We start from the raw sequence: 121,896 nt of genomic DNA, 5'->3' as shown, positions 1-121,896 counted from the left end.
TTTTTTTTTTTTTAATGTAAGCATGTTCCTTTGTGTCCCTTCAAGTACTTTTTTGAGTTGCCCCCAACTGTGCCCAGATTTCTTCAGGTAATCTGATAGGGAGGGACTGGAATGTATGACACCATCTATTTTAAAAGTGTGAAACTAAGCCTCCTGGTCAGAAAGGGATTTGATTCAGTGCTTTGGGAAGAGTGGCTGTGAAACTTCCACAGGAACCAGAAGGCAGGCTCCCCGGGGGTCAAAGCAGAGCTGTTGCCTGCCAACATGCCCCCCCCCCACCCCACCCCCAGAGCACTCATTATGTCCAAGACATGATTTTATTCTGCCGTCTCCAGAGGGGAAGGTGTTTACACACTGCAGGGATGTTGGCAGTGAATACACAGGCAGCGGGGGAGACTCCAGAAGCAAGTCAGTGTTCAGCCCAAAGGCTGCATCCGCTCCCTTTGGCTCACCTGTGCCCCCTTGTGGGCAGTCCTGGCAGTCTGTCCAGAAGGTGCTGCGGCGGAAAGGGCACCAACCTGAACTGCTTGTCTCAGGCTGACAGCCCACCGGGCACCTGAGGTCATGTGTGGCTTCATTTGGGTTTCCCAGGTGGCACTAGAGGTAAAGCATCTGCCTGCCAATGCAGGAGTCCCAGGTTCGATCCCTGGATAGGGAAGATTCCCTGGAGGAGGAGCTGAAAACCCACTCCGGTATTCTTGCCTGGAGAATTCCTATGGACAGAGAAGCCTGGCAAGCTACAGTCCATAGGGTTACAAAGAGTCGGATACGACTGAAGTGACTTAGCACTCATGACCTCATGACCTCATTTAACATGTCCATGAGGTAGCTTTAAATAGATGGAGATTGAGTTATAGAAAAGGAATACAAAGAAAGAAAAATGAACCTTGCCCAAAGACACATCACTAGTAAACATCAGAGCCAGTGTTCAAGTCCAGGCTTGTCTTGACCTTGGAACTTGCAGATTTTCCCCAATATCATATTGATGCCTTGAAATGGAGTCAAGCCAAGTGATCTGTTTGGGCATCAAACTTTGTCACAATTCAATTATTCCATCCCACACGGAATCACAAATTATGAAAACATCCCTCTAACCTCTAGAAAAAAATTCCCCTAGTGCTCAGACACTGGGGGATAGGATGAGACAGAAGGCTGACGGATATCTAATGCAGTGACATAACACGCATGATTTCTAAGATAAACTGCTCCACCAATTTCTAAACCACTGACTTATATACACTAGAATCCCATCTATTCAAAACCAGCATGGTGGCTGGGTGGTAAAGAATCTGCCTGCCAAGCAGGAGATGTGAATTCAATCCCTGGGTCTGGGAGATCCCCTGGAGAAGGAAATGGCAACTCACTCCAGTATTCTTGCCTGGGAAAGCTCATGGACAGAGAAGCCTGACAGGCTACAGCCCATGGGGCTGCAAAAGAGTTGGACAGGACTTAGCAACTAAATAACAACAACAATAACATGTCTGTAAGTTAAGATACAGTGGTCAGAACATAAGCTTAAAAGTGGTTACTTCTGGAGAGGAAAACAGGATAGGGTATGAAGAGGGATGTTAGTTTTTATTCTTGTTTCTGTGTCATTGGAAACAAGTATGTTTAAACGTATTTCTGGACAGTTGAACAAACATTATTTTCTTTCTTTTTTTTTGGCTGCTCCACACTGCGTGTGGGATCTTAGTTCCCCAACCAGAGATTGAACCCATGTCCTCTGCATTGAAAGTACAGAGTCTTAACCACTGGACCACCAGGGAAGTCCATGAACAAGCATTATTATTTTTATAAATTCAAAAGACAGTTTTATTTTAAAGGGCAGTATTAAGCTGAAAATCCAGATGATTCTGAGGGGCATCCTAGGTTAAAGACTGGAAGATTATTATCTTACAAATGGCAATGAAAAGAAACAGGACCTTATGGTTCTTGCCCCTATGTTCTCAGCCCACATTTTATCTGTGGAAAAACTTTAGCCAAAGAATAAGTTTAATCAGAGAAGTAAGAAATGCAGAAACAAAGAAAAGCAGGACAAAACAGGACAAAACAGGACAAAACAATAATAATTTAGTCAGTATGGGGCTTCCCTGGTAGCTCAGCTGGCAAAGAATCTGCCCGCAATGTGGGAGACCTAGGTTCTATCCCTTGGTTGGGAAGATCCCCTGGAGAAGGGAGAGGCTACTCACTCCAGTATTCTTGCCTGGAGAATCCCATGGACAGAGGAACCTAGCTGGCTAACGTCCATAGAGTCACAGAGTCTGACACGACTGAAGTGACTTAGCAAGCACACAATTACATACCGTAAATGCAAGCTGTTAAGAGAGTAAGTTCTAAGTGTACTCATCAGAAGGAAAATTTTTTGTCCTATTTTAAAAATTTTGTGTCTATGTGAGATGATGGATGTGCCCTAAACCTATTGTACTCATTTTATGACGTATATAAGTCAAACCCTTATGTTGTACACTTTAAACTTATACAGTGCTGTATGTCAATTTATCTCAATAAAACTGGGAGGAAAAAAAATGATATGTTCAGTATTTTCATGTTTTTCTATTATGAGTTTGACACAGATGAAACATCGGGCTAAAGCACAGGTGTCCAATAATATGTTTCAAAATAACTTTCATTTCTTGACTATGAATGCAATTTTGCAGGAAAGTTAGAAAATATAGAAAAACAATAAGAAAAAAATGACTTCTACTAAAAACAACTGTTAATGCATTGGTGTGGTTGTTCTAATTTATATACAAACATGTGCACACACATTTTTACTAAAATAGGATTATATCTTTTATATTCTTTATTTCTTTTTATATTTGTTTTCCCTTTTTTTCACTTAAACACTGTGAAAATTTTTTCACCTCATTATGTGAATTCTTTTAAAATATCATTGTTAAGGATTGGTTAGTATCCCTTTCAAAGGATAATTGATCCAACTGATTTCTTACTGTTGGACATTCTTTTTTGTCATACATGTATGTATGTCCGTGTGCATATAGTTGCTTCAGTCCTGAATCTTTGCGACCCTATGTACAGTAACCTGCCATGCTCCTCTGTCCATGGGATTCTCCAGGCATAAATTTGGAGTGGGTTGCCATGCCCTCCTCCAGGGGATCTTCCAAACCCAGGGGCTGAACCCGTGTCTCTTATGTCTCTTGCATTGGCAGACAGGTTCTAATGCCACCTGGGAAGCCTTAGATGGGGAAACAATGGAAACCATGACAAACTTTATTTTCTTGGGCTCCAAAATCACTGCAGATGGTGACTGCAGCCATGAAATCAAAAGAAGCTTGCTCCTTGGAAGAAAAGCCATGATAAACCTAGACAGCATAATAAAAAGCAGAGATGTTACTTTGCTGACAAAGGTCTGTCTAGTCAAAGCTATCGTTTTTCCAGTAGTCATGTATGGACGTGAGAGTTGGACCATAAAGAAAGCTGAGCACCAAAGAATTGATGCTTTTGAACTGTGGTGTTGGAGATGACTCTTGAGAGTCCCTTGGACTGCAAGGAGATCCAACCAGTCCATCCTAAAGGAAATCAGTACTGAATATTCATTGGAAGGATTGATGTTGAAGCTCCAGGACTTTGGCCACCTGAGGCAAAGAACTGACTCACTGGAAAAGACCCTGATGCTGGGAAAGACTGAAGGCAGGAGGAGAAGGGGACGACAGAGGATGAGATGGTTGGATAGCATCACTGACTCAATGGACATGAGTTTGAGCAGGCTCTGGGAGCTGGTGATGGACAGGGAAGCCTGGTGTGCTGCAGTCCATGGGGTTGCAAAAAGCTGGACACGACTGAGTGACAGAACTGAACTGACATTGGCTGAATCTTGTGGCTTTGGGATCTTAGTTCTCCAACAAAGGATTGAACCTGGACCCTCAGCAGTGAAAGCACAGAGTCCTAGCCGCTGGACTTCCAGAGGATTATTTGTTTTAAATGGGATCATCATAAAAACACAGTGGTTGACTATGTGAACTCTGGGTTCAGACTTCCTGTGAGCCAAGCTCAATTCTATCACTTCCTTACAGAAATTTGGAGAGGATATTTAACTCCCGGGAGCTCCTTTTTCTCATCTGGAAATGACATTATGGAAGTCCCTACCTCACTGGACTATTGTAAGGATTAAATGGATTAGTCACAAAAAGTACATACAATGATGTCTGGCCTTCAGAACGGAGTCCTCAATGTGGCTTCATTGCTGTCATTGCTGCTATCATCCTCCTCCTTGTAACTCTTTGTGAACATGCAGTATGTTTTCCTAAGGTAAATTTCTAAAAACAAAGTGAACAGGCCAACAGGACTTTTTAGATTCTCTGGTAATATGATCAGCAATTGAGATTTACTGTAATTATTACAAGTTGGAGAGTTGATTTTTCCTGCCAGGACCCCTGTGAGTGATCTGTGTGTTCTGGAGATGTATTTTTGAGCTCACGTTCTTCCACATTAGCTTGGCTTCTGTTCTACTAGACATGGTAGTTCATGAATGGTACCAAGGTTGTTTCACTCTGAAATTCTACATTCACCACCCTAGAACGTCTTCAAGATCCCACAGGAGGGAAAAGAAGGAGCAATGCAAGCGGCAGTGGGATTGTGGAAGCGCTGTTCCTAGCACATCCCAGAAAGAGTGACCTCAGAGAAAACACAGTCAGTGTGAGAGGGCCTGCAGCCCAGGAAACCTTTTAAACTGCTTCCTGCCAAGATTTCCCATCTCCTCTAGGAGCAGGAAGTGAGGGGATTGAAAAGAGGAGTCAGGGTGGAGCTGGTTTAATGCAATCACCCCCTCTTATGAACATTTGTAGTATTTGTTATTAAAGAAGAGCTAGAGAAGACAATGCTGGCTGCACCACCCAATAGTCATTCCTAACCCCATTCTAGAAGCTAAAAAACCAGGTCCTCACTTCCCCAATCCTCCTAGCAACTAACGGTGGTCATCATGCCAAACTATGCTGACTTTGTCTTTTATCCCTCTTTACCACCTTCAGCATTGATGTGATGTTCGGAGTTGTGGCAGACATCTTGCAACCATGAAGACAAAAAGCAAACATGCTACGGATGGCAAAGCAGAAAAATGGAAGCTAAGTTCTGATGGCATTGATGATCTACCAAACTCATCTTGAGATATCTTATTAAATAAGTAAAAATGCCCTTAAAGGTTAAGATGGGCATTCTGTTACTTGCAAATGAAAGCATTCTTAATACAGGCTCCTTAGAATAATTTATACCTATTTCTGTTATTTTTATTTTTATATGTTTTGCAATCACTGAACACTCTACTTACAAAGAAGAAAAAACAAATCCTGGACTCAAATCTATGCCACAACACTTCAGTACCTACTGCTCTGTTCCAGCCTCTCTCAGGGGAAGATCCCTGGTAGAAGCAAGGCTTAGCAACAACAAGCTTGTAGGCTTAGCAAGCTCTACAAGCTTACAACAAATGCTTCCCTCTTCTGTTCACAGTAATGGGCTCCTGCACCCACAGCTGTCTTCTCCTCATGCGGTGATACATGTGGGAAAATTCTACCGTCCTCCATGAAACTATCTTCCAAACTAGATTTAAAACGAGGCTGGTGTCACATTTAATTCCTGATTTGGAAATTAATCAGAAAAGTAGACAGAGACAGAGCAACAATGAAGATCTGCTGGCTCCAACAACTACTGCTAGTCATCTTCTGCCACCTCTGCTGGTGGAAAGCTGGGACATAGTGTGAGAAGAAATGAGCAGCCTCAGAGAGGAGCTAAAATGAGAAAAGAGGAGAGAGAATTGTCCTCTGGGTTCCCTTCAGTCCTTGGTTCCTATCCTCTTCTGAGGTTCAATCACATCCTGCTCAGCATTCTTCTAGTAAATTCTCATTATCCCTTAACAGAACAGACTGGGTTATCATCACTGGCAAATAAATACAGGAGCTGTGATCCTTACAATAACCTTTCATTAATCAGCATGGGCCAGAACTTCGGTGCAAGACACAGAACATATTAGAAGATGAGGAAAATATTTTGCTAAAGGCTTTGTTTAGACAAATCATCCAAATGAGTTAAAAAAAAATAGCACACAAACCAACAGCAAACTCAAATTCTCCATGAAAACTCAGAGTAGCAAAGGTATCGGCTGATTTTTTTGCTATCAATGAACTAAAAACATTATTTGCATGCATCTCAGGTCAGTTCAGTTCAGTCGCTCAGTCGTGTCCGACTCTTTGTGACCCCATGAACCGCAGCACGCCAGGCCTCCCTGTCCATTACCAACTCCTGGAGTCCACCCAAACCCATGTCCATTACATCTATGATATACAAAATGCCCTCCTTTCCGTCCCATTTTTGCTACTCCACAGTTAGGTCTTACACAGCCACAGTTACCATATTAACATTTATTTAGAGATTTGCAGTTTACAAAGCATTTTTGTTGTATTAATAGATCATTTGTGGAAAGACAGTCATTGGGGATGGAAAGAAAGGGAAAGGCAATAGGATGCACTAAGACAGCCTACACGAAGAACATGGTCAACGAGGCCAGGAATTTACTCTTTATTTAAGTCAAATACATCAGACTGTCCTTGCCAGAATTTGGGGACTTAGAGTCCTCTAACCAATCTTTTCAGAGTTTATGTCAACCTGGGGCTGCAATGTGGCCATCTTTTGCCATGTGAAGGCAGAATCAGACAAAATCAGGGGCAAGTGTGAGGTGCAGGCTCCTGGAAGAGGGGAACAGCAAATAAACTTGGAGGCAGGAACAGACAGGAGTAGAATAGAAGTCAGCCACAGCGATGATGGTAGGAGGTGGGGCTGGACAGGTCCTGCAAAGCCTGCTCCACACATGATAAGCAGAGTGAGGGTTCTAAGAGGCAAGAGGAAACTGAAGGAGGAGGAGGGGATGTTTAAGCAGGAAAATTACAAGATCAATTTCCTTTCTGAGAAGTTGGCTCTGACCGCGGGGTGGCCAAGTCTTGGACAAGACAGCAAGACATTCGGGAGGAGGTCCTTGACTTGGTGGAGGTGGTGGTACTTTGGGTTAGGTGATCACTGCGGGGGAAGGAGGGCAGGGGGCCAATTCCACGCTGCCTCTCTACACCATGGTTCTTTTTTCTAAAAAGGGAGACTGAAGGTTCCTCCCATCTTCTTAGGAAAGATGAAAGTCACATGACTGAGTGACTGAACTGAACTGAAAGGGAATCAAGAATTCCATGTTTGATTCTCCTTTCTGTCCTACTTGGCATCCTTCCGTCTGCATTTCTATTTTTCCAGCTACCAGCCTTTCTCCCCCTTCTACTTCATTCCAACAGGAGATTTCTGTGACCTTTTCCCAATTAACTACCCTATTTCGGTTCCTGTAAAATCAGTGATCGCCTGGAAGGAATGAGTCTCCTTCAGGATTTTTGTTGTTGTTGGTCAATTGCTCAGTCGTGTCCGACTCTTTGCGACCCCATGGACTGCAGCACACCAGATTTCCCTGTCCTTTACCATCTCCCCGAGATTGCTCAAACTCATGTCCATTGAGTTGGTGATGCCATCCAACCAGCTCATCCGCTGCCATCCTCTTCTCTGCCTGCCTTCAATCTTTCCCAGCATCAGGGTCTTTTCTAATAAGTCAGACACTAATCAACTGCACACTCCTTCAGGATATGGGGCTCACTGCCTGCCCCAGAGAGAACCCAGGGCCTCTCATGGCTGAGGATGCAGACCAAACCAGGACCATGTGCCAGGTGAGACATAGGAGGAAGACAGTGCCTGGAGTTGGGAGCCTCCATCCATCTACTTCTAAATCTGTGGGCTGGGATCAGGGGCTGAGAAGTGGACTCTGGGGAGGAAGGGAAGATGTCAACTGTTGATGTTGACCTTGATCATCTCTCTGAGGAAGTGTTTATCAGGTATTACGCAGGTAGTTATTTGCTGTAACCCGCCCTTCCTTTCCATAATCCTCCTTGGAAGGGAGCCCCCGTGTGTAGCCCACACTTAAAGACTGGGTAGTCACAATCCACCTCCTTGACATATCTGCATAATTTATTAGAATTCTTCTGCATAGGCAGTTTACCTACACTTTCCATTTAGGCTTCCCTCATAGCTCAGTTGATAAAGAATCCGCCTGCAATGCAGGAGACCCTGGTTTGATTCCTGGGTCGGGAAGACCCGCTGGAGAAGGGATAGGCTACCCACTCCAGTATTCTTGGGCTTCCCTTGTGGCTCAGCTGGTAAAGAATACACCCACAATGCAGAAGGCCAGGGTTTGATCTCTTGGTCGGGAAGATTCCCCTGGAGAAGAGAAAGGCTACCCACTCCAGTATTCTGGCCTAGAGAAGTCCATGGACTGTACAGTCCAAGGAGTCGCAAAGAGTCGGACACGACTAAGAGATCTTCACTTTCACTTTTCCATTTATTTAATTTGGCAGTTACCTGTATTACACAGAAACGTATGTGCTATGTGCTAAGCGGATCGAACTCGAGTCTCATGTCTTCTGCATTGGCAGGTAGGTTATTTACCACTAGTGCCACCTGGGAAGCCCCATACAAACGTATATACGATTCAGTTCAGTTCAGTCACTCAGTCGTGTGTGACTCTGCGACCCCATGGACTGCCGCACACCAGGCTTCCCTGTCCATCACCAATTCCTAGAGCTTGCTCAAACTCGTGTCCGTCGAGTCGGTGATGCTATCCAACCATCTCATCCTCTGTCATCCCCTTCTCCTTCCGCCCTCAATCTTTCCCAGCATCAGGGTCTTTTCCAAGGAGTCAGTTCTTCACATCAGGTGGCCAAAGTATTGGAGTTTCAGCTTCAGCATCAGTCTTTCCAAAGAATATTCACGACTGATTTCCTTTGGGATGGACTGGTTGGATCTCCTTGCAGTCCAAGGGACTCTCAAGAGTCTTCTCCAACACCACAGTTCAAAAGCATCAATTCTTCCGTACTCAGCTTTCTTTATGGTCCAACTCTCATATCCATACATGACTACTGGAAAACCCACAGCTTTGACTAGATGGACCTTTGTTGGCAAGGTAATGTGTCTGCTTTTTAATATGCTGTCTAGGTTAGTCATAGCTTTTCTTTCAAGGAGCAAGTGTCTTTTAATTTCATGGCTGCACTCACCACTTGCAGTGATTTTGGAGCCCAAGAAAATAAACTCTGTCACTGTTTCCATTGTTTCCCCATCTATTTGCCATGAAGTGATGGGACCAGATGCCATGATCTTAGTTTTCTGAATGTTGAGTTTTAAGCCAACTTTTTCACTCTCCTCTTTCACTTTCATCAAGAGGCTCTTTAGTTCTTCTTCACTTTCTGCCATAAGGGTGGTGTCATCTGCCTATTTGAAGTTATTGATATTTCTCCTGGCAATCTTGATTCCAGCTTGTGCTACATCCATCCTGGCATTTCACATGATGTACTCTGCATACAAGTTAAAGAAGCAGAGTGACAATATATAGCCTTGATGTACTCCTTTCCCAATATGGAACCAGTCTGTTATTCCATGTCCAGTTCTAATTGTTGCTACTTGACCTGCATACAGATTTCTCAGGAGGCAGGTCAGGTGGTCTGGTATTCCCATCTCTTTCAGAATTTTCCACAGTTTGTTGTGATCCACAGTCAAAGGCTTTGGCGTAGTCAATAAAGCAGTAGCAGATGTTTTTCTGCAACTCTCTTGCTTTATCTATGATCCAACAGAAGTTTGCAATTTGATCTCTGGTTCCTCTGCCTTTTCTAAATCCATCTTGAACATCTGGAAGTTTTCAGTTCACATGCTGTTGAAGCCTGGCTTGGAGAATTTTGAGCATTACTTTGCTAGCATGTGAGATGACTGCAATTGTGCGGTAGTCTGAATATTCTTTGGCATTGCCTTTCTCTGAATTGGAATGAAAACTGACCTTTTCCAGTCCTGTGGCCACCCCTGAGTGTTCCAAATTTGCTGGCATATTGAGTGCAGCACTTTCACAGCATCATCTTTTAGGATTTGAACTAGCTCAACTGGTAGTCCATCACCTCCACTAGCTTTGTTCGTAATGATGCTGCCTAAGGCCCACTTGACTTCACATTCCAGAATGTCTGGCTCTAGGTGAGTGATCACACCATCGTGGTTATCTGGGTCATGAAGATCTTTTTTGTATAGTTCTTCTGTATATTCTTGCCACCTCTTCTTAATATCTTCTGCTTCTGTTAGGTCCATACCACTTCTGTCCTTTATTTTGCGCATCTTTGCATGAAATATTCTTTTGGTATCTCTAATTTTCTTGAAGAGATCTTTAGTCTTTCCCATTCTATTGTTTTCCTCTATTTCTTTGCATTGATCACTGAGGAAGCCTTTCTTATCTCTCTTTGCTATTCTTTGGAACTCTGCATATACGATTACATTTCTTTATTTGGCATTTACATTTGGTAATTTGTTTTCATTCTTTTAAACTGTACACGGATAGAGGCAGAGAGGAAACGTGGATAAGGTTCAAAGATAAACGAGAAAAACTGAAAAATCCTTCCTTGAACCTTTCTCAACCAGCCTCCCAGCTCCCCACTCGAGAGTCATCTTAATGTGTTTATAAATATGTACAAAGATATTCCTTCTTCTTCTTCTTCTTTTTTTTTTTTTTTTTTTGTACCCAAACAGTAACTTACTAGATACACTTGTTCTGCGTCCTGGTTATTTTTATTACACTTTTTAAAATCCGGGAGGTGGCCCCTTATCGCGGCCGCTGGATGGAGCCCGTTCCCGGTCCCTTTGGCTCTCCACTCGCGTCTCCCATCCCAGGTCCCGGACGCCGCGGAGCTGCACCCTCCGTCGGATTCCGGCCGGTACCTCGCGTCCCAGCTCGCCGCTGCTCTGGGGGTCCCGCGCGGCGGGCGTGGGAAGGGCGCCGGCGCCCCGCCCCCGCCTCTGTGACGTCGGCGCCGGAACCTGGAATCTCGGCTCCTGGAGGAAAGGACGGGAGGCGGCGGCGGCGGCGGCCGGAGCGGGTCGGCGGCGGCCGGAGCGGGTCTCCGGCGGCCTCTCGGGGGCGCGGGGCGCAGTCATGAGCGAGTCCAGTATCAGTACGCTTCCGCCCGGCAGGCCCAGCAGGCAGCCCTTCATCCACCAAGGTAGGGCGGCGGCGACCCGGCTCCAGGCGGCCGGCGGGCACGCGGGCACCCGGGCGCGCGGTGCTGGGAGCTCCGCGCGGGCCGGGCCCCCTCCTCACCTCCCGGCTTGGGGGAAAGCGGATCGTTCTTATTCCTGCTCTCGCTCCTCCAACCCATCCTCACCCCATTTAGAGACCTCGTTACCAAAAGGAGCACTGGAGTGGGAGTCCCGATCGCGGTGAGTTTGTCTTCCCAGAGCTGGTCGAGGAGTCCCCGGCTAGCCTCAAAATCATCCTATAAGTTAAATGAAAAGATTATGACAGCCCAGCTAGTCCTCACATTGTAAACACATGAGGCTTTACCATTAGATGGACTCAGAACTGAATTCTGCCTGGGCTGTTGATCGCTGTGTGATCTTTGGTAAGTGACTTACCCTCTCTGAACCTCAGCTTCTTCAGTAAAATGGGAATAAGCTGTTGGTAGGATTAGTTGAGAGAAAAATGTGTGAAGTGCTTTGCGCTGTGCTTGATACAAGAAAGACACTATCAGTGGTAGTCAGCCAAGTATTATACGCTCCCCCCCCCCACCTTTATTTTGAGTAAAAGTTAAGAAAGATGTGTATAGCTCTGTGAATTTTTACATAAATGTGTAGAACTGCTACTCAGTCAAGATAGTGAAGTTTTCAGCACCCAGCAGGCTTCCTTCCAGCATTTGTACTTTATATTGGCCCTTAACAAAATGCAAGACCCCACTGCGAAGCTTTATCTGCAGCGTTTTTTCTCTCTTAGTTTGAGAATAGAGATTCTGTTACAAGGATTTACAGTAAAATATACTTGTATATTTGGGTATTGGACCCTTCTAATTGGGTTGATCTCAACATTTAGAAGAAAAAAAAGAGAAAAACACCCGGAGAGACCCAAACTCTGGGAACTTGCTCAGGAATCAGAATAAAGAAGTCAGCCTGGGTTTGATGTTAATAATTTTCTAATGCATTATAAGGACCTCGCTGTAGCTCAGAAGGTTAAGAATCTGCCTGAAATGAAGGAGATCAGGGCTCGATCCCTGCGTCAGGAAGATCCTCTAAAGAAGAGAACGGCAGTCCACTCCAGCATTCTTGCCTGGAGAATATCATGGACAGAGAAGTCTGGTGGGCTGCAGTCCATGGGGTCGCAAAGAGTCCGACATGACTGAGGCATATATATATAACGTAATGCATTATTAATAGTGTTGCCATCAGCTCAATTTCAGCCTTTCAGTAATAGCTACTCAAGTAGTTTCCAATTGATTTTTTATTTCTCTTATTTTGTCACAATTCATCACATTTAAGATGCCAACACTGGTTTCGCATACAGAAGGCGTGAGATTCATCTTTTTTAGATGTTTGCTGGGTGTTCACGGGGATCTCTAAGCATCTTTTCATGAGTATTATAACTAGCACCTTAAATTAAAAGGTTCCTCCCTCCGCCTGCGATGCGGGAGACCTGGGTTCAATTCCTGGGTTGGGAAGATCCCCTGGAGAAGGGAACACCTAACCACTCCAGTATTCTGGCCTGGAGAATTCCACTGACTGTATAGTCCATGGGGTCGCAAAGAGTCAGACACAACTGAGCCACTTTCACTTTCCCTTTGCTTGGACAGATGATATTTTATGACCTTGTACCCACCAGCATGAGTGGGGGACTCAGAGGGACTGTGTTTATAACTTTGTTGCACTTTGTAAACCTGACGCACTTATGAGCACCATGGGAGGACAGCTGGAGGGAGGCGGGAGACAAAGGGGCATCTGGTTTATAGAAATGGGAAATGTGTATCCTTCTTAATGATAAAACAGATCACAATGCTTGCCTTATTTCTTTCCTCATGATGGTTTATTACACTGAATATAGTTTCCTGCACTATACAGCAGGATCCTGTTGTTTATCTTTTCTATATATAATAGTTTGCATCTGCTAATACCAAACTCCCAATCCTTCCCCCAATCTCTTTCCCTTTGGCAGCCCCAAGTCTTTTCTCAATGTCCATGAATCTATTTCTGTTGCGTAGATAAGTTCATTTGTGTCATATTTTAGATTCTACATATAATTTATATCGTATGGTATTTGTCTGTCTTTTTCTGACTTACCTCACTTAGTATGATAATCTCTAGATCCGTATGTGTTGCTGCAAGTGGCATTATTTCTTTCTTTCTTATAGTTGAATAAACAATATACTTGGTCGCCCCAGTGGTAAAGAATTCGCCTGCCAATGCACGAGACCAGGGTTTGATCCCTGGGTCTCGAAGATCCCCTGGAGAAGGGAATGGCAACTCACTCCAGTATTCCTGCCCGGGAAACCCAATGGACGGAGGAGCCTGTTGGGCCACAGTCCATGGGGTCGCAAAAGAGGTGGACATGACTTGGGGGCTAAACAGGGTTTCCCTAGTGGTTCGGACAGTAAAGAATCTGCCTGCAGTGCTGGAGACCCAGTTTTGATCCCTGGGTCCGGAAGATCCCCTGGAGAAGGGAATGGCAACCCACTCCAGTGTTCTTGTCTGGAGAATCCCATGGACAGAGGAGCCTGATGGGCTCCTGTCCATGGGCCCGCAGAATCAGACATGACTGAGCAACTAGCACTTTGACTTAGTGACTAAACAGCAATACTTCCTTTCTTAATTAAACCTTTACAGAGGCTTCCCACTGCTCTGAGAATAAACTTATGGCCTCCGGCATCTTCATATGGCACCTCTTTCTGCTCCTGTTGGGTCTCTGCTCACTTGTCACATCAGAGAGACAGACCTCTGGAGTCTTGTCTGCAGAAGTGGCCCCATCTCTCTTACGCAGACCAGTTACTTATTCCTTATTCCTTTAAAAGCACTTGGCACCATCTGAAGTCATCTGGTTTGAACATTTCCTCATTATTTAGCTCTTTTCCCTTCTAGACTGTGGGTGCCATGAAAAGCAGAGGCTTTTTCTTGTTCCTCTGGGATGTAGAATAGTGTCCGGCACATCATGCCTGCTAAACATTCATTGACTAAATGAATGATGGACTGTACCTGATTTCTCTGAGGCAGCTGTGAGTGGTAGCATGAAGCGAGATCTTAATTTTCTGCCCAGGAATTGAGCCTGGGTAGCCTAGATGAACACCAGGAATCCTAGCCGCCACCAGACCTGCAAGGGCTGGAGGCTAAAAGTTGTTTTTCCCTGGATCTTTGCCCCCAGGGGAAATTCTTTTCTCACAGAAGCAAAAACTGTAAATGCAGGTACAATGTTTAATATTAGAGATATAGCATAACCACAAGAGGGAGAGAACAGAGAGAAATGGTTTAGTTAAGATGGAAGAAAAGTGGAGATGCACACCCATAGAGAAAGGGTTTGGACACCCCCCCTAGTGAGGAGGAAGGCAGAAAAGAGGTGGTTAATCATTTATATAGATCTCCCCTACAGAGGTGTGCAACTTTTTTCCAAGATGGATTTCAGCCCAGAGGCTATGTAACACCCTTAGCATCACATATTATGGGGTGATGCCTGCTCCTTTTTCACTCCCAATGTCTCCCTTGCCCCAGGGATGGGAAATATATGACCCTTTAAAGGGGTTAGTCCCACTCTGTCCCTGCCATAAAAATGACTAATGTCCGTTTATTAACCCTATTCCAGTTGCTGCTTTCTATATCAAGGTGTAGATCTCAAAATATAGACAGGAGTCTGGTCATAAATAGGTAGTCCTGGAGCCTGACTGTCTCTTGCTTCAGGAGATATAAACTGAGGGCTGGAGCTCGCCTTCTCACGCCAGGAGGTTGAACAGGAGGCCAGTTGTAAATGCCTAGCCTCGGGCCCATCTCCTGCCTCATACCTGCAGCCACAATGGGAGCTGTAGTGTAGTTGGTTTCGAGTCTAGACTCTGGACTGCCAGATGCCCATCCTCTTTTTCCCATTTTCTGGTTTTGTCCTTGAGAAAGTCACCTAAGTGTTTGGTGCCTCAGTTTCCTTATGGATTAAATAATGATAAAACCTACTTTGGGGTGATTGCAAGGATTCAGATAATTTACATTAACAAGTGCTTATATCAGTTATCTATGCTGTATAACAAATTATCTCCACGTTTAGAAGCTTAGAACAATAATAATCATGTATCTCCCAATTTCTGTGGGTCAGGAATTGGGAAATGACCTGTCTCAGCTATCCTGGCCCAGAGTCTCTTGTGAAGTTGCAGTCGTGGGGTCAGCCAGCGTTGCCATGCAGTCATCCGAGTGCTTGCCTGGGGCTGGCGGATCCCTTCCAAGATGACTTGTTCACATGGATGGGCTGACGCTGCCTGTTGACAGCAGGCCTCAGTTCCTCTCCCTGTGGACATCACAGAGGGCTGTCTTAAGTGTCCTTGAGACACAGTGGCCAGCTTCTTCCAGGGCAGATGGTCCAAGAGAGAGCAAGGTGGAAGCTGTGGTGTCTTACATGAACTGGTCTTAGAAATCACTCTGTTACTTGTTTTGTTCCCATGGGTCAGCCCTGTTCAGTATGAGTGGGGCCTGTTTAAAGGCATGAATATTGGGAGGAGAATATTGCACTCCTCCTGGGGGGAGGGAGTGCATCTTGAGGACTGACTGCTGTGGACCATGTAAGCATTAACTGTTGTTATGATGTCTCTGTTCCCCAGTGTTCAGTCTCAGTTGTGTCTGACTCTTTGCAACCCCATGGACTGTAGCCCGCCAGGCTTCTCTGTCCATGGGATTTCCCAGGCAAGAATACTGGAGTGGGTTGCCATTTCCTCCTCCAGGGGATCTTCCCGACCCAGGGATCAAACCCCCATCTCCTGCATTGCAGGTGGATTCTTTACCGCTAGGGTCACCTGGGAACCTTTGTGTTCCTACAAGATGACAAACATCCACAGATCTTCACACTTTTCATCCTTGTTGGTAGTCAGTTTTATGTATAGTGGTTTTTTGGGTGTCCCTTATTTTAGTGGACACTGTGATTCTGGGATAATCAAAACGAAAAAGGATGGTTGGCCTGGAGAGTCTTAGGCAATGTTATGAAATTCCCTCTGTTCCATGAAGTTTAGACAGTGTCTCATAAAGTCTATCTCAAAAGCTTTCCCCAAATATTTTAGACCCTCTCAAATTACAATAACCCATAAAGGCTTTCCCTCTCATGACTCAGAATTACTCTAACTACATGTGCCCAGAGAGACTGTTCCAGTCCATCAGGACTTCATACCAGTCAGTAAATGATGTGTGCAGTATGTGTAGTATAATGACGTGCTTGTTCCAGTCAGGAGTCCTTTAGCTAGCATGCTTGCAGTGCCTTTTTAGGGGAGGATCAAGGTATAATTCTGGAGAAGGGAATGGCAACCCACTCTTGCCTGGAAAATCCCATGGACAGAGGAGCCTGGCAGGCTGCAGTCCATGGGGTCGGGAAGAGGCGGACACAACTGAGCGAATGCACTTTCACTTTTCACTTTCATGCATTGGAGAAGGACATGGCAACCCACTCCAGTGTTCTTGCCTGGAGAATCCCAGGGACGGGGGAGCCTGGTGGGCTGCCGTCTATGGCGTTGCACAGAGTCGGACACGACTGAAGTGACTTAGCAGCAGCAGCAGCAGCAGCAAGAGATAATTCACATAACAAAATCACCCATTTTGAAGTGTGCAGTTTAGCCCCTTGTAGTCCATTTAAAATATGAAACAACCATCACCTCTAATTCCAAAATATCTTCATACCCTGGTCTGCTAGTGTCACTAAAAGGATTTAATGAGATAAGCATGTCAAATGGGGTTGAATGGTAGCTCTTGGTTTGATTATTAGCATATTATCATTATGCTTATTAGGGCCTTTTCCAGCCTAGTATTATAAGGTTTGATGACTACATGTGTTCTGGTTACCTGATAGACACTTATGTAGTTAAACAGCTATTTTGTGGGCTATTTTAGTCTGACAGACTGTATGAAATTTGAAGACAAGTAACCATTTGACCTGTAGTCGTTTTTCTGGTTTTATGTTTTTACTTTATCTGCTAGGTCGGTTCATCCAGGTTACTCCTCAAAGGTGTCCTGGGTGGGAGGACTCTTGATCAGGTCTGGCACAGACTGCAGTGGTTCTCTGGTGAGCCAGCCATCTGACCTGAGTGATTTTTTCCCCCCTTTGTCTAGAAGAGGCGGAGCTCCATCTGCCTAGCAGCTCAAGCCCAGATTAGGCCCAAAGGCCCTCAGTGGCTTTTTTTTGGTTTGTTTTTTTCAGGAAGTAAAGAATTTAAGGGATAAAAGGGGGAAATGACTTTTCAGTGCTGTAAACTTCGTTGCAGTCTGGCTGCTTTTAAAAGGAGCATTGTTTGGCGGTGGGACCACCCAGTCCTTCTGTGGGGCTGCCCCCACCCTCCTCCCAGGAGGAGGCCAGAAATTGACTCTGAGCCAAAAGCGTGTCCCAGGTGTGGGCCCAGTGATGAAAGAGGCGGGTGAGGGACGTGCTTTCCTGAAGCTTCTAATCTAAGAGAGGAGACCCTAAACAGAGGGAAATAGGGTCAGGGAAAGCTAAGCGTGGCTGCTGAGAAGGAGGTAAGCAGGTGATGGTATAGAAAGGAGAGCGGCTGCCTGCTGGCTCTCCAGGAGGGACCGCTGAGCTGAGGCCCAGGATGCGGAGGAGCCAGTGCAGGTGAGTGGGAGGAACAGATGGGAAGAGCGTTCAGAGGGGCGGCGAGGAGCACAGAGGGCAGAGGTGGGGAGCACCTGCGTGCATCCGAGAAGGCTCGGGCTGGAGCTTGGAGAGGGGACGGGATGAAGGCAGCAAGCCGGAGCCGGTTCCTGAAGGTCTGGCAGACTCCCTTAGCAGTTGGATTTGGGACTCGCATGTGTAACTTTCTGGAATTCCTTACAGCTGCTCAATGTAGGTGGTATTCAGTTTCAGTTGACTCGCTCAGTCGTATCTGACTCTTGGCAACCCCATGGACTGCAGCACGCCAGGCTTCCCTGTCCATCACCAACTCCCAGAGCTTGCTCAAACTCATGATACCATCAAGCTGGTGATGCCATCGAGTAGTTGCTATTACTTGCCCATTTTACCTCCCTGGAAGCTGAGACCCTGAGAAGTTACTTAGCAAGCTACTGAAGCAGAAGGATGTTACTGTTGTGAATCGAGAGCTACTGTATCTGTGTATGTGTATCTGTGACATGTTTTCTGAGCAACTGTTATGTGCCAACCCCATGCTAGTCGCCAAGAGTATAAGGGTGAGTAAGACATACTGAGGTCTTTGCTCTCATGGTTCAGACCTTAAGTCGGCCTTGGACAAAGCTCCTGTCTTCTCTGAACTTTCTGTATTGCAAAATGAGAGTGAAATGTAAGAAAAGCCCATCCCGAGGGTCACAGGAGATAACTATGTAAAGGGTTTGACATAATCATGGCACATGGTAAATGCTCAGTAAAGGCGAATGTGGTTATTGTCACTTCCAGGAATGTTGGAAATCATTTTTGGAGAGGTCCTAGCCAAGGAAGATAAATTCCACATAGGGAATCCTCAGCAAGAAGACCTCCTCCCCCGACTGCAGATTACATTAAATTCATCAGTAAATAGCCAGAGTTCTGGCTTCTAGTACATAGCACAGTGTGCTGGGCACTGCTTTTAGCTCATTGTCTGCAAACTACCACTGTTGTGTTGTTTAGTAGCTAAGTCCTTTCTGACTCTTTGCGACCCCATGGACTATAGCCCGTTGACGTCCTCTGCCCATGGGATTTCCCAGGCAAGAACACTGGAGTGGGTTGCCATTTCCATCTCCAGAGGATCTTCCCGACCCAGGAATTGAACCTGAGTCTCCTACAACCCATGGGCCTAGTCTGAACCACCACCTGTTTTTGTGAAGTTTCATTAGAAAACAGCCATGCGCATTCATTTATGGATTGTGGCTGGTTTGCTCCTGCAGTGGCAGGTAGAATAGTTGCGACAGGGACTGTGTAATAAATAGTATTTACTATCTGGTTCTTTACAGAAAAGGTTTGCTGTCCTCTTTGCTAAGCACTTGACATACAATAGCATCTAATCCTTAAGATGGCTATGTGAGGTGGGAACTGCTGCCCCTGTTTTACAGGTGGGGAAACTGAGGCACGAATGGTCAAGAAACTTGCGAGGTCACACAGGTGGCAGGCGGAGCTGGGGTTAGAATCCAGGCAGCAGGCTGTAGAGCCAGTGCTCTTAGCCACCAAGTGGTCTCGTCACCTCCTTAGACAGACAGGATCACAGTAACTGCTCCGTGGACAGCCCACTGGAGCGCTACCGGTTTGGAAACCAGGAGACCTGGGTTCTGGGGCCTGTGTGACTCTGACTGCCCTGAGCACTTAGTCACTGCTTCTGAAGGCTGTTTGCTTGTCTGGTCATAAAGCCTTGGACCCAGTGATTGCCCAGGTACCCCACCCAGGTGCCCAGTGGTGTGACTCATGCAGGTCCTCCCTGCCCTGCGGTTCTCAAGTCTGGCAGACGGAGGAAGCTCTCAAGGCCCTGGCTCCTCCCCTCTCAGGCTAAACTCTGGGCTCCTATGAACGAGGCTCCTCTGTGCTGTCCAATAGAGTAGCTGCTAGCTGTGAAGTGAAGTGTTGTGAAAGTTGCTGAGTCGTGTCTGACTCTTTGCAACCCCATGGACTATACAGTTCATGAAATTCTCCAGGCCAGAATACTGGAGTGGGTAGCTGTTCCCTTCTCCAGGGGATCTTCCCAACCCAGGGATCGAACACAGGTCTCCCACATTGTGGGCGGATTCTTTACCAGCTGAGCCACAAGGGAAGCCCAGATACTAGCTATATGTGGCTATAAAGTGTAAGTTGAATAAGGTCTGATAAAATTAAAAATTCATTTCTTTAGTCTCTCCAGCCACATTTCGGTTACGCAGTGGTCACTCGTAGTTACCATATCAAACAGTACAATTATAGAACATTTCCATCACTGCAGGACAATGTGACCTGATACGTGATGTTCTGCCATGGGATACAGCCAGACTGACCTGTGTAGCTCAAGGACAAAAATAGCCACAGGGCTGCCCAGAGAGATCCTGTTAAATCTGAGTCAGATGATGTCATTCTTCTGCTCAGAATCCCCCTCAGTTCCCACCTTAACCCAAGTATGGTAACACCATTCCCCACAGGCCCCATGTGGCCAAGCTTGTTTTTCCCCAACCTCCTACCCCGTTCCTCTCTTCCTTGCTGACTCCCCTTTAGCTGCCCTGGCCTCCTTTCTTGTTCCTTGAAATTACTAGCCACAGTCCTACCCCAGGGCGTTTGTAAACTTTTTTTAAAAAACATTTATATATTTATTTGGCTGTGCTGGGTCTTAGTTGCAGCGTGCGGGATCTTCATTGCATCATGCAAGATCTTTCATTGCAGCATGCAGACTTGGTTGCCCGATGGCATGTGAGATCTTAGTTCCCCGACCAGGATCGAACCTGTGTCCACTTGCATTGAAAGGCAGAGTCTTAACCACTGGACCTCCAGGGGAGTCCCAGGGCCTTTGTACTTGCTCTTCTCTGTCTGTCTCTACCTTGCTCATCTTTATTTTCCTCCTTGCATCTATCACCATTTGAAGTGTATTTAATAAATTGTATTGTCTGTTTCCTCCAGAGGCAGGGAGAGTTTTTAAAGTCATCTTCAAGGCTGCATCCTAGTCCTCGAACAGTGCATGGCACAAAGCAATTGCTCAGTAAAACTTTTTGAGTGAGTGAGTGAATGGATGGATGGATGGGTGGGTGGGTGGCCTTGCCAGAAGTAGGGCCATGATGAGTCCCTAGCCTCGGAGGATTCTGAGCACTTGGTGAAGATGTCATAGCAGCTTCGACCAGACCCCCTGGACTGTGAGCCCCTGTGTTAAGAACCTTTGGCAGCTGGCTAGTTATTGGGCAGATTACCCAGATACCTAGCTCCAGTTAGCATCCAAAATAAAAACAATATCACACACATAGACATGAGTGGAAATAAGTCTAAGAAACCCTGAAATTGTTGTCTGCATTGTCTTATTGGTAACATCAAACTGAGTGTATATGCACGTGTCTAATAGGGCTGGCTTATGTAAAGTACCTGAAACAGAAAAGGATGTAACATATGGTCAGGGGCTCCCCAGGAGGCTCAGTGGTAAAGAATCTGCCTGCCAATACAGGAGACACAGTTTCAATCACTGGGTAACCCACTCCAGTATTCTTGCCTGGGAAATCTCATGGACAGAGGAGCCGGGCGGGTTACAGTCCACGGCGTTGCAGAGTCAGACATGACTTAGTGACTAAACAGCAGCAGCCGGTGGTGTGTGGTCAACATCTCAATACTTTTTGCTAGCTTTTTCAGTTGTGAAAAAAAAATCATCTCTAAAGAAAATAATATTAAATGCTTAAATTCCTGAGATCTTTTTCTCAATTTTGGTGCCCCTGTGTTGGTGGTGTGCTAAATATTTACTTTGACCTGCCTGTGGGTCAGCCAGTGTTGTGTGTACCCTCAGCACCAAATTCATTTATTCACAATTGATGCTTGCATGCTTGCATTCATTAATTTAACAGATTTTTATTAAGCATCTGCTATGAGTCAGGCTTTGTGCTAGAACCTGTGGACTCAGTGGTGAAGGAGAGAGATGAGGTCCCCTTCCTCGTGGAGGTCACAGTCTAATGGTGGAGGGAAAGGGTCAGAGACTATGCAGGGAGGATGGGATAATGATAGGGATGTAGTAGGCTGGGCACTTAGGAGACGCGTGCTGGTTGGAGGAGGGAGGGAAAGCTCTTTGAGGCAGGAAGCAAGTCTGCAAACCTTCATCATCTCCAGAGCCCCAGGCCCCAGCCCAGGGTCCCACCCAGAGAGGGACCCCATACAAGGTATCAAACAGAACTGATCCCCATGGCAACTGGCGGGTTGCCTGGACCAGAAGGTCACTTCTCCCCCAGAGTTCCCATGATTCTGTGGGAGGGGAGAAAAACCCTGAAGGGGAGTTGGCACCCATCCAGTTGGGCTAGGTTTTTGGCAAGCTCGTGAGGGAGGTGGTGGTGGACTAGTGCCATTTGGCCTGTGCCCACGTTCTGGGAAGGTTGGTGCCCTTTGGTAGGAGTTGGTGTCCTGTGGAAAGAGCTGGCAGGGAAGTTGGGACCTTAAGATGCTCTCTAGATGTGCCTGCCTCTGCCCATTCATTCATTCTTCAGATGCAGGGCTTTCTGTGAGCACAACACTGCTCTCAGCTTCAGAGAGACTAACTTTGTTCTTAACCTGGAAGGACAGCATTGTTATACCTGCCCCTGCCTCCGTATCTCCTGTAATTATCTGTCCGTCCTCCCACCTGAGTAACCACCTACATGCTGAAATCTGGCTCCAGTGGCCAACAGATTCTAGACCTTCCTAGATGGGAGCACCCCAGTATCTGAGACATGCCCCCGCCTCCCAGGCAAATGATCATCAAGGAGCCCACACACCACAGGCTTAAACAATCAACTCAAGAGAACATCTGACATTAGTGAGACATTCTTGTCCTCCCAGGATGAGAAAACCAAGGCTCAGAGAGGTGATACCACATGCCTTTCTAAGAAGCGGTAGGACCAGGAGTCTGTCTTGGCATCAGAGCTTTGGGCAAGCTGCCATCTCTCTGGGCCTCAGGTTCCCTGTTGAAAGCCAGGGCACCTCCCCCAGGTTGGCATGAGAAATTCAGTGACATCATGCTGTAGAAAGTGTGTGGTCCTAGATACACAGGATTGGGGGTAGATCAGCTATAAAAATGATGCCTGTGTCCAAAGATTGTTAAATTTTTTTTTTTTACTTGAAGATGGAGAACTTCCAGGGATGTCTGAAAAGAAAAAAGCATTCCTCTTCAATGATGGCCATTTTGGATTTTTTTGAAGGGGAGGGTCACATTGTGGCATGTGGGATCTTAGTTCCCTATCCAGGGATCAAACCTGTACCCCCTGCAGTAGAAGCTTGGAGTCCTACTCTGAGGACCACCAGGGAACCACTGGCTGTTTTGAAAATAGAATTTTCCACAAGAGACTGTTGTTGGGAAATGTGGACAGGATGCATCCTTCCTGCAGTGTGGATGCAAATTAACAATAGTTAATTTGTATGGCATTGTAGTGTCTATGAAGTATTTTCAAATTGTAGTAAAGCCTATAGCTTTGCCACATGATAGGTTCCTAGTTTCAGCACTTCTAGCTGTGTAAGTGGCAAAACACCTAGCCTTCTGAACCTCAGTTTCTTCATCTGTAAAATGGGACAGTTCTGTTCAAAGAGTAGCTCAGAGAATTGAGTGTGGTGATGCATATATATTCAAATAGTTCAAATATTCCAAGCCAGTATTATTTATACTGTTGGCCAATTTGTCCTCATGATCACGCTGATGAGATCATGGTATTATATCCCCCGTTCCTGAGTGGAGAAACAAGTGACCTAGAGATGGTCTTTGTCTCCACTGGGGTGCCAGCTTCCAGCTCCAGCGCTGGGTCCCTGACCTCGTGGTCACTGAATATTCAGTGACTATGCCCCTCCAGATGCAAAGGCCTTTGTTCTGGTTAATAACAGCCCTTTGTTGCTGGCCAGAGGGAGAGGCAGCCTCCAGCTGGGCTTGGACTCCATAGCCTTCAGCCCACTCCCACCCCGCCCCTCAGGTTTGCTTAGGGACCCCATTACCAAGGGAAGTTTATGGAAGTCTGTCATGCCCTCAGGGAGTGCGGGGGCCTGGGAGTGGAAGGTTGAGTGGGACGCGCAGGCTTATCCTTGGCGGCTGGCAGGGCTCCAGACCCGTGTCTGTGTGTCATCATCAGTGGGTCAGCGGCTCTACCGTGTGAACATGCCCATTAGAGAGGTGACGATTACAGCTCTGCCCCATCAGACTCCAGCTTGGATCAAGGCCTTGGCCAGTACCCCACTCCCGGTGCTCTGTTATCTATAAGTACATTTACGGAGCCTGCTGCGTGCTGGACTGCGCTCAGTGATTCTATCTGTGTGATCGCCTTTGATTCTTGTAAGCTGGCGCTGCTGTGATGGGTAAGCTGCTGTGATGGGTCTCGTCCTTAGCCCCAAAGCCTACAGAGTGCCCCTTTGAAATGTGGTTAGATCACAACATGCTTTGGCCCAGAACCCTGGGTGACTGCCCATCTGCCACATCGAAAGGTCATAGCTCAGCCCACGGAGTCTGACCTAGTCTGGCCTGGCCACCTCTGACCCCTGCTTTCTACTCTTTCTGTCCCAGCCTCTGTATTATTGCTTAATAGATTGCTCCACACGTGATAGCTTAAGCCATTGTAATGTTTCTGCTGATCCTGTGCATCCGGAACTGAACAGGCTACAGAGGAGACAGTTTGCTCAGCTGTGTGTCATGTCTGCTGGGTCTGAGCATCCAGTGGCCTTTTCATGCCCATGGCGGGGATGACCCGGAGGGGTGACCCCGGCTCACGGGGTTCATAAGCCAGGACCTTGGTTCTCGCTGTCGCCCAGTTCCTTGGTCGTCCTCCTTGGAGGCTTGCGGCTTCTTTCTCTCCACATGGTTGTGCCCGCAGCACAGGTGAGCTTCTTACTCAGCAGCCCCAGGCTCCCAACAGCACACGTGAAAATGTTAGCCGCTCAGTCATGGCCAACTCTTCGTGACCCCATGGTCTATAGCCCACCAGGCTCCTCTGTCCTTGGGATTCTCCAGGCAAGAACACTGGAGTGGGGAGCCATTCCCTTCTCCAGAGGATCTTCCTGCAGAGGAGACTGCAGAGTCTCCTGCATTGCAGGCAGATTCTTTACCATCTGAGCCAGCAGGGAAAGGTAGAAGCTTCCAGGCCTCTTAAGGCTTGAGTCTGGAACTGACAGAGTGTCATCTCTGTTGCAACTTTTGGTGAAAGCAAGTCACAGATCCAGCCCAGATTCAAGGGGAGGGGACCCCAGAGGGCTGGTGTGGCTCTTTGGGGGCCACCAACAAAAGACCCTATGAGGCTCCCATTCATTCACTCTTCCCTAGCCACCCAGACCTCTGTCCTCTTCTTCAAACACACTGTGCACACCCCTGCCGCAGGGCCTTTGCACTTGTTTCCCTCTCTCAGAACTCCCTTCACCCAATATCCACAGGGTACACATACCACCCCTCCATTTAGCCTCAGCTTAAATGCTACCTTAGTAGAGAAGCCGTACCTGACTCCATCTTATCAGAAACAATGTACCCTGCCTGTTACCTCTGTGCCCTTACCTGCCTCTTTTTTTTTTTTTTATACTCATTACTTCCTGGCATGGGCTTCCCAGCTGGCACTAGTGGTAAAGAACCCGCCTGCCAATGTAGGAAGCACAAGAGATGCAGGTTCCATCCCTGAGTCAGGAAGATCTCCTGGAGGAGGAAATGACTACCCACCCCAATATTGTTGCCTGGGAAATCCCATGGACAGAGGAGCCTGGCGGCCTACAGTCCACGGGGTTGCAAAGAATCAGACGTGACTGAGTGAGTGAGCGCGCACACACTTCCTGGCACATTTATTGCACGTGTGTTGCCTGATCTTGCTCTGCCCCCCTCCTTAGGATATAAGTGCTGTGTGAGTCAGATGTTTACCGTGTTCACTTCAGTATCCCTGGCTCCACATCTGACACACGATAGGTATACTTGGTGAATGAGTTCATTTTTGAGGTGAGGCAACTGAAGCTCAGAGAGTTTTAAGTAACTTTCCCAGAGACGCAGCTGGTAATTGACAGAGTCTGGATTCAAATCCACGACCTGTCGGGGGAATTGCCTGTTCTTACAGCATCCTCCTACCTCCTCCTTCCATGTCCTGTCTCCATGCAGGATGGTCTTCCCCAGTTAGGATCAGATCAGGCGTGAAATCCAGCCTGATGGTGGCGTTCCTTCCTCACCTCCAAAAGGAAAGCTCTCCCTCCGTGGACTGCTATACAGGGCACAGCGAATCTTGGCCTCCAGCCGTGGCCTGATGGAGCAGTGTGAATCGAGAGTCTTGAGTAGGCGAACCTACCTCTGTTTGCAGCCCCCCTCCCCACCAACACGCTTTCTAAGCACAGGCAAAGCACAGATGTCATCCTCTCATCCATCCATCAGTGAGTGTTTGTGAAACTACTCTGAGCCAAGTATTTTATTGAACTACTACGCTGGGTCCTGGGTTGCAATGGTGAGGAAATCCTCACAGGCCCTGCCCTCCAAGAACTTAAGAGTCCACAGGGCAAGATGGACGTGCTCACATAGCCATAAAATATAAGGTTATAGATTGTGGTAAGTGCTGTCAAGGGCTTACTGTGTATGGGAAAATATGTAACAGTAGTATTACAGTGAGGCAGGAGTGGTTTCCTCGAGGAAGAGACTTTCAAGTAGGAGCTAAGAGGTGGAGCAGATTCCATCCAGGCAGAGGGAACAGCATTGTGCAAAGGGCCTGAGGAGGAGGGATCAGACCCATTTTAGTGTATGAAGGATCCTAAGAAATGTAGTTTGGAGGGCAGAGGGCCTGAGGAGCTGGACAGGCAGGCAGGAGTCAGATCGTGCGGGCTTTGAGGGCTTAAGCAAGGGGTTGGGGGAAGCATGAGTGACTTTTATTTTCTCATCTGTAAAATGGGGATGATAATAGTACCTGCCTCCCTACGTGTGAGGGATCGGTGGTCAGTTGAGCAACTGTAGGCTGTAGGCTGGCCTGGGGCAATCATCCCCTCTCTGCCTGGTCTCCTCCTCCAGCAGGTTAGCTCCGGCTTGTTCACAAAGCAGTAGCTGGTCCAGAGAGCAGCCTCCTGAGGCTGGACTTGGAACTGGCACAGCATCACTTCTGTTGCGTTCTGTTGGTCCAGGCAGATCATAAGGCTAGCTCACATCCCCTGAGTGCGCGTGAATCCCTTTAACACAGTGCCTGGTGCATAGGAAATGCTCCATACACCCTATTATTATTGTTGTTGCTGTTGACGATGATGTTGTTATCACTATGCATCCCATTTAACAAATGAAAAGCAGGTTGGATTACTCCAAACCTCACACTTAGCAAGTGGCTGCAACCAAACACTAGAACGCAAATATCATGTAACGTAAAGCGTGTTTGCAAACACGTTTGCTTAAAGTGAACCCTTTTGCAGATGATATTATTGTCCTGAGCTTGAGTACCATCCTGGTAAATAAAATAATTAAGAAGTCCTTTGGTCAGTGCCCTAGGCTCCTGACTGTCTGTGAGGTTTAGTTAGGGTCTCTGAGATCCGAGTGTCCTATGTAAGTTTTGGTTTTTGGCTCCCAGGTTCACTGGGGTGAATGATGGTTTTCTTCTTTCTTACCCAGAGAGCCTCTCTTTGGACTCCAGTTGCTTTTCTTCTCCACCTGTGAATTTCCTTCAAGAATTGCCAAGTTACCGGTCCATTGCTCGTAAGAGGACAACCATCCTTTCCCGGGACAAGCAAAATGGCACTTTGCTGAAGCCAACAGACTCTTACAATTTCCAACTGGAGGGAGAAATCACTGAAGACCTTGATAACCAATCCATTCGAAAATATGCACTGAACATTTCTGAGAAGCGGAGACTAAGGTTTGTCCAGTAGCCATCTGGAGGACATATGATGTATGTTTTGGGAAAAAGGGGCTTTTTAGGCTTAGAATGCATTTCCTGATGAGTTCACATAATTTTGTTACTTGGGATAAGCTAAGCTGCCATGACAAAGATACCCACACACATAAAATCTCAGTGTATTAGAAATGTATTTCTTGCTCACATGAAAGTCCTGGACTGAGGTCAAGGGGGGACTTTGCAGTCACCCAGAGACCCAGACCTTTTCTGTCTTATGGCTCTACAACCTCCAAAGCCGCATTGCTTTCTGCAGTCACTCTGTTCCCCCTAACCCCCGGCCCCTGCCAACCATTATTCTACTCTCTATCTCTGTAGATTTGCCATTCTGGATACTTCGTGTAAATGGAATCATATAATACATGACCTTCTGTGTCTGACTTCTTTCACTTAGCTGCATGTTTTTAAGGTTCATCGAAGTTGTAGCGTGTATAGGTACTTCCTTTTTATGGCTGAATAATATTCTATTGTGTGGCTATATCAGTTTGTTCATTTATCCTTTGATAGAGATGTGGGTTGTTAGCATCTTTGGCTACTGTGATTCGTGCTGCACTGAGCATTTATGTACAAGCTTTTGTTTGAGACCTGTTTTCAGTTCTTCTGGGGTGTCTACCTGGAAGTGGAATTGCTGGGTCATATGGCACTTCTTTGTTTAACTTTTTGAGGAACTGCCAAACTTTTGCCTTCTGGTCGCACTGTTTTGCATTCCCACCAGCAGTGTATGAGGGCTCCAGGCTTTCCACATCCTCTCGGTTGGGGCTCTGGTGGTGAGGTTGGGGACCCTACCATTGTCATGCTTGTTTATTAATGCAGGGACATTCAGGAGACCCAAATGAAGTACCTATCTGAGTGGGACCAGTGGAAACGGTATAGCAGCAAGTCTTGGAAGAGGTTCATAGAGAAGGCTCGCGAGATGACGACCCACTTGGAGCTGTGGCGGGAGGACATCCGCAGCATAGAAGGTACCGCACCCCACGTGCCCACGTGGTCCTCTGCAGAAGCCTCCTGCCCTGGGAGAAAGTGCAGCTTTGTTCTCACCCACCTCCAGCTGAAACGTCGTCTGTCCTTCCATGGTGTATGCGAGCAGCGCACCACAGTTAGGGTTAATAGAGCCTGTGTCTTCATCACCAGGAAAATCACAAGTTGTCTTCTCGTCCCTTCCACGTGTTGTAGTTGTCCAGGAATAGCACGTGTGCTCGTCATGACTTTGAAATTACAGCAGTGATCGCATCTGCTGCTAGGTCTCGTTTTTGAATACTAATGAAGATATTCATGTATTAATCTGTCGCCAATTTAGTTTGTAATATTGTGATATCATATGGACAAATAACCGTTTGTATTTTGTGCATTTAAGAGTATTATTGCAAGTGGGGTTCAATAGGACTTATTCGATTGCAGAGGCAGCCATGGCCCTGAACACCCTTACTTCCCCATAATGGTGAGAATTGGGATGAGGTGCAGACAGACCAGGCTTTGCCAGTAGCTCATTTGGTGAAGAATCTGCCTGCAGTGCTGGAGACCCAGGTTTGATCCCTGGGTCAGGAAGATCCCTGGAGAAGGAAATGGCAACACACTCCAGCATTCTTACCTGGAGAATCCTATGGACAGAGAAACCTGGTGGGCTACAGTCCATGGGGTCACAAAGAATCAGACATGACTGAGCGACTAAGCACAGCACAGCAGAGGCAGACCTAGGAGATACTGTGGGTTTGGTTCCAGACGACCTCAATAAAGTGAATGTCACAATAAAGTGAGTCACACGATTTGTCGGTTTCCCAGTGCATATAAAAGTTGTGATTACACTATACTGTAGTCTGTTATGGTACAATAGCACTGTATCTAAAAAATAATGTATATACCTTAATTAAAAAGTACTGTCGGCATTTATCATTTGTATGTCTCAGGTTAAAATACTTGCCCTAGTTCATTATCTAAGATAAGGCAAACCCAGAATTTGAGCCCAGGCAATGAAGCTTCAGAGCCCAAGATTTTAGCCACCATGCCCAGCTTGCTCTCCTGTTAAGAGGCCACCTTTCTGGAGATTTTCATCATATATAATGGTGAAATGAAGTGAACGTGAAAGTTGCTCAGTCGTGTCCAACTCTTTGCAATTCTATACAGTCCATAGAATTCTCCAGGCCAAAATACTGGAGTGGGTAGCCTTTCCCTTCTCCAGGGGATCTTCCCAATCCAGGGATCGAACCCAGGTCTCCCGCATTGCAGGTGGATTCTTTACCAGCTGACCACAAGGAAAGCCCAAGAATACTGCAATGGGTAGCCTATCCCTTCGCCAGTGGATCTTCCTGAGTCAGGAATTGAACCAGGGTCTCCTGCATTGCGGGTGGATTCTTTACCAGCTGAGCTATGAATGGTGAAATATTGAAAGCTTTTCTCTTAAGATTGAGAATGAGGAACAGGCTGCTAATTATCACAGATTCTATTCATCATCATTTCGGAAGTCCTAGCCAGTGTACAATGATTGGGGAAAAAAGAAAAAAGGCACAGTGACCAGAAAGGGAGAAATAAGTTGATTTTTTTTTCCAGATGACACGATTTATTTGTAGAAAACAAAAGACAAATTATTAGCACTGATGTGAATTTAGCAATGTTGCTAGTTGTAACAGCTGTATATAAAACTAATTGTATTTCTATATACGAGCATGTGTGCTTGGTCACTAAGTCATGTCCCAGTCTTCGTGACCCCATGGACTGTAGCCCACCAGGCTCTTCTGTCCCTGGGATTCTCCAAGCAAGAATACTGGAGTGGGTTGCCATTTCCTCCTCCAGAGGATCTTCCCAACCCAGGGATAGAACGTGCATCTCCTGCATTGGCAGGTGGATTCTTTACCACTGGGCCACCAGGGCTTCCCTATATACCAGCAACAAACATTTAAAAAATAAGTTACACAATAGGATCATTATACCTAGGAATATATCTAAAGAACTGTGTGAAATAATTGTGCACAGAAAACTATAAAATGTTGTTGAGAGAATTAAACCTATATATATATATACAGGTTCATGACTCAAAGGCTCAATATTATAAAGATGTCACTTGTTCTCAAACTGACCTATATATTCCATATAATCTCAGTCAGAATTTTAACACATTTTGTACACATATGTATGTGTGTATGTGTGAAAACAAATATGCTGATTTTAATATTTATGTAGAAATGCAGAGAAGCAAGGGTGCCTGAGGAAGAAGAGAGCTTTAAGACTTAGAGCACCATATATCAAATATTATTTTAAGTCTGCAGTGATGAGACAGTCTGGTGTTGGTCCTAGGATAGACAAACAGACCAACTGAACAGAAGAGAGAATTTAGAAATAGTTCCATGAATATATTTGTTGTTGTTTAGTCACTAATTTGTGTCTGACTCTTTTGCAACCCCATCACTGTAGCCCACCAGGCTCCTCTGTCCATGGATTTCCCAGGCAGGAATACTGGAGTGGGTTGCTATTTCCTTCTCCAGGGGATCTTCCTGACCCAGGGATCGAACCCATGTCATCTGCTTGACAGGTGGATTCTTTATCACTGAGACACTTGGGAAGCCTTCATAAGTATATAGTCAATTACATAAGTACTGTTGCAGTTCACTAAGGAAAAGATCACCTTTTCAATAAATGGTGCTGAGTTAATTAGATATTCCTATGAGAAAATGTAAATATTGACCCCTCCCTCACGCCATTTCAAATTATTAATTTATAATTAATTGCAGATTTACATGTGAAAGTTTAAATCACTAGAAAATAGAGCTTTGAAGCCAACATTGGAGAATATAAAATGATTCTTCCTTCCCCTACCAAGATCCTCCACTCTCAGTTCAGTCCTCTGTGGCTGACTGAACCTGCAGTGGGTACTGGGTCAATACTCCTGGTCAGTGATTTCTGAATTTCTTTTTTCCAGGGAAATTTGGCACTGGGATTCAGTCCTACTTCTCCTTCTTACGATTTCTGGTGTTGCTGAATTTGGTGATATTTCTGATCATCTTTATGGTGGTTTTGCTCCCAGTCTTGCTCACCAGATACAAGATCACCAACAGCAGCTTTATTCTCATTCCATCTAAAGACGTGGGTGAGTGGAAGAGGCCTGGCTTGCCATGGCGAGTGTTCTTTTCATTGTGTACCTAATTACAGTGCTTCTTGCTCTAGCGGTCTTTATAATCTAAGTCTTGGGTGACTGTATTAGGATAGGCTAGGCTGTTTGTGGAAACAGATGACCCCATGGCACAGTGTCTAATAACCACAAGTTTCTTTCTTATTCACACTATGTGTCCACCATTGTTTGGTGGTGCCTTTGTTCCACGCCTTCTCTCTGGAGCCCAAGCTGATGGAGCAGCCTCCCTTCAGACCACTGACAGTCACGACGTCTAGAGAAAAAAGAGCTGCGGCAATCATGTGCTGGCTCCTAATGCTTCTGCTGGAGATGACACACATCCTTTTTACTGCATCTTATTAGCCAGTGCCAGTCACTCGCCACTCCTGAATCCAGCAGGGCGTTTGGGAGAAGCAGTGAAGGGTAGAAAGTGGAATATTTAGTAAACAGAATACAGTCTACTCCAGTGACTTTATTTCAGGCTTTTATTTCAAGGCTTTTCTCTCCCATAATGGTGATGCTCAGGCTGGCATTCATTAAACACTAGTGATTTGCCAGACTCTTTGGCAGTGATGGGCCTGTGTTTTCTTACTGAATGCTCAACATTTTTTGCTTCTATCACATGACTCCTTCCCCAGATCTCCCTCTATAGTCACTTCTGTGGCCCTCAGCATTCCTCTTCATCACATTTATTTTTGTTTTAATTCTATTACACTTAAAAATCAAATGAGAATAATGTGGAAATCCTGACTCTTTGAGTGCCTACTGTATACCTGATGCTGAATTCTCATTTCCTAATATGTCCATTTCACAGATAAATATCACCTGCTGCTGTGGGAAGACCCTGGGTTCAGTTTCAAGGCCCAGCTCCGCTAGTCGGTTAGACTGTCTGAGCCTCATTTTCCTTATTTGTAGAAAGTGATGATATAAATAGTGAGACAGTTGTTTCATTATTCAGATAATACTACACTATTTAATACTTGGTTCACTAAAAAATGTTTACTATTTAGATTGTAAATAATTAAAAACAATAATATAAAGTATATTATTTAATATGGAATAATTTTAAAGTATAAGTAATTATTTAAGTAATACTCATAATTTTTAAATGAGTATTAAGTAAGATAATACAGAGCTTTGTCCATGGAAAGTGCTCAATAAATGACAGCCTTTTTTTTTTTTTTTAAGTATTATTTCTTTCTAGAAGAACTGAAGACCATTCTGTCTCATTGGGCACCACTGCCTGTTCAGTGGTCCCTTTATCTGTGAGCAGAGCCTTGGGCAGAGGGAGGCCACCCTCTTGGAGGAAATGGAGCTGGATTCTGAGCGTGGACGCCATGAGTCTCTGCTTTCTCATTATTTCCTTTGACTACACCCTCCTTCCATGCATGCTTTTTTTTTTTAAACTTACCTACTAGACTTTGTCCCTTCAGGGGGAAGCCCCTCTCTTCCTTTCCTTACCTTCCTTCCCTTTTTCATGCTTTCAGTGAGTATTTATTGAGTACCTGTTGTGTGCCAGTCCCTGAGTCAGGTCCTGGCAGGAGCTGCCACACCTGAGTCCATGGTAGTGCCCTCTAGCAAAGGATGGGGGTTAGGAAGGGATCGCATGAAGAGGTGTATGAAGAACGAATTTGCCTGTGGGGAGGGGACGGGATAAGGTGCTGAGAGGTCGGACACCAGGACACTGGTGCTCAGGGGTCCCCTGAGCCCTCTGTGAAGACAGATGAGCCTAGCAGGACAAGGAGAACGCTGCCATTGGCGAACTTGGGGAAGCATCTTCATGCAGATGAACGGCATCTGCAAAGGTTCAGAGATGAGGATAACTCAGCATATTGGAGACATGAGAAGCCTGGCATGACTGGTGGGCACACTTACTGGAAGGGCCAGATAGTCAGGATTTTAGGCTTGGTAAGCCATACGGTCTCTGTTGACTATTCAGTGCTGCCGTGATGGCACAAAATTGACCATGGATGCATGTCCTGAATGAGCTTGGCTGTGTTCTGGTAACACGCTACTGACAAAAAGAGGCAGCTGGCCAAATTTGACCCTAGGGCCATAGTTTGCTGATGTCTAGGCTTCAGGACAGGGTGAAGAGCAGAGAAGCAGCCATCTCATTCCATCTTCCTGACTCTGCTCCCAAACAGAGTGACTATCTCCCTCCTCTTTACCTCTAATGCTGTGTTCATAAACCATTTGAGCACCTTACATATACCTGACTCCTACTTGTCTTTTCTACCACTAGATGGTAAGCTTTTCAAAGGCAGTAACTACTACTTACTTATCAGTTTATCTCCAACATCTACCTGATGCCTACTAACTAAGAAATGTTTGTTGAATGAATAAGTAAGCATTCACGTTAGAATTATAAAATAGAAAAGCTGGAACTGGCCTTGGAGAAACTGGTTCAGTTCTCTTATTTTAACAAAGGGGAAACTAAGGCCCAGAGAAGGGGTAGTAGATTGGATTATTTCCCCCAGTTTGTTATTTCCCTGTAATTGTGACTTGCAGAGCCTCCCAGTGTGGGCCAAGAATACTTCCTGACCCTGTTGGTATTGCACTTGGCTATGTGACTTGTTTTGTCCAGTGGAATTTTAGCTTGAAATGGCTTTATGTGGTTGGCCTGCCTTATAAGAAGGGTCGTAAGGAGAGCATCCCCCAGATAGCCTTTGCATCTCCAGTCTGTCCCCTGAGTGGAGTCATACAGAGAAGACCTCCATGTAACTGGGAGCCTGGTATCCATCCTGGCTTATCCTGAATGAGCTTCATGTTCTCAAACTGCAGACCATGAAGGAGAAAATAAATGTTTGGAGGTTAAGTCATTGAGACTTGAGGCTACTTATTACACACCAATAGCTGACTGAGAAAAAGCAAGTGAATTAGTTGATCAAGCACAACATAGTGTCACTAAAATTGGTGTTCAAAAAATTTCTTGATCAGTTTTACATAGGTAAATATGTGTTTTTTAAGAGTGAAACTGCTTGCTAATTTGCACAAATGTAGAGATCTTTTAAAATTGGATGTGCTTAAAATACAATAATAATTATATCAGCCACATCTTCTAAAACATGTGCAAACATGAACTCCAAAATGTAAAATACCAATATAGTCGGAAAACTTGTACTGTAGTAGACCCTTATACAAAATGTATAGAAAAATGTATATCCCTAGATAACTTAGAATAGTGAAAGGGGAAAATGGTACTGTACTTGGTGCACTTGGGTTTGAGTTGCAAATAGATTCATAAACACAGCCATACATAACTGTATATGACTACATATACATGCATATATACACAAATTACAGTAAGGTTCTACAGACTGAAGCTGTCTCCACTGATGTTCTTGTTTTTGTTTTTTACAGATATTCAATGCACAGTGTATCCAATAAGTAGCTCTGGACTCATTTACTTTTACAGTTATGTCATAGACTTACTTTCTGGCACTGTAAGTATTTAACATAATTCTGGATTTGGATCCTCAGTACTGAAATAGGTTTCTGAATGTCTGCAGTTGAGAGTCAAACATGAGTGTTGACACAAGTACTGGTTATAAAAACAGTATTTGTGGTGACCTTATTGGCAAGGATGATGTTCATCCACCCCTGCTTAGATATACAGGAAAAGTGCTTTGTCACTTTCAGCCCTTGTTTTTTGCCTAGTGCCTGCCACCTTCTTATTGACCTGTGACAAAATCTGAGATCCCCCATAGACAGAAGCTTCAGTGAATATAAACCCAGATAGAATGTATTTAACTTCTCTGACATTGAAAAACCTTAACATTTTGTTGTCCTAGATGACCTGGATGAAAGCTATGACTTCTCCCCAGAAATTAGACACACAAGCATGTGTGGTGCACCATGCACAACACCCATACATGCACACACACACACACAACTGTGCACACACACGTTCCATGAAATCTCTTAAAAGACTATTGTGATGTGTGCTTAATCACTCAGTCGTGTCCGACTCTTTGTGACCCCATGCACTGTAGCCCACCAGGCTCCTCTGTCCATGGGATTCTCCAGGCAAGAATACTGGAGTGGGTTGCCATGCCCTCCTCCAGGGAATCGTCCCAATCTGGGGATCAAACCCAGGTCTCCTGCATTGCAGGCAGATTCTTTACCATCTGAACTACTCAGGAAGCCCTGAAAGACTATTAATCCCATGTTAACTCTGATGCTCTGAAGTGGAATTAATGCCATCCTTCCTATGATAGTTCCAAAGGTTTTCTTTTTTTTTTATTCTTTATTCCAAAAAATGATTTTGTGTGTGTGCTTTCATTTTTTTAATCCCACTTTTTTTCAGCAGGTAAGAGTGCCCATGAAAAGTGGCTGTCTCTGCCTTCTATATTAGGGTTTCTCCACCTTGGACCTGATACTCCTGTATCACAGGCCTGTCCTATGCCCTGTGGGGCATTTATAGCATCCTGCCTTCCCTCCACTCATGCCAGTAGCAGCCCCACAACTGTGACAACCAAGCATGTCTCCAGACGTTGCCAGATATTTCCTGGGGGACAGAATTGCCCCAGGTTGAGAACCACTCCTTTACCTGTTTTTAAAAATTGTTGTTTAGTCACTAAGTCGTGTCTGACTCTTTTGTGACCCCATGGAAAACACAACTATATTAAAATATCTTTAGGAAAGTTACTGAGATTAAAATGCCATGTCATCAGACATTTCCAAATTGACAAATAGAAAGCTTTGAATTTGCTCACTGCGTTCTATTTTGAAAAAGTGGTTCTTACATCTCTGCTTTCATGTTCTCCTTAAAACAACTGAGAGGAATTGTCAGGTGGGTGTTAAAATGTCCACTATGCAAATTGGAAAACTGAAGCTCACAAACTCTACAAAGAGAGAGGCAAGTCAGTGACTCACCTGAGGTAAATGCTGGTGAGGTCACATCCCAGAACTGCCGTTAGCCCCATTTCATTTGGTCATATCCCACAAGACGTTTCTCCTTGTGAAGCTCCATGCACCATGATCATCTTCATTACAGAAAAGATTTTATAGGAGACTTAGATGCACTTGACCATAAATGTTCAGTAAATTACACATGATAAAAAATAGCCCTGCCCCAAAGAATGAGGTTTCTGTAGTGTTCTGAATGTTCTGAATCTATGCTGTGAAATTCGACAGCCTCTAACTGTTAAGTACTTGAGTTACGTGGCTACTGTGACCAAGAAATTGAATTTTAATTTAATTTTATTGTTCATTTCAATTTCAATTTATTTGTTTTCAATAGGTGCTTTAAAAACCATTCTGCACACATTACAGAATGGCCATCATGTACATTCCCTGTAATGTCACTGTTCTTATCTATGCAAGCAAGTAGAAGACTTACACATAGTTTTCCTGTGTTTTTAAACACTTCTGTTCATGTTTATGGAATGAGCAGACCATGCACTCACGCTACAGGATTTTCTATGTAGTAAGCAAATGCTACTTTAACATATTTCTTACATGTGTTTTTGAACATTTCTATATGTATTACAAAATGACTGGCACGTCCACTCATAGAAATACCAGGATCCATTTCTTCATGTGTGTTGCAAGGCTGTAGCAGTCTTACAAACTTCTCTCACACTGACTTTTAAAAACTTTTCTACACACATTACAGAATGGACCTTCCATGCATTGACTAAACTAAAAGTATTCTGAGCATATTGAGCATGTAGCACTTTGACAACCATCTTTTGTCCTGTGTTTTTAAAATCTTCACTAATGTAGTTGAGTATGCATGTCACATTTAGTCACTAAAAAAACACAGTTTTCAACATAGCTAGTAAGTAGCATTCTTATATCTTTTGCATGTGTTTTTTTTAAATTGAGATCTGATTGACATATAGTGTATACATTTGAGGATGTACAACCTCATGATACAGTTATATATTATAATATGACTACAGTAGTTTTACCTTATAACATTTATCATGTCACATTTAGTCACTAAAAAAACACAGTTTTCAACATAGCTAGTAACTAGCATTCTTATACCTTTTGCATGTGTTTTTTTAAAAATTGAGATCTGATTGACATATAGTGTATACATTTGAGGATGTACAACCTCATGATACAGTTATATATTATAATATGACTACAGTAGTTTTACCTTATAACATTTATCATGTCACATTTAGTCACTAAAAAAACACAGTTTTCAACATAGCTAGTAACTAGCATTCTTATACCTTTTGCATGTGTTTTTTTAAAAATTGAGATCTGATTGACATATAGTGTATACATTTGAGGATGTACAACCTCATGATACACTTATATATTATAATATGATGACTACAGTAGTTGTAGCTAATAACCTTTATCATGTCACATGTAAATTTAAATTTAAATAGGCCCAGGAGGGAGCTGGCCACAGAGATTAAGAAGTGGCTTGTCTTTGCTGAAAACAATTGAGCCAAGCTCGTGATCACACCAGAGAAGTTATTTTCCGGGCCCAGTGGACCTTTGTCCTGTTATGCCACTTGATTGATGACAGCCCTGATAATGACCCAGGGCAATAAAGACAGGGTTTGTGTAGTTGGGCAAGTTTTTATGGCCTTTGTGCCCCAGAGTTAAAAGATGGAGTCTTGTGTTTCTACATCTTTTATTTTCCTATTAAAAATTTACTTAACTATTCAATATAAAAATGGCATGGTTTTCATAAGAAATATAAGACTTAATGAGTGAAAAATAAAATTACTTCTTCCCAGAGACTACCAATCCCTTCACACCATGGTTTATCGCTTTCTCGACCTTTCTTAGGCACTTGTTTGGGCTTCTTAATATTCTACAACATGGATTTTTCATGATCTAGCCAGTTCCTGATTGATGAACATTCAGATTATTTCCATTGTCCCCTTTCTAAACAATACTGTAGCGAACATCTAGTTGCTATGTATACTATTTCTGTTCTCTGTATATTTCCTTCTTCACTCTCCTAGAATGTTCTATCCTTGCTATTCAAGGAGGAGTCTGACGTGAGCTCATTTATTCCCACCGCAAGAGTCATGGACTTTTCTCTGCTGTATTTTCACATAGGTTTCCTTTGGGCTTGGAGGGGGGCGTTGTTTTGTTTTATTTTTCTCTTATAATAGCTTTATTGAGTTACAAGTCACATATCGTACAATTCATCCATTTAAAGTGTACAGTTCAGTGGTTTTAGTATATTCATAGAGTTATGCAGCTATTACCACAATCAATTTTAGAATATTTTTATCACCTCAGAAAGAAACCTGTACCCATTATCACCTACCGATTCCGCTAATCAATGCTAAGCAACCAGTAATCTACTTTCTGTCTCTATGAAATGCTTAATCATGACATTTCCTATAAGTGGAATCATATAACACAAGATCTTTTGTCTCTAGCTTCTTAGCATATTTTTAAGGTTCATGCATGTTGGAGCATCTGTCAGTCTGTGATTCCTTGCTGTGGACAAGTAAGATTACATTGTGTGGAAATACTACATTTTGTTTATACAGGCATGATGGACATTTGGGTGGTTTTCACCTTTTGTCTATTATGAATAATGATGCTAAAAATATTCATGTGTGAGATTTTGTGTGGACATATCTTTTCACTTCTTTGAGGAGTGGAAATCACCAGCTCAGATGTTTAACTTTTTGAGGGACTGCCAAACTTTTCCACAGTGGCTATATGCTTTACATCCTCACTAGCACTGAATAAGTCTTCTGATGTGTCTACGACATCCTTGCCAGCACTTGCTGTTACCTGGCCTTTTGATTATAGTCACCCTAGTTTGTGTGCGGTGGAATTTCTTTGTGGTTTGATTTGCATTTCTCTAATGAATAATGTTGATCATCTTTTCATGTGCTGATTGGTCTTCTGTGTATCTTCTTAGAATAAATGTCTGTTTGGATTCTCTTTTTAGTTTTAATTGGATTATCTCTGTTTTTATTGTTGAGTTATAAGAGGTTTTTTTCAGTATTTTAGATGTGCCGTGCTCCCTCAGTCATAGCTGACTCTGTGACCCCATGGACTGTAGCCCGCCAGGCTCCTCTGTCCATAGAATTTTCCAGGCAAGAATACTGGAGTGGGTTGCCATTTCCTTCTCCAAATATTATAGATGCAAATTCTTTATCATGTATATAATTTATATTTTCTCCCCTTCTCTGGATTGTCTTCTCACTTTCTTGATAGTGTCCTTAGAAGCACAAAAGTTTTTATTTATTTATTTTTTAAGTTTTTATTTTTTATGAAGTCCAATTTCTTTTTTCTGTCATTGCTAGTGCTTTTGGTGTCAAATCTAATAATCCATCGCCAGATTCAAAATCATGCGGATTTAACTCTCTATCCTCTTCTAAGAGTTTTATAGCTTTAGTTTTTACATTTCAGCCTTTGGTCTATTTCAGGTTAAAATTTATATATATGTAGCGTAAGGTAGGGGCTCAGCTTTATTTTAATTTTTGCCTGTGGCTCTCCAGAGAGGGAACCTGGCAGATCGCAAAGAGTGGGACATGACTGAGCAACCGAGCATGCGTGCACATCCGGTTGTCTCAGCACTGTTTCTTTTTTCCCCTTTTCAAAAATCAGTTGACCATGGGTGTATGAGTTTCATTTTTGGATTCAATTCTATTCCATTTACCTATACATCTATTCTTACCCTAGTATCACATTGTTTTGGTTAGTGTTGTTTTCTTGTAAGTTTTTAAATTGGGATATGTTAGTCTTAAAACTTTATTTTTCTTATTCAAGATTATTTTGGCTATTCTGAGACCCTTGCAATTCTTTATGAATTTTAGGATTATTTTAGCAGTTTCTCATAGAAGCCAGCTGGGATTCTGATAGTGATGTGTTGATTCTGTAGACCAGTTTGGGGAGTGTTGCCATGGATCTCATGATTCATGAACAAGGGATGTTTTCCCATTTACTTAGTTCTTGTTTAATTTTTAAAAACAATATTTTATGGTTTTAAGAATATAAGATTTAAAAAACAGAATATAAGATTTATACTTGATTTGTTAAATCTGTTCCTAAGTATGTTATTATTTTTGCTGTTATTGCACATGGGATTGTTTCCTTAATGTCATTTTTAGATTGTACCCTTATGTATTTTTAAAGCTCAGACTTTATCTGTGCTTTATTTCCCAAACCCTAATTGAGCATCTATATACCTCTGGAATTTTTTTTAATTGGTCTAAATTTTTTAATTAACTTTTAAAAATTGAAGTATTAGTTGATTTACAATGTTGTTAATTACTGCTGTGCAGCAAAGTGATTCAGTTATATGTATATTTGTTTGTATGTGTGTATATATCTTTTTTATCGCATTGTATGGCATGTGAGATCTTAGTTCCCTGACCAGGGATTGAACCCACGCCTCCTGTGTTGAAAGTGCGGAGTCTGAAGAATTGGACCACCAGGGAAGTCCAGTACATTATTTTTTTTTTACAATATACTCCTACTGTACAGCACAGAGCTTGTTTATCCATTATTTATATAAAAGCTTACATATGCTGACTCCCAATATCCTCATCTTTGACTACCAGTTTGTTCTCTGTATTCATGATTCTGTTTCTATTTGTGTCATATTTTAGACTCCCACATATAAGTGATATCATATGTTATTTGACTTTCTGACTTCACTTAGTTTGATAGTCTCTAGTTGTATCCATGTTGCTGCAGATCTGGGATTTTTCCAGTCTCTGGGAATTCAGGGATGAACAATGACACTGGAATGTGAATTCCTTGAGGTGGAGACTGGTTTCCTGGTTTCCTGCAGTCGGTTTGCCAATCTGACCTCATGCCCTTGGCTTTATTTCAGGGTTTCCTGGAGGATACCTACCTCTTTTATGGACATTACACCATTGATGGGGTGAAATTCCAGAATTTCATCTATGATCTGCCTCTGGCTTATCTGTTAAGCACAATTGCCTACCTGGCTCTGAGCCTTGTTTGGATAGTGAAAAGGTACAGTTTATCTTGTCATTGTGTTCTCTTTGAATTACTCTTGATGGTTGGAGTCTCTTGGGGGTCTGTGGACTCTGGAAGCCATTGCTCAAAGGATGAGAAGAATCCAAGGGTGGGCTTTATGGAAAAAAGATTTGTGAATGTGCTGGAGGCTGTGGAGACCTGGAGGAAATGGAGGCAGCATTTGGGACCTGGAGTAGCAGCCTGGAGTTTTCAGTCAGTCATTATTGAACACATTCCCCCAGCATTATCTTTGATCTGGTGTGTATGCTAACAGGTCTCTATTGGGTTGCAAGTGGCAGAATCCCAACTCTGACTAACTGGGATAAAGGGAAACTGAGTGGCTGAGAGACCCAAGGAAGAGAGGAAACTCCAGATTACAGGAAGGACAGGATGTAAGAATGGATTCAAAACAACCCAAAGCATGGGCTCCTGCATCTCTGATTCTGCTGGTGGCAGCTTCCTTGTATGGAGTCCCAGGATCATAAGCTCAGAAATCCTTTGAAGGAACTCATTGGCTCTGCTTCATTCAGGCACCCAATCCTGACCCTTCAGTTGTGGCCAGTGGGTTAGGGTCATATGAGAATGTGGCATTTCCCATGGTGGACAGATATTTTAGTGGGAGATGTCAATTCCAAGAAAAATGAGGAATATTAATTACTTGAAGTTACTTTAACAAACAACTGTCCCCGAAAGTACAGTGGCCCAACACGGTGAAAGTTATACGTGAACTTCCTCACATGAAGTTCTTAGTGGGTACAGGTTAGTGTAGAAGACTCCTTCTCAGTCCTGCCAGAGCTCAGGCTGACTGAAGCTTAGCCATCATCTGCATGTGTGGCTTTGCTGTTCCTCTTGAGGGCTGGAAGGGAAAACGACCTTGGAGGAGAATTACATGGAAGGTGTTTCTGGGCTCAGCCTGAGAGTGATGGACTTCACTCACATTCCATCAGTATAGCTTAGTCACATGACCACAGCCCACTGCAGGGGAGGCCGAGAAATGTTGTTCTTGGCTGGCAGCCACTTCCCAGCACTTGTGCTATGCTATGGAAGGAGAACCACACCTTCCTGATGGGACTGCTTACTGTCTCCAACCCAAGTGGGAAGCTTGGACGAACACCTTTCTTACCCACTTCATTGTCTCTATAAGAGTCAGGCAGTGCTATAAGCTATGGGGCTGTGAAGCTCCTTATTATAGATGTAAAAGAGACCAGGGTGATAGAGTCTGAGTTTGTCCTCCATGGAGACCAGGGTTCACCCACAGGGAGAACCCCAGAGCCCAGCTAGGCACTTGTGTCCTAAGTCAGAATCTATGAGATGAAAGTGAACTGATGTGTGTCTATTCCCCACCAGACAGATAGCATATTGACGAGAAGGAGCGGTCATTCTGCTCATCTTGAAGGCAGAAAGATGCTTAGTAAAGAAATGGTTGACTGGGGCTCTGGCCTTGCTGTTCGTGCCCGTGGTAGGGGCAGATCCTAGTTTTATGGACCTTCTGTGTAGACAGTATGGAGGGGACCTCTGTAAGACAAAGGGCATGGAAATATCTTTTGCATATTATAAAAAATAAAACCAAGGCCTCATGAACACGTTGCTTGAGGCGCTTCCAGGGACTTGGAAGGGGCCCTGAAGAAGAAGCTTTATTAGCTGAACAGTGAATCCACCTGCGTGGATTTTGATTGAGCTCTTTCACCTAACGGCCTTGATTGTTTCATGGTAAAGCCTGCAGAGAGGGTGCCTGTGATGTAATGGCGAGCAGCCTCCCCAGGGAGGAGGAAGTGCTATAGGGTAGCAAAGAGGGTGGATTTTGGGGTCCAGAGACCAAGGTTCAAATGTCATTCCACCTCTTTGGACCTCATTTTCTTCGTCTGTGAAATGTACACAGCTAGAAGGGTTGTTGGGAGGATTAACTGAAATGGGGCAGGTGAAGGACTTAGCACTGGGCCTGGCACCTTGTAGACATTTATTAAATTAAAATCATTATCACCATCATCATTACCACTGAACTAGCCCCAGTTCTGCCTCTAGCCCTCTGGACCTAGGAAATAATTTTTCCCTTCCCTAGATCTTAGTTTTCACATCTGTAAAATGTAGGTTTGGTCTAAATCAGACCATTCAGTTGGAGTGGGACCTCAGAATCACCATGGAGCTTTATAAATAGCATATTTCTGGATGCATCCCCCTCCCCCATGAGACATACTAAATTAAAAACCTCAGGATATGGAATCACCTGGGAATCTACATTTTGGAAAAGCAGCCCAGCTGGTTCTGACATAAATGCCTTGCTATGAACCTTTGGCAGAATGACTGATTGCTATAATTCCTTCCACTTCTATTTATGTTCACAGTTCGGTAGCAAATCCTAAAAATACCCTGGTTTGTCTACAGAGTGTGTGTCTACAGAGTGTGTGGCCTTTGATGGTCTTATTGCTATGTCAAGTGCCAGAGTATGTTTTCCAGAAAAGCATTTGAATGAGTATTGATTATGAACTTGTGCAACAAAGTTGTGTCTGACTTAAACAGGTGCTCACTAAATATTTGGTTATTTTACTGTTTAAGTCATTTACTCATGCATTTATTCATCAGATGGATAGTGGCTATATTTATATCCAGGTCCTCTGGATATAGAGGTAGCAAGACAGCCAGGATACTTGTCATCAAGGAATTTAAATTTTAGTTAGGATAAGGACTTACAAACAGTGAACACATTAAATAACATGATTGTAGGTTAGGTTATTGCTGTCAGGGAAAGTAAAGAGACTGACTTGAAGTAGGAAACCACAACTTTAGATGGGATAGCAGAGGAATCTATGGAAGGAAGGGATATTTGAGTGAAAGCCCAGGGAATAAGAAGAAGGCAGCCATGGGAAGAGGGGAGGGCAGAGAGAGCTGCAAGTGCAAAGGCCCTGAGGCTGCAGGAGAGGTTTAGGTGTTTATGGAAAAGAAAAAAGCTATTGTCATTACAGCAGGGTGGCTTTCTGGGAGGAAAGATGGTGCAGGCAGGATCATGTAGGACTCTAGGGTGTGTTGAGTTCAGATTATATTCCAGCTGTGGAAAAAGGTCATTGAATGGATAAAGGGACCGATTTTCAACAGTGAGATGCCTGTTGATACATATTTAGAATGGTCCAAAGCTGGGACATGCATGTCAAAATTGGTGGAAGGTGCAGTCAAGTGTATATCCTTTTAATTTTAGACGAAGCCAATCCACAGGCCTGTGTCTTGTTGTTCTTATAAAATGGATAATCATGTTTTGGGGTCAGGTCGGTGGAAGGGTTCAAAATCAACCTGATCCGGAGTGAGGAGCATTTCCAGAGTTACTGCAACAAGATCTTTGCAGGCTGGGACTTCTGCATCACCAACCGCAGCATGGCGGACCTGAAGCACAGCAGCCTGCGTTACGAGCTCCGGGTGAGTGCTGCTTGGGTTTCTCTTGGTGGGAGCTGAGGCTGCAGCCTGCACAGGAGCTAGTGGGGGCCGGGCTGTCCTGTTTAGTTACCTTCCCCTGGGTAGTTTTCAGGAGCTTTTTGAAGAACCACTTCCTGAGGTTGATCACTTTAGCTCCAAGCTTAAAACTGGTGAACTGGAGCTGGGAAAAGAGATGGTATCTTCCCTTCTCATCTACCACCTTGAACTGTTTTTTTTTTTTTAAGGAAACTTATTTTAATCCTAGTTGAAGAAAACTGATTCTTTTTTTTTTAAATGTTGTTGGAGTATAGTTGCTTTACAAAGTTGTGTTAGTTTCAGATGTACAGCAATGTGATTCAGTTATTACATGTACATATGTTCATTCTCTTTTAGATTCTTTTCTAATATAGATTATCACAGAATACTGAGTAGTGTTCCATGTGTTACACAGTAGGTCCTCGTTGGTTTGTACTGTTATTTTTCTGCTTGATGACAACCTGTCATAAACCAGGAGAAATAGAACATAAAACAGGACAAATAGAACTAAGAATGCTATGATGATAAGGTGAATGTGGAGAATATGAAAATGCAGAATTTCCAAATTAATCAGGATAAAAGGAGTAACAGATACCATCTTTATCAAACCTGCCCAAAAAGGGGGAGAGACAGGTGATATCAAAAGATTAACAACATGAGATAGAAGGAATCAAATCAGGTGTATTATTTGTTTAAAGAAATAAAGCCTGCTGTGCTGTTTAGTCGTTCAGTTGTGTCTGATTCTTCGTGACCCCACGACCTGTAGCCCGCCAGGCTTCTCTGTCCATGGGGATATTCCAGACAAGAATACTGGAGTGAGTTGCCACGCCCTCCTCTAGGGGATCCTCCTGACCCAGGAGTTGAACCGAGGTCTCCTGCATTGCAGGTGAATTCTTTACCATCTGAGCTACCAGGGAAGCCCCACAATGCTTACTACATAATTACTACATTAGCTAATGTCCTGAATGGGTTATAGTTGAGTTTTCACATATATTGCAAAGTCTAACTGCAATCTTAAATAGGAGGTTCTGCCTTCACTTAGGCTATTGGTAGACTTGGAACTGGTTGGGCTTGGTCTGAGAGGGTATCCTGGGGGAGATGAGTGTTTAAGGAAACTGTAAGGATCGAGAAAGGAGGGCATGACGATGAGTCACAATTTCCACCCCTGAACATCCCTTCATCCCGTTGCTCACAAATGGGTTTTCTTTGGTTCTCAGGCAGATCTGGAGGAGGAAAGAATACGGCAAAAAATAGCAGAAAGGACCTCGGAAGAAACGATACGAATTTACTCTTTGAGACTCTTTTTGAACTGTATTGTGCTGGCCGTTTTAGCAGCATGCTTTTATGCAATCTACAGAGCGACTATATTCTCTCAAGAGCACATGAAAAAAGTAAGTGCTTCATGAAAGTCAGTTTAACTTTTATTCCGGTTGGGTGTTATGTATGCTAAGTGTATTGCAAACCTGCAAGGGAGATACTATCATCATTCTGTTTTACATATGGGAATATACATTTGGCTGATATGCCAAAAAACCTAAAATCAGACTGACCAACTTTTTATTTTCAGTAGGGAAAAAAGCATCCAAAATAGAGTGTTTGGGGTACCTACTCCTCTTGGAATTTACAGTATTCAAGTCTAGGCTGGACTGCCTGGATTTAAGCCCCAATTGTACTACTTTAGTAAGTAGGTAAAGGGGCCTCAGTTTACCTAAAATAACAGTGGTTTTGAAAATCCTAGTTGGTCTAGTGGCTCTGCTTCATGAAATCAGCCATCAGGGGCCCAGGTCCCTCCATCTTGTAGCTCTGCCTTCCGTAGGATGTGGCCTTCTCCCATATGGCACAGGGTAGCCCACCATGTTCACATTCCAGCCAGTGGGGAGGAAGTGAAGGAGGTGGGGGGCAGCACATGGAGGTTGCACTTAAAACTTCTACTTATATCCCTTTGGCCAAAATTTAGTCAGATAGATAGCCATTTACCTAGGGAGATAGACTCTGTATCAATGGGTAATTTACAGCATTTTCAAGGCTGTAGTACTAATTGACCTGGAATAGCCACTCCCTCCTTTCATAATAATAGAATTTCGGTGACATGTGGCTATCTGGGATAAAAATAAAATTACAGCCTTGAAAATGCTGTAAATTACCCATTGATCCAGAATGCATGGGTTTTTAAGTTTTTCACCTTCATAAATCAAGTAGAGCTTGTTTTTCATTCAGTATGGTACTAGATCACAGTTCCTCTGTTTGAACACCCAAGGAAGAAGATGGCTTAGTTTTAGGTGCCATGTTGAATGAAAAAATGTTTTGTTTCATTTGCTAAATGTGTTTGGGTGTTTTTCCCCCTTACAGTTTAATGAGATATAATTAACATTCAACACTGTGTAAGTTTAAGGTGTTGAGCATAATGATTTGACACATGTATAGTTGTGTTCTCTTAAGGTCAATTCATTTGTGATGCAATTTATTATACTCCTGACCAGTTTTATTATCTTCATAGGAAATTGACAAGATGGTTTTTGGAGAGAACCTCTTGATTCTGTACCTGCCTTCCATTGTGATCACGCTGGCCAATTTTATCACCCCAATAATCTTTGCCAAGATCATCCACTATGAGGATTATTCCCCTGGCTTTGAGATCCGGCTGACAATCCTTAGGTAATGCCTAGGCATGCCAAACAGGTCACCACTTGTCACCTCCCCTGCCCACAGGAGACATTGCTAATCAATTGTGGTACCTTCCCCTGCTGGGTCAAAAATCTTCAGCCTTCAGATAGTCTCCACAAATGAATCTGATATTTCACATGCAGGGAAACCTGTTTGACTTAAGCATCTACTCAGCTGCAGTGTATTTTTGGTTCATGTATTAGCTCACTGCCAGCTGAGGGCTTAGGGTGGGCCCTTGGAGGAATGTTGCTCTGAAGATGTTAGAAAGACGCGTATACCAGCAGGAGAGTGAGGAAGTGAGAGATAGAAGGGAAGGCAGCTAATAGAAGGTATGCTGTTTGGGAAGTTGTAACTGGGGCTCCGTTCTGCGTGACAGCTAAGGGAGTTTGCATGGAAAATATCTTAGGGTTTTCCTACTCAGGAGAGTGTTTGTTCTTCAACAAATGTTCACTCTCCCCTGCCTAAGGGTAGCTGAGTCCCAAGGGCATTAACTCCCCCACAAGTTCCATCCCACAGCCCCAACGCGTGGGCCTTGGGAAGACAGTTACACTAGAAACTTGGAGTAGGAACCTGAGACCTTTGCTGGAGTGAATGCTGAGAAAAATGTGGCCCAGACACCAACTGTGTGTGCTACTGTTGCCTTTTTATAATTTCTTGTAATATCTCTTCTCATGCTAAAAAATATTCAGTTTCATTAAAAAATAAATAAATGCCAAGGGTAAAGCTGGACCCAGGGAGTTAACACACATGAGTTAAGGAGGCCCAGGTGGGGACTGTGTGAAACAGGAACGTTTTCTTTCTGCTTCTCAGGTGCCTCAGATGGTTTTTGCATCTTTAAAAAAGAAAGTTTTATTTTGGAAATTTTCAAATAGGACAGTATCATGACCCCTACGTGTGTCCATCACTTAGTTTCAACTATTTACCAACATTTTGCTAGTCTTTCATGCGGTTCCCCCACTCGGCTGGAATATTTTAAGCAAATCTCAAGCAACATGTTTCACCTGTAAAAGCTTCAGTGTATCTCTGAAGTGACAAGGACTTTTCTTTTAAATCATAGCCATCATCATGCCCCATAGGGTTGTCAGGTCCCTGATGGAGCTGCAGAGGGCTTTCTATGATTGGCCCGTCTTGGTTTGTTCAAATCAAGATCCAGAGAAAGGCCACCTGCTGTGTTGGGTTGTTAATGTTTCATAAACCCCTTTTGTCCTTCAAAAGTCCCCCTCCCCTTGTGTTATGCCATTGGTTTGTGAGAGAAGCTGGGGCATTTGTCTTATATAATGTTCTTTATTTTGGGTTTAGATCATTGTTGCTGTGTGTCTTTTGTTTTTCTGTATCCACTTGTCATAATGACTGTGGATTCAGACTTTTTAATTAGAATCCGATTCAGTTTTGAGTTATGGAAGCCTCCCTGGCAGTGCTGGGTACTCACATCTCCCAGGAGGACAGAATATCAGGTGAACAGTGTAGGTTTGCTCCGCAACCCACATACTTTTTAATATTTCTAATTCATTTAATTTTTTAAAATTACAAACCAAACAGTAGATGAACCATCTTTAAAGAAAACAAGCCCTCTGCCCTCCTGTCTTGAATCCACTTCCCCCCATCACCCGCATCTACATGGTTCCTGATGTTCATGCCAACATTCACACATTTGGTTTTCTTTTAAAAATAGGATTGTTTAAAAAAAAAAAATAGGATTGTTTCTACCTGAGACTCTGCAATGTATTTTTCTACTTCTCAATATATCCTAAGCCATCTCTCAAAGCTGATACTTAGAAATTTCAATTAGTTCTTTTCAGGCGTTGTTCTGAGCTTGGCTACATCATCATGGATTCAGGACTTCCCAGCTTCCTGACCTGTTTTTTTTTTTTTTTTTTTTGCATTAAAAAATGTATATAAAATATATAAACATGAAAATATATGTAACATGAAAATATATTTAATATGATAAAATATATATAACATGAAATTTACCGTCTTAGCCACTTTTGAGTGTGCAATTCAGTGGCACAAAGTACATACTCAGCGTTGTGGCACCATCACTACTGTCATTTCCAGAACTTACTCATCATCCGAAATGAAACTCAGTGCCCCTTTGTGGGTTTGCTGTTAAGAAAGGCAACGTCTCTGCACCCAGCCCTGTTCCTAGGGGCCAGCTCGGCCCGAGCCCTTCTCATCCGGCGCTCCCCGCCTCCCCTCTTCCCTGCAGGTGTGTGTTCATGCGGCTGGCTACCATCTGTGTGTTGGTGTTCACCCTGGGCTCCAAGATTACTTCCTGTGACAGCTACTTGTGTGATCTCTGTGGCTACAACCAGAAACTCTACCCGGTGAGGCTGGGGGGAAGGGCGTCCCACGAGGTGGTTCATTTGGAGGGGGTGGTAGCATTAAGATTGAGAGAACAGCCCATGGGGCAAGGGTGTGAATCCCAGATGATCCTCTTTCTTGCTGTGTAGCTGAGTCCGTCACACCGGGAACTCCTAAGGGCTTGAAAACCCAAGTCTGTGCTGGAGCTCAGAGGAGTGTTGGCTGGTGGCCTCCGGAGGCACAGGATCTGGAAGTGACCTTGGTAGAACCTGGCTTTTTCTGCTCCAAGTCAAGCTTATTTCTCTCTTGGTTTCAGTGCTGGGAGACCCAGGTTGGGCAGGAAATGTACAAGCTGATGATCTTTGACCTCATCATCATCTTGGCTGTGACACTTTTTGTGGATTTTCCTAGAAAGTAAGTGTGAGGGGCACCCCTCTTATCTCCACCCCCCATCCCTCCCTCAAAAGGCTCCCATCACCGCTGCTCTTCACAAAGTGCTGGATGATTCCACATCCTGGAAACCACATCCTGGAAACCACTTGACACCCACTGGTGCCTTTCAGACAGCTCCAGGCCATCACCCCCGGGTCCATTGTGTGCTTGGTTGAAGGCAGCACAAAGAGCAGAAATGATGCTGCTTTCCGGGGGGATGCCCTCGGGGTCACTTCTTGCCAGGTCACAGCCATGGGCCCTGTTAGTGGAGGCCCTCCAGGCTGCAGTGGACACTGCATTTCCTAATCTGTGTTCAAGCCCAGCACTGCCTGTTTCCTCATCATGTGACCTTGGGCAAGTTACTGAAGCTCTGTGCCTGTTTTCCTACCTGTGAAATGGGAATAGTGGCAGTACCCACCTCATACCCCTTTGGTGAAGATTAAATGACAAAATGCAGATAGTACTAAGAACACTCCATGCCACAAAACTCAGCAAAACATTAACTCTCACCATCAGGATTATCATTACCATGCCGTCATTAAAAAACATTTTTTTTTCTCAGCATCTTTTTAAGCCTTAAGTGAAACTGTTCACTTAATCACATGTACAAATTCTTTTTTACTCACATTTACAAAGTCTCCTGGCATATGCCAGAAGTTCAATAAACCCGTAAAAGTAAACATTAAAAAAGAAACTGTCCTTTTAAAAAAATTACACAAATATGATGTGAATGTTTATATTACAATTTTTTAGTATTTAAATAAATACAGAAATTCTGAGAGTAGTGAGAGCCCTCTTGTTACCTTACCCCTAATTCCCCAGACCCACCCCACTCCTTGGAGGTGGCCGGTTGTTAACACCTGGGGGTAGATCCAGCCATCCTTAAAAAGAAAAAAGCATATTTGCATAAATACATATGTAAATAAACACACAGTCTTGCTGGAAGTGTCCTCTTCTTGCCCACAAATGGGATCATGTTATATCTACATGGGTCCACAGCTTGCTTTTTCCCCCACACAAGCAAGATACCATGACTTTACATGTCAGGACACCTATGTTTTAAAGACTGTGTGATAGTCCGATGTACACACAGCTTCTAATTTGATGATGAAGCCCCTGCTGATGGGCGCTTAGGTTGTTACCTAGTATCTTTGCTAATATGTGGTAATGCTACAGTGAATAGTTGTGTGTATGTATCTCAGGCCTCTGATCCTAGGATTTCTGTAGGAAGCTTCCAGAATTCCAGGAGTGGCATGCAGGGTGATAGGACCCTCATAAGCCATTATCTGTGTGGATGATCAGTAGCGCTGTACTTCTTGAATGGAGTGGCACGCCAGCACACAGAGATTGCCCAGGTCATTTACTTCAGTACAGTGCAGTGCAATAGGCTGTGTTATAATCCCCCTACATTTCAGATGAGAAAAATGAGCCTCGTCTGATGTTACTTGGCTGGTAAACTATAGATCTGAGACTTGGACCCTAGTCTTAATGACTCCAGAGTTCACTGTACTTTGCATCTTCTAGACATATGACTAACACTTTGCATGAGAAGTATGCATGGAAACAGCCCTAATTGTGTGGATGTGATTCTCTGCCTTGGCCGACGCTGGTAGTCCAGGTGGTAAGCTGTCCTGTTCGTTTGCAGGATCCTGGTGACCTACTGTTCCTCCTGGAAGCTTTTTCAGTGCTGGGGAGAGCAGGAGTTTGCCATCCCTGATAATGTTCTGGGGATTGTTTACGGGCAAACCATTTGTTGGATTGGAGCCTTTTTCTCACCCCTTCTTCCTGCAATTGCAACCTTGAAGTTCATTATCATCTTTTACGTGAAAGAGGTAAGGAGAGGTGGGGTCGAGGGGTCGATAACCTGGATCATTCTTGATCTTGCAGGACATTCAGCACACACATGCCTGGAGCCCACCCAGGTCCCATCCGATGTATCAAAATTGCATCCCTTATTTGATACATATTTTTTTATTCTGAAAAAAAACTTTGAATGGATTTTCACATTTTTATCATTTTGGGAGTTGAAGAATGGTGTTGCTCCTGTGGTTTAAATGTTTTTTGTATGTAGCTAAGAGTTGAGTTGCAATTGATCAGTAAGTTGACAGTGGTTCATTTTGATGATATTTAAGGAAAAGTTTATTAATTAAAATTTTGTAATTTTCTGCTTGGCTTTTGGAACTGGTGCATTTATTTTCAGTTCTCAATTATTTGTGTAGCTCCTCAAACAGTTCATAGATTGTAGGCGTTGTACCTGAACTAAGGGCTCAGTGGGTGAAGTAGCCCTACAGATGACTAATTTATTTTGGCTTTTTAATCAAACTTTTAAAAATTATAGATGCAATATATGCTCACTGTTAAACATTTAAACAGTGCAGGTATGTATTCCATCCCTTCTTCTAGAGGTACCCTCTGTTAATAAGCCCAACATGATTGAGCACCTAATATACCACACCCTGGGGATTAAAAAATGGAAGTAATAATAGTATTATTAATAAGAACAACAGTACTAACAGGTGATAATAATACTGTGTCCTCCCACTCTGCTGAACACTATATAGATGATCATGTAATACTTTAGGTACTGCTAGTAATCCATATTTTATAAATTAGGAAGCTGAAGTTCAGAGAGGTTAAGTAACTGATCCAAAATCACATAGCTTATCAGTGACTCCTGAGATGTGAACCCAAGTTTACCTCACTCCAGAGCCTATGCTCTTAATCCAGTAGGCGGGGCCTTTCATTGGGTCCATACTTTTTACCCTGCCGTTTTGGTCTTTGAAGAATGTTCCAGTGCTTTCATTTGAAAACTTCAGTTGGCTGAAGTCACCACAGGAGAAATGGATGCCAGAAAGCTCGTAGGAACTTTTTCTTCTTCCAGAAAATATCAGTTAGGCAGTGGCTTCCCAGCGTGTAGCTCAGTAAAGACAGCGTGGGGATAATAGAATGGGTTGCAGGCACTGAACTGAGTTCTGACACCCCAGCTTGACTGGCCAGCTTCCCCCAGACACCCTGACCAGACGCCAGGGTCCCTCGGCTCACAAGATGGTCTGACTGCTGTGGTCACAGGAGCTTGATGCTCCTGAGACTGTAGCTTTCTGCAATACTCAAGAGGAAGTATATGCCTCTTTCTCTCCCCTTCCCCACTTGATCTTCCCTTCAAGTCTTTCCCTCAGTGGAAATATTTATTTTTAACATATAGGAAAAGAACTTAAGCACTGGGGGTCCAGCGCAGAGGGTGCTGTTTCGGTCCCCAGTCAGAGAGCCTGAAATCCCACATACCTTATGGCCAAAAAAACCAAAAACATAAAAACAGGAACAGTACTGGAACAAATTCAGTAAAGACTTAATATATAGGAAAAATCTGTGTGCATGTAAAAATGCAAGCAAAGTATGTCCTATTCTGGTATGTATATATTTAATACATACTTAAACCTCTAAGGAGAATACTTTTTGAATCCTTTCAAATCTTCATGTTGTATACTGTAAATATATCACATTGTATACTCTACCTTACGATTTTATTTGTGAATTATACGTCAGTAAAGCTGAAAAAAGAAATTTACAGTAAAATGTTTAAAAATACATTTAAAAAAATGAGATCATACAGTACAAAGTTTTGACATCCTGGCTTTTCATTTGACAGTGCCATATACATGTAAAGCTCTTGTTTTTTCTAAGGGCTAGGTGGTTTTCCATCGTATGGATCACTTTAACCTTTAAGGAACTACATTGATAGCTGCTTTGGTTGTTTTCAGTTATTCCGTTATCAACAACTGTAGCAGTAAATACCATATACGTGTGTTTTGGCCATTTTTTTCATTTTGGTCTATATTGCTGACTACCCTCTAGAAAGGTTATAGCCAATTTATATTCCCACTGTAATGCATGACTGTGCTCATTTATCCTCAAAGAAGCAGTGCTCTTCATTTTTCCTCTTTCTTCCTTTCTCTCCTTAGATAAGTCTTCTTTATACCTGCAGACCCTCTCCGAGGCAGTTCAGAGCATCCAATTCTAATTTCTTCTTCCTGTTGGTGTTGCTGATTGGACTGTGCTTGGCAATTATACCTCTGACAATCAGCATGGCACGGTAAATATGACTTTCTTTCTAGAACATTCCCTCCTTGACTTGTCCATCTTTTGTGTTAAAGCCTTCTTTGCATTCTTTATTGGCACCAGCAGAGGTCAGTAAGTCACTCCTGGCTGTCAGGTCCACCTTTGTTTTGGCATCACCCTCTGGATGCTGAAATGTCTTGGTTCACTTCTGAACTGGGACTTGCAGGTTTCCCATTGGTTTTGAGAGTGTTGTTTGGGTCTGTTCCATCCGATCCCTTTTCCTAGGACCTCTCTTCTGGTTGCCTTTGGGATTGTTTGCTTCTGATTGTAAGGATAATGCATGGTCACTGAGAAGACTTGGAGTGTCTTCTATGTTCCAGGCACTGTGCTAGGTGCTGGGGGTATAAAGACAACTCAGACATGGAACAGGGGAGTGTGTCATCTAGTGTGGAATTTGGAAAGAAGGGAAATGCTCAGTCCTGAGGATGAGAAATTGAGGGTTCCAGACCCAGTGATGCCACTTCTTCTGTTATAACCATTTATACCAGATGCTGGAAAGAGAGTAAACAACTTAGCCTTTACAAGCTATATGGTTTCTATAGCACTTGTTCAGTTCAACTGATTATATATCATCTATGTGGATGTGAGAGTTGGACTGTGAAGAAAGCTGAGCACTGAAAAATTGATGCTTTTGAACTGTGGTGTTGGAGAAGACTCTCGAGAGTCCCTTGGACTGCAAAGAGATCCAACCAGTCCATCCTAAAGGAGATCAGTCCTGGGTGTTCATTGGAAGGGCTGATGCTGAAGCTGAAACTCCAGTACTTTGGCCACCTCATGCGAAGAGTTGACTCATTGGAAAAGACCCTGATGCTGGGAGGGATTGGGGGCAGGAGAAAAAGGGGACAACAGAGGATGAGATGGCTGGATGGCATCACCGACTCAATGGGCATGAGTTTGAGTCAACTCCGGGAGTTGGTGATGGACAGGGAGGCCTGGCGTGCTGCAATTCATGGGGTCGCAAAGAGTCAGACATGACTGAGCAACTGAACTGAACTGATGTTGCAACCTATGCAGCCTATGTTTCATCTATGTATATAAGCCAGCAGGCAAGACTATGATCCAGTAAAACTTTATAAAAAATAGACTGTGGACCAGATTTGGTCTGCGGGCTGTAGTTTACCACTCCTTGACTTAGTCTTATGGAATTCCATTTCTTTATTTTATTTATCTTATTTTGTTCCATTTCTTCATTTTTTTTTTTCTTATACTGGAGTGGGTTGCCATTTCCTACTCCAGGGGATCTTCCCGACCCAGGGATCGAACCCATGTCTCTTGCACCTCCTGCATTGGCAGGTGGATTCTTTACCACTGCACCACGTTTCTTCATCTTTAATTGAAAAGCCTAGAACTTTGAATTCCTCTCTCAGGTTTTATTATTTTTTAAACTAATTTGAGTCTGTGTCAGTTCAGTTCAGTTCAGTCGCTCAGTCATTTCCAACTCTTTGTGACCCCATGGACTGCAACACCCCAGGCTTCCCTGTCCATCACCAACTCCTGGAGCTTGCTGAAACTCATGTCCATCGAGTTGGTGATGCTATCCAACCATCTCATCCTCTGTCATCCCCTTCTCCTCCTGCCTTCAGTCTTTCCCAGCATCAGAGTCCTTTCCAATGAGTCAGTTCTTCACATCAGGTGACTAAAGTCTATGTATGTTTATTGTAATGATAGTATGTTATACATTGAAAAATTCAAGTAGTACAGAAAAGAGTATAAATTAAAGAGATTTATTATGAGAAGGGTATTTTTTAATGCATATGGAATAATACTGTTTTGGCAACTTAATTTTCTTCACTTTTATATTATGTCCTTTTCCAGGCCAGCACATGCAGAACCCTTATTCTTTTAAAACATTTTCTTTGAATTTTTAAAATAAGAAATGCATTCCCATGGCACAGAACTAGAAAAGTATAGAAGAGTGTGTGGTAGAAATTCATCCTCCAATTCCGTTTCCTGCCACTTAGTTTCTGCCTAAGACAGTCATGTCTACAAATGTGTGTGCCCCTCTTGGTGGTTCTTTATTCCATTGTATGACTGGATCGTAAATTGCTCATCCATGTTCTTAAACAACATTTAGGTTGTGTCCAGGAATCTGTTTTTATCCCTAAAATAGGGCTGCAGTAGAAAATTTCCTACACAGAAATTTGTGGTGTGACTATAGGCAATTCTTGTAAGTCTTAATTTTTTCCCATTGTAATTTTATTTTAAAAATTTTCAAATCTATAGAAAAGTTGCAAAAAATAGCAACAATGACAACTTATATACCCTTTACCTGGATGTCCCAATTGTTGCATCCTGCTATATTTGTCTTCTCTCTCTCTCTCTGCATACATTTTACGTGTGTGATGATGAACCACACAATGGTTGTAGGCATGATAACATTTCATTCCTAAATACCTAAACCTTCACTTCCTAAAAGTAAGGACATTCTTCTTATATATCCACAATAACATGATCACACCTAAGAAAATTAATGCCAATATCATATTCCTGCCATTGCCAAGTTTCTCCAGTTGTCTCCAAATAGTCTTTTAGAGCTTTATTTTTAAATGAGGATCTTTTTCAGGTTTCACTCATTATTTTTGGTTACCATGTTTCCTTAGTCTTTCTTAACCTTTAATTCTTCAAAAAGTCGAGGCCAGTCTCCTCACCTCTAAATTAATAGGCTGAAGAGTGGTCTCCCCACATTCTAGAGCTGTTTTCTCACAGTGTCATTTAACTTGCTCTTTCGTGTTTTTTTTTAACTTCTGGTGCTCAATTTATTGCTGTTCTAGAATATCACCAGAGTATCTATCTTCGAGTAACAGGTTCTTTTTTTTTTAAACTGAAGTATAGTTGATTTTCAGTGTTGTGTTAGTTTCAGGTGTATAGCAAAGTGATTTAGTTATATAAATATATTCTTTTTCAGATTCTTTTCCTTTATAGGTTGTTATAAAATACTGAGTATAGTTCTCTGTGCTGTACAGTAGGTCCTTGTTGATTATCTGTTTTATATGTAAGTAGTATGTTTATCAGAGCAGGTGATAGCACCCCACTCCAGTACTCTTGCCTGGAGAATCCCATGGATGGAGGAGCCTGGTGGGCTGCAGTCCATGGGGTCGCTAAGAGTCAGACACGACTGAGCGACTGCACTTTCACTTTTCACTTTCATGCATTGGAGAAGGAAATGGCAACCCACTCCAGTGTTCTTGCCTGGTGAATCCCAGGGATGGGGGAGCCTGGTGGGCTGCCGTCTGTGGGGTCGCACAGAGTCGGACACGACTGAAGCGACATAGCAGCAGCAGCAGCAGCAGTATGTATATGTTAATCCCAAACTTCTAATTTATCCCTGACCACTCGTCATCTTCTTTGGTAACCATAAGTTTGTTTTCTATGTCTCTGGGTCTATTTCTGTTTTGTAAAAAAGTTCATTTTATTCTTTTATTTTTTATATTACAAATACCATTTCTCTGTCTGGCTTTCTTCACTTAATATGATAATCTTTAGGTCCATCCATTTGCAGCAAATGGTATTATTTCATTCTTTTTTTCTGGCTGAGTAATATTCCAGGGTGTGTGTGTACCACATCTTCCTATTCATTCATCTATCGATGGATACTTAATTTGCTTCCATGCAATGAACATTGGGGTGCATGTATCTCTTCAAATTAGAGTTTTCTCTGGACATATGCCCAAGAGTAAGATTGGAGGATCATATATGGCAACTCTATTTTTTAATTCGACCTTCTGTCCTCAATTTCTTGTAAACTGGAAAGCAAGTCTTGGGACTTGAGACTTCAGGGTAAGCATTTTTGACTGGAATATTCCAGAAGGCCCATGAGGTCAGGCAGTTCCTCGTGGGTCACTGTTGGTGAAGCTTTGTGGGTGTGCAGAGGGGTGCTCGGCCTGTGCTGCAGGCCTGGCCCTGAGCCTCATGCTCTGTGTCCTGGCAGCATCCCTTCCTCCAAAGCCTGTGGGCCGTTCACCAACTTCAACACCACCTGGGAGGTGGTCCCCAAGACAGTGAGCACCTTCCCCAACTCGCTGCAGACGCTGGTTTATGGCATCACTTCGGAAGCCTTCGCGGTGCCTTTTTTCATGATCATCTGGTAAGTGAGAACCACCTCGGCTCTGCGAGTATTTTCCACTGGGACTGGTGGGCTGCTCTCCGCTGGGAAATGGAGCTCACCTGAGACACTTGGTGTGATACTGAACCTCTCTGAGCTGTACTTTACCTAATCTCTAAAACGCTGTAATAATAGTAATTTTTTCAGAATATTGTTGAACAGGTTCAGGGAGATCCCAAATACAAGGCACTTAGCCAGATGGCTGACTTATAAAATATAACCCAATAAACACTGCATATTATTAGCATTACTGCATATTATTAGTGTCACAAAATTAGTTGCTTTTCAGAAAAGGAATTGATAACTGGGCTGAGAGAAGAGTACCAGTGTGGGAGCATGCCCTTGAACCCTGGCTCTACCATTTACAAGCTGTGTGGCCTCAGGTCATCACATATCCTCTCTGAGTCTTGATTTCCTCCCCTGGAAAATGGGAATAAAAATGGCATATACCTTGTTAGGGCTGTGAGAAGAAGGACGCATGGTTACATGTGTGAAGTGTTTAGCAGAGGACCTGGCCTTTAGTGAAGAAGGCTCAGTAAATGACAAGGGTTGGGTGCAGAGGTGATGAGGGCTTTTGTGCAGTGATTCATTTTGCGTGTTGAAGTAATTCTAATCACAAATGTGTGTTGAGGGCTTACTTTGTACTAGGCCTTTGTTCTAATTACTGTCCATTCTCATTATTCATAAATTCCATATTTTTTCTGTATTGTAAATATGCTTACTAGCTAAAATACTTTTGTAACCAAAAAATCAATACTAGTGATGCTTTTTTGTGGTTATTTATGGACATGTGTTGAGTAACAAAAAATGAGTTGCTTTGACATACAGTGTCTCAGTGCATTTATTATTCCACTGCTGTAGTGGAATATCACAGTCTGGGTCACTGAATACTATTTCTCATGGTTCTGGAGCCTGGAAGTCTGGGATCAAGATGCCAACATGGTCAGGTGAAGATCCTCTTCCAGCTTACAGACTTCTTGTATTCTGTAATGGCAGAAGGGGCTAGGGAACTCTCTGACATCTCTTTAATAGGGGCACTAATCCTATTTGTGAAGGCTTCATCCTTATGATCTAATCACCTCCCACAGGCCTACTTTCTAATACCATCACCTTGGGAGTAGGACTTATATGAACTTGGAGAGCACAGTATTCAAACCATAGCTCAGACTGTAACTAAGTATCCTAAATTTTTATGATCTGTTTATAGTGCCATGTTTCTTGCATTTTGTGCTTTTGGTGGTGGGTGATTTCCCTGTTCATGCAGACATGAAGTGTTGTCTAGGGTTTTCTAAGTGCACTAAGGCTGGGATGTGTTTTATGCAGATACTGTGCTTGTTAAGATAAGCTTCATTTGGGCACACATCATGGTGCTGTTGGCTGTGAGTTCAGTGATATTAAATAAGGTGTCTTTAACAGAAACAGTTATTATGTATTAATAACTTTCTTTCTCAAGAAACATAAAAGAAAGTATTGATCAGCTGACAAAAATGTTGTGACCAGAGGCGCAAAGGAACCTACTCTGTATTTCCTTTGGAATCATTGTTTCAGAATTCACTGGTTTAGTGTTCCTGGAAACTATAAAACTACCACAAATCACTGAGTTGATTGTAGCTTACCTGTACTAACTCCTGCAGTCATCAGTTATCCTATGATGTAGATATTACTACAGTAAAATCCCACCATGACGCAAGAAAAGGGTTAAAAAAGTTACTTGTTAAAGGTAAGATACCTTTGCTATTAATAAGATGATGTGGGGGTTGTAGCCCATTAGCCTGGAATTCCATGGACCTGGACTCAGTGGCTCCATCCTTGTTGGTTCACTCCAGCTGTGGTTTGGCTGCCGCCATCTGGTGGTGGTTACCTGACCTGGCTTCCACATCTTTGGGGGTCACTCTTGACCTTGGCCCTGGGGACTTGCAGAAGAGAAGACTGACACCCCTAATTCCAGTGGCCCTCATTTCCTCAGCCTTCTCTGGGGAGATTGAACAGGCAGCCACCTCCCCTTTGTGGATGCCTGCTGTTTTCCTGGGCACTTGCCCTTCAGTTCACTTGTCCATCTTCTCAAAGATATAATTTCAACCACCCACAATTGAGGTCTGGGGCTGCACAGAAAACAGGAGCAATTGCCGGTTGCTTTGATTCAGAATTGTGTTATGTTAGGCTTGTTATCACTGGGTTTTACTCTGTTACCCCCATTTTACAGATGAGGGGGCTGAGGCCAGAGAGGCTCCACGGTGATCATCCACAGTCACTTTATTCTGTGCTGAGCTGAGCTTCTGTCCCATCGCCTCCTCTCTCCCCTCTCACCTGTGTGCCAGTGGAGATTCAAGAGCGTTAGTATTAACTTAGAAAGCAAGGCAGGAATCAGTCTTTGCTTCCACTGCCAAATAAAACCTTTCTGGCTGTTTCTGATGCTTTCTGCTTGGGAGAGATGAGGGTTTTCTTTTTTTCTTCTGTTTGAACAAAAGTAAAACTGTTCCAGGCCAAGTGTATTTGGTCGTTTTCCAGTGGCCTTCAGATGGTACAGATTACCTAGTGATCTCTCGCCTTACGTTGCAGCCTGATTATGTTTTACTTCATCGCTCTAGCCGGAGCGCACAAGCGGGTGGTCGTCCAGCTCCGAGAGCAGCTGAACCTGGTAAGAAAGCTCTGGTCCCGGAGTTCAGGGCCAGGGACATCTATGGCAGGACACGGAAAGGAATGGGGAGCTTCTCCCAGGAAGAGAGAGTGGGACACTTCCATCACCACTACCCCAGAACTCTGCCTTCAGGCCCAGCCTCCTGCAGCTCCATTTAGGTCCTTGAGTCATCCGTGCCTTCAGAACGTGCATCCTCTTACTGGGCTGGGATGCAGAGGGGAAGAAGGGAGCCAGGACTGCTTAGTGGCTAAAGGAAAAAGATACATTCTGACTGCAATAACTGCTCTAAGATGGTACAGACTAGCTAGTTAGAGGGGCCTGGTGGACCGTCGGCTGCTGAGATAGCAGCCATCTCAGCCGGAAGTGACGATAGAACCGAGACTTGAATGATGAGAAGGAGCCAGTTATGGGAGGTCTTGGGTATGAGAGTAACAGGCAGAGACAACAGCGAGGTCTGGGCCCAGGAGGAAGGGCAGTCTGCAAGGAGGGCGCGAGGTGATGGGAAACGCAAGGCGAGCTTGAGTCACAGCACTGCCTGAGGGTGCTGGTGAGAAGGCTGGGTTTAATTCTGAGCGATAAGAAGCCACTGGAGGGTGTTGTCCAAGACTGATGTTCATTTTTAGAAGAACATTTTTACAAGGCTGCTTTGTGGACCGGGGGCTGCTGGGGGTCCGGGGGACAAGAGTGAAAGAGACAGTTTGAGGTCATTGGAGGTCCAGTAGTTTGGATCCTCGGCCTCGAATCTGATAGGTAATTTCTTGGGTTGAAATAATATTTGTTTCCAAATATATTGACTGTGCTATTGAACCTGTCTCTGTTTTTAGGAAAGTCGTGACAAGCGTTATCTAATCCAGAAACTCACAGAAGCCCAGAGGGATCTGAGGAACCGGCTAGACTGACGGGGAGATGCTGCCGCCTGTGGCTTACAGGCTGGTCTGGTGACCTGCCAGCCTACGATATCCATCTATCCATCGGGGATTTTAGCGGAAATTTTAAAATATATTTTTCTGGAGTTTGGGCCTTTCCTGAAAGTGGCTCCATACGTGCAGCTCCAGTGGCAGTGTTTACATTACCAGGTCCCTGTTTAGGGCATTAGAAACTTAGAAAAGCAGGTTCAAAACCACGTCTTTTGCCTGTAACCCAGCAGCTCAGGGGTGACTTAACCAAAACTCTGACTTTGAAGCTTTGCAACCAAAATTGAGGAGAGCCACTGAAGCTTTCCAACCAAAAGTGAAGAGAGACCACTTATGTTTTTACAAGCTTACTTGTATCGTCTTTTAAAGTTAACTGTGGAGGTCATCTGTCCATGAGCCTGGGTTCGTTCTTTTGAACCAGGTTCTGGAGGTTTAGGCTGAGAGCTGTTCCCTTAAGAAGCAGTCACTCTGGTGAATGGTTCTGTAGACTTAAAATGCAGAAACCCTGCACTCTTGATGTTTGAAACAGATGGAGGAGTATGGAGAGGAGGGTTATGTAATTTCAGCTACATGGTAGTATGTAATATGAGAGTAATCCTGTATGGCAGAGAAAAGCCCTTCCTGCCATGTGAATAAGGCAGGCCCCGAGGGCCTTGGATTGAGCCCGTGATGGGGGGAGGAGCCGCAGCTTGGCAGCCTGGATTTCGTAGCTTCCTGGGCATGTTGCTGCAGCCTTGTTACTCAGGGGAAGCTGCTTTAAGGGCCTGGATATTCACAACCTTCCATCCCCTTCTAGTCCTGGGTTTGGAGACTTGGCAGAGGGCCCTGTGCCATCAAGATTAAGAGGCAGTGTGTCTCGCTCTTCCAAAGGCCGCGTCCCTTCCGGCACTGAGGTCTCTGAAGGGCACTTCACGGTTCAGAGCCAGGCTGGAAGGGGCTGTTGAGTGTCTGAGTGTTTGCGGGCACATGGGCTGCAGCATCAGGCCAGCCTTTGGTGGTGTACCCAACTGGACTGAATGCTGGAGCTTTTAAATGTATGTATTCATAGTTTTAAGGGCTCTTGTTTTTCTCATGCTTAAAAATTTTAATTTCATTTTACAAAATGTGTAGATATCTCTTAAGACTTCTGTTACCATAAAAACCTTATGCAATAAATACCTCAGCATAAGCTTACCTGAAATTGATAGCTTTAAACCTTTTCACATAAGCCTTGATTATAGTTTAATCAGTTTTCATTCTAATACCTTCAGAATCTTTTCCAAAGTACTGTCATTTTGTAATGGACTGTCTGTGCTCTCCTTCTCTTGTTTTCCTTCCTTTCACTGGCTCATTAAACCTTTCCTTGGGATAGCCTGGCATTTAAAGGTGGGTGCAGCTTTTAAAAAGCTGCTGCTATGAAGACTATTTCCCACCCCCAGGACTCTCCTATTACTCAAAATGATTGACTCCTTGCTCTTAGAAATAAAGCAAGCTCACCATAGTTAACACAAGTCTATCTACTTGTCCCTTTGCCAGACTTTTTTTTTTTTTTTTTTTTGCTCTTCTATAGTTAGTATTTACACAGGGTATTTTTAAAAACTATGAAACTGATGAGCTTTTCAAGCTTTTCATACCTTTTTAAGGTGTATGAATATTTTAGTCTAATAACTAGTATGGAATTTTGAACAAATGAAAGTTCATTCCATCCTCACTTAAAAAATTCTAAATCGTTGGCATTTTTGCCTAAAGAATTTATATGTAGCTCATTCTTGCCTTCAGCATGCTTCTGAGAACAGTCAAGTATTCTTTGTAGTGAGTGTGTGTGTGTGTGTGTGTGTGTGTGTGTGTGTGTGTGTGTTGGAAGCTCTGTTTTCTTTCCCTGTTATTATACTGAAATATGCTAATATATTCATCTTAGGTAAATGCTGCTAATTTGCATACTTCTTACTTGAATGTTTTTATATATTTTGAAAATTTTAATAACTGCAAGAGATGTCTGTATAATTGTTTAAGTGCAGCTCTCTCTAACAAATGTGCATTAAAACTACTGATTAAACTGTATCTTGAAGGTTTTAAAATGTGATTGTGTGTATTTGAATTCTTGGAGGGGTCTTGTCAGCAATCTAGTGACCATAGAAAACTATAACAGTTTGTAAGGTTACTCTTTGCCTTTTGCTAGAATCAGAGAGAAGAAAGAAATATTTAATTTTAGAAAGTCATCAAATGAGTGCTTTTAAGACTCTCTTTTAAGCCAACGAGGGATGTGTGTGCATGTGTTTTAAACTTAAAAGACATAGTTATTTCAAGCATTCCCTATCCCACCTCCCAGAGGAATTTTATTCTCCCAGAAAATTATATAATATATATTCAAGCAGATATGTATCTGTAGTTGTATGCATGATATTTATTTATTTATGAGCTTCTCCTTTATTCCTCCTTAATAATATCTTGAAGATCTTGAAGAGTAGCTACCCATTCTTTTTTATGAGTATATGGCATTCTTCCATTATGTCAGTGTATACTTTCATAATCATTTACCAGTGCTGGATACTTAGTTCTCATTCACTGCCCCGTCTCTGACCCCACAGCACCTCATTATAAATACTGGGAGTTGGAATTTTGAAAGTCCATGCAAACATTTCTCTTTCCTCTGTTCTACACCATCCAGTTTCAGGTTCTTTTTTTTTTCTTTCTTTCTTTTTACATATAATGTAATGTATTTATTTATTAAGAGTTCAATATTATTATTTTCTTTTTAAATTTTTAATTGGAGGATAGTTGCTTTACACTGTTGTGCAGGTGAATCAACCTTTTAAAACATTTTAAAACATTCACAACAACGTGAATCAGCCATAAGTATACATATATCCCCCCACCTTAAAACCTCCCTTCCAACCCCCAACCCCGGCTTCAGGTTCTTGTTCTTTATCAAGACAGCCTTGCAATTCCTTGCAGTCACAAAATATTCTCATCCCAGCAGAGAAGAATCCAGTTACACAGGTCTTTAATTTGTATTAACTCTTTAAGTTAGCAAAGTAAATTTCTGCAGCTACATGTCTGATTGCTGATACTCACTTGAGTAAGTATTGGAGAGGGCTTCCCTGGTGGCCCAGTCAGTAAAGAATCTATTTGCAATGCAGTAGACCTGGGTTCGATCCCTGGGTTGGGAAGATCCCCTGGAGGACAGCATGGCAACCCACTCCAGGAGTCTTGCCTGGAGAATCCCCATGGACAGAGGAGCCTGGCGGGCTACAGTCCATGGGGTTGCAAAGACTTGGATACTACTGAAAAAGACTAAGCAGAGCAGAGCAGAAGAAAGGAATTAAACGGATGGTACAGCAAGTTCTGATCCCTAGGAAGATAGAACTTCTTAATGTGTCTTCTTTATATAGGGTGTTGCTTTATTAGTAAATTCCATTTGGTATATTTTCTTTTCCAATACAAGGGATGTGCTTGGGACATAGAGTGGCTTTGTAACTTGCTGCTGCTGCTGCTGCTAAGTCGCTTCAGTCGTGTCCAACTCTGTGCGACCCCATAGACGGCAATCCCCAGGCTGCCCCGTCCTGGGGATACTCTAGGCAAGAACACTGGAGTGTGCTGCCATTTCCTTCTCCAATGCACGAAAGTGAAAAGTGAAAGCGAAGTCGCTCAGTTGTGTCCAACTTTAGACAGAGACCTGGAAATGGGATTACAGCCAAGGTTTAGAACATTTCAAGGCTTCTGAGAGCAAGATTTACATTCAGGAGCTTTACATGGGAATGTTACACAACTTCGCTTTCATCAAGTATTAGGAATTAAAAAGTTGGACTATCCTGGTGGTCCAGTGGTTAAGAGTTTGCCAGCCAATGCAGGGGATTCAGGTTCAATTCCTAGTCGGGGAGGATCCCACATGCCACACTCAGAGCAACTAAGCCCATGCATCACAACTACTGAGCCTGTGCCCTAAAGCCTGTGCTTCACAACAGAAGCTACGGCAGCTGGAGAAGAGCCCCCTCTTGCGGCAATTAGAGGAAGCACATGCGCAGCAAGGAAGACCCAGTGCAGTCAAAAATAGAAACAGTTATGTAACAACCAACTACAATTTTAAATCATTGCAGTGTTGTTAGGGAAATTAAAATGGAGGAAGTTTTGTTCAGGCTTCAGAAGCAGAAGAGCAGGCCTCTGACCTGCTTCTGATCTGCCGGGACACTGCCCAGATTCTGTGCCTGCCTGCAAGCACAGCATGTAAGGCAGCACTTCAGATAAAAAAAAGGAGTGGGTCTTGGAATTCTTGAGCCCCGGAGGTCTGGCCAACCCCTCAGGGTCTAACAAAATCCTATGGCTCACAAGGTGAAACAGCATTGTAAAAAGGTGAAAGTAAAAACAGAGCTGCAATTCTGCATGCAAACTGTTAATGATACCAGTCTGCAGTCTAGGATTATAAGCAAGAGCCCCTGAAACTGCAATATGAAGTCTCACCCTTGGGGTGGATGTACAGCCCAGGATCCTTTCCCAGTAGAGACTCCAGATTGCTGTTAACAAGGGACTTCCAGCCTGTTCAAGTCTAGATGTAGGTTGGCCCAATTTGGTGGTGTATGTGTTGTTAATTCTCTCTATTGTTTCTATTTCTCTTCTTTTAATTACTGTATGTTGAAACTGTCAAATAATCTTCCATAAAAATTTGAAATTGTTTATGTATGTAATACCATGTGGTTTCATGTGTTAATGAGTCCTTCCAACCTGAAAGGAAAGTAAAACTTTCAGCAAAAATGCGTTAAATTTTAAAACAATTAGCAACATTATTCTACAATAGCAGTCTATCTTAAATATTTTATAGTGATGGATAAAAGATATATAATCCAAGGATGTAAAGTAGAAAATGAAAGTCACCTTCTCACAATTTCAACTCTGAAGTTACCGTTATTAAACATGCCTCCACATATGCATAGCCTCCCGACCAGTGATTTATTACAATTGAGTCTACCCTGATAGACTGGATACAGACTCAAAAGTATGAAATATGTTGCTAAATCTACTCATTCAACCTTCCCCTCAAGAAATCAGTTTGCACCAACTTCCTGGGGACTCTGATGGTAAAGAATCTGCCTGCAGTGCAGGAGAGTCAAATTGGATCCCTGGGTGGGGAAGATCCCCTGGAGAAGTGAATCGCTACCCACTCCACTATTCTCGCCTGGAGAATTCTATGGACAGAGGAGCCTGGCACACTACATCCCATGGGGTCACAAAGTGTCCCGCACAAACGGGGGAATAACACACGCTCTAACAGTATAGAGGAAATAAGGACAGCAATAATAAATGTTCTTTGTAGAAAACCTAAAAATAGAACAAAGGAGTAGGAAGGAATTTAGTTTGTCAACCCCAATACCTAGAGTCAACACTATTTGCACGTGGTGAACTGAATTTCAGACTGTAATTTCTACTATTTTAAAGAGCCTACAGATAGAAATTTCCTGTATTGGCAAAGCACAAAATACAATGGCTTTGCCGGTAAGCAATTTCCTCATGGTCCTTTTCCTCAGGAATTGAAGTGAGTAATCTTTTACCTGTTTGGATTTTTGAAAGAGCTAGTTAGCATTCTCATCTCCATGGCAACGCTTTACGTATGATTGATAGCGACCGCATCCACTAGAGTCTTTTCATTTGACATTTCCAACCAATCGAGTGGAAGCTGGGGGATTAGGGGCGTTTCCACCAGTGCGAAAGTCAACCGCATCTGCCTTACGTCGGCCGTGCGTCATCAGTCTGCGCCAAGGGCACGGTTGGCCCGCTCCGTTCAAAGAGTAGTAACGCTGCTTCCGCGGCAATGAGTTGTGTCCAGGCGGCGGCGGCTTGCTCCCTCTGGCGGCTGCGCACAGGCACCCTGCAGCCCCTCTCAGGTAAAGGGGAGGCCTGAACGCGATCGCGCGCGGGGCTGAGGAGCCCAAGAATTTTCTCCTTAGGCTTAGGTCGGAGAGGTCACGGGGCGGGTAGACGTTCACACGTCACAGGGCTGCGACGGAGGGCGACTGCGCGGCTGGAAAAGCGGCGCGGGGCGTGTAATCGGCCACCGGGTCCGCCTGACCTAAAGGGGGTGGGTTTTCCGCTGTGACGTTCTGGCGAGCCCATTGGGCGACCGTGCGTTTGGGGGCAATGACGTAATTCACGCCTGTTCTGTGACGTCACGGCAGGTGTGGTAGGGGTTCCGGACTGAGGAGACTTGGCAATCTTGAAAGTTTAGTGTACTGGTGCGGGGGTGGGTGGTCCTTGTAGCTTTCGCTTATGGCCTTGTAGGTGGCCCTACGACCGGCAGCGTGGGCTTCCTCCCATACGCCCGCCCCACTCCGGAGCTTGTTAGAAACGCGGATTCTCAGATCGCTCCCCTAACCTATTGGAATGACCCGTGTGCATTTGCAATTTAGAGAAGCACCGGGATGTTGGAAGGAGCATCGAATTGGAGTAGGGAGGATTGGGCTTAGATTCTGACTCATCTTTTCCTCATTTATCCGAACTGCCTCAGAAAATTGTGAGGTCATTTTCTCAAAGTTAAACCATTCGTGTACCACCGTCAGGATTTTTGCTTTATAACAATACCACTGATATTTTACCACTGATATTACTAGAGTTTTGTTTTTTTTTTTAATATCCCTAAACCGTATTCCTTTTTTAAATTAGAACATTGGAATCTAGATCCCTAGGTAAACAGAAAACCAGTATCTCTTGTCCCAAGAAAAAAAAATCATAAAAGTACACTGAAAACAAGTTATTGTATTAGATACTCTTGTCTGCCAAGGTTTGAACTCAAGACCATCTTTTTTCTCGTAAGAAAGGAAAATTAACAAGTGTCAGGAAGATTTTAAGATATGTCAGCTGTAAACTGAGACAGTCTCCTTGATAAAATCAAAAGAGTTGGAAGAGAATCAGTTAAGTTGCTCAGTCGTGTGTTCGACTCTTTGCGACCCCATGGACTGCAGCACACCAGGCTCCCCTGTCCATCACCAACTCTTTTTTTTTTTTTTTTTTCATCACCAACTCTTGACTCATGTCCATTGAGTCGGTGATGCCATCCAACCATCTCATCCTCTGTCTTCCCCTTGTCCTCCTGCCTTCAATCTTCCCAGCGTCAGGGTCTTTTCCAATGTGTCAGTTCTTCACATCACATGGCCAAAGAATTGGAGTTTCAGCTTCAGCATCTGTCCTTCCGGTGATTGTTCAGGACTGATTTCCTTTAGGATTGACTGGTTGGATCTCCTTGAAATCCAAGAGACTCTCAAGAGTCTTCTCCAACACCACAGTTCAAAAGCATTGATTCTTCCGTGCTCCGCGTTCTTTATAGTCCAACTGTCACATCCATACATTACTACTGGAAAAACCATAGCTTTGACTAGACAGACCTTTGTTGGCAGAATAACTTCTCTGCTTTTTAATATGCTATCTAGGTTGGTCATAGCTTTCCTTCCAAGGAGCAAGTGTCTTTTTATTTCAGGGCTGCAGTCACCATCTGCAGTGATTTTGGAGCCCAAGAAAATAACGTCTGTCTCCTGTTTGCCATGAAGTGACGGGACCAGATGTCACGATCTTAGTTTTCTGAATGTTGAGTTTTAAGCCACCTTTTTCACTCTTCTCTTTCACTTTCATCAAGAGGCTCTTTAGTTCTTCAATTTCTGCCATAAGGGTGGTGTCATCTGCGTATCTGAATTTATTGATATTTCTCCTGGCAATCTTGATTCCAGCTTGTGCTTCATCCAGCCCAGCATTTCACATGATGTACTCTGCATTTAAGTTAAATGAGCAGGGTGACAATATACAGCCTTGACATACTCCTTTCCCAATTTGGAAACAGTCTGTTATTCCATGTCCAGTTCTGACTGTTGCTTCTTGACTTGTATACAGGTTTCTGTATGTGTGTATGGAAGAGAATAACTGTTAACTAAAAAACATCATAGCCACTTAAGATCTTTTCATATATGACTTGAAATATCCTAGGTGCCATCACTGGTATATGTTTCACATTTTAGGAAATCATGAATATAAAATGATGCACTTGAGAGCTTTTAGCAATGGGCCTCAATTTTATTATTTCTCAGTTTTAAAGTGTGTGACAGTGCAGGCAAAACTCAGGATTGTTGAAGATGAATTTTAATGCTCCTTCATTCTTTTTCATTTATAGTTACTCTGCGTCCTCTGTATCTTTTTATTGTTGTGATAGTAAGAAAGATTTTATTATTGTGTTTCTCCAAAAAAGGAAATAACCAGATTGTTCCCAATTTTATATGTAATAAATGGCAATTCAGAATTGTTAAAAGTCTGTGTTAGAGATAAGATAGGTATTTTATGATTCTAGTTCTGTCTTCTGTCTATGGTCCATCTCATACTTTTTTTTCTTTTCCATTATGGCTTATTACTAGATATTGAATATAGTTTCCTGTGCTATATAGTAGGACCTTATTTATCTATTCTTTTAAAAAACGTTTTTGATGTGGACCTTTTTTATGTCTTTATTGAATTTGTTGCAATATTGTTTCTGTCTTATGTTTTGGTTTTTGGCTTTGAGGAAAGTGGGATCCTAGCTCCCTGAGCAGAGTTCAAACCCATGCTGCCTGCAGTTGAAGGCACAGTTTTAACCACTGGACTGCCTTATCTATTTTACATATAGTAGTTTGTATCTGTTAATTCCAAACTCTTAATTTATCCCTCCCCCACCTCATTTCCCTTTTGGTAACCAAAAATTTGTTTTCTGTGTCTGTGAATCTGTTTCTTAAATAAGTTCTTCTGTAAACTTCTTAGTTCTCATTTTAGATTCCACACATAAGTGGTATCACCTGGTATTTGTGTTTCTCTGCCTTCATTTAGTATGGTAATCTCTAGATCCATGCATGTTGCTGCAAATGGCATTATTTCTGTGTGTGTGTGTGTGTGTGTGTGTAGATAGACCACATTTTCTTTGTCCATTCATCTGTCAGTGGATATTTAGGTTGCTTCCATCTCTTGGTTGTTGTAGTCTGCTATGAACATTGGGGTGCATATGTCTTTTCCAATTATAGTTTTGTCCAGGTATATGCCCAGGAGTGGTATTACTGGATCATATGGCAACTCTGTTTTTAGTTTTTTGAGGAACCTGCATACTGTTCTCCATGGTGGCTGCACCAGTTTACATTCCCACCAACAGTGTACGAGGGTTCCATTTTTCTCTCCAACACCCTCTCCAGCATTTGTTATTTGTAGACTTTTTATTTTTTTAATATTTATTTATTTATTTATTTATTTTTATTTGTAGACTTTTTAATCTTGACCATTATGACTGACTGGTGTGAGCTAGTACCTCATTGTAGTTTTGATTTGTATTTTTCTAATTAGAAATGTTGAGCATCTTTTCATGTGTCTATCGGCCATTTGTATAGCTTCTTTGGAGAAATGTCTGTTTAGATCTTCTGCCTGTGTTTTTTAGTAGATTTTTTTTTTTTAGTTGTATGAGTTGTTGGTATAATTTGTAAATTAAGCCTTTGTTGGCTGCATTGTTTGCAGGTATTTTCTGTCTGCAGGTTGTCTTGACATTTTCCTTTGCTGTGCAAAAGCTTGTAAGTTTGATTAGGTACGTCCTATTTTATTTTTGCTTTTTTTTCTATTGCCTTGGGAGACTGACCTAAGAAAACATTGGTACTGTTTATGTCAGAGAATGTTTTGCCTATTTTCTCTTTTAGGAGTTTTATGATGTCATGTCTTATTTATTTATGTCATAACTTACATCTTGAGTTAGCTTTGTGCATGCTATGAGAGCATGTTGTAACTTCATTGATTTACATGTGGCTGTCCAGCTTTCCCAGCACCACTTGCGGAGGAGACTGTTTTTTTTCTCATTGTATAGTCTTGCCTCCTTTATCAAAGATTAACTGGCTAGGTGTGTGGGTTTATTTCTGGGTTTTATTCTGTTCTATTGATCCATTTGTCTGTTTTTGTGCCATGCTACTGTTTGGATTACTGTAGCTTTGGAGTATTGTCTGAAATCAGGGAAGGTTATTCTTCCAGCTTTGTTCTTTTTTCCCAAGCTTGCTTTGGCAATTCTGAGCTTCATGGTTCCATACAGATTTCAGGATTATTTGTTCTAGTTCTGTGAAAAATGTCATGTGTAATTTGATAGGGGTTACATTAAATCTGTAGATTACTCTGGATAGTATGACCATTTAAACAATATTTTTGCAAAAAAAAAAAAAAACAAAAACAATATTTTTGCAATCTACAAAGCATCCATATGATACTTTTTAAAGCCACCTCGCAGAGATTGTGACAAAATAGAGATGGCGAATATTAGGATACCTCACCCTCCACACATACCTCAAAAAGCATTTATTAGGTGCCTGAATCTGGAAAAGTGTTGCAGTGCTAGGGGAAAGTCAAATATGTTTTTAATAGAATTATAACTCTACCCGTCAAAAGTCAGCTGTGTGTTTGAACTCAGGCTCATCTTATGCACTCAACCCCTTGCTATTTCTCAGTGAATGATTTCTTAAAAACTAATATTGAGGAATTTCCTGATGATCTAATGGTTAGAACTTGGCACTTTCACTGCTGAGGGCCCAGTTCAATGGTTCAGTCCCTGGTCTGGGAATTAAGATCCCACAAGCCACTCAGCTTGGCCAAAAAAAAGAAAGTAGTATTGCATTATTTTAAAAATTCTTTCTTATTAACACATTTTGTGGTGGGAGTAACAAAATGAAAGAACAAGCAAATGATTATTTTAAGAAATAGAGTCATCTCGTTATTTATTTATGGCTGCACTGGGTTTCTTGCTTTGCACAGGCTTCCTCTAACTGCAGCGAGGCGGGGCTGCTCTCTGCTGCGGTTTGAAGGCTTCTCATTGCAGTGGTTTCTCTTGTTATGGAACACAAGCTGTAGGCGGGTGGGCTTCAGTAGTTGTGACTTGGCTCTAGAGTACAGGCTCAGTAGTTGTGACACACAGGCTTAGTTGCCCTGTGGTGTATGGGATTTTCCAGAACCAGAGATCGAACCCATGTCCCCTGCATTTGCAGACAGATTCCTAACCACTGGACCAACAGGGAAAGTGCCATCTCATCATTTTTAATTTTAACTTTTGGACCTGATCTTTCTACAAGGAGGCTAGGCCTTGGACTTGGAGGAAAAACTTGGCACGGGTTACCTTGACTTTGTCCAGTGTCTCCAGTTGTTCTCCACATAGAAACATGGTCATGGAGGGACTTCCCTAGCAGTCCTGCAGTTAAGAATGCACTTCCACTGCAGGGGGCGCAGGTTCAGTGCCTAGTAGGGGAACTAAGATCCTGCATGCAGCATGGCCAAAACAAAACAAAAGGCCATGGACCACAGTGACCTGCTGTCTGATGACATAGATCTGAGTGGTACCTTACACCTGGCAGAACGTGGAATCCAGCCAGTTAAGTCAGGCATGCTCAATGAGATGGAGCAGGTTCTGTGGAAGAATGGATCAAAGTTGGGACACCATGCTTCAGACCCCCATATCCACTGCTCCTTTATCTAGAGTGAGGCATTTAAAATCCTCAGCCTGAAAAGTTCAAATGCAGAACTATCTCAGATTTTATCAGGCCTACCCCATCACTTTGTGTCCAAAGCACTCAAGCCTTTTTTAATGGAAAAAGAAAAAAAGGCTATAGATGTATCAGAATGAAACTTTTCTACACATTTTGTGGGTGTTCCTTAGCCTAAATGAATGGTATCTACTAAACAGGTGGTAGTCATACATAAGAGCCTTGAAGCACATCTCAAGATGGTATCAATACAGCCAGAGTTCACATTACCAACTAAAAGATCTAAGTCTTTACTTCCATATCTGTAAAATAAGTTAACACCTTATACATCTAAACATGTTATAAAACTGTTCTCTTAGGGAGAGGACTTTGGGAATGCTCTAATACAAGCCTCAGAGATTATAGTCAAGGTGCTAACTATTTGGAGATTTTTTTAAAAGACAAAATCTAATCTATCCTGAAGAATTTACATTTTGAAAGCAAGAAGAGTTCAGTTGAATCAAGTACCAGAATGAGATGAAACGTAAGCGCTAGGCCAAATTCTCAAAGTCAGATGCTCACCGGCACAGATACTTTTAATAAGAGAAATTAAATGTACGGTTCAGACCTTGCTGCAGAGAACTGTTTAAAAGCATCGTCTCCCAGGGATCCACTGGGGCGGAGCATCCAGGATTCTGAGCGCCCCCTAGGGACTGTGTGCAGCCAGAGCTGGAAAGGAAGCAGGCGTGTGGACTGGGGAACCGTGCCCACCCAGAGACAGCTGCCGTGTTAGCTGCCTCGGGAGACGACGCCATCGGCGTTTCTAGATCGTCATACACTGCAAGTGAAGTCGGGCTCCAGATCTTCAGTTAAATCTCCTCTCTTTTAAATACTGGTAACTAATTCACTTTACAAAACAAAACTACACACTGCTCTATTTAAAATGGATAGCACGGACCTACTGGATAGCACATGGAAATCTGCTCAATGTTGTGTGGCAGCCTGGATGGGAGGGCCGTTTGGGGGAGAAGATGCGTGTATATGTATGGCTGAGTCCCTTCCCTGTTCGCCTGAAACTATCACATTTTTTAATAATTGGCTGTACCCCAATACAAAATAAGAAATTTAAAAAACAAAGCCACAAATCGCTACAGGTTAAACAGAGTACATTTGTGGGCATCCCCAACCTATGGGGAGCTTATTTGTGACCTCTGCTGTAAGATGCCTCTTTCTTCTATGAAAGGAAACGTTCAATTTTACCCAAGAGTAATGGAGAATAAACACTTGCATTGCAGCTTATGGAAGAAGAATCAGTGTCAGATTTTGCAGTTCAAGAATGACCTTAGACAACATCAATAGGGAAGCTGTGGATCGAATAATCCGGGTGGATCATGCAGGTGAATATGGAGCGAACCGTATCTATGCAGGGCAGATGGCCGTCCTGGGTCGGACAAGCGTCGGGCCAGTCATTCAGGTGGGCACCTCTTGATCTCTCAGTAATGAATCACACTGGGTCATGCATTGTCAAGGGAGGTACTGTTGTCCCCAAGAGAAGGAAAACTGGTTATGGGGGGGTGGTGGAGGAGTAAAAGGCATATTATTCTTTTTTATAAAGTGCAGACAGACATGAACAGATTTATAGTACATAAACAAATATACAGTCTACCTGTAGTATTAAAATTTCATGGGGGGGCAATAAAAAAGGATTAAGAATCATTGCATTTTCACTCAAAGCACCAGTTGTAAGACCTTGTGGTCCCACCCCTAGTAGACCCCAGTGGAGATATTTTGTATTATAGGCTGAGAGGCAGATTGGACAGGCCTGGGCTTCATAGTCACACAGACCGAAGTTCACATTCCAGCTGTCTCCCACCTCCTACCTGTGTGAGCTTGAGGAAGTCACATGACGTGTTCTGTGTCTGCAAAATGAGCTGACATGACGTCATTTTGGTGAAGAATAAATGAGCTAGAGAAATGCAAATCAAAACCACAATGAGGTACCATTACACGCCAGTCAGGATGGCTGCTATCCAAAAGTCTACAAGCAATAAATGCTGGAGAGGGTGTGGAGAAAAGGAAGCCCTCTTACACTGTTGGTGGGAATGCAAATTAGTACAGCCACTATGGAAAACAGTGTGGAGATTTCTTAAAAAGCTGGAATAGAACTGCCATATGACCCAGCAATCCCACTTCTGGGCATACACACCAAGGAAACCAGATCTGAAAGAGACACGTGCACCCCAATGTTCATCGCAGCACTGTTTATAATAGCCAGGACATGGAAGCAACCCAGATGCCCATCAGCAGACGAATGGATGAGGAAGCTTTGGTACATATACACCATGGAATATTACTCAGCCATTAAAAAGAATTTATTTGAATCAGTTCTAATGAGATGGATGAAACTGGAGCCCATTATACAGAGCGAAGTAAGCCAGAAAGATAAAGACCATTACAGTATACTAACACATATATATGGAATATAGAAAGATGGTAACGATAACCCTATATGCAAAACAGAAAAAGAGACTCAGATGTATAGAACAGACTTGTGGACTCTGGGAGAAGGCGAGGGTGGGATGTTTCAAGAGAACAGCATTGAAACATGTATATTATCTAGGGTGAAACAGATCACCAGCCCAGGTTGGGTGCATGAGACAAGTGCTCGGGCCTGGTGCACTGGGAAGACCCAGAGGGATCGGGTGGAGAGGGAGGTGGGAGGGGGGACCGGGATGGGGAATACATGTAACTCCATGGCTAATTCATTTCAATGTATGACAAAAACTACTGTAATGATGTAAAGTAATTAGCCTCCAACTAATAAAAATAAATGGAAAAAAAAAAAAGAAAAAAAAAAAAATAAAACAGATGGCATGCAGATATGACAAAAATAAATAAATAAATGAGCCGGTGTAGAGCAGCTAATACCATGCCTGGCATGTGTTAGACACTTAGCACAAGTTAAATTGCCTACTCTGAGTACTTGGGCAAGTTACTTAACCTCTCTGTGCCTCACTTCCTTCATCTGTATAGTGAGGATAATAATAGTTTGTCTTTCACAAAGCAGTTGTGCAGATGAATTCAAATATGTATGTAAGCTGTTTGACAGTACCTGGCTATGGGACATACTCTTTTAAGTGTTAGCTCTTATGATCATTCTTCCTTTTTCCTTTGATGTAAATGATATATTTCTGACTGTCTGAAAGGAAATCATATAAAAGGTAATATTCTGCCCTCTAAGTTTGAAATGGGCTACACATCTCATGTCTTTGGGGGTGCACTGTGGATTGAGCAACTTCAGCCAGCTCTGCGGTTTGTAGTCTGCTTGTCTGGAATGGAGATAACAGACACTTCTCTTGGTTTGCTGTCTCTCTTCCCTGTAATCTGATGTTTAGGGCTTTTCCTTCTATGATTCAAGGGGACTGGGGGAGGTAGCAGTTCTCATCATTCTCCCCATTGTGCTTCCTTTACCCACATGAACAGGGCATGTGGCTTCCTTATTATGTAACAGGTGGTCTCTCTGAAATGGCTTTGTTTTTATGTTTCTTACAGAAAATGTGGGATCAAGAAAAGGACCACTTGAAAAAGTTCAATGAGTTGATGGTTGCATTCAGGGTGCGGCCGACCATTCTGATGCCCTTTTGGAACGTGGTGGGGTTTGCACTGGGTACGTGTCTATCTGGGAGAGCCTGTGTGAGCCTAGGGATCTGGGAGGATTGAATCAGTAAATAACCCCTCTACAATTCTTATGTCCTCTTACAGCCTTATAATTCGTATTCTAAAGTTAAATTGATTTTTTTTTTTGCTTAAATTAAGATAGAACCTTAAAATCAGTACTTTTATAAATAGAAGATACATTGAAAGTAACTACAACAGAGAGGAAAAAGGCTAGAGTAATTTGACTGTGGCCAGATGAAGTTCCCTAATGAAGGTTCTAAACTTGGGATCTGCTCACTCTTAAAAAGAGTCAGGGAATTCCCTGGCAGTTCAGTGGTTAGGACTCAGCGCTTTCATGGCTGAGGGCCCAGGTTCCAGCCTAGTTGGGGAACGAAGATCCCACAAGCCCTGAGGCACAGCCAAAAGAAAAAAAGAAAAAGGGAGAGTCAGTGATACAGAGGAACCAAAGAAGCCCAGTGAAGACTCGCTCCTGCCATAATCAGAAGGTTAGAAAAAGCACTGAGAGAAGAACATTCTTACTGTGTGATTCAGTTTGAATCACCACGCTGTCATCTGGTTCCGTGGTTTTCAGGGATGGCAGCTCCTGAGGACACTTGGCAACATCTAAAGACAGTTTTGGTTGTTGCAACTGGGGATGCCACGGGCACCTAGTGGGTAAAGGTCAGGGATCCGGCTAAACATCCTACCACGTTCAGGACACTCCCCCACAAGGAATTACCCAGCCCCAGGGTGCCAGGTGACAAGCCCTGACCTGGTCTCCATCCCCAGTGGTGTCAGCCCCACCCTTTACCTTCTGGATCTGACCATTCCAGGCGCTGGAACTGCCCTGCTTGGGAAGGAGGGCGCCATGGCCTGCACGGTGGCCGTGGAAGAGTCCATCGCACACCACTACAACAACCAGATCAGGACACTGATGGAGAAGGAGCCTGAAAAATACGAGGAGCTTCTGCAGGTATCTGACCATGCTCTGGAAGGGTCTGCCGGGGGTGGGGGGAAGGGCAGATATGTAGTTTGATAAGAGGACCAAAACGGAGTGTTGGGGACTAACACTGCCTTGGAAACCTAGGGCAGCACCTCGTTTGAAAAGCATGCAAACTGAGGCAGCTGTGGGCCATGTCACATGCTCAGGCAGAACTGGGACTGAAACCCGAGTTTCCTGAGCCCACGCCTGTATTCTCTCTGCCTCTGGATCATTGTTAGATCCTGAGCAAAGACCATGAGCACAGATCCTTCATATTAAATAAATGAATATCCTCAGGATAATAAATAAGTATCCTCAGAAATTTTGTACAGAAAATAGGGGAACTGTTTCTTTTTTTTTTTAAAGTCAGTGGCCACCCACCTGTCTCTGTAAATAAGTTTTTCTGGAACACAGCTACACTCATTATTCTGCATGTCCATGGATGTTGTTCCCTCTAGGGTGGCAGAGTTGAGTCATCGTGACAGGGACCTTACAGCCCGAGAAACCTGAAGTACTGCCTCTGGGCCTTTGCAGGAAAAGTCTGCCTACCTGTGTCTTAGCTGGTAATATGAGGCTTTGGCCACCAAAGTAAGTCAGGACAGTGGAGAGTTGGAAGGCTGACTTGTTTCAATTTCTTTTTATTTAACCAGGTGATCAGGAAATTTCGGGATGAAGAGCTTGAGCACCATGACATAGGCCTCGAACATGATGCAGAACTGGTGGGGACCCATCTTTACTCTTTGCTTGTGGTGGTACTGTATTTGGAAGGTTGAGGGACAGGAACGTTTCTGTTTCCAGAAAGTTATAAAACGATCATCAGAAACAGAACCCATATCCGTCAGTTCAGTTCAGTCGCTCAGTTGTGCCCAATTCTTTGCAACCCCATGGACTACAGCACACCAGGCTTCCCTGTGCATCACCAGCTCCCAGAGATTGCTCAACTCAGGTCTGTTGGGTCTGTGATGCCATCCAACCATCTCATCTTCTGTCTTCCCCTTCTCGACTCCTGCCTTCAATCTTTCCCAGCATGAGGGTCCTTTCCAAGGAGTCGTTCTTCACACCACATGGCCAAAGCATTGGGAGTTTCAGCTTCAGCATCTGTCCTTCCAGTGAATGTTTAGGACTGATTTCTTTAGCATTGACTGGTTGGATCTCTTTGCAGTCCAAGGGACTCTCGAGAGTCTTCTCCAACACCATAGCTCAAAAGCATCAATTCTTCGGTGCTCAGCTTTCTTTATAGTCCAACTCTCACATCCATACATGACTACTGGAAAAACCATAGCTTTGACTAGACAGACCTTTGTTGGCAAAGTAATGTCTCTGCTTTTTAATATGCTGTGTAGGTTGGTCATAGCTTTTCTTCCAAGGAGCAAGCATCTTTTAATATCATGGCTGCACTTGCCATCTGCAGTGATTTTGGAGCCCCCTAAAAATAAAGTCTGTTATTGTTTCCCCATCTATTTGCCATGAAGTGATGGAACCAGATGCTATGATCTTAGTTTTCTGAATGTTGAGTCTTAAGCCAACTTTTTCCCTCTCCTCTTTCACTTTCATCAAGCAGTTCTTTAGTTCTTCTTCACTTTCTGCCATAAGGGTGGTGTCATCTTTGTATCTGAGGTTTTTGATGTTTTTCCCAGCAATCTTGATTTCAACTTGTGCTTCATCCAGTCCTGCATTTCGCATGATGTACTCTGCATTTAAGTTAAATAATCAGGGTGACAATATACAGCCTTGACGTACTCCTTTCCCATATTGGAACCAGTCCATGTTCCATGTCTGGTTCTAACTGTTGCTTCCTGACCTGCATACAGATTTCTTAGGAGACAGGTAAAGTGGTCTGGTATTCCTGTCTCTTGAAAAATCTTACACATTTTGTTGTGACCCACATAGCCAAAGGCTTTGGCGTAAGTCAGTAAAGCAGACATAGATGTTTTTCTGGAACTCTCTTGCTTTTTCTATGATCCAAAGGATGTTGGCAATTTGATCTCTGGTTCCTCTGCCATTTCTTAATCCAGCTTGAACATCTGGAAGTTCTTGGTTCATGTACTGTTGAAGCCTGGCTTGGTGAATTTTGAGCATTACTTTGCTAGTGTGTGAGATAAGTGCAGTTGTGTGGTAGTTTGAACATTCTTTGACATTGTGTTCCTTTGAGATTGGAATGAAAACTGAGCTTTTCCAGTTCTGTGGCCACTGCCTAGTTTTCCAAATTTGCTGGCATATTGAGTAGAGCACTTTAGCTGCATCATCTTTTAGGATTTGATATAGCTCAACTGAAATTCCATCACCTCTACTAGCTTTGTTCATAGTGATGCTTCCTAAGGCCCACTTGACTTCACGTTCCAGGATGTCTGGCTCTAGGTGAGTGATCACACCATCGTGGTTATCTGGATCATGAAGATCTTTTTTGTACAATTCTTGTGTGTATTCTTGCCACCTCTTCTTAATATCTTCTGCTTCTGTTAGGTCCATACCATTTCTGTCCTTTATTGTGTCCATCTTTGCATGAAATGTTCCCTTAGTATCTCTAATTTTCTTGAAGAGATCTCTAGACTTTCCCATTCTATTGTTTTCTTCTATTTCTTTGCACTGATCACTGATTTAAGTCATACCTGAATGGTCTAGTGGTTTTCCCTACTTTCTTCAGTTTAAGTCTGAAATCTGCAATAAGGAGTTCATGATCTGAGCCACAGTCAGCTCCTGGTCTTGTTTTTGCCAACTGTGTAGAGCTTTTCCATCCTCAACTGCAAAAAATACAATCAGTCTGATTTTGGTATTGGGCATCTGGTGATGTCCATGTGTAGAGTGTTCTCTTGTGTTGTTGGAAGAGGGTGTTTGCTATGACCAGTGCATTCTCTTGGCAAAACTCTGTTAGCCTTTGCCCTATTTCATTTTGTACTCCAAGGCCAAATTTGCTTATTACCCTAGGTATCTCTTGACTTCCTACTTTTGCATTCCAGTCTCCTATGATGAAAAGGACATCTTTTTTGGTTTAATTCTACAAGGTCTTGTAGGTCCTCATAGAACCACTCAACTTCAGCTTTTTCAGCATTAGTGATTGGGCATAGGCTTGGATTACTGTGATATTGAATGGTTTACCTTAGAAATGAAGAGAGATCATTCTGTTGTTTTTGAGATTGCACCCAAGTACTCTTTTATTGACTATGAGGGCTACTCCATTTCTTCTAAGGGATTCTTGCCCACAGTAGTAGATATAATGGTCATCTGAGTTAAATTCACCCATTCCAGTCCATTTTAGTTCACTGAATCCTAAAATGTCAATGTTCACTCTTGCTACCTCCTGTTTGACCACTTCCAATTTACCTTGATTCATGGACCTAACATTCCAGGTTCCTATGAAATATTGTTCTTTAAAACATTGGACATTAGTCCCATCACCAGTCACATTCACAATTGGGCGTTAAGAGAACTGCTTGACAGAAAGCAAGTAAATGCCTTGCTCCAACTGGGAATCATTTCTCGCTTCCTTATCCTATTCCCCAGCACATTCCCTCTTTCTGGTGAGAAGCTGGTTGGGTCAGATGTTTTGGCTGTAGCAAAGGTATTCCAATCTTTTGAAAAGGATTTTTTCCCCCCTGTTAAAATAAATCATTTCTTAGATCTTGTTACTTATCCAGAGAAGTCCCAACCCTGCCATGCTAGACTTGTACCTTACAATGGAAGGTGAACATAGAACGGATTTCTTTGGTTTGCTTACTGTTGTTTTTTTTTAACAGGCTCCAGCGTATGCTGTTCTGAAGAGCATTATCCAGGCTGGGTGCAGAGTGGCGATATATTTATCAGAAAGACTTTGAAGTATGTCCACTTTTCCTTGTGTATAAGGATAATAGTAACTTAACAGGTGACAGTGGCAGAAAAGGAAATGTGCAGTTATTGTTCTGTGAATTTGTTAATAAATTATGAGAGGTTTTTTCGTTAATAAGACTCTGCAGTTTTGGTTGTTCTCTGTGCTGCTTCATGGCCATAAGGCTGACAGTTTACCAGATGTGTTCAGATTACCGCAAATGAAGCTGGTTCTCACTTGGTCTATAAATTTTGTTCTAAAGCAACAAGTATGAATCATTAAGAAAGTAACATATCTTCGAGAGGAAAAAAAATGAGTTCACTGGTAACACAAAGTAATTTAAAACAGTGATGTTTAAAATTAACAAAGCAAGACTATCTAGCCCATCAGGTAAGCAGAAGATTGACTTTTTTTTTATTGTGAAATGTGGGTTGAGGGCAGGTTACTCCCATCAGAGAATATACTGAATTGTGGATTATTTGTGAAGTTGAATTACAATCATTTCCCTAAAAAATGTAACAAAATGAACTATAATTTTCATACTTTGTTGAAATCCTCTATGATTTACAAATTTTAAATAATTTGTGGGAAAAAACCTAGATCAGTGGTTCTCTTCTCTGGCTGCACATTAGAGTTCCTGAAGAGCCTTTTAGAATTTTTCAGATTGTGAACCAAAAATTCTGACTTAATTAGGGGGGAGCCCAGGATCACAATGGTTTCGAAAGTGCCCAGGTGATTCTAAGCTGAGTCAGGGCTGGGAACCCCTGGACTAGATTGTCCGCTTCTTGTGGTGAAGAATCATGTCTTTGGGTCTCTGCCTCCTGCCTAGCACCCTGTGTTTAATCACTGCCTTGCTTCAGGGCGTCCTGTTTTGGAGGACAGCAACACTGGGATCAGTTTGGACTAGTCCTCTATAACCTCTTTTTTCCTAAACCAAACATGCATTTAATCTTAGGTGAGCAAGTGAATCAGTCTTCTGGTACTAATTGCAATAAATTAAACATGGGAGAGAAGGGTTGAAGACAACTGAATTCGAAATTCTTGCACTAGGTTACAAACAGATGTCTGTTGAAAAGCCAAGTTTCTACTCAGTCGTTGCCTCTCTCCATTATTTTATTTTATTTATTTTTTTTTTCATTTATTAGTTGGAGGCTAATTACTTTACAATATTGTAGTAGTTTTTGCCATACATTGACATGAATCAGTCATGGATTTACGTGTATTCCCCATCCTGAACCCCCCTCCCACCTCCCTCCCCATCCCATCCCTCTGGGTCATCCCAGTGCGCCAGCCTTGTTATTTTATAAAATGCATTTTATGTCTTTCCTTTAAAGACAATGAGTTTATTGAGGGCTAAACATCTTTTCTAGTTCCTAGTACACAGTACGTGCCCATTAAAAAGGAGGGGAGGAAAGGAGAAAAGAAAAGGAAGGGACAAAATGTACTGAAGTGAAAGTCACTCAGTTGTCTGTGACTCTTTGCGACCCCGTGGGCTACACAGCCCCTGGAATTCTCCAGGCCAGAACACTGGAGTGGGTAGCCTTTCCCTTCTCCAGGGGATCTTCCCAACGCAGGGATCGAACCCAGGTCTCCCATATCAAGTAGCTACCAAACTGCTGGGAAAACGGCCTGGGTGGGTGTTCTTCATCTCCTCTGGATCTCACTGCCAGAGGTACCCAGTCAGATCACAAAACTGCTGCTCAGCTCAGAACCTCGCTGTGGCTTTTCCCAGTTTCCACAGGTTAAAGGTCATGGTCCCTAAGATGGCTTACGAGACCTCCATGATCTGGCCTCTGTGACAGCGTCCCCTCCCTCACTGTTTCTAGTCTCCCTGGCCCTTTCCTACTCCTTGAAATGCTGAGGCATGTTTCTGCCTTGTGGCCTTTTCAATGGCCATTCCCTCAGCCCGGAATCCTTTCCCCCGGATATCTCCATGGTGAAATCCCTCACCGACTGCTAAGGTTTTGTTCAAATGTCAGTTTTGAAAGGACGCCCACTATGAACACCTTTTTCAAAAAGGTTGTAAAGCCCACCCCACCACATGACCTCATGCCTCTTGCTCTGTTCTGCACTTTTCCCCCAGAGCACTACTACCTTCTGGCATATTATACAAGGTACTCACTCATGTGTTTCTCGTCTGTTTTCTCCCTGCAAGAATATAAGCTCTGTAGGGTAGAAATCTTTGTTTTAATCACTGACACATAACTAGTTGATGGGATTGGATGAAGAAATTGTTCTCCCTTATTATAAGTCGTTTTCAGATAACTGGTAAATCAGAACTACTCCTGTTTGCATCCCAGCAAAATTCAGTGGAGATTTATTGAAAAGATACTACCAAGCTGAGCTGGGCCCCTGGCCCTGGTCTGTACAAATTGTTTTGCTATAAAACTCAAAATCTTTTAGCCAGCGGATGGGGAGAGGGTGGGGGTAGGGAGATGTACCAGGAAACCAAAGGAAGGCCCTTCTCTGTGTTTCTTGCTGATGAGTTAAAAAAATACAGACTGGAGTTTTACATCTGAATCCACATGCAAAAGAATGAATTTAGATCTGTACTTATCAGCACATAAAAAAATTAACTCAAAACACACTGCTAAATTTCTAAAGCTTTTAGAAGAAAGCATAAGAGTAGATCTGTGTGACCTTGGATTAGTCAATAGTTGTCTAGGTATGACATCAAAAGCACAAGCAATGAAAGAAAAAAATAAACTGAACTTCATCAAAATAAAAACTTCTGTTCTTGGAAGAACACTATCCTGAAAGTGAGACAACCAACAGAACAGGAGAAAATATTTGCAAATCGTATATCTGATAAGGGATTTGTATCTAGAATATGAAGAATTCTTACAACTCAACAGTAAGACAAATTAATTAAAAATAGGCAAACATGTCTCCAAAGAAGATATACAAATGGCCAATAAGCATTTGGGAAAAAGAAATGCCCCACATCATTCGTCATTACAGAAAACCACAACGAGATACCCCTTCACACCCACTAGGATGGCTACAGTCAAAAAGATGGAGAATAACAAATGTTGGTGAAGGTGTGGAGAAATTATAACTCTCATACACTGCTGGTGGAAATGTAAAATGGCGCAGCCCCTTTCGAAAACAGTCTGACATTTCCTCAGATAGTTATACATAGAATTACTGTGCTACAGTAACTCCTCTCCTAGGTATAAAGTTAAAAGAAGTGAAAATGTATTCAAAAAAGTAATTGGATATGAATATTCATAGTATTAATAACCTTGTATTCATGGTAGTAATAACATTGTTTGTGATAGCCAGCAATTAGAAACAACCCAAATGTCCATCAGCCAATGAATGGATAAACTAAATGTGGTATCTATATAATGGAATGTTACTCACCTGTAAAAAGGAAGGAAGTACTGATATATGTTGTAGCATTGAGGAACCTTAAAAACACAATGTTTGGTTACAGAGTTTCAGTATGGGAAGATGAAAATAGGTCTGGAGAGGGATGGTAGGAAGAGTTGAACAACAATATGAAAGTGCTTAATATCGCTGAACTCTGCACATGGAAATGGTTAAGATGGTAAATGGTTACATATATTTTACAGCAATAATTTTTGAGCCCACTTACATGAAATGTGCAGAACAGGCAAATCCAGAGACAAAGAATAGACTGCTAGTTGCCTAGGACTGCAAGAGACAGAGAGAATGGGGAGTTAATGCTAATGGGGATTTAGGGTTTCTTTTTGGGGTGATGAATGTTTTCGAATTAGATGGTGGTGATGGTTGCATAACCTATGAACATACTAAAAACCACTGAAATGTAGGCTTTAAAAAGGTGAATTTTATGGTATGAATCCTAGCAATTAAATACAGGATTTGTAGTTTTATGCTGTAAGTGTATGTTAGTTGCTCAGTCGTGTCCTATTTGTGACCCCATGGACTGTCACCCACCAGGCTCCTCTGTCCATGGAATTCTCCAGGCAAACATACTGGAGTGGGTAGCCATTCCCTTCTCCAGGGGATCTTCCTGACCCAGGGATTGAACCCAAATCTTCTGTTTTGCAGGCAGATTCTTTACATCTGAGTCACATAGCAATTTTATGCTATATTTGAAAGCAAATTTCAGTCCAGGCAATTGAATGGGAAATGATCTATTTAAAGTACAAGCCTTCAGGCCAGCAGGGCATGTGGAAGTCTTGATCTTCCAAGATGCTGATGCTGTTTCTTGCCTTCCTGTATCAAAGTGAATTTTGTAAGTGTTGCAGTCAGTAGTCTCAGTCCTATGAAGGCATTTTGTACAATCCTTATTGGAAGCCCAGATGTGCTGCTGTTTGTTTAGCATCCCCTTCAGAATTGATGGCTGATGTTTTGTGCTTTCTGAGAGCTGCTTGAATATAAGGCTAGAGAGCTTTTCTGAATCCCCCTTTGATTGTTTTAATTCCATTACAGCTTGTCCTCTGTATTAACAAGGTAATCTTGTCTTTCTCTTACTTTACTGCTCTGACCTTTCAGGGGAAATGTGATTTTAGATTTGGACACCATCCAAAGATGATGCCAGGATGACGAAGGATATTATTCTTGCAAGCAGTCCAGGTCCAAAGATGTGATCTGAGCTATAGTTATTTGCATGTTTTTGATTCCTTCTCTACTCAGAAGTGGTCCACAGACCAGTAGCAGTGGTATCACCTGGGAACATGTTAGAAATGCAGAATTTGGGGAATCCTCCCAGGACCTACCTAATCAGAATCTGCATTTTAACAAGGTTTGGTGGTTTTAAAGTATGTCTGCAGATTCCTTGATATTTCTCTGTTTTGTTGTTGTTGGTTGTTTTAGTCGCTAAGTTGTATCCAACTCTTTGCAACCCCTTGGACTGTAGCCCACCAGGCTCCTGTCCATGGGATTTTCCAGGCAAGAACCCTGGAGTGGGTTGCTATTTCCCTCTCCAGGGGATCTTCCTGACCCAGGGATTAAACCCTCAGCTCCTCCATTGGCAGGAGGATTCTTTACCACTGAGCCACCTGGCAAGTCCAAGTGTTCATTTGAAAAGTGAAAGTGAAAGTCACTCAGTCCTGTCCGACTCTTTGCATCCCCATGGACTATATACAGTCCGTGGAATTCTCCAGGCCAGACTGCTGGAGTGGGTAGCTCTTCCTTTCTCCAGGAGATCTTCCCAAACCAGAGATTAAACCCAGGTCTCCTGCATTGCAGGCAGATTCTTTACCAGCTGAGCCACCAGGGAAGCCCATGAATACTGGAGTGGGCATCTGTAGGGTCAGGGAGTTAGAGAAGGCGAGGTTCAGAAAAAGACCGGCCTTTACAGGAACAGATCACCTTGAATGAGGCGAGAAGGGGCAGCAGTCAGATTAGCGAGCTGCTGCATTAACCTAAGGAAAGAGTAAGTATATATAGGTGTGTATGTGGAAAGTTACTGTCCTAAGGGGGCCTGTTCTTCTCCAAGGTTGTTCAGAGATAGGTAACTATCTCTTAAGCAGCTGGGCAAGGAATTTTGGAGATCGGCCAGAGGCTGGACCGGCTGGGAGCTGGGCATAATCAACCTAATGTCCATTTTTTTTTTTTTTTTCTTTGGGTGAGAGAGTTCTTTGTTTTGCATAGAATGGTGGGGAGGACCTGGAGGGGAGTTTTAACTCCAGGCTACCTGGAGCCTTGCAGCTTTCCTTCAGTATCCCTTCACCAGCGGATTGTCCCAACCTAGGAATCAAACCAGGGTCTCCTGCATTGCAGGAGGATTCTTTACCAGCTGAGCCACCAGGGAAGCCCCTTTCTCTGTAAATCTCCTTGTCTTGAGTATGGGCTGTCCTTAGTGACTTGTTTACAACAAACAGTGTGGCAGAAATGGTGGAGTGTGACCTGCAAGGCTGCTAAGTCATAAGAGACCTTGGAGGCTCCACATTTCTCTCTAGGATCTCTCTCCCCCTCTCCAGGAAGCCAGTTGCCTTGTGGTGAGAACAGTTAACCTGTGGAGTGGGTCACGTGGCCAAGAACTGAGGCCCCCTGCCAACAGTCCTCTTGTGAAACATCTCTAAAGGGAATCCTCAGCCTCAGTCAAGCCAACATCCTGACTGCAACCTCATGAGAGGCTGAGAGCCAGAACCACCGGGCTGAGTCACTCCTGACTCTCAGCAACTATTAAGGATAATACGTGCTCAGTCATGTCCAAATCTCTGCAACCCCATGGCCTATATAGCCTACCAGTCTCATCTGTCCATGGAGTTCTCCAGGCAAGAATCCTGGCGTGGGTAGCACCTCCTTCTCCAGGAAGGTGATTTTCCTGAGGCAGGGATCGAACCCACGTGTCCTGTGTTGCAGGCAGATTCTTTACCGTCTGAACCACCAAGAAAGCACCCCATTATCTAAAAGTAACCACTGTTGGTAGTTCACTGCCTTTATTTCAGGCTCAAAAAATCCTCTGTCCATATTTGTACAGCTTGGGGTTTGTGTTGTTCCTCAAACGGAATGATAAACTGTGCTTCCTGATCTGATGTGTACATTTTTGACTTCGTGAGGGGTATCGGCCACTTTTCCGATCTGTGGATCCAGCCTGTGGGTCCACCGCGTCCCTCCAGCTGGCTGCTAGTTCCCAGCAGAACCACCGCCACCACGAGCCGGGCAGCCTGCACTGGGCTCGCATCCCGGCTCAGCAGAGGAGGAAGCGCAGGGCAGGCTGGAACGTAACCACTTGGCTCTCTTGTCTTCTTTCCCCTGGCCTCTTAGGTCCTCTCTTCCGCCAGCGGGGGGCATCTGGGTTATTAATTAACATGGGGGACTTGCTTCGGGGACCACCCTTGAACACAGTCTCTAGAATTTCCAGAGGAGGGACCCCCTTGGGGTCCTTAACCCTTCTGGAGACCCCAGACTTCTTTGCCAATATAATAAAAGCTCTGGACCTTCATCCCTCGGCCTCCTTTAGGCCTGTCGATCCTGGTGATTTGAGAAGAAAACGTGACCTTTCCCCACCACGAGGAACAAAAGAAACCTTCCCTCAAAAATGGTTCTTTCCGGCTCTACGGGAACACAAAGCCCTTTTCTACTGAATATGTTTCCAAAGGTTTAAAAGGCTCCTTTTGCCTTCGAGGACGTCCTCCCTCCCGCTCCGGTTCCCGAAATGGCAGCCCTGCAGGCCTGTGCCTGAGCCGCGGGGCCTTTGATCCGGATCGCGGAGGACGATCCGCGGGGCTCGCCAAGGGCGAGCAAGGGCGCGCGCCGCCCGCCGCCGCCAGAGGGCGCGCTCGCCCCGGCGATCCGAGTCCTCCGGCCGCCGCCAGCCCGCCGGGCCCTGCCTGAAGTCTCAGGCACACGCCCGGCGGGCAAGGCCAGGTGGTAGCTGCAGTTCCGTTCAGTCGCTCAGTCGTGTCCGACTCTTTGCGACCCCATGGACTGCAGCACCACAGGCCTCCCTGTCCATCACTAACTCCCGGAGTTTACTCAAACTCATGTCCATCGAGTCGATGATGCCATCCAACCATCTCATCCTTTGTCGTCCCCTTCTCCTGCCTTCAGTCTTTCCCAGGTCATTGCTATGGGTGGTGATATCCGGGAGTGGCAGGTCTCTTTCACACACTGCGAGGTGTGGGCTGACCCACCTGGCCGCTGCGGTCTGCGCGGGCCCACTGACCAGCGTCCTTAACCAGGAGGATGCAATTTCTTTTTCAGGAAAGAGAGAGAGGAAAACACAGAAGAGGTCGATCATCCTCTCTCTAGGGGAAACACACGATGAAGCCGGCTGCAGGTGTCAAGCAGTGTCCGAGGGGGCCTCGACTTTACTCATTAGTTCGTGCTGCTCCCTGGACGCAAGCCTCCCGCCCTGGAAAACTCAGCGCTTTCCCTGATGAAGGCTGTTTGCCCTTCTAAACCCGCATCTCGTGGTGAAGCCATCCTTCACGTCCTGTCCCGTCCCCGTCCCTCCGCTTCTTGCATCCCAGCGTTAATGCCTCCCTGCCATCTCTCCGAGCCGGCACGAGCTCCCCCAACACCTGCAGGTTAGCTTGCCGTCAATGTTTTTGATAACCTAATCTAAACTTTAGAAAACATATGGAATGGAACAAAAGCAATTACAAGTAATGACAAATGAGCCTCCTGATCTCAATATGCACACACCTAGAAACTTGATGAACATATGAAACTGGGAGGGAGGGCCAACCTTGTGAGTGAGTGCCCTTCAGTCACTATTCTTGTCCATCTGCATCCCAAAACCTGGCAAACATTTAATGTGTGACCATGTCTCTACTCTTTTGAAATGCTTTTTATTCATTCCTGCTATTTAGCTTTTTTCTTTTTTTGAGGATTTCTTTTCATGATACATTTTTCCTTTTTTTTTTTTTGGTTCAACTTGAGTATTTCCAAGGTTGTATAGAATTTCCTACTTCTTAATCCTGGATTTTTTAACTGGGCATGTGCATCAGAATAAACTCTTGAGATTAAAAAAAAAAAAAATCTGTAGATGTTCCTGCTCTGCCCAGTACTACCGAAGCAGAAACTTCTGGGCTGGAGCTAAGTATGTGTGTGCTCAGTCATGTCTGACTCTCTATGACCCCATGAACTAGACCCCACCAGGTTCCTCTGTCCATGGGATTTTCTAGGCAATAATACCAGAGTGGGTTGCCACTTTCTACTCCAAGGGCCTAAGGGATAAATATAACTTAATACGCTCTGATACACAGCCGTGGTTAAGGATCAGTGGTTTGATTCCACAAGGACTTTATTTTAAACCTGCCTCCGAATAGGTGCTTTCCCTCTGTTTTCCATCCTACTTTTCTGGGCTGCTTTAGGATTTCCACTCTGTCCCACTTCTCCTGCACTACCTTCTGCTAAGATGTGACTTGTAATTGCAGTATTCTCCAGCCCATTCAGTGCCGTGACAGTTGGAAACATATTCCAGATCAAGTTGTCTTCATCAGGTAGGAACAAGGCTGAACAGCCGCCCTCCCTGTTCTGCTGGGTGATTGGCCTTTGTGTGGTATTTTCCATGCCTAACTTCCAGCTGGCTTTATTGAAACAGTTTGAAAAAATTGCATGGAGATGCCACCTGTTACATGGACTTCCTGATGCTCTCTGTATGTGTGTTTAAATAAGACAACATAGGCATTAAAAAGAATAATTATCTCAGTTATCTGGATGCTTTAAGGTAGCATATTATTCTAAGTGCTGTGGAATAAAGGAAATTTAGGATAGGAAATTCATACTCCTTTCTTATATTATGTAGAAGAGATGCAAAACATTTAGGTTTGCTTTAGTAGGAAGTTGTTAGTTCTGCTAAATGAAAAACCCATAGGATGTTGTGTTCAGGTATGGTTTGATGCAGGAGCTCAAGCCAAGTACTTATCTTCTCTCCCCTCTCTCTGCTTCCACAGCGTTGACATTAGGCTCCAAGTGGCCCCCGGGGGCCTCTTCAAGTATGAACACATTGTTATTACGTAGCACTTTCATACATCACCTCCTAATACTCTTAGATCCAAAAGAAGGATGAGGGTCTCTTCCTCTAGCTTCTGCAGTAGAGGGAGAAATGTTTGTTTTCCCAGAATCCAAAACATAGCCTTCCCCCACCTCTAGCTTCATTTCTCTCCAATCAGATCAAATTCCTGGCCCTCAACCTGTCCTGGGGGATTGTGACTAATCTCATTGGCCATGCCTGGTTACACGGTTGCTCCTGAAGTAAGTGGAGTTGAGACAATTCCACCCAAGCCACGTGGGTCAAGAGTGGGTAAGGTGGCCCCCCAAAGGAAGCCAGAGTCCTCTCACCAGAAGGGAGAACAGATATTGGGCAGATAAAAAGGCCTGGTGTCCCCTGAGTCCAGGAAGTTGTGATGGAGACAGGACTTGGGTGGATGCAAGTGGGGCAGAGGGTTCCAGATCCGGTGGAAGGCTGAGACCCAGGGAACATTACTATAGCCTCCCCTTGATGGTGAAGAAGGACCTGGGTCAGTGCTCTGGGGTGCCAGGCGGCCTAGAAAGATGGTCTACACCACCCGGGTCTGAATTCTGGCTCTGCCACTTACCAGGTGTTACCTAACCTCTCTGGGCCTTGATTTCCCCCTTGTAAAAGATGGCATTGGGGGTATCATGGATAAACATGAAAACAATATGCCAAGTGGAAGGAACCAATCGCAAAGGCCATAGAAAATGTGATCCACTTACGTGAAATGTCCAGAATAGGCGTATCTAAAGAGACAGAAGGTAGATTCGTGATTGATTGGGGCTGGGAGGAGTTGGGGGTTAATGAAAATATTCTAAAATTGATCGTGGTGATGGTTGTACAACTGTGACTAGACCAGTCATTGTACATTTTTTATCTGTGAATTGTGTGCTATGTGAATAAAAGCAACCACGGAGGTTTTTAAAGATAATACGTGTCATGTGTTTTGAGCAGTGTGGGTCACACCTGCTGTACCAGCACGATCAGACCCAGAGGTCATGGCAACTCTGACTCTCCCAGGTCCCTGGTGCATCACCATCCTGAATTCCCGTCATCTGGTCCTCACTTTTCTGAACAGTCCCATCCTTCAGTCCCTTCCATCACTCCACCGATGCCTGTGCCTCTGTTTCCTGGCAGGATACTGATGGCATAGAAAGAAGAAGGGCAGGACTTGTTGGCTATTCAGAAAAGATTCATGATGGTCAATTTTATGTGCCCACTTGACTGGGTCTCGGGGTGCCCCGACATTTGGTCAGACATCTGGGTGTGTCTATGAGGGGGCTTTTGGCTGAGATTAACACTTGAATGAGTGAAGCAGGTGCTCCCCTCCTGTGTGTGGGCTTCATCCAATCAGCTGAAGGCCTGATTAGAGCAACAGGATGACCCTCCCGAATGAAGGAGGCAGCGCCTCCTGCCTGGCTGCTGAGCTGGGACTGAAACCTTCTCCTGCCTTCGGACTCAGATGGAAACACTGGCCCTTCTTGGGTCTGGAGTCACCAGACTTGACAGAGAACCACGCCATTGGCCCTCCCCTGTCTCTGACTTGCTCTCTGCAGATCCTGGCCCCTGTCAGCCTCCCGATCACATGAGTCTCTTCCTTTCTCGCTATGTGTCCTCTTGGTTCTGCTTCTCTGGAGAACCCTGACTAACGCAGAAACGAAAAGAAAGGTGAATCAGTGGGGAGTTTCAGGCTGGATGACTAGGAAAACAATCAGAATGTAGGACAAAAATAAGGAAATCAAATCAAGGAAGTGACCGGTTTGTGAAGTTTTCTTTCATTCACAAATACTAATCAGCATCTGCCCTGTGCCAGATAAAGTGCCAGTTGTTGGAGATTAAAAGCTCCACCAGTTGCCAAAACCAGAGGCTAAATCTGTCCTTGCCTCTGTCTTCAGTCTCAGCCTCAAGACGGAATGAATCTCAAGATCTATAATTTAACCTTCTCGAATTGCTCTTGGCTCCCTTTCCTTGGCAGGTGGAGAGGCTTCTCGTTGGAATCACCATCCCCTGGTGGTTTTCAATGGTAAAGAACCTGCCTGCCAATGTGGGAACCGCAGGAGACGCAGGTTTGATCCCTGGGTCAGGGAGGTTCCCTGGAGAAGGGCATGGCACCCTGCTCAAGTATTCTTGCCTGGAGGATTATATGGACAGAGGAGCCTGGTGGGCTACAATCCATGGGGTCACAAAGAGTTGGACACGGCTGAGCAACTAACACCTTCAACTTCACTTTCACCCATCTTTTTAAAATCCACGACCTTTAATAATGATTTCATTTAAGGTTCAGGAGAACCATGGAGATATTTGAGGTATTTGAAGAGTGACTGTATATGAAATTAAAAAATAGAAAGTTATTGGTATTGATCAAGGTGTACCGACATAAAGTATTTTTGCAGTCCCAAGTGACTCAAGGTGATAAGGATGTTAAATACTAACAGTGTTATGTGTTTGTTGGGGAGGATGAAATGGTGTTCAAGGGAAAATTATCTGCATTTTGCAATATAATGCCATTAAACAAAGCAGGGCCTAAAGTATAGAAAAGATGGGAAGGGGAGAGAGAGCCTCTTCAGACAGGGAGAAAAAGACACCCATCCTGGGAGCAACTAAGGCTGAGTCCTGCCTCCTAAGAGTCACTCCCACCTGAGGGAAGGGGATTTTAAGAAAGCCACACGAAGAAGGGACAGCATGGGCCATGGTCGTCTCCTTGCAGTTCCATAGAGCATCATGTTTGCCCACCCCTAGGAGCCCAGGGGGGCATTCAGACTGTTAAATCACCCTGGGTCAGGGGGTGGGGGTCGTCCATTCTCCAGTGGCAGGAAGTCTTGTCTTCCTCGTCTCCATTTCCTTCTTTGAGTTCTAATCAGAGATGAGGGAGGGAATTAATCACTCTAAAAAGGAGACTCTGCCTTTGGTATGGATTCCTCAGTAGACTTGAGCAAAGCTGGAGATTATCTGGAAGTTTTATCAGGTTTTAAAAATTGCAAAACCATTCCATTTTCTCTGCAGTGCCATCACCTCTTCTCAAGGAGTGGCCACCATCATCTCACCTGATGTCACCGTCTCTATGTTGGGCTCAACGCAAAGGATGTTGTCTCCTTCTGCAGAGCAACTGGATGTGCCCAGGGACTAGGCTGAGGTCAGTGAAATATAAACAGAAGTGCTTAGGTGAGACTTTCAGAAAGCTCCTTAGGAATGGAGCAGACAGCTGGACCTCGTCGTTTTTACCTGCTCCTAACTCCTGCTTCCAGCCTGAAACATGAATATGATAGCTTACTCCAGGAGTTATTGTGAACTGTGAGGCATTGTTGAGGATGAAAGCCCTGGCTAAGGATGACAACCCAAAAAGATAGAAGACTTCTAGATCCCCGGTGACCACAATACTGCCACCGCCATTTCTGGACTGCCTACCCTCTGACCTGGAACTCTTATCATGTTCAAGCCATTGTTACTTTTGGTGTCTGCTAATAGCAGCCAAAAGTTACCAACCCTAATTGACACTTTTAGTGAATGACTTCAAGTCTTAGGGTAGACCCCCCTTTTCCAGGAGGCTTTCTCTGACTGCCAACCCTCCACCTGAATTCCCTTCTGTGGGTTCCTGTAAGGTTCTCTCTGTCCTATGTCAAAGCCCTTATCACAACCTTGTCTCCAAGCCCCACCAGGCTTTAGCCTCCCAAGACCAGAGACCTTGTCTCTCCTGTTATCACTGTAGTCCCAGCTCTAGCACAGCATAGGACCCATTGTGGGTACTTGATACATATCTGTGAATGAATGGATGAATCAGGCAATCACTGTGGACTAAGACAGTCTCTGCCCTCAGGAAGCTCACAGTTTAGATTTCTGCTTTAGATGGAATAGATGTGAAGAAATTAGTTCAAGATCAAGAAGGCAGAATTAATAAAAGTTCACCTGTCCCAGTATAGCAATTTAGTCATTCACTGACTCCTAGAGTTACCTTTATCTGGAGGCTAATCATGGTATTCGGTGCTTGCCAGCAGGGGAGATCAGCAAGCTAAGCACAGGAAGAAGGAAGGTTCTATAGTTCTTGGATCACCCGTCTTCACACGGCTTCTTCACAAGAGTCTAGTTTCCTGCAACATGTCTTAGATGCTGGAAGCCCCAATCCCCCTCCTAGAAATCTACTCTGAAGATACAGTTGCCCTGGAGCAAAATGACTTTGTGCAAGGCGCTTCGTGTCATCATATTTGTGTTACCAAAAGAATGTAACCTACCTCCAGACCAGAAGATAGAATTGCATCCATTGTTTAGTTGATCAGAAGAGGATCAACTAAACAAATCATGATTTAACTGCCAGGGATTGCTCTGCAGCAATTAAAAAGAATGAGATGGCTGTTCATTGTAATATGGAAACATCTCCAAAGAAACACAATAGTGGAGCAAAACCCAAGACGCAGAACAGTGTGTATCAATGTTGCTCATCCTTCACCAGCCTGACGAGCTTGAGCTGGAACTCATATCTGTAGGTCATAGTTCTGCAAACTATGGCCAAAGAGCCAGGTCTAGCTTTTCTTTTTTAATATATGTATTTTATTGAAGTATAGTTGACTTACAGTGTTTCAAGTGCACAGCAAGGTAATTTGGTTATACAAATACACATATATTATTTTTGAAATTCTTTTCCATCATAAATTATTACAAGATATTGAATATAGTTCCCTATGCTATACAGTAAACCATTGTTGCTTGTTGCATATCTATTTTTAATTAGAAATCTAGCATTCTATTTATACTGTCAAACAAATAGAATCAAAATGTCATATATTTTTTAGGTAGGCAAAAATTCATGTTTCCTAAAATATATATATAAATGTATACAAAAGCTTTTCTACCACACTTGATAAAGCCTTGAGAAAGAACATCAAAAAAAAAAAAGAGATGGAGAAATTGGAGAACAGAAACTAAATAAAATGGGAGCACTGAATATGAAATAGAAAAAGTGAAACAAACTAGATTAAAGTAAAAGATCATCATATAGTTCAGTTGTTTTTCAACATGACTGCTCATTAGAAACATATCTGGAGCTCTGGAGAAAAAAAAACAATACATGGGCATTTGTATTTTTCAAAAGATTCCAAGATAATTATGATATACATCTGGATTTTAAAAAATGATTACAAGTTTTTCTATTAGATCCTAGTTTTGGTGATATAGAATTCTATTATTTTTCTGTTGACCAATCATGATACAATGGTATTAAGTGAGTAATAGCTCTATGATCACAATAGTAAAAGATGTTTATCAGTTTTCAGAATCAAAAGTATAAAATATAAATATAAAATAAAAATAAAATATAAATATATAAATATAAACTTAAAAAAGAAAATTATAATTGCAATAATTACAATAATTGCATAATTACAATTATGTTCCCATAATGGGAACATGACTGACTTAACAATATAAAATAATTACATACAATTTGGGGGTTTAGGCAGAGTGATGTGTTAAGTGGAAGTGCATACATGCACAAATTTTCACCCACCCAGGCAGTCTGTGTATTTTGATTGGTGCATTTAATCCATTTACATTTAAAGTAATGGTTGATATGTATGATCCTATTACTGTTCGTTTTCATAATTGTTTTGGGTTTATTTTCTGTAGGTAGGTCTTTTCCTTCTCTTGTGTTTCCACCTAGAGAAGTTCCTTTAGCATTTTCTGTAAAGCTAGTTTGGTGGTGCTGAATTCTCTTAACTTTTGCTTGTCTGGAAAGCTTTTGATTTCTCTATCAAATCTGAAGGAGAGTCTTGCTGGGTAGAGCGTTCTTGGTTGCAGGTTCTTCCCTTTCATCACTTTTAATATTTCATGCCATTCCCTTCTGCCTTGTAGAGTTTCTTTTGAGAAATCCTCTAAACAGCCTAATGGGAGTTCCCTTGTGTTATTTGTCATTCTTCCCTTGATGCTTTTAATATTTTATCTTTGTCTTTAATTTTTGTCAGTTTGATTACTATGTGTCTTGGTGTATTCCTCCCTGGGTTTATCCTGCCTGGGACTCTCTGTGTTTCCTGGACTTGGTTGACTATTTCCTTTCCCATGTTAGGGAAGTTCTCAGCTATTATCTCTTTGAATGTTTTCTCAGGTTCTTTCTCGCTCTTATTCTTCTGGGACCCCTATAATGCAAATGTTGGTGCATTTATTGTTGTCTCTTAGATTAGCCAGAGGTCTCTTAGGCTCTTCATTTCTTTTCATTCTTTTTTCTATATTCTGTTCTGCAGCAGTGATTCCCACCATTCTGTCCTCCAGGTCATTTATCTGTTCTTCTGCCTCAGTTATTCTGCTATTGATATCTTCTAGTGTATTATTCATCTCTCTTTGTTTGTTTCTTTAGTTCTTGTAGGTCTTTGATAAACATTTCTTTGTGTCTTCTCAATCTTTGCCTCCATTCTTTTCCTGAGATCCTGGATCACCTTCACTATCATTATTCTGAATTCCTTTTCTGGAAGGTTGCCTATCACCACTTCATTTAGTTGTTTTTCTGGGGTTTTATCTTGTCCCTTCATCTGGGACATAACTTTCTGCCTTTCATCATGATTAACTTTCTATAATACGGTTTTTGTTTTAGCCGCTGTGTGACTGTGCTTTTCCTTGCTCCTTCTGTCTGCCCTCTGATGGCTGAGGCTAAGAGGCTTGTGTAAGCTTCTTGATGGGAGTGACTGCATGCATGCATGCTAAATCTTCCATCGTGTCTGACTCTTCGCCACCCTTTGGACTGTAGCCCACCAGGCTCCTCTGTCCATGGGATTCTCCAGGCAAGAATACTGGAGTGGGTTGCCATTCCCTTCTCTAGGGATCTTCCCAACCCAGAGATCGAACCTGAGTCAACTGCATCTCCTACTTTGCAGGCGGGTTCTTTACCTCTGAGCCACTGGGGGAGCCCAGTGGGAGTGACTGGGGAAAACTGGGTCTTGCTTTGGTGGGCAGGTCTTGCTCAGTAAAGCTTTAATCCAATTATCTGCTAATGAGTGGGGTTGCTCTCCCTCCCTGGTAGTTAATTGGCCTGAGGCGACCCAGCCCTTGGGTCTACAGGTTCTATGATAGGGTTAATGGTGAACTCCAAGAGGGTTTACGCCAAGTGCCTGCCTCTGTGATGAACCCCTGCCAACCCATGCCTCGGCAGGAAGCCCTCCAACACTAGCAGGTAGTTTTGATTCAGTCTTCTGTGAGGTCACTGCTCTTCTCCTCTGGGTCTCAGCATGTGCAAATTGTTTGTGCCTTCTAAGACAGGAGTCTCTGTTTCCGCCAGCCCTCTGGGAGTCCTACAGTCAAACCCCCCTGGCACTCAAGGCCAGATTCCTTGGAGATTCTCAGTCACTTTGTCGGATCCTCAGGCTGGGAAGCCTGACGTGGGGTTCAGAACCTTCACAACAGTGTGAGAACTTCTTTGGAATTATTGCTCTCCAGTCTGCAAGTCACCCACCTGGCGGGTATAGGATTTGATTTTATCGTGACTGTGCCCCTCTACAGTCTTGCTGCAGCTTCCCCTTTGTCTTTGGACATGGGGTATCTTTTTCTGGTGGGTTCTAGCATCCTCCTTTCGATGGTTGTTTAACAGGTAGCTGCAATTTTTGTGCTCTTGCAGGAGGTGAGCCCACATCCTTCTATGCCATCTTGAACCAGAGTAGCTGTTGTTATAAATGGATCACAGTCCAGTCATACCTTTTGCTTCAGTTCAGTCCATCAGTTGTGTCCAACTCTTTGTGAACCATGGACTGCAGCATGCCAGGCTTCCCTGTCCATCACCAACTCCCTGAGCTTACTCAAACTCATGTCCACTGAGTCGGTGAGGCCATCCAACCATCTCATCCTCTGTTGTCCCCTTCTCCTCCGCCTTCAATCTTTCCCAGCATCAGGGTCTTTTCCAAGGAGTTGTTCTTCATGCCATGTGGCCAAAGTATTCAGTTTCAGCATCAGTCCTTCCAATGAATATTCAGGACTGATTTCCTTTAGGATTGACTGGCTTGATCTCCTTGCAGTCCAAGGGACTCTCAAGAGTCTTCTCCAATACCACAGTTCAAAAGCATCAATTCTTCGGCACTCAGCTTTCTTTATATTCCAACTCTCACATCCATACATAACCACTGGAAAAACCATAGCCTTGACTAGATGGACCTTTGTTGGCAAAGTAATGTCTCTGCTTTTTAATATGCTGTCTAGGTTGGTCATAACTTTTCTTACAAGGAGCAAGTGTCTTTTAATTTCATGGCTGCAGTCACTGTCTGCCGTGATTTTGGAGCACAAAAAAATAAAGTCTGTCACTGTTTCCACTGTTTCCCCATCTATTTGCCATAGTGATGGGACCAGACACCATGATCTTAGTTGTCTGAATGTTAAGCTTTAAGCCAACTTTTTCACTCTCCTCTTTCACTTTCATTAAGAGGCTCTTTAGTTCTTATTTGCTTTCTGCCATAAGTGTGGTGTCATCTGCATATCTGAGGTTATTGATATTTCTCCTGGCAATCTTGATTCCAGTTTATGCTTCATCCAACCTAGTGTTTCTCATGATTTATTCTGCATATAAGTTAAACATGACTGCTTTCTTGGTACCATGCAAAATGAATAGTTGGACCCTCAAAACCCCAAATGTTTAATTCTCTGGCTGGCCCTTTACAGAAAACATTTGCTGACCCCTGATGTAGACCTTACTCTCCTTATCTTTAAAATGGGTCAACAAAACCATGACTTGCTTCACAGAGATTGTAAGGATTATGATACACAATGAACATGAAAATGACTTAGCATTTATAGAAAACATTCAATAAATATAGTGATTATTAAGATTTTCTCACTGATCTTATCCTCCTTTTCCTCTAGCAGAAACAAAGTTTCATGCAAATCTAAGTAAACTACTTTAGATATTCAAGAGTAACTTATTAGATTTATAAATGTGTGTAGGTGTGTTGTGGGTGTGTTTTTGGGGGGTGGATGGCATTGAGTTGAGTTATGGGAAACCAGTCGTTGCTAAACCCCAACCCATGTGCCAAGTACCCTCCATGTGTCTCTTCACTTAATCCTACTACCCAGGGAATCTGAAGACCAGAAAACAAGAGACACAGAGTTAATGAGACCCATTGAGAAAGTCGCTGAGCGGGGACTGAATCCCAGCACAGCTTACTTCCAGAATGCCTGTTCTTCCCGCTATAGGAGCACCCGACTGGTGTCCACTACAAGCAGGCTCTTATAACACCACACATCTCCCCTGTGGTTTGCCAGGACGCCCTGGTCAGCGCCTGTTGCCCCGCCTACGTATCTGTGGCCACATTTTCCCTCAAGAGTGTCTGAGTCAGTAAATTCCAGGATCTTCTCTACAATGTCAGCCCAGGGATGGCTGAGATCTGTGTTTTGTCCACTGAGTGCATCTCAGGCACTTACACGGCACATAGTAGGTGGTCAACAAGTCTGTTCGGAGTCAATGGATGTGAAGTGAATAATCATAATCTACCTGCAAGTGAAGAAAAGCCACACAGCATCATGAAGACTGTCCTGAAAAATGACTCTGGACACACACGGATGCCGGGCTCTTGGGCCTTCTCTGTTCTATGACAAGCTGGACCCAGTTTGGGTTTGGGACTTTATTCACGGGACTGAAACACCCACTCCACATCTGGCACGGTCTGGATGGCTCGCCCCAGAGGAAGGGGATGAGTGTTGTTCAAGGCCTCCTACGGGCCGGGGGTGTTGGTGGGCTGTGTCACGCAGGAGCAGAAATGAAACACATCGACTCGAGCGCTGGGTGGCTTTGTCGAAGAAAAGCGAGGTAGGGTATGTGCTCAGCACAGCCCTGACATGAAGGCCGGGCTAATAATCCATCCCTTTGATGCCCGCAGTGTGTCATGGGCCACTTTCAACCAGCAGAAGAAAGCCTGACCTTTGGAGAGGCTATAAAAAGACGGCCCAATTCGCTGCTGCTTTCCTCTCCAGGCGCCTTTAACAAAGGAGGAAAGTGAAGGGCCTCTGTTTCTGTGAAAGGAGCACAAAAGCAGCTCGGCATTTTGTGCAGCTGATGGCCAGAGCACCCTGCCACAGACAAGCTGCTGCCCAGGCTCAGGGCAGCCCAGTGTGGTCGGGGAGGGCCTGACAGCGGGGGGCGAGGGGTGCATCTTTTCATACCCACCCCCGGCACAGGCAGACTGAGCCGAGGAGGCGTTTGGGAAGGCTGCTCCCAAGGTCACTGGCAATGCCAGCTTTCAAAGACTCAGAAATCACGTGTACACCTATGGTGGGTTCACAGGGTCAGACGAAGACCGCCAGACCCTCCAACGAGAGCATCCCAAGCTGCAATTGACTGAAATGTCTCAAAGGATGAGAGTTGCTGCAGGTTTCACAGAAAGTGGGCTGTGTGTTCATTCTCCCCATCCTTTCCCGTGTGGGGATGCGATGGGGCAGGTTCCAGCGTCAGCAGGGACGATGAAATCCACGTACTGGCATAGATACCCTTGAACTAGTTTCTTAAATTCCTGGAATGTACAGCACTGTATTGTCTCCATGTGCTGAGTCAGTAAGTTGTGTCCAACTCTTTGCAAACCCATGGACTGTAGCTGTCTGGGGTTCCTCTGTCCATGGGATTTCCCAGGCAAGAATACTGGAGTGGGCTGCCATTTCCTCCTCCAGGGGATCTTCCCACCCAGGGATTGAACCTGCATCTCCTGTGTCTCCTGCATTGCAGGCAGATTCTTTACCACTGAGCCACCTGGGAAGCCTGTACAGTCTCTCTGTACACCTAGCTTATTTTTTCCAAGGCTGGATCCCACCACTGTGTTCTCTGGCTGAGCACTCTAAGGAGTTGTTTCTTGGGACCATGTTGAAGGGGACAACAGATTTCCGGCTTCCATCTCATACACACGAAGACAGGGGCGTGTGCTCCAGACTCAGGCATAGATGGGCAGGTTACCTGCAAAATTCACATAAATTAAAGGCGTTCCAACTGTATTCCAGACCTGAACACTTTCCACCCACTTCCATATATCCTAACTTCATTTCCAAGTACATTGTCCTGAACCATCTTAGAGGTACAAAGGGCCAAATTCTAAGCCTTGTGGGGTTCAGTTTAGGGATGGGGTTTTGCTGTTCAACTCTTATGAGAAAACTAAATGGTAGAGATTTGGATGCCCATGAAGGGGTTTAAGATACCACCAAAGAGTGACCAGTATTGAAAACAGGGCATCTTTTCTAGGTCAGAAGGTTCTACCAGACCGGCTCATCTTTAAGTTAGTAGTTACAACACCCTTGGTGTCTTTTCTGAAAGTCCCTGCAGCCTTAGCAGTTCTGGGCTCCTCTCTGCTTTGTTTCTTTTTGGTGTCTCTTTTATCCTCATCCAACAGAGATGCAAATCCACAGTGACCCTCCCTTGGGGATCAAAACACGCAGGTCCTCTTGGCTTTCGAGGTGCATCACAGAGCCATGGTTTCCGTCCTTGTGGGAAAATGTCCCAAGTGAAGTTTACGGAGAGGGGCTGACCCTGGGGCATCCCGGCCAGGTTGCCATCTGCTCCTGTTGGTTGGAATGCTTTGACAACTGCGTCCTAAGCAGATGATCCCAGGACATCTGTTTGGGGCTGGGTACCAAGCAGTCCATGGGCTCAGTAAGGACTTCTTGCATCTTGCTGCAGGCTTTTATTCTCCCCAGTCCTTCAGATTTCACAGGCCTGTAAAATGAATTCAACAAATATTTATTCAGTAGGTGATTCTTGTGCCAGGCACTGGGGAGATAATGGGGCATGAAGCAGATAAAAGCCCTGCCCACATTTGAGAGGCCTGGGATCTCCGAGTAGTTTTCATTTTGCTGTTAGCACTTCAAGAAAGAAACCCCTTCCTGTGAATATCATTGCTATCCATTTCTTCTCAGAAGAAAATGGCTACTAAACCTGCAACAAAGTGGAAGGACATACTCTTAAAGGACAAACTTTTTAAATGACTGTATTAGAACCATATCATATGCAAATTTAAGTTGTTGGGATTCAGCTATGAAGAAAAAAAAAATCAATTGGTTGCTGTAAGAAAGAAATGGAAAGTTTTGTTTGAGCCAAACTGAGGATTATAACCTGGGAACAGCCTCTCAGAAACCTCCAAGAATTGTTCTCTAGGTTAGAGGTCAAGCATGGATATAAAAGTTTTTGAGACAGAGGGACCTTCAATGTACCTTCAATGATAACAACGGTTTCACAATTTAGCAGTACAGTAGTGGGTCTTGGGTCATCATGGCGCCTTACAGGATCAAGAAGGGAAGTTATCTCCTCAGGAGTTGTCCTGTTGATGCTTGGAGAATACGGCTCTTTAGAACTGAGAAGGTGTTTCTGCCAATGGGGTGGTTTGGTTGATGAATAATGCAGATATACAACGCACAGTGCGGGCAGAGAGAGGACAAAGGGCAGAGAAAACTTTTTTATGTTTAAATTTTTCTTGTCTTGCAGTACAATATGAATTTTAGTTCACAGCCACATAAAAATGCTTCAGAGTGTGGCAGAAAGTTCTTTAAATAGCAAGGACTCTCCTGTTCATCACTTTACTTCAAGCTGGGTGCCCAAAGATTCATATGATTGCCACAACTTGGCCCATAAACTCAAACCAACTCCTTCACCAGGTGCTCAACCACTAAAATTTGGTTTTAATGCTGGAGAAAACTCTGACTGTGATGGCCAACGGGGACAGAATATCCGTTTCTGCAATAGGAACCTCCTAACAGATTTTCAAATATTCCTTTGCTCTCTCAACATTATATTAAAAACATCTTCAAATACACAGAGAAATTGAAAGAACTGTACAAAGAGCACTGATATACCCACTTCTTATGTACTACCTTTACTGTTTAGCTTGACGGCTTTCTCACATTTGTTTATTCATCCATCCCTCTCTCCATCTATCTTATTTATAAGTCCATCTTATTTTTTTGGCATTTTGAAAAAAAATTTTTTTGGCTGTACCGCACAGCATGTGGGACCTTAGTCCCCCAATAAGGTGGAATCAAAGCCATGCCCCCTGCATTGGAGGCTCAGAGTCTCAACCCCTGGATTGCCAGGGAGGTCCCCATCTTATTTTTGTTACATTTCAAAGGCAATTGCTGAGGCGGCACACCTCAGCATGTGACTCACTTACTAGAATCTGACACGTATGTATAATTTCTTTAAGGCAAAATTTAGATACAGCAAAATGCCCAAACTTGAAGAGGATCACTTAATGAATTTTGATGCAAGTGTGATCCGAGCCCCTATGTCGATCTACTTTGAACTAAATTTGACTTTCTTTTGCCATGTGCTGATTTTCAAATGTCCCTACTCCGTGAGTCGAGACTCCACTGTGAATTGAGTTTTATGAAAAATTCCCTTCATATGTCTTATTTTGCTCTGTTGCCCCAAACCCGGGAAGACATGCCCCTCTGAAAACAACAAGTTTTGCATATGGGGGGTGGGAGGGTGGGCAAAAATACCAGCACGGGAAGCGTGGGTTTGAACCCCATCTCTACCACTTGCTAGCTCTATGACCTTGGGCAAACTATGTATCCTACGGCTAGGCCTCAGTTTCCCCAGGGACTGCAGGTAAAAGTAGACCGTCTCTCGTCAGGTTGTTCTGTGTGGTGGGGGCTGAATGAGGTTAAATCATGCAAAGTCCGAATGAGAACATCCCCTGCAGAAGGGTGAACTCTCAGGACAGGCTGACCCTGAGAGCAGGCGGCAGGGATGGGAGGCCTGCAGCCAACTCATTACCTTCGCAGACAATTGACTTTATGCCTTCTGAACCCAGTCATTTTATGTTCCTCTCAGCTCCGAGTCTCCTTGGCCTCATTGGCCCTCCAGCCAGAAATGTAATGACCGTCAAAATTCTCTCTATGACGTCACCAGGCAATGTCCGTGGGAAGTCTGTGTCCGTAAAATGACTCAAACTAGAGGAACTGGAGCAGGAGGGGATCGGTTGCTTACTCTCTAATTGGGCTGGATTTATAGTGAAAATCCCACGGCCTTGAATTTAATATTGCACCGTTTTATTGGCACCAAATTGTATTACAGACTCAGTAGCTCTCTCTCCTGGCCCTTCGTCTCTGCAAGACGGAAGCTTCCCTTTGATGGATGTTGGTTTCATTATTCATGACTCTTATATCAACAGAGGCTTTGAAAATGGAGATCAGGAAAGAACATTTTCTAGTGAAAAGCTCTTTATCAGTATGGAATTACTTTGCTGCACTTCTGAAATAGATGGACTTTTTTTCAGTATCAGTACTGAGCAGTGCACTGTATAGATGTGGTACCTGCACACAAAAAAACCTAAGGATATATTTAGAAATACAAACATTTAATGAGTAATCACACAAATAATGAATCACAATTAGGATGGAGCCCACTGATCAGATACTGTTGCTTGCCTACTGTGGCAAAGTCTGATGACCATCTCAGAGCATTTATTCTCTTTCTTCTTCATAGTAATGAAACATTTATTTTTAGGAAGATGCTTCCTATCTATGATAATGATGATATTTCCCAGCCGCCTCTGCTGCTACATGTGGCTATGTACAATTCTGGGACTAATTTTTTTAAAAAAATTTATTTATTTGGCTTCACCAGGTCTTAGTTACGGCATGCAGGATCTAGTTCCCTGGTCAGGGATCGAACCTGGGTCCCCTGCATTCGGAGCTCAGAGTCTTAGCCACTGAACCACCAGCAAATTTCCTGGGACCAATTTCAATGTGTGGAGGGTTTCCCCCCCACACACACTTGCAAGAAATTTTCAGACACCAGTTGGATGTCCTACAATTTAACTCAGTTCTGACATCTGCCTGGAGAGAGTGTTGGATCCCACAGGTTAAGGACTCAGTTTCCCCCTGCCTCTCCCCCATTCAGATACCAGTTGCAAGTCCAGGGTATCACCTGTGCTTCTGACTGACTGGCTGTAGATTGGATGTTCCAACAACTCCCACCCCCATTTTGGGTTTGGTCAGCTTCCTAGAGCAATTCACAGAACTCAGAGAAAGCTTTTACTCGCTAGAAGTGCCTTATTTAAAAGGCTGTAACTCTGGGACAGCCAGATGGAAGGGATGCACAGGGCAGGGTGTGTGGGCCGGAGCTCCCATGCCCTCTCCCAGAACACCACACTCTCTGCACCTCCTGTGTTCCTCAGCTGGAAACTCTAAACCCCATCCTTTGGAGTTTTTATGGAGACCTGATTACATAGGCCCTGGTGCTGGGAAAGATTGAAGGAAAATATCGAAGGCGGGAGAAGAAGGGGATGACAGAGGATGAGATGGTTGGATTGCATCTCAGATTCAATGAACGTGTGTTTGAGTAAACTCCAGGAGTTGGTGATGGACAGGGAGGCCTGGCGTGCTGCAGTCCATGGGGTCACAAAAAGTCAGACACGACTGAGCGACTGAACTGAACTATTACATAGGCACAACTGATTGTGCCACTAGTGGTTGAGCTCAATCTCTGGCCCCCTCCTCTCCATGGAGGTCAGGGAGGTGGGGCTGAATGTTCCAATGCTCTAATCAGGTGGTTATCTCTGGCAACCAGCCCCCACACTCGGGTGCTTCTAAAAGTCATCTTGCTAACAACACGGGACATCTTTGCTTCTTTCATCACTTAGGAAATCCCAAGGGCTTTAGGAGCTCTGTGCCAGGAACAGAGATGAAGCCCAAATATATATTTCTTATTCTAAGTCACAGTATCACACATGCGTCTAAGTCCTGGCCAAGGTAATGTGCAGAAGCAGCATGTGCAGTTTTCTGTCATGCCCTTAAAAGGAAGTGCATGCCCTGTCTTTGTCCTTCTGCTCGTTCCCGTGGGCTGAAATGCAGGCGGTGGTGCACACAGCAGTCAGCGTAGCATCTGGGTGTAGTGGGTCAGTGAGATGGAGGCAGTCCGGCTCCCAACCCCATGACTGTTTCAGGAGAGACAGACTGCTATTTTGCTCCAGGCACTGCTATTTCAGGTTTTCTGTAACAACAGCAGAACTTACATCCTAATACATGGATCTATCACCCAGTCCCCTTCCTCCTTATTAAGAGAGCCCCAAATTTATTCAAGTATCAACTCTTAACAGAGGGACTGTACCCCTAACTCAGAGGTAAATCCTTGTTAATATAAGCCAATCAGGGCAATGGGCCTGGACAAGATGCAATTTTAGACCATGAAAATTGCCAAAAGTTCTGCTGGGGTGATTTCTGTGAAACTTTCCTTGATCTAAAATAGAGATCCAAGGGAGACGGCCACCTCTATAAACTACCAGGCAGGGTGCTAGGTCCGTCTTTTGATGGATGCTATTGTGTCTGGGTGTGATGCTTGGATCTGTGGCAGTTATTTTGTAAACCAGGAGGAGAGCTAGTCTGTAGATGGAAGGAATCTGATGGCATGATAGAGTCAGTAAATTAAGCAAGCCTAGAGCCATTCCACCTCCAGACGTCCAGTTTGTGACGTTGTACCATGTCCTTGTCAACCCGCGGGGACCCTGGCCACTCTATCAGCTGGTGGGTAAGTGTGGCCAGTTAGTGCCCCATGGGCACACTCTCACATAAGAGGGGCAGGAGATGGGAAGGAGCCATTCCTTCAACTGCCTGCCCTCTTTTCTCCCTAGCTGTTTATGAATAAATCAACTGAATCAGGGTCTTCTGTTACCAGTAACCAAGGACATTTTAACCAGATAGCCTGGTACACAAGGCTGTGACCAGCTCTCCAGTCTCATCTCTTAACATATTTCTCTTCTCAGCCCCAAACTTCAGATTTAGTGGAATCAAAATCCTGCTTTCACTTCTGCAGGATTCCATACATGAAGGGACTTCGGCACCATTGGCTTCCTCCATCCCTTTATCAGGCAATGATCAATTCATCCTCCAGAATCAGCTTAGCAGATGCTTCCCCCAGGGAGACTTCTTACTAGACCCAGTCTGCCCAGATTCATTCAGCCCTGTCTGCACACCTGGGCCTCAGCTTCACTTCTTGCCCAGAACAGCCTTTGCCACGACTCACTCCATCCTCACTGTTGGAAAGATCTGGTTCCTGTCACTGCCACCAACCAGGGACTTCTTCGCACGGTGCCAACTGAGGATAGGCTGCCCGCCTGTGCTCAGACCGGGCAAGACCCACAGAAATCCTGGCTCCTCTAACAGCCCCATGACGCGGCAGGGAAGTGTGGCCAATGCCCTGCGGGCATACTCTCACAGATGAGGTGCAGGTGATGGGAAAGAGCCATCCCTTCAACTGTCTGCCTTTTTCCTCCCAAGGAGATTCAACCAGTCCATCCTAAAGGAAATCAGTCCTGAATATTCATTGGAAGGACTGATGATGAAGCTGAAACTCCAATATTTGGCCACCTGATGTGAAGAACTGACTTATCTGAAAAGACCCTGATGCTGGGAAAGATTGAGGGCAGGAGGAGAAGTGTACGACAGAGGATGAGATGTTGGATGGCATCACTGACTCAATGGACATGAGTTTGAGTAAACTCTGGGAGTTGGACAGGGAGGCCTGGCGTCCTGCAGTCCATGGGGTCACAGAGAGTCGGACACGGCTGAGTGACTGAACTGAACTGAACTGAAGATATTGTGAAGGGGCTCTGTGCAGCCTCGGTGGTGGCTGAAGAGTTTGTTGTGTTTGCAGCAATGCCGTGACTAGATCTGTATGCATCGTATTGTGTGTTCCCCTTCCTTCCCTGCTTCACTCCCCCTCTGCCCTCGCTCTTGCTTCCTAGATTTTGCACTCCCAGTAACACATTCATATGCAAGCTATACTCTTAGATTCTGTTTTTCAGGGAACTAGGTTAAAACTCCTCTCCACTCCTGAGTCTGAGTTGCAGGGGAGAGACACATTCATATGATCTCAGAGCCCAGCGGGGATGTCAAGGATTTCACCAGTGGGGAGTATTATCAGACTCATGGGAACTGAGGCAGCTGCTCCTAAAACAGGAAGGGGCCCTGGAATTTTATCTGGGCAGCTCTAATGGCCCAGTATCAACTCTGACACCCACCATCCTCGGGTCAGCTGCTTGCTCTCCTGACTTCTTCTTACCCTCCCTCGAACTGTAATGGTTTCTGGTTCCTCAAGGCCTCTGCCTGTTCCATCCTGCTGCTTATACATGAAATGAAGTGAAGTGAATGTCGCTCAGTTGTGTCCGACTTTTTGCTACCCCATGAACTATATGGTCCATGGAATTCTCCAGGCCAGAAAACTGGAGTGGGTAGCCTTTTCCTTCTCCAGGGGATCTTCCCAACCCAGGAATTGAACCCAGGTCTCCCATATTGCAGGCAGATTCTTTACCAGCTGAGCCACAAGGGAAACCCACTTATACACAGCTTCATCTTAATTCTGAACTTTGCTTCCTCATGGCTTCTGGCTTCTGGGTCCCATTCAGACTCCCCAAGAGAGGAGATAGGTTTGGGTCCCTGGGTCACCATCAAGTACTGGGTGGCACTGTTGGCAAAGCTGGGTGTCAGGCACCCATGTTACAGGCTGCCCTGGCCCAGTCACTTGAGAGTAAGTGTTCAGATGCATTTGCATCAACTTGATTTTGCTGTGACGTTCACCAAAGTGATTGATGGGTATGTCTCTCCGAAGAGATGACAGACTCCTGTGGGTATTCTGAGCTGCGTGCCATGAGCTGTGTAGCAGTACACGGGAACCCACAGGAGAGCTTTTGAAAAACAGCAACAGATCATTTATCACAGATACTCTGAGAATCACTGGAAAAGTTGCAGGAAAGGGCTCTGAGCTGAACTTCTAGAAAAGGTTTCTAAGCCACATAGCAGAACCTGGTCACCAAGGGAGCTGCAGCTGCTGACCCCACTGCTGCCTGCGGAAGGCTTGTTGGAAGAAGGCTAGAATGGCCAGACAGGGAATGTTCAAGAGTCACAAACTCCAGACTTCGTGACAACATCTGATGTCCTATTCCCCTGGCTGTCACACACTCCTTGAGCATTTGTGCATTTTGTTTCCACTACCTGGAATGGCCTCCCTGAGTTCTTGCTGCTCAAAATCCCCTTCCTTCCCTCCTTCTCTCCCTCCCTTCCCTCCTTCCTTATTTCTTTCCTCCCATCCTTTCTTCCCTCCTTCCTTCCTCCTATAAAGCTCTAGAAAGCAGCAGACATGATGTCGGGTGATGGGATACCAGATGAATATGGCAAAGTCCCTGCCCCCAAGAATCTCATCACTTGGCAACTGAAGACAAACATAAATTAACCTGCCTTCCCAGAATGTGCCCTTTCTGTGCCAACAGACACACCCGAGAGATATTGCAGGTTCAGTTCCAGCCCACTGCAATAAAGCAAATATCACAATCAAATGAGTCACAAAACTATTTTTGCTATCCCAGTGCACATAAAAGTTATGTTCACACTACACTGTAGCCTATTAAGTATGTGATGACATTATGTCTAAATAAACAATGTACACACCGTAACTTAAAAACACTTCATTGCTAAGAAATGCTGATCATCATCCTAGCCTTCATTGAGTCAAAGGAGTAACATCAAAGTTAACGGATCACAGATCACCATAACAAATATAATAGTAATAATACAGCTTGAGATATTATGATAATTACCAACATGTGACAGAGATATCAAGTGAGAAAATGCTGTTGAAAAAAAATGGCACTGATAAACTTGCTCACAGGGTGACCACCAACATTCAATTTGTTAAAAAACAAACCAAAAAAGCCCCCAATATCCATGAGGCAGAGTAAAGCAAAGTGCCATAAAACGTGTGCCTGTAAAACCTTTTACAATGTGAAAGGGAGTGAAGCAGAGGGGTTCAGAGTCCAGCTCCGGAGTCAGCCTTGCCAGCAGTGTGACCTTCTCATCCTGTCGCTGCCTCGCTCTGCCCATACGTGAAATGGCATTGATAGCTGGGCTGGTTCTGAGCTTCTCTGCAGAATTCACAGGGCAAGAGTCGAGTCCAGGAGGCACGTGGTATTTATCAAAGGGCTCTGGACACTCATACCTCAAGCATCTTTGCATAGACATCTTTTCCACAAGCATTTTCACTGCAAAATTAATTGGTCATGAGGCAATTTTGCTGTAAAAGATAAAATAACTGGTTGACAGTTGGGTTTGAGAGTTGGCTTTCAACTGGTTGACAGTTTGGTTTCATATCTCCATTGACATAGGGCTCTCATTCTTCCATCCCATCTATCTCAGCCCTCATGATGACCTGTACAGTGATGAGTAGGCATGGTGGCCTTAAAATAGAGGATGATAACAACTATGTATATGGACTTGATGGAAAATATGGTGATAAAATTTACTGCAAGTGTGAAGTAAGAGAGTAAGTCAGAGCACATACTATATGACTCAGTTGCTAAAGACTTGGCCTGCAATGCAGGAGACCCAGGTTCAATCCCTGGGTTGGGAAGATCCCTGGAGAAGGAAATGGCAACCCACTCTAATAATCTTGTCTGGGAAATCCCATCGACAAACGAGCCTGGCGGGCTATAGTCCATGGGGTCTCAAGAGTTGGACACGACTTAGCAACTAAACCGCTATACTGTACTAGAATATGATAACATGTCAGTCTGCAAACCCTTTGGTGATTTGAAGGCACAGAATTGAACCCACACCTTCCACAGAACTTTGGAACGTCTATCAGGGGACATGTGACAACCTGCCAAGAATAAACAACTTTCCCAACACGATACAAATCTCAGTATTTGGAAGCATCCTAGTATTTGGAAGCTGATGCCTCTCTTAAAGACAGAAGAAATTTTAGAGAGAAAGCAAAGCTGAATAGGCAGATGAGACAAAAGCAAAAGATACCTTAAAATACTAAGAACAAAAGATTTGGAGGACAAGTGCTTCAGCTCAGTTCAGTCACTCAGTCGTGTCCAATTCTTTGCGACCCCGTGAACTGAAGCATGCCAGGCCTCCCTGTCCATCACCAACTCCTGGAGTTTACTCAAACTCATGTCCATTGGGTCGGTGATGCCATCCAACCATCTCATCCTCTGTCATCCCTTTCTCCTCCCGCCTTCAATCTTTCCCAGCATCAGGGTCTTTTCAAATGAGTCAGTTCTTCACATCAGGTGGCCAGAGTATTGGAGTTTCAGCTTCAGCATCAGTCCTTCCAATGAATATTCAAATTGATTCCCTTTAGGATTGACTGGCTTGATCTCCGTGCTGTCCAGGGGACTCTCAAGAGTCTTCTCCAACACCACAGTTCAAAAGCGTCAATTTTTCAGTGCTCAGCTTTCTTTATAGTCCAACTCTCACATCCATATATGACTACTGGAAAAACCATAGCTTTGACTAGATGGACCTTTGTTGGAAGTAATGTTTCTGCTTTTTAATATGCTGTCTAGGTTGGTCATAACTTTTCTTCCAAGGAGCAAGCATCTTTTAATTTCATGGCTGCATCTGCAGTGATTTTAGGTACCATCGACCAAACAGAATCAATTAGCTGTGAAGTATTGCCATAAATTGACACACATTTTAAATACATTCAAATACATTTGTATTTTGCAATAAAGTCTTTTTAATTTTGTTATTTATTTCTCATGTTTCATTATTTCCTTTTGAATGCCCCTTTTTTATTTTTCACCATTTTATCTTTTACAGCAACATTGCCTGAAGGCCAATTAGTTATGCAATAAAAATGTCTGCAGCAGAAACATCAGACACACTATCAAACACGCTGTCCTTTCCCATCCACCAAAGCCTGATAGGGTGTCACCCTCCTCCCCAGGTGCCTTCTCTGGACCCTCCCTGGGAAGTGAGTCGCTGACTTTCTTTCTTTGCAGGACACACCTCTGGGGAATCAGAAATGTTGGGAGGGCTGTGTATATATATATTCGCTGAGCATTAAAAAAAAAAAAACCCAAGAGCGGCCTTTGTCAAATATTAAACATTAAAGATTTTTAATGAAATAATGGTCAAAAGTCAATGAAACAGTGGCAGTTTTCTGAATCCCCCCACACTATGTGGCATTTTAGTCTGTAAGTAGAGAGCCCCTGATCTTTTACTGCACATCCCCTCTGCCTGGGACATTGTATGTTGGGTAACAAATTAAGGAAAAAATGAATTTGTACTTGATCTAAAACATGCGGTAGATTTTTCCAAGGGCAAAGTTCCAAAGTCTGTACCTTGAACTCTCTGGAGGAAATGAGCTATGGAAACTGATTATAGGCAGAAAAGATGATAGTAATGGTAATATCCTACAATGGAGAGGACGAGGGAGACATGGGTTCGTTCTCTGTATGTGGGAAGATCCCCTGGAGGAGGAAATGGCAACCCACTCCAGTATTCTTGCCAGTTAAATCCCACGGACCGAGGAGCCTGGCGGGCTACAGTCTATAGGAGTCAGACACGACCAAGTGACTTAACACACACACACAAATCGGTAATAGAGTACATCATTTACTGAGGGTGGCACCCCCAAAAGACTCGTCCACATTCTAACCCTGAAACCTGTGAATATGAACTTAATTGAGGGGAAAAGGGGCTTCAACGTATGAATTTTGAGGAGACTCATTTCAGTCTATGGCAGCACCCCAGACCAGGTTAATCATTGCCTTCTCTTCTGTGTATCTGCACAATCGCTCAGTGGTGCCTGACTCTAGCAACCTCATGGGTTGTAGCCCGCCAGGCTCCTCTGTCCGTGGAAGTTTCCAGGCAAGAATACAGGAGTGAGTTGCCATTTCCTCCTCCAGGGGATCTTCCCGTCCAAGAGATGGAACCTGCATCTCTGGCATCTCCTTGGCAGGCGGATTCTTTACCACTGCATTCTCTTACTTGGTCACTTCTAGCATAGGACTCAGGGGTATCCCTAGGCATGACATTTGCTGCAACTTTCAAGCAACTAAAACCTTCTTTTCCTTTGCATTGAGGAAAAGGTCAGGTTAGAGCAGCCAGGGACCTCTCAAGGCCGATTGGCACAGAGTGCAGCCCACTTAGAAGAAAGCAGAGCTAAGAAGTGGTTTGAGCAAACCTAGATCCAGCCATACTGAAGTATTCTAGGATCTTAAAGGATGTCTCAATTAACCTGACAATAAACAGACAATAAATGCTTTTGAAGCTGCATGTCTGTCACTTGCAACTCAGACTCCTGACTTGATAGACTTTGGTTAATGTGAATAGGAGGTGGAGACAGGTATCTGAGTACAGTTCTGCTTAGCTCTGACAGGCTTTCCTGGGAGTAATCTTGGGAGGCTTAAGTCAGGAACCGTCATCCCCTGAGTCCTGATTCCCAGATGACTTTTGAGTTCTGACATTTTTAATATCTATACCCTTGCTCTCCTTTACTGGTGGTGGGAACAAGGAAGGTGCAATGAGTGTAAATAAGTTAATTGTTTAAAGATTACAAATTCAGATAATTAAATAAACGCTGATAACACCAGGGAATGCTCTCTGTTATGAAACAAAGCAAGGAATCCTGGGCTGGGGGCCCAGCGTAGGCCCTGACGAAAGACCCTGCTTCCCTGGAGCCAGGTGCGGATGTTCAAAGCCCAGCTCTGCTGAAAGCTGTGTGACCCTGGGCAAGGGCTGACCTTGTCTGTGCCCGTTTCCTCATCTGAAAAATGCGGCAAATAATAGGGCCCCTTTCCCAGGAGGACGTGAGGAGCCAGTGTGTGTGACCTGTGTAAAGGCTGTGATTGTCCCTCCAAGGCTGGCTCCCCCTCAATTCCGGGTCTCGGGGACCCACCGTCACCCCCACGGAGAGCCTCCAGCTTCCGCCGGGCAGCCCCCACCTTGTCACTTCCTCACACAGTTTTATTCCTTTTCAGAGCATTTTTCTGCTGTGGGACTCTTTTTTTTTTTTTTTTTTTTGCTTTCCTCTTTTTTAAAGGCCGTTAAGCTTTAGGAAGGGCATCATTAGCCTGGTCGATTTCGCCAACTGCCGTTTGACCAGCCCCTGGTCTGCCGGGCACACAGTAGGTGCTCCGTAGGTATCGGTTTGAATAAAGGACGGCGGCACCCGGGCAGGGGCCGCTTCCGCTCCAGGACCTGCCACGCCGCCAACACCCCGCCGCAGCGGCTTGCTGGGGTGAGGGGGGCGGTTTCGGGGGGAGGGCGGGCGGTGGACCGGCTCCTCTGCGCCCTCTCGCCCTCCTTCCTTTCAACGTCTGAGTGCAACTCTATGTGAACACAACTCCAGAAAGCTCCCTGGGCAGGCCACCGCCCCGCAATCAGAGCCTTCCTATCTGCCTTCGGGGAGGGAGGCCCGGGGAGACCAGCTGCCAGCGCGTCCTGAAGTCCCTCCCGCCGCCCCGCGTCGCTCGAAGGCGGAGGCCCGGGAGGGGGCCGACCCCGCCCGCCGGCTCGGCGCGCGGCTTCCAGACTCCGGCATTTCCTCCCCGCTAGCTGGCGCGGTCTCGCCTCCCCTCGGAAGAGGAAACTCCTGGGGCCGAGTAACGGGAACAGGCGCGGAGGGGAGCGGCGAGGGACCTCCGGGGGGGTGCCCCGCAGCTCCGGGAGGGCAGCCCCGGGTAGGCGGCGAGCGCGGCGGGACCAGAAGCTGGCCGCGGGCGGCGCGCCGGGGCGCGGGGCGGGGAGGGCCGGCGGGCCGGACGCCGCGCGCAGTCGGCACAGGGCGCGGCCGGGAGCCGGGGCGGGCGGGGCCGGCCGCTGCTGGAAGGAGCGCTTGAGCTGGGAGAGGAGGCCGAGCTGGAGGGCGGCTTTCCCCGGCCCGGCGACGGGGGAGCCGCCGCGGAGGCGAAGGAGACCGGGACAGTGGGGCTGCCCGGGCGCTGCGCGCATGCTGGGCCGGGGGCGCCGCCGGGGCTCGCGCCCTGGGCTGCTCCGCCGCCGCTGCCCCCGGCGCCTGGCATGTCGGTGCACTACACTCTCAATCTGCGCGTCTTCTGGCCCCTGGTGACCGGCCTGTGCACCGCCCTCGTGTGCCTCTACCATGTCCTGCGGGGAAACGGGGGCGCCCGAACCGAGCCCCCCGACGGCGCGGACGGCGGCTTCCCGCTGCTCAAGGTGGTGGTCCTCCTTCTTCTTGGCTACATCCTCCTGCGCTGTCGCCACGCTGTCCGGCAGCGCTTTCTGCCCGGGCCTCCCCGCCTGGGGGGCCACTCCGCCTTCTCGTCTAAACACTTCCCCGAGCCCAGCCTAGACATCTTGCTGGAGAGTTACTACGAGCACGAGGTGCGCCTGTCGCCGCACGTGCTGGGCCACAGCAAGGCCCACGTGAGCCGCATCGTCGGCGAGCTGGTGCGGGCTGGCCGTGCCCGAGGGTCCCCAGGCCCCATCCCCGGGGGAGCGCTGGCCTTGGCTTTCCGAGGAGACTTCATCCAGGTAGGGAGCGCCTACGAGCAGCATAAAATCCGCCGGCCCGACGGCTTTGACGTGCTCGTGCCGCTGCGCCTGCCTCCCCTGGTGGCGCTGGAGCCGCGGAGCCTGGGCGCGGAGCCCGAGCTGGCTCCAGCCTTCCACGGCTGCTTCGTGTGTGCGCTCAAGGCGCCGCCAGGGGCTTCCGGCGGCCACTGGCTCCGGGACTGCAAACCCTTCTCCGACGGCTTCTGCGTGGATGTCCGCGGGCGGCGCCTCCTCTCGGCCACGCTGGTACTGCGCTGGTTCCAGGCGCACCTGCAGCGCTCCCTGGCCACCGTGCGCTACAGCCTGGAGGGGCGTTGTCGGGTCAGTCTGACCCCGGGCGGTCTAGAGCAGCCGCCCACCCTACACATCTTGCCCTGCCGCACCGATTACGGCTGCTGCCGCCTTTCCATGGCCGTGCGACTCATCCCTGCCGTCCATTTGGGCGACAGCGTCTTCCTGGTGGCGCCACCGCCGCCGCCCTCACCTGCCGGGCCCCTGTCCGAGCTCCCGGGAGGCCTGCGTGGCGATGCCCTGTGGGGGGTGAACACAGCGCGCCAGGAGCAGAAGCTGCTGAGCTGGCTGCAGGAAAGGGCCCCTCCAGGTGCCTGCTACCTCAAGTGCCTGCAGTTGCTTAAAGCTCTGCGAGACCTGGGCGCCCGCGGGCTGGACCCGACGGCCGCCGCGCAGTGGGGACGCATCCTCTCGTCGTACGTGCTCAAGTCGGCGCTGCTGGCGATGCTGCAGCGCGAGGGGGCTCCGGCACCAGGCTGGGACGAGGCGCACCTGGGCGAGCGCCTGGAGGAGCTAGTGCAGTTCCTCCGGGACTGCCTGCTGCGACGCCGGACGCTCTTCCACTGCGTCCTGGGCCCTGGAGGGGCGGCCGCCGAGGTGGGCCCGCTACCCAAGGTACTGCGTGAAGCTGCCCCAGTTGACCTCCTGGCAGCGTTCGACCGGCAGGTTCGGGAACTCGCGGCGGCGCGGTTGCTGTCCACGTGGCGAAGGCTGCCCCAGCTTCTCCGCGCCTATGGCGGTCCCCGCTACCTTGTCAGATGTCCGCCACCCCGGAGTCAGCGCACCCAAGGGTTCCCTGAAGATGAACCATAAACCCTGTTGAGACCCCACCTGGTCCAGTGCTCCTGCAGCCCCACTCCACAGGTGGGGCGGGGATGGCAAGGAAGATGACCTGCAGAAGGGGTTGGAATATTCAGAACGTGGCATTAGCGGCTTCAACATCACCCCGGCTCCACCATCCAGATAATCATGGCATCTTCACACCCACTAGAGTGTCCTGGACGAGCTATGGAAAGACAGCCACCATCGGCAACTGAGAGTTGGTCTAAATGTTGGTTTGTGTGGAATGATTCTGTAGAAGGATTTAGCTTTTAGGGAGGTTCACTAAAGCAAGAACTAGCTGCAGAAAAATTCCCTCTGCCAGTTGTTTAGATCTCTACCCCCCCCCCCCCCCCCAGATTTAAAGAAGCTAATGTTTTTTGACATAACTACTTGGTAGGTCCTGGTTTCATGATTGTCTTTTTAAAAATCTGAACCTTTCTCTACAACTGGAACTGTAATTCTATTGCAGGGGCTCATGTTCTGAAGTACAGAGTTTCCACTGTTCAGATAAATATTAATGTATTTTTAAAGGGTCCCATCAAGACTGTTTGACAGGATTGTGAAGAATTAAGTCACAGGTGCTGAGCAGCAGTCAAGAGTTGGTTAGTGAAACTTTCAGAGCAAACAGCACTTTATTGATCAGTTCTTTCATTTTGTGGTAATTGCTAGTGCCACATGTGGCATCTGAAAGGGAGGCCAGTTACATTTGCTATGAAGAGAGGTGCAGTCTTGAAGAGCAGGCTTGCTCAATACCCCTCCAGGCAGCACTCATCAGCACCTGCTGTGAGCCACGCTCACTGCAGAGTGACAATGCTTCAGACAACACTGGTGAGGGCAGAAAACATGTTGAGTCTCGAAAAAGATGAAGCTCACTCTTTGCCTAGCAAGGTGTCTCGCCAGGGCTTGCTGCTGGCTAGAGAGAGAAACCTTTTTTGTTTGTTCATTTTGTTTTAAAGTCTTTTTAGCAAACTCCTTTTCTTTATGAGTTTAATGAGATAGTGAAGAGGCAATGCCTGCTCTCGGCCAATCTCAGTGATCCTTCCTGGTTGGGACGTTTTTGCTCTGATTGCCCACGCAGCCTTTTAGCAGCCCAAAGGCAACCTTTGAGAAGCAGTTGGTTCAGCACAGGTCTTTCTATGCATTTCGCTTAGAGTTCAGCATCTCTGGGCTCTGTGCTTAAAGATCAGTTATTTCCCAGTCCATCGACAGAGGAGAAAGACAACGAAGGATGGCAAGTTACGGGGAGATGGAGGGAGACAGCCCTTGTCAGCTGTTTAAGCTTTCTTTTCTTTGGGCATAAACATCACCAGGCTGAGTGTATTTTGCAGCTCGTTCATTCTGAAATCCCTCTGTCCTCCCAATTTTCTAATAGCTCTCAATTGTATCAGTCAACATAAAACTCACTTGTAGCTTAGAATGGGCCATCATCTGCTGAATAGAAAATACAGTCCCAGTGATATACGTTAGGGGTTTTTTTTTTAACTTTTTTTTTTTTTAATAACAGACTTTTAAAGGTAAAACTTGGAAGACAGAAGTAGTCACATGAATTAGGCCATTGTTTAATTTCTGAGCTATTTGAAGGGAATGTTTAAAACTTTTTAGGGGCCCTACTTGGCCACTGTAGGGAAATTGTTGTGAATAGATGATTTATAGGGAATTCTTCTCATCAGAACTGCCGAGATTTCTTAGTCCTTTGCAATCTTGGACTGCAAGAGAATCAGTTGCAAATGTTGTGCTTACTCTTTGGGGTTGCACTGGGGACATTTCCCCTCGATACCACAAAGTCTTTCCTAGTTTTCGAGGTCAGTGTTAGGTCGGAAGGTACTGCATTTAGCAAAGGAATCAGTCTACCAACTTCCTGCAAAGATATAAACTGCACAGTGTTTTTTTAAAATATACTTTTAAAATAAATTCCAAGAGTAAGTAGATCTTTATATAAATATATATTTATAACGTTTCCATACTCAGCTACAATTTCCCCTATAGTTGGGATAGGGGAAAGCGAGGCTATTGGGGGGGATTATAAAGCTTTAAAAGCTGAATTTTCCAAATATTTTTAGTTAAGTTGATAGGTTCCTTTCTTATCTGAATAGCATTTTGATGTTTGAATCTAGTAACATACTTACTGTTCTTGTAGTTTATTTTTTTTTTCAGGTTAATTACCCAAAGCCTCATCCATCCTCAAGATTTTTAAATTTTATTTTTTTTAATTAATGGGGCATTGTGTTTGTGAATTTTTAAACTATTAATGTTTTATTTAAATGCCATGCTGAGCAATTGTTCTCTGTACATGGTAACCAAAAACTTGGAGATTTCGATCAATTTTGATCAATGTTTAGTAATCCAAAACATGTACTGTGTACAAACGAAATAATATGGCATATTAGCCAGGTGTGATGGTTGCCCATGGCACTTAAATTAAGCTCAATTCTGTATTTTATTTGGGCTCCATCATGTCCTTGATCTGAAATATGTATATTTTTGGTGTATACTTGGTACTGGAGATTCATATATGCAAATATTCTCATTCCAGAAGGCTCAAAATTGTTCATGCTTTGAAAAAAAAGATTAACTGTCCAGCCAGTGTCTAAAGAAAATGTTTTGGGGAGATGACTCAGCCTTTTTGCCGTAAGACACACTTCGGTAACTCCCACTGACCAGTCTTGGGAGCCATGTCGAAATGCTTGTGGGCTGAGAGATGGAGATTTTTTTTTTTTTTTGCAAAATGAAACTGAAGCTGAAAGAAGGGAAAATGTGAGTGAACGAAGAGAAATCTGAAGATTTCAGGAAGGAGGACTTAAGATGGATGTGAAAGGAAGAGCTGGGCAGAAGAATTCACTCCATGGGGTGAAATCACATGAGGGTGTGAGAGAGGTTTGGGTTAGGAAACACGTTGTTTAGATATGTGCTATTTCAAACCAGGGGTCGCAAACTCAGCAGCCTGCAGAAGCAAGACAGGGAGGTAAATAGGGGAGGGGTGGGTGGTGGGGGGGGTACTCTGCCCATCTTCAGGGGGCACATTGCTCAGTTCTATGCAGGGAAGAGGGTAAGGTGGGGCTGGAAATAAAAAGTCAGGATTGTTTTTTAAAAAGGAAGCTTTCTGATTTTTAAACAACATAATTAAAAAATATCCAAAACACATGTGGGCCAAAAATACATTTGGATGCGCCTGGGGGCTACCAGTTTGCGACCCCTGCCTTACACAGTTAACCCCTCAAGTATGAATAAGGTTATATTTATTGTTATGGGTATGACGTTGTAATATGTGGTTGGGGGTGTGATATTTCAAGTCTATTTTCTCTCTCAGAACTAAGCTTTATTGTAGAAACAAACCCCCCAAATTAACACGGCCACAGATAACACTTAACTTACAATTCCCAGGAGGATTCTCCATCCTAGAGCCGAAAGAGACAGACTGGACATCAGGCCCCTGGGGGCCAGCTCTTAGCATTTCCTTCATGGTGAGTTGGGCCTGAATTCCTTGGCTCTATCAGAGTCTGCAGATGAGTAATCAGGAAGGATTGTAAAATAACTTGTTTCTTCTTTATTTATGTGTTATTCTTATTTTTAAATTAAGTATTGTTTTTTAGTAGTTTCCTAGCCTTTGGGATGATAGTTGGTGGCCGTGAACACCAGAAAAATATGCGGGGGCCTCCCTGCCAAGCTTCTTAGGCTTGTTACCAGTCCCACTGTTAAGAGCACTGTTCTGACCAGATGTTTCTCTTTCTGACTCAGTGGCTTCCACCAAAACTGACATCCTAGCTGGATGAATTAAACTAATAGCCTTCCAAAGTGTTTCCTTTAACCTCAAGAAGTAAGTCACTTTTTCTATAAAATGTGGTTTTTGACCTTAATGATGATTTAATTTATCATATACACAGGGAGGAAGATTATTATTATCCCTCCCCAGTGGTGGGAAAATAAACTTCATGGACATTTCCAATATCTTTTGGGAGGGAAAAAAGTTCAGTGTTATCATTGTGGCGTTTGTTAATTTTTTTGAAAAAATGGCTTGTCTGTTTCTTAGACACTACTGTTTATTTTTTTTTATACTTTCATAGCACATGATTTGGTGGGAATAAAGCAAGTATAAATTGGGAGAG

General features: G+C 44.3%; 3 protein-coding genes across 11 annotated transcripts in view; all 3 read left to right on the top strand.

The window, feature by feature from the left end:
* Positions 1-10,714: 10,714 nt before the first annotated feature.
* Positions 10,715-64,209, top strand: TMC7 (transmembrane channel like 7). 6 transcript variants are annotated; one of them, XM_070460941.1, is made up of 16 exons: positions 10,715-11,060; positions 27,231-27,474; positions 28,324-28,472; positions 31,421-31,588; positions 34,970-35,052; positions 41,391-41,536; positions 44,797-44,944; positions 46,195-46,368; positions 47,475-47,632; positions 49,851-49,968; positions 50,262-50,359; positions 52,023-52,209; positions 54,337-54,467; positions 58,422-58,577; positions 61,155-61,233; positions 62,058-64,209. In XM_070460941.1, exons 1-16 carry the CDS (start codon positions 10,994-10,996, stop codon positions 62,130-62,132), a joined length of 2,181 nt encoding a protein of 726 aa, XP_070317042.1. In that variant the 5' UTR covers positions 10,715-10,993; the 3' UTR covers positions 62,133-64,209. The 6 variants fall into 6 exon arrangements, with proteins under 6 accessions (XP_070317042.1, XP_020734705.2, XP_020734702.2 ...); XM_020879046.2 differs by lacking the exon at positions 10,715-11,060 and adding an exon at positions 11,254-11,277; XM_020879043.2 differs by lacking the exon at positions 10,715-11,060 and adding an exon at positions 11,328-11,459.
* Positions 64,210-67,846: 3,637 nt separating this feature from the next.
* Positions 67,847-82,179, top strand: COQ7 (coenzyme Q7, hydroxylase). Of its 4 annotated transcripts, none has more exons than XM_020879056.2 (6): positions 67,848-68,002; positions 74,896-75,074; positions 77,153-77,267; positions 78,091-78,230; positions 78,890-78,958; positions 81,974-82,179. In XM_020879056.2, exons 1-6 carry the CDS (start codon positions 67,930-67,932, stop codon positions 82,049-82,051), a joined length of 654 nt encoding a protein of 217 aa, XP_020734715.2. In that variant the 5' UTR covers positions 67,848-67,929; the 3' UTR covers positions 82,052-82,179. The 4 variants fall into 4 exon arrangements, with proteins under 4 accessions (XP_070317043.1, XP_020734715.2, XP_020734719.2 ...); XM_020879060.2 differs by lacking the exon at positions 67,848-68,002 and adding an exon at positions 68,175-68,196; XM_020879059.2 differs by lacking the exon at positions 67,848-68,002 and adding an exon at positions 73,759-74,495.
* A 33,236-nt stretch (positions 82,180-115,415) lies between these two features.
* Positions 115,416-121,896, top strand: part of ITPRIPL2 (ITPRIP like 2) — a 6,973-nt gene continuing 492 nt past the window's right edge. The window contains exon 1 of the mRNA XM_070460940.1: positions 115,416-121,896. This exon is cut by the window's right edge and continues 492 nt beyond it. Coding sequence (XP_070317041.1) covers positions 116,186-117,784 — 1,599 coding nt within the window. The 5' untranslated portion in view covers positions 115,416-116,185 and the 3' untranslated portion in view covers positions 117,785-121,896.

The sequence above is a fragment of the Odocoileus virginianus genome, chromosome 33 (genome assembly GCF_023699985.2).
Source record: "Odocoileus virginianus isolate 20LAN1187 ecotype Illinois chromosome 33, Ovbor_1.2, whole genome shotgun sequence".
Lineage (NCBI taxonomy): Eukaryota > Metazoa > Chordata > Mammalia > Artiodactyla > Cervidae > Odocoileus > Odocoileus virginianus.
Note: the sequence above shows the minus strand (reverse complement) of the source record. Positions and strands in the feature narration are given on the sequence as shown.

What these genes read in the sequence shown, in the direction of transcription:
- COQ7 (XM_020879056.2), top strand. Translation starts at nt 67,930, where the DNA reads ATGAGTTGTGTCCAGGCGGCGGCGGCTTGCTCCCTCTGGCGGCTGCGC. An exon ending in CACCCTGCAGCCCCTCTCAG is followed by an intron (nt 68,003 to 74,895) that starts GTAAAGGGGAGG and finishes CTTGCATTGCAG; the next exon opens with CTTATGGAAGAAGAATCAGT. An exon ending in AATACGAGGAGCTTCTGCAG is followed by an intron (nt 78,231 to 78,889) that starts GTATCTGACCAT and finishes TTATTTAACCAG; the next exon opens with GTGATCAGGAAATTTCGGGA.
- TMC7 (XM_020879042.2), top strand. Translation starts at nt 25,897, where the DNA reads ATGGAGCAGTGTGAATCGAGAGTCTTGAGTAGGCGAACCTACCTCTGT. An exon ending in CTTGTTTGGATAGTGAAAAG is followed by an intron (nt 41,537 to 44,796) that starts GTACAGTTTATC and finishes TTTTGGGGTCAG; the next exon opens with GTCGGTGGAAGGGTTCAAAA. An exon ending in ATCCGGCTGACAATCCTTAG is followed by an intron (nt 47,633 to 49,850) that starts GTAATGCCTAGG and finishes TCTTCCCTGCAG; the next exon opens with GTGTGTGTTCATGCGGCTGG.